At 37.5% G+C, this 121,025-nt stretch overlaps 5 protein-coding genes across 14 annotated transcripts; 2 read left to right on the top strand and 3 right to left on the bottom strand.

Annotated features, from left to right (window-relative positions):
- Positions 1-29,083: 29,083 nt before the first annotated feature.
- LOC137934651 (transcription factor MYB3R-3-like) lies at positions 29,084-37,503 on the bottom strand. 8 transcript variants are annotated; one of them, XR_011109199.1, is made up of 11 exons: positions 37,395-37,503; positions 36,897-37,072; positions 36,143-36,194; positions 35,783-35,840; positions 35,226-35,320; positions 34,845-34,948; positions 33,841-33,969; positions 32,616-33,755; positions 31,930-31,952; positions 31,811-31,833; positions 29,732-30,177 (listed from the first exon to the last, which is right to left on the bottom strand). XR_011109199.1 is itself a non-coding variant. In XM_068779149.1 (10 exons), the coding sequence occupies exons 2-8, from the start codon at positions 37,040-37,042 to the stop codon at positions 32,624-32,626; spliced, it is 1,716 nt and encodes a 571-aa protein (XP_068635250.1). In that variant the 5' UTR covers positions 37,043-37,072; positions 37,395-37,503; the 3' UTR covers positions 29,084-29,123; positions 31,930-31,952; positions 32,616-32,623. The 8 variants fall into 8 exon arrangements, 6 of the variants coding, with proteins under 6 accessions (XP_068635250.1, XP_068635215.1, XP_068635208.1 ...); XR_011109200.1 differs by lacking the exon at positions 31,811-31,833 and having other exon boundaries at positions 29,732-29,979; positions 30,059-30,177; XM_068779149.1 differs by lacking the exons at positions 29,732-30,177; positions 31,811-31,833 and adding an exon at positions 29,084-29,123.
- Positions 37,504-41,909: 4,406 nt separating this feature from the next.
- LOC137941177 (pentatricopeptide repeat-containing protein At4g11690) lies at positions 41,910-63,800 on the bottom strand. 2 transcript variants are annotated; one of them, XM_068786484.1, is made up of 2 exons: positions 63,587-63,800; positions 41,910-43,676 (listed from the first exon to the last, which is right to left on the bottom strand). In XM_068786484.1, the coding sequence occupies exon 2, from the start codon at positions 43,510-43,512 to the stop codon at positions 42,019-42,021; it is 1,494 nt and encodes a 497-aa protein (XP_068642585.1). In that variant the 5' UTR covers positions 43,513-43,676; positions 63,587-63,800; the 3' UTR covers positions 41,910-42,018. The 2 variants fall into 2 exon arrangements, with proteins under 2 accessions (XP_068642585.1, XP_068642593.1); XM_068786492.1 differs by having other exon boundaries at positions 63,557-63,592.
- Positions 63,801-82,828: 19,028 nt separating this feature from the next.
- On the top strand, positions 82,829-85,765 carry LOC137934641 (glucan endo-1,3-beta-glucosidase-like). Its single transcript, XM_068779095.1, has 3 exons — positions 82,829-83,999; positions 84,750-85,035; positions 85,502-85,765. Exons 1-3 carry the CDS (start codon positions 82,974-82,976, stop codon positions 85,528-85,530), a joined length of 1,341 nt encoding a protein of 446 aa, XP_068635196.1. The 5' UTR covers positions 82,829-82,973; the 3' UTR covers positions 85,531-85,765.
- A 1,076-nt stretch (positions 85,766-86,841) lies between these two features.
- Positions 86,842-89,602, bottom strand: LOC137942724 (putative pentatricopeptide repeat-containing protein At3g01580). Its single transcript, XM_068788462.1, has one exon. It carries the CDS (start codon positions 89,567-89,569, stop codon positions 87,455-87,457), a length of 2,115 nt encoding a protein of 704 aa, XP_068644563.1. The 5' UTR covers positions 89,570-89,602; the 3' UTR covers positions 86,842-87,454.
- A 308-nt stretch (positions 89,603-89,910) lies between these two features.
- LOC137941040 (target of rapamycin complex subunit LST8) lies at positions 89,911-109,306 on the top strand. 2 transcript variants are annotated; one of them, XM_068786263.1, is made up of 12 exons: positions 89,911-89,997; positions 90,292-90,350; positions 90,439-90,559; positions 92,748-92,849; positions 93,042-93,154; positions 107,409-107,478; positions 107,763-107,840; positions 107,942-108,058; positions 108,442-108,536; positions 108,622-108,701; positions 108,798-108,857; positions 108,945-109,306. In XM_068786263.1, exons 3-12 carry the CDS (start codon positions 90,452-90,454, stop codon positions 109,070-109,072), a joined length of 951 nt encoding a protein of 316 aa, XP_068642364.1. In that variant the 5' UTR covers positions 89,911-89,997; positions 90,292-90,350; positions 90,439-90,451; the 3' UTR covers positions 109,073-109,306. The 2 variants fall into 2 exon arrangements, with proteins under 2 accessions (XP_068642364.1, XP_068642374.1); XM_068786273.1 differs by lacking the exon at positions 90,292-90,350 and having other exon boundaries at positions 89,927-89,997.
- Positions 109,307-121,025: the final 11,719 nt, after the last annotated feature.

The following is a 121,025-nucleotide window of genomic DNA, read 5'->3' as shown; positions in this document are numbered from 1 at the left end:
GGGAAGTTTCTTTTTTTAAGATCTTAGTTATCAAGCATCTCTTGAGATTTCTCTTACTGGTATAATTTCTTCTTAATTAAGAAATACTTGTGAATCAATTTTACAAGATTTGGATGAGCACGAGGAGTAAAAAAATCAGATATTATGTGCTTGGTTTGGTTTGAAATTAGTGTTTGGCTCGATTTGTTGGCTTGATTCTTCTTCTCTTCTCAGTTGGGTCAATTGGTTTGGTTCAAATTAATAAACCAAGTGTTTTGAATATTTCCTAGTGATGGGTGAAGATTATGTGAAAATGAGTGGTAAAAGTGATTTGCTAAAGATTATCACAATACCCTTGAGAGGGTTATCAAATTATTGAGTTGGGGTTAGTCGCTTAAGAGATTCTTATCATTAGAGATCTCTTAGGACATTTGTCTAAACCATCTCCACCCATATATGAAGACGATAGTTTCCATGTCAAATGGCTTAAGAATGATACACTTGTCATTAGTTGACTCATTGACAGCATAGAAGAATAATATAGGATACTCAACATATATTCAAGCACCTAAAGTTTACCAAAAGTATATGATGAGATCTCTGGAAAACGGAAACTTTCTTATCAGGAAAGAAATCAGGTGTCAATGCAGCTAGCTTGACGATCTCAATCAATAAGTCTTTATCCCGACATCTTTTAGCGGGTTTTTTCTATGCACGACTTGACTTCATCAAGCCATATTTTCGAACGTAAGATAAAAACCGAGACTTCCGTTAGTCCGAGTTAACTCGGCAAAATCTGGTGCGACTCGACAGCTAAATGCTCTGGGCGGATTAAATGCTCTGGTGTCTTCGTCTTCCCACGACTCTCGCTTCCTAACAGCGAGACAACAACAAACCAGAGATGTAATTTCAGCTCGGAATGGAAATCGGATTGCATCAGACGTAATCCCAGCAAGTTATGATAATCTAGTAATCACTGACGCAAATAATCTCGCGGATTTGCAAAGATATACTTTGGAATGAGATATCATGTCAACCAGAGAATAGCGAGATTGATGCTGTCAATCAGAGAAAAAATAGCAATGAACGGCAGAAATAAGCTGAACAGATTTCAGCTTCTGTAACAGAATGAAGCAAGATACTCTGTTCCGGAGATACGGTTTGTTGGAATGTTGTTACTGGAATAACGATGAGCCAGTGCATGATTCTCCGTTAGATAATAAGAACCTTATACTTCGGCACCAATCCATCTCAAGGAAGGCCAGCGAAGAACATCAGTTCCAGCCAGAGAAAATGATTAATCCACTCCAGCGAATCAGGACAAGTGCAACTTCCTCGCAGTGATTTTTGGGTACCCAGTTTGGGAAATTCATTGAAGACGACGGTTTCTGGTGTTTCAGCGATTTGGTGATGGCTACCAGCCTACCACAACCGCTTCGTCTTCCATATCACTGACATCGTCACCTTCATCATCCAGAGAAGGTGCTTCATTGTTGGATAAATTGTTAAGCACCTAGCCAATACTATCCAAAAGACCAACCTGTTAGAAGCGGAAGACATAGGTACTTAATCCCAGGACCATAACAGTACACCCCACCTTCACGACGGGTGCCGGGTCAAAATCCCATAATCCCTTATGGCAACCACGTCCAGGGCTCTCGACACCCGCGCCGGGACTCCCTTCGGGGATTCGAACTCACGACGAGCAGACGACCACGGCGGCGCAGCGACACTGGCCCAACCGCAGCCTACCAGTAATTTTAATCCAGCCTCTGCGCCCTACCAGTAATTTTAATCCAACCTCTGCGTGCCCCAAGAATCGAACTCGCAACGTGGCGTCTACTCTGATACTAAATGTTAAGCACCTAGTCAATACTACCCCATGACCATAACATAAATTTTCCAGGTCTGCCAAAAAAAGAATCACTTGAGTCCACCTTGCTTCGTCGGTCCTCTTCTCTGGTACCAAAAATCTACTGATCTTTGACAACAACTCAAGTCCCGGAGAAGCTCTCTGTAATGGCGGGGAGGATAATGGAAATATACTCAGAATCCTTCTACACCAACTATGGCCTTAAATTATGAGTAGTTTGAACAATCAGCTCTTTGATTGCCAATTCTGCTAGGCACTATTCGCTTCAGCAGATTATCTCAGATCATCGGACTCTTGAGAGTTTGGTTCTGAAGGATTCAGACGGTTAATCTTTAAAATGAACAAAGATCAATTGGGGGAGTTGAGGGTCAAGCCCCTTTCGGCTTCTGCTTCACCAAATAGGACATTGGTGCATGTGCTCTCAATATGCGATTATGGTGTGCTCGCCACTTGGAACTACCAGATGGAATTGTGTTGCAAGGGGAAACGCTGGTGGCAATAAGACCGAGTGAGCAACCAATTGAGAAATAAAGGAGGTTTTGGACATGGATCTCTATTGCTTTCGACGAATCATCAAAAACCTTCTTACTACAAGCCATAAAAACAAAACAAGGACAAAAGGGCACGAGGCAAAAAGGAAAAAAAATCATAACTACGAGTCTTGAAAATCAATGTTCTGATACTTTATTGATTTTCATCATATATATCATGAACGCCTAACTTGTTGCAATTGGTGTATACAATCTTCCCATATAAAATGACAATCCATCATATCTTCCAACATGACGTTATTAAGTACTTCGCCAACTTCAAAGACCAAAATAAATTCTAGTTCTTGAAGAAAGTCATCGATCAATGACTAGTGGATTTCAATCCATGAAAGCACCAAAGTTGAATCCATGGTCGAAAGCGACAATATTGAACTAACATGCGGTGGTGGCGTAGTTGAACTAAGTTGCGGTGGCGGTGAGAATGAACCTGTCACAGATATGGAGAAATCAAACTAGTTGTAAGTGCGGTAAAATTAAAACTAATGATGGACATAAAGAGGATGGGCAAAGGCATGGAATGGCAAAGTTCATCAAGTTGTGGATGTGATGGAGTTGAACTGAGTCGTGAATGCAATGAAGTCAATCAAGCTGAAGAATATACATGATTAACTCGACTCAAATCACGGATGTAGCAAAGTTGGATCAAGGCATGGCATGATGGAGTCAAACTAAGATGCAGACGTGGTGAAGGCAAACAAAGTGGTCAAGATTTTTGGAAGGTTGTCAACTCAAATAAAAAAGAAAAGTTAAAAAAAATTATATATATCATTGAATTTTTGGAAAAAAAATTAATACTTCACTGACTTGTTATAATTTGAGTACAATGAGCCTATATTTATAAAATAAGAAGCAAGTAGAATCTAATTATAATCAAACGTCCCTTGTCCCAGTTACACCCAAAGTTAAACACTAAAATATGAGTCCTGGAATAATTGAACAATTTAAAAAATAAATAAAAGACTAACATAACTAAAACACCTTTAATTAAACTCTTCTATGAGATCTCCTTCTATGACTCCTATAAGACTCTATATTAATTTAGGTTTTTTGAGACTTTTTAATTATAAGATAAAATTCCATACACCAGTCAAAACTGTCTCAAATACACTCCACTCAATTTTAAAGGCAAAAGGCAAAAAAATAGCCACTTTAAAACACAACAAAGACTATTGACTTTTTAAAGCTAGCTCAAACATAAATGACCTCTTGGGTGTAGAATAAAAAAGTTCTAGATGTTGGGCACATTCTTATATTTTTTAGGTTATAGTGAAAGCATTACAAGTAATAAAAACACAAGATGATAAACTAAGAAATAAAGGAAAAAGCTAGGAGATATAATAAGAAAAAAAATTATTGGCAAAACTAACCTTTGATACTTTTGAGATCGAGCTCAGACTCACAAACAACTTTTCGCTAAAAAAATTACTCAAATACCTTTACATTGATACCTAATATGATATAAAAAACTTCAGTATTGAATTTGGTATGACCTCTTGATTTGCTTCGTTCTTTAGTTAGACCCTTACCGACTCCAATGCGAATATAGATATTTTATTTGACATATAATTCTCCTGACACAAAATATCTCCAAAATTAAAGTTTTTTAGTGCTACTTGAACCTCTCTTTGATACTTCAAATATTAATTTTTCTTTATAGGAAAATATAATTACATAAATTCTTTAACATATATATATAAAAAAAAGTTTGACTCCCAACCGAAACTCTTCCTAGAAATTAGGAAGCAAAAGTAAGTAGGCATGGAAAAAAAACAAACGCCAACACTTTTTCAAATAATGCCCCAAAAGCTAACTTTAAAGAAAAATCTAGACCTGGATTGTATCCAAACACTAATCTTAGATGCGGATCAAGGGGACAACCCAGATCCCGCACGCGCACCGGTCCCTGCATTTATTACGTACCAGTACGACCAAAAGCCAGACCCAGAGCACCGACCTAGATTCCGCATGCACACCGTTCCCCCACGTGCAAAGAATTAGCTCAAACCATAAGGTCCAATCGAGATCGCACACTCGTGCATGTCCTACATAAGCAGATTATTTTTAGGATGACGGACATTCATCCGTCTCTCTCGCCTATATTCGGCGATGATCACCTGCCAGTCCCCCATTTGTTTTCGACAGAGGGGTTTTCATCTTTTTTTTCAACTCTGTTCGGAAGGGGCTCTGCGATTCAAGCTGTCGGGAGGCTATTTCTGATGTTTCCGGCGTTCTGTAGAGGTTAGGTTCCTCACTCCGTTGGTTATTTCCGACAAAGAGGTTAAATTTTGCCCCTCTTTTATTTTTCGTCTTGATTATATTGCCAAGAGGTTGGATATGCTTGCTGCGTTCGTTCTCTGGATTTTAGGCGCCGATTTTGGGCGTTTTCTTTGAAGAGATATCAGATTTCTGGATTTTATTGTTGATCGAGAGGTTGGCCCTATTCGTGCGTTGGTTGGACTTGGTTGTTGTTCGAGCTTAGGTTGGATTTCTAATTGGCCGAGAGATTAGCATTTTTGGGTGTTCTCTTTGAAGTCTCGAGGACTGTGAATATTTTGGGTGTTTCTCTGGATTATTCCCGCTCGATTTTTTTCGAGCTCGCTGTTGGATTATGAGGTTGTGTAAAAGGATTTGATTTTTTTTGGAGAGATTTGGTGGAGAATCTGGTGGAGAAATTTTTTTTGGAGCTGCACTGGTAGTCAGCTTCGGTCAGTGCTCCATGGAGACTTATTCATCGACGGGTGCTTCCGATTTTGGTCTTCGTACTAGTTTGACTTGTTCCGTTTTTTAAGAACCATCGAACCCTTATTATATTCACCATTCGGACAGCCCCAGGCAAGTTCTTGTCTCGCAATTGCTTACCGGTGAAAATTACATCAGTTGGAGTCATGCGATGTTGATTGCCTTATCCGTGAAGAACAAAGTGGACTTTGTCGATGGTTCTATCCCTGAACCTCAAAGTGCTGATCCTATTTTGCTCAACTCCTGGACCCAGAATAATAATATAGTCATCTCTTGGATCTTAAACTTGGTTTCCAAAGAAATTTCTGCGAGTGTTATTTTTGTTGCTTCTGCCCGAGAAATTTGGCTTGACCTTCGGGATCGTTCTCAATAGCGAAAACGGCCCTCACATTTTCAGCTTAAACGAGAATTGATGAACTTGCGTCAAGACAAGGATTCCTTAGCACTTATTTCACCAAACTGAAAACCATTTGGGAAGAACTGAGCAATTACCGTCCTAATTGCTCTTGTGGGAAATGCTCTTGTGGTGGCGTTAAAAATCTTACTGATTACCACGATATGGAGTATATTATGTCATCCTTAATGGGCCTTGATGATTCTTTCTCCCAAGTTGATGGTCAGTTGGTCCTCATGGATCCTTGTGTTTTTTCTCTGGTTGTCCAAGAGGAACAATAAAGGAGGACTACTCATGCCTCGGGTTCGAACACTCCCACTGACAAGATGACATTTGCAGTTAAATGTGGGAAGACAGAAATTACTAAACCTGGCTCACAAACCTCTTAGAAATTTCATTCAAATTATAGTGCTCCACGGAATCCGAATTACAATGCTTCCCGAAATCAGGATTACAGTGCTTCCCAGAATCAGAACAATGACAAGTATTGTACTCATTGCAAGAATGTTGGTCATACTATTGCTCGTTACTACAAGCTCCATGGCTATCTGCATGGATCTACATCCAAAACCAACCATAATTCTTATGCTGCTACTCATCAAGTTTTGATTGCCGCTGATAGCCAAGGTTCTACTTTTGTTGGGAGTTTTGTTCAGAATCTAGACTCAAATCAATATCAACAGCTCATGTCAATGCTTTCTACACACTTGAGTAGTTTAGCAAAGGTCACCACTGCTCTGGAATCTTCTACATCCAACTGCTTGGCAGGTATTTGTTTTTCTGTGTCCTTAAATCCTCTAATTTCTTCACCTCAATTTTGGATTGTCAACTCAGGAGCTACTCGACATAATTTCTCTCAAACTCATGTTTTCGTTTCCTTGCATGCTATCCCTCACACTACAGTTACTTTGCCCAATAATTCTCAACTTTTGGTCCACTTTGCTGGTGATATTAAATTGCATTCTACCTTTTGCTTAAAGACGTACTGTTTGTTCCTCAATTCAAATTCAACTTGATCTTTGTTACTGCTTTAGTTACAGACTCTGGCCTTACAGTAAGTTTCTTTCCTGATTGTTTTATTCTCCAGGATCTATCCAACCAAAGGACGATTGGCAAGGGTGACAAAGTCCAAGATCTTTATGTCCTCAGCGCTCAAAGTTTGAATTCTATTTCTCATGCTTTTGTAAACAATGTTTGGCATAATAGGCTAGGACACATTTCTTTCAATAGACTTGATTTCTTGAAAGATCGATTGAACTGTGATGTAACTAGATTGCATAAATCAGATCCTTGTTATATTTGTCCTCTTGCTAAACAACGTAGGCTATCTTTTGAATCTCATAATCATTCGTCAAACTTTCCTTTTAATCTTGTGCACTGTGATATTTGGGGACCATATCAAACTGTTTCTTATACTGGTCATCGTTTTTTGTTAACTTTTGTTGATGATTGTACTAGATTTACTTGGATTTATTTATTGAAGACTAAATCTGATGCTGTTTCTGTGATACCGTAGTTTTTTAACATGGTTTCTATGCAGTTTAATGCCAAAATCAAGGTATTTCGATCTGATAATGCACATGAGTTATCTTTTGTTGAATTTTTTCAAGCTCAAGGAGTTTTGCACCAGTTTTCATGTGTTGAACGACCTCAGCAAAACTCGATTGTTGAAAGAAAACATCAACACCTTTTCAATGTGGCTCGGTCATTGTTCTTTCAATCCCGCATTTCAATCCCTTTTTGGATAGAGTGTATTCTTACTGCGGCTTTCTTGATTAATAGAACTCCTTCTCCTCCCCTGCAACACAACACACCCTTTCATTTGCTCTACAACACATCTACTGATTATTCTCTCTTTTGAGTCTTTGGTTGTTTAGCTTTTGTTTCCACCTTAGCTGCTCATTGCACCAAGTTCCACCCTCGTGCTTGGGTTTGTGTGTTTCTTGGTTATCCAACTGGTATGAAAGGTTAAAAATTCTATGATGTGGAGACCAAACAGGTTTTTCTTTCAAGAGATGTCATGTTCCAAAGAGGAAGTTTTCCCTTTTCATACTATTACAGGTTCAGATCAAGTTACTGATCCCTTTCCTGATTTGGTTCTGCCCCACTCCTCCATCCAAGCTCATCCTCTTCCCGACTTTGACTCTTCACCTATTCATGATTCACCAGTTATTTCTGATGTTTTAGTTGATGATCTTCCACTTCATGATCTTCCCACACTTGTTCCTTCCTCATCCGCTGGTGCTATTCTTTGAAAATCTACTCGGAAGACTCATCCACCTCATTACTTGCAGGATTATCACTGAAATTTACTTGTTGGTTCTCCTCCATCTGCTTCACCCTCTCCGTCTTATCCTATCTCTAACTCCATTTCTTACCATGCCCTTTCTAATTTGCACAGACATTTTGCGGTCAATCTATCTTCTCAGGTTGAACCTCAATACTATCACCAAGCAGTGAAGTATCCTAAATGGAGGTTAGCTATGCGTGACGAGTTGGACGCTTTGGAAGAAAACAACACCTAGACCGTCACTCCTCTGCCTCCTGATAAACATACCATTGGATGCAAATGGGTTTATAAAATCAACTTTAACTCTGATGGTTAATTGGAGCGATATAAGGCTCGTTTGGTAGCCAAAGGCTATACCCAACAAGAAGGTTTGGATTTTGTTGACACTTTTTCTCTAGTGGCCAAATTGGTAACTGTGAAGGTTCTTCTTGCTCTTGCTGCCTCTCATAGTTGGCATCTAGCTCAACTTGATGTCAACAACGCCTTTTTAAATGGCGATCTTTTTGAAGAAATCTATATGGATCTCCCTCTTGGCTACCTTTGACAGGGGAAGTCCTCTTCCTCTCACAACAAACTAGTTTGCAAGCTTCACAAGTCCCTTTATGGTCTCAAACAGGCTTTGTGACAATGATATTTCAAATTTTATTAGGTTTTAATCACTTTTGGTTTTCTACAATCGAAATCCGATTATTCTTTTTTCACAAAAGGTCATGGCTCCTCCTTTGTCGCACTATTGGTTTATGTGGATGATATCATCCTTACTGGTCCTTCCTCTCACGCTATTACTGAGCTCAAACACTTTCTACATACTCAGTTTAATCTCAATGATCTTGGTTGTCTCAAGCACTTCCTTGGTCTTGAGATTGTTCATTCCAAGTAAGGCATAGTGCTTTCCCAACGTCATTACACATTACAATTACTTGAAGACACAGGTTACTTGGCTTGTAAACCAACTTATGTTCCAATGGATCCCAAGCTTCGTTTAAATGCCACTGAAGGTGACCTCCTTCCTGATATAACTCACTAAAGGTGGCTTGTTGGGAAACTTCTTTACCTCACTTTATCTCGCCCCGATATTACTTTTGTTGTTCACAACCTCACTCAATTCGTGTCCCAACCCCGTCTTCCTCATCTCAAGGCAATGCATCACCTGTTTCATTATCTCAAGAACAATCCTGTTCAAGGGTTGCTGTTTTCCTCTACATCTTCCTTGAAGATGAGAGCTTACTCTAATGCTTGTGCTCCAGTTCATTTAAAGGTTTTTTTTTCTGATGCTGATTGGGGATCATGTCTTGATTCTCGCCGATCTACTACCGACTTTCGCATATTTATTGGTGATTCTTTAGTCTCTTGGAAGGCCAAAAAGCAAACCACCGTCTCTTGGTCCTCTGCTGAGGCTGAATATAGAGCTCTTTCTTCTACTGCCAATGAACTTATTTGGTTACAACAATTTCTTCAAGATTTTCAAGACAAGGTTGACTCTCCTGCACTACTATACTGCGACAATCAAACTACAATACATATTGTTTCTAGCCCCACATTTCATGAGCGTAAAAAACACTTTAAGATAGATTGTCATTTTGTTCGTGAACGGGTTACTTCGGGCGTCCTCAAGTTACTTCCCATTCGTTCTCAGTACCAGTTAGCTGACATGTTCACTAAACCTCTTCCTTCTACCTAACTTTTTTCTTTGTTGTCCAAGATGGCTGTCAAGGACATTTACAAGCCACCTTGAAGGGGAGTATTAGAATGTAATTTAATTTTTCCTTATTTCATTATTATGTAATGTTTGTAAATTTACTGTTTTACCCCTCTATTGTATAAAGCTTCCGTTGTAACTTGTAAATAGTAAGAAATCAGAAAATAAAGTTTTATCTTGGTTTCATCTTCTCGGTTGTGCCTCCCCGTTGACAGAGCTCAACGAGTCTCTGTTCATCCTGATTTTCTAATACCCACAAAAAGAAAGAGCTGAAGACGGAAGAAGTAAAAAAAGATGAAAAAAAATAGCTGAAACCTTCTCTAGGCATTATTTTGGTCACTGTAGAAAAAAAAAGTTAACCTGAAAAAGGGAGCGAAAGTATAAAAAGTAAAAAATAACTTCCTCCTGTGACGTATGTTGGTTGAGGAAAAAGAAAAAAAGAAGGAAATTGAGAAGAAGAACGAAGAAGAAAAGAGAAAGAAAGAAAAAACTTCCTCCTGAGAAGTAGCTCTATGACGGTCGCCATGCAGACAAAGAAAAAAAGAAGGAAACAGAGAAGAAAGTAGATCCGAGAAGAAAATAAGAGAAGACTGCACAAACTTTACCCATGCAGGTTATGAGGAAGAAAAGGAAAAAGTTAGGTTCGGAAGCTGCATGGGTAGAGTCTTTGCAGTGTACCTTAGCAACTCCAGACGAACCTGCAACACTTACTCAATAGGAGCAGCTAAACAGGTCATGGAGTCTCAGAACTTCAGCAGTGCAAATAGTAGTAGGAAGAGAAGCTTATAAAATCCCTCCCTGATTCACAATAAGGATCACAGTTAAATTTGATCCATGAAGAGTCCATTACCGTCTGGATGTCAAATTATTTCCGAAGTTTATTTGATTTCTCAATGATTTTTGTATAGAGAAAGAGAAAAATTACAAATTTATAATACTGCCCCTATGCCTATTTTACATATATATATATATATATATATATATATGTGTGTGTGTGTGTGTGTGTGTGTGTGTGTTAACATCCCCCCCCAAATAGATGTTGGTAAGACAACAAGCAACAATTTGTCAACCAAAAATTGATGTCGTTGTCGAGGCATTGCTTTGGTTAAGACATCGGCCGCTTGGAGATCAGAAGAAATGTAAGGAAGAGATATCACCCGACTCTCCAAGGTATCTCGGATAGAATGACAATCAACCTCAATGTGCTTGGTGTGTTCATGGAAAACGGGATTGGTGGCAATCTGAATAGCACTAGTGTTATCTGCATGAAGAGGGGTAGAAGTAGTCTGAGGAAAGTCAAGCTCTAAAAGAAGACCACGTAGTCATACAATCTCAGAACAAATAATAAATATGGCACGATACTCAGCCTCAGTAGAGGATTTTGAAACATGATCTTGTTTCTTACATCTCCAAGAAATTAAAGCATCACCTAAAAACATACATCAACCCATAGTAGATCGACTTGTATTTGGACACCCAGCCCAATCAGTATTACTATAAGCAACAAGTTGAAGGGATGAGCTGGTAGGAAATAATAACCCACGAGTAGGAGAACCTCGAAGATAGCGGATGATGCGTCGAACTGCAGCAATATGGAGATGCCGAGGAGATGACGTAAACTGACTGACCTGATGAATTGCATAAGAGATATTGGAGCGGGTAGTGGTCAAGTAGATGAGACTCCCAACCAGGCGCCAATAGAGAGTAGGGTCATCTAGAAGGTCCCCTTCATCTTTCCTGTATTTGACATTGACCTCCATAGGAGTATCAACCGAAGAAGTGTCCTCCAAATCAGTCGAGGTAATAATATCTTGAATATACTTATGCTGGTTTTAAGAAAATACCATTAGTCCGATGATATATTTCCACTCCTAAGAAGTATGTGAGCTGGCCAAGATCTTTCATATGAAAGGTGACATCCAACAACTGCCGAACCTTAGTAATCAAACCACAGTCAGTGCCATTAATTATAATATCATCCACATAAACCAAGAGAAAGACTATACCCGATGCAGACTTGTGGAAGAAGAGAGAATAATCATATTGACTTTGTGTAAACCTGAATGTAAGAAGCGTACTACGAAACTTCTTAAATCAAACCCGGGGAGCTTGCTTGAGTCCATATAGAGAACGGTTTAGCTTATAGACATCATGAGAAGAAGAAGTAGTCATACCAAAGGGAAACTTCATGTAGATCTCTTCTTGAAGGTCACCGTGAAGAAAGACATTCTTCACATCCATCTGATGCAGTTGCCACGACTGAGAAGCAGCAATAGCTAAGATAGTTTGAACCGTGGTCATTTTGGCAACAGAAGAAAATGTATTTTCATAATTTATCTCATATTCTTGCTTGTTGCCCAGAGCTACTAGGCGAGTTTTGTACCGATCCAAAGAGTCATCAGAGCGAAGTTTTACAGAGAAAACCTATTTACTCCCAAGAGGCTTAATTGTAGGGGGTAAGGAACAATATCCCAAGTGTGATTCTTCTCAAAAGCTCGAAGTTCTGTTTGCATTGCATTCTGCCAACACTCATGTTCCCTGACCTGTTTGTAACAAGTGGGAATAGAAATAGAGGATAAGGTAGCCACAGGAGAGACAGTGGAGGAGAAACCATACCAATGAGGAAGTCAAGAAGGGCGAGTAGACCGGCGAAGATTGATGGAAGCTGGAGCAGGAGTAGGAGCAGGCGCCAGGACAAGATCGTGAGGGGGCATAGAGGAAATGGAACCAGACTCATGTCTACTACGTCTTCCATACACAAAACCAGGTTTGAACCTTTCTACAATTATCGGAGAATCATCAAAGCTAGAAAAAAGAGATAAAGATGCAGATGACAGCTCAACATGAGATGGAAAGAAATATTGATTTTCAAAGAAAACCACATTCCGAGAAACACGTAAACGATGAGCATGTGGATCATAACAAACATAACCCTTTTGAGGTATAGCATAACCAAGAAAAGCACAATTAACTGATTGGGTTGTAAGTTTATGTCGTTCATGAGTATAGGGATATGCACAAAACAAACACAACCAAATGTCTGAAGATCAGAATATGAAGGAGAATGGTCAAACAACTTAAATAAGGGAGAAGCATGATGTAATGTAAGAGAAGGTAAGCGATTTATCAAATGAACCAAAGTTGAAAGCGCTTCACACCAAAAACGAGAAGGAATAGATGATTCAAGTAAAAGGGTTCTGACTACATCAAGAAGATGACGATTTTTCTACTCAGCAACACTATTTTGTTGCGGTGTCGAAGGACAAGAGCGCTGAGAGACTATCCCTTTGCTTTGAAGAAAGTCTTGAAACTCATTAGACATGTATTCGCTGCCAGAATCAAAGCACAACCTTGATGCTGGCCGAGAATTGAGTCTCTAGAAGTGCAAGAAAATGCTTAATTAATAAAAAAACTTCTGCCTTAGCCCGTAGAAAGTAAACCCAAGTAAACCGACTATAGTCATCAATAAAGGTGACAAAGTACTTGTAATACGCATGAGAAACAATAGGTGTAATCCCCCAAACATCAGTATGTATAATATATTGTAAGGAATGAGATGCATGATGAGGAAAAGGTAGAACTTCACTTTTGCTAAGTTTGAATGATGAACATTTAAAAGAAAATCATGAGAAGAACACGTTTTATGTCCCAATAAACCAAAATTAAATAATTTTTGAAGTACATCAGAGTTTGGGTGGCCTAGATGTTTATGCCACATCTTAGGTCCAAAACCAACAACATTACATGCAAAGGAAAGGAAAGGAAAATTTGGACTAGTAGTGAAAAGAAAAACATAAAAGAGTCGTTCCACTTTAGGCCCATGCGCGATCATTGTCCCTGACACTTGATCCTGCACAACACAACCAAATCGAGAGAAATGGACATTACAATTATTATCAACCAATTGACCAACGGAAATAAGATTTGTAGAGAAGTCAGGAGACACAAAAAATCAGTTAAGCAAGAGGAAAGTTACCAACAACATTGATAGGCAGAGAATTGTCATCAGCGGTGTTAATTTTCTGATTTCCATCATAATTTCTGACATTGGAAAGAGAAACAATAGTATTGGTCATATGGTTAGAAGCTCCGGAGTCAAAATACCATGGCTGAGAAGAAACTTTATGATTACCTAAGAGCCCAAAAGTAGAGAAAGTAGAAATGATCATCTGTTGTACCATCTCAGGAGTGAGTATGTTCGGATTTGCGGAGGTTGTAGAGGCAGCAGAAATAGGACCAACCGGCGAGGCAACATGCATTGCAGTAGAGCTAGAGGCACCAACGGAGGCATGATAAGCAGTACCCTGCTTCCTTTATGATCGAATGGGGCAGACAGAGATGATATGACCCTGTTTCTTGTAGTAGTTACAAAACTTCCTAGGGCAATCCCGAGCAATATGACCAAAAGTTTTACAACTAAAGCATTGAACAACACGCATATCTCTTCCCTTATTCCTCCCCTGTGTTGCATAAGCCACAGAAACAGGGGCACTAACATTAGCTCGATGTTCCATGCCAGCCTGAGTTACTATACGCTGCTCCTCACGAAAAACTTCACTGAAACAAGCATCTAGGTACAAGATGACGATTCATCAGATTGGACCATGCAATTTCAAAATCGGAATGGAGCTTAATCAAGAATTGATCTCTCTTGCTGGTTTCATGCACTACTTGAATAGCAGAGAGAGCTGCAATGGGAACATTAGAATAAACAATGTCTGGATAGTCAGCCCAAAGGTTTTGAAAACAAGAAAAATATTTCTCAATGGAGAGACTTCCTTGTGTGAAATTAGTTATCTCATACTCCAATTGAAAACGCCGAACCATGTTGTCTTGATGGTAAACCTTGGCGAGGTAACTTCATATGTCAGCCGCATTTCTATAAGGCCTTAGATTGAGAACAAAGTGAGGCTCAACGGAGCCAAGAACCTAGCATTCTTGACTATCCACTTGGACAAAGCCTCGACCTCTCGAGGTGCAGGATCACTCCCATCTATATGACCCCGTAGCTCTTTTCCCATAACGAATAAAACGGAACTGAAATTCCCATGCAATGTAATTTTTACCCGTGAAACGAATAGGGAACGAGTCTAACCGATCAGATGACATGATTAAATCCAAATGACACCTCTCCAGACAAAAACCCACAAATGATAGAACAAAAAACCCGAGTCTTCAAAGAAAAGAAAAATAAACAAGCCAGGCACGTAATTGTCAATTCGAACGGGCACGAACCGAACCCAAGAACTCAATTTCCGCATAGAGAGTTCTCCATTCTTCTGATCGGAGGACCAACTGTAACTTATTGAACTCCAAACACTGTTCTCCAAACTTATCGACTTCAGCAAACCCGAACCAAAGAAAGAACCTGCAAAATAACTTAGAACTCTATTAGTTCCAACCAAGAAAGTCGATCTAGACACAAAATCAAAACAAACCACAAATTCCGGAGAGCTAGTTCACCACATCCACCAAAAACACCATCCACAAACAAATCAATCGTCTCTCCCAACCTAATCACCCTCCATGTGCTAAAGATCTCGCACAACTCAATCAAACCAAGACAAGTAACGGAAGCTCCTTCCATAGTCCGCCAATCAACAGCGCGTCCGCCTCTCAGCTGCAAGAACATAACAAGAAATTTCGCAATGGATATTTCTTTCGAGAGAGATAGAGACAACAGAGAAGCAAGACGAAGGAGAAGAGAAAGAAGCAACCAGACCCTCCGAAATCCACTAAATCCGAGATAGGAACCTCCGAAATCTGAGATAAAACCCAGATGGCACTACAAGACCCTTTGAAATCCACTACAAATCGAGAACCGAAATCCAAGATACGATGAACTGAGAAAGAGGGAAAGATAAATGTTAACTCACCTCTGAGTGCACAGAAATCGTCGAAGGAGTAGTCGTCGATGATCTCCAACATTGAACCGAGACCGCCGAGGGCGGCGAACAAGCTCAGAAAAAAATTCAGGGCGCGAAACGAAGCTCTGATACCATGTCAAATTATTTCCGAAGTTTATTTGATTTCTCAATGATTTTCGTACAAAGAAAGAGAAAACTTAGGGAACATAAAGCCTCGTAAGTGATAATCACAAATTTACAATACTGCCCCTTTCCATATCCTATTTTACATATATATATGTTAACACATGAAACTTCATATCGTTGTCAATAGAACTCTTTGCATCAATGATGACTGTTAGGCACTTTGAGTTCGATTAGATTTGAAAGCAATAAAGAGATAAAATTTTGTCTCATACAAGTCGTGGGTATATCGGAGAACACATTGACAAGCAGAATCAGATTTGCAAAAAGGACTCAAATTGATCCAAGAATCCAGTAGTAGACTTCGTAGGGCAATTAGTCAACATCAGTCAATGATACAATTCTATGAAAATCCAAATTCGATTATAGACTTGCAAGCATTCTCATAATCAATCACATAAGTCGGGCCCATAGTTTCCCAAGCTACAAGAGATCAAGGGTGCCACTATTATTCAACCACGTTGTGACATAAGTCGAACTACAAGTTGGTAAAAAAATAAAATAATAAAATAAAGAAAAGAAGAAGAAGAAAAATTCTTTGAGACTAATCCATCTACTCAAAGAACAAAATCTTAACGGGGGTACATTTGTAGGCATAGAAATTTGATCGCCAAAATAAAACCCTGATTTATAGTTTGGATAATCAAAGTAACTTGATCACTAGTTGACTAACGATCAAAGTCAAATTGTTGTTGGTCAAAGAATGGAAATTTGGTTAAACAGTCTATCATTTGTCAAAAACTAGAAGTTCAGTCAAATTCTGAATCGATTATCGAGATTGAAGCCCAATGAATGGTCAAGATGAAGTTGATTGTACCGGGCCACTACCACTGCCAAATTAAAGCAAAGAAGGCCACGCTCAAATTATAGGTGTCATCATAGGGAGTTTTACATGGAGTGAAGACTTGTGTCATCCCATGGAGAGAAGACTTGGCTCATCTCATGGAATGAAGACTTGGCCCCACCACGTGTCACGATCTCATGTAGTAAAGACTTGGCTCCACTAGATGTCATAATCTCACCAATTGAAATTTTGGTAAAGAGAGATTGAAGGAGAGAAAAGGTGGGGTGGTTGAACCTCCCCTCGCCTCTATATAAATATGAGTAAACTTTTCTATTTAGGAGTTTTTAAACAAAGAATCTTTGAGCTAGAGAAGAAATCCTAATGGTCGAATCATTGGAGCGCTGATGCACTATGGAATTTTTACTTCAGAATCACAACAAGCAAATTGCTCTTGTTGTTATAGTATTGCAACTCAAATCCATCATACATAAGGGGGGGTTAGTCCACAATGAACTTGAATTGAAGTGAAAATTTGAATTGAACTTAAATGAATTGATTCAACTTTAACTCATCCTTGGGTGTTAGTGTAGATAAGTTCTAGTGTACTGGAAAATAGATTCCAGTGTTAGTGCCCCCAAATGAAAAGTATGATATAAACAAGAGAATGAATAACCTTTTATAATATACTTAAATAAAACATATACCTAAACAGATAATTAACCAAAATAAACATAATTACTACACTTATAAGTGTAGTATTAAAATATGTTAATATCCTAATTAACGAAAAATTATATTATATTAATTAATGATTATAGTTTATTATAAATTATTACAATAATTATGTGTCACTAGACTAAATTAATAAAAATTAATAAAATAATAAAAATAACATAAGCACATATAATAAATAAATAAATTACTTCGTAATAACATAAGAAATATTTTAACATTAAAACTCACTAATTTAATATATTAATTAATAAATAAATATATTTATCAATGACATAATATATATTTTTATGTATTAATAATTAATAATATATTGTCACAAAATTTAAAACCATTGGTTTAATTAATTATAGCAATGGGATAATTAAACCAAAACAATTTATCAAATATTTATTTTAAAAATATTTTAATTATGACTATTAAATAACTAATTTAATATAGTGACTAAAAATAAATAAAAATAATTATTTTATAAATAAAAAATATAAATTATTATTCTTATTACAATGGTTTAATTTTTCCTTAACTTAGGAAAAATTAAACCATTGTCTTCCTCACGGCGCACGTCGTCTTCGTTAGTGGTGGTCCAGCGAGCAACGGCGACGGCAGGCCATGATGACGGAGGCGGCGCTCTGACGGTACACTGAGAGTGAGAAGAGAAGGAGGCCGAGAGAGAAGAGAAGTCGGGAGGCCAAGGCTCGGTTTCTCGTGCTCTACGACAGAGGTCGAGAGGGAGGAAGGCCGATGGGGGGGGGGGGGGGGGGGGGGGGGGGGGGGGGGGGGTGATGAGAGGAGAGGGAGGCCGACAGATAAGAGAAGCCAGGAGGCCGAGAGGCTCAGCCTCCCATACTCTGCGACGGAGGACGAAAGGGAGAGGAGAGGGAGGCCGAGAGGCTCAGCCTCCCATACTCTACGACGGAGGACGAAAGGGAGAGGAGAGGGAGGCCGCGAGGGAGGAAGGCAGATGGGTGAGAGGAGAGGGAGGCCGAGAGATAAGAGAAGCCAGGAGGCCGAGAGGCTCAGCCTCCCGTACTCTGCGACGGAGGACGAAAGGGAGAGGAGAGGGAGGCCGAGAGGCTCAGCCTCCCATACTCTACGACGGAGGACGAAAGGGAGACGAGAGGGAGGCCGCGAGGGAGGAAGGCCGATGGGTGAGAGGAGAGGGAGGCCGAGAGATAAGAGAAGCCAAGAGGCCGAGAGGCTCAGCCTCCCGTACTCTGCGACGGAGGACGAAAGGGAGAGGAGAGGGAGGCCACGAGGGAGGAAGGCCGATGGGGTGAGAGGAGAGGGAGGCCGAGAGATAAGAGAAGCCAGGAGGCCGAGAGGCTCAGCCTCCCGTACTCTGCGACGGAGGACGGAAGGGAGTGGAGAGGGAGGCCGCGAGGGAGGAAGGCCGATGGGGGGGGGGGGGGGGGGGGGGGGGGGGGGGGGGTGGTGAGGGAGGCCGAGAGATAAGAGAAGCCAGGAGGCCGAGAGGCTCAGCCTCCCGTACTTTGCGACGGAGGACGAAAGGGAGAGGAGAGGAAGGCCGACGGGGGGAGGGAAGCTTCGTGTGATTCAATTGGTTGATTCACAAAATAGGTGGGAAACCAAATTCCCCGATTTTTTCCTGAGAGAATGAAGTGATGTAATTTAACTTCAATTCAATTCATTTTACACTAACGACGTTATTTAATGAACTAAGTAATGTGGAGGAAATTCATTCCACTTCATTGTGGACTAACCCCCCCTAAAGTGTGAGAATTGTCATCCAAATGTCAAGTGGAGATGACCAAAAGCAGTTAAATTGAATCAGTTTTTGCTTCTTCTACAAAGGTGATCCGAATTTGTTAAATGGAGATCGAATCAAAGGGCTACTACTGAAATGACCTGCAAATTAGTCGTGATTTTCTTTTTCATGTGTTATCGCACTATGAAAGGTCTCACCGTTCTGCAGACGGACTCCTTTATACACCCACAATATCAGAGCAAGGTTTCAATCTAAGCCCATTTGTATCTATCCACATTGCAACCCGATTTGTTTGCTCTATCAAGACAAAATGATTTGTTTACTCTATCAAGACAAAATGTTATAGGGGATGTTACCATGGGTATTAGTTTCATATCAAATAATTGTGAGGGAATCTATTAGTGTATAAGGTTGAGTAATAAGCCTCTTTAGTGGCTAATACTTTAGGACATGCTTAGGACCAAAATTTGACAAAAGTTTGGAAAAGATAAAGAGGGTGAAGCTCTCTAGACGTTGGATGACTGGAAAATAATTGGGACCAATGGCTTTCATCACGACCCTGTCCTTCTTCTTGGATAGCATAGGAAGGAGGTAAAGTCTCCCCCTTATATTTTATATACGTTTTGGTACAAAAAGAAGACAAATGGTTGAGAGACAAAAAAAAAAAGATTGGAAACAGGTTGAGAGTAATGTTATTGATCAGTCGTAAAAATGCTTGTACTGAAGATTCTACCCCACCCCTCATTAGTAAGAGTCAACATACTACTAGTGAGAAAAGTCATGAAGGCCAACACCAAATATACCTAATCTTGAGAAATGGATTATCATGTTACAGCAAAAACTAACCATGATAAGCACAACGGAACCAACCTAAAGCTTTTTGAATTACAAACGGGCCACATGATTTCAACCAAAACCACATCTTTTTTCAGAGAGCAACAGCGTCCTCTCTCTGGCGGACAAAAAGCAAGCAACAGTTCTCCTTTGGAAGACAGGATTATGAAGTTTTATGGGCTAGAACAGCCTTGATAAACTAAATCTGAAACCAGGTCCACTTAAGATGAAAGTAAAAAGGACTCTTAGATAGGTTTAATAGCCTTACTCTCTATGTTCCCTCGGCTATTTTCTAACATTACCTACGAACAGAGATGTGGAAAGGATATTTAAAAGTGGAAGACTATAATGTTGTAACACAGATTGGATCATGCGGCAAAATTTTCAAACCTTCCCTCCTTTTGGGAGCCGCCTTCTTGTACATTAATGAACCGTGTGAATGTGAATATATAACTTCCAACAAATATGTGGAACCTATCCTCATTATGCCATGTGAAGTGACACAATGAGAGTTGGCAGATAATGGCTATCAAAGTTTTGATTTAAGAAAAAAGTATACATCTAAAATGGAAATGCATAATGCACAAATATAGAGAGAGATAATTCCAAAGTGTGTTTGTAAGTTTTAGGGATTGTAAAGAAGAACAAGAAAGAGGTATTTTATTCCTTATGTTGTGGATAAGTTTATGTGACCAAAATATTCAAGAAAGGGGGAGCACAAAAGATGAAACTTGTGCATCAAAGAAGAAATTTTTATATCGGATTATTTCATGGGTTATTTGACAAAGTTTACTATCAGGCAAGCGAAGTCGAACAAATGGTGTGCCATCCTCAATACCTGATTCTCCCACGCTCTTTATAGGCCTCTTTTCAATTTGAACATGAGAAATCGGGAAGATAGGGAAGACAATTTTGAGTCTCCTAGTTTGAAATATTGGCTTCAAACACCATTGCCTGGACCAGATACAGACAAGTTTATTAGTGGAAATGATTTGCCATACGAAAGCAGAACAACTACTCAAAACAGTGGCCCACATTTTGAGCCAGCAGATATATTAAGCGATCAACAAACCATACTATAATTAAAGGCAGTTCTAGTTAAGTACTCATCCCACAGACAATTCATCAATAATTGGTGGCACGCCCTGACCAGGACATCATATTGACTGTTCTTTTAACCAACACTCGGGGCTCCCTTAGCAGACTTTTTTATCTCTTTGGAAAACCTTGCACTTTTCCCCATTCTTTCCTTTGGAAGTGTAAAGAAAATAGTCAGTCCGAATGATATTCAATGGTGGGAATCCCCAATGCCCAAGAGGTTCCTAAATAGTAGACATCATATAATGGTATGTCTATTAATCTAAATTCTAACAGAGACCATCAAAGTGCTATTCCCGTGATGTATTTAGCTTTTCTGTATGAAGTTGGGAAAATTCTAGTTTATAAGTGAAGAAATGGAGGATTTGAGAAGATAGAGAGATAAAGGGAAGAGAACAGAGAGAGAGAGAGAGTTTCTGAAAGAGAGCAAACTTGCTCTCGCCTTATGGGGTCCGACCCAAATCCCTTTTCCTTTATAACTTAAGTGAAAACTTGTCTAAAAGACAATAATGCCCTTTAGACACATACAACTCTAAAATACATGAAAATAAGACCGTAGAGATTTTAAGGCATGCTGAACAAGATAAAGCTATCACTAGACTCTACGGACAAGGTAAATTTACTAAACTACTTCTCATGACATCTTTTAACAACCCCCCCCCCCCCCCCCCCCACTGCTAGAGCGAGATGTCCTTTAGCTGTAGCTTGTTACAAAAGATAACAAATTCACGTTTTATCCCAAGCCTTTGAGAATACATCACCAATTTGATCACCAGTTTGAACATATTGGGTAACCACTTCTTTCTTCATCACCGCATCTTGAATGAAATGACAGTCTACTTCTACATATTTTGTTCTTTCATGAAATACTGAACTCCCTACAATAAATATGGCAGCCTGGTTATCATAATACATAGTCATCGATCCATCACATTGGAGCTCCAACTCCCATACCACAGATTTAACCCACATCAATTCGTTAACTATATGAGCCATAGCTCTATGCATTGGACCATGCCACCACATTTTGTTTTTCACTCCTAGTTTATTAAATTTCCGCCCAAGAATACACAATAGCCAGTAGTTGATTTTGTATCAAGTTTTGATCCAGCATAATCAACAACTGAATAAGCTTTTATCTTAGGATGATCATGAGGTGTGAAAAATAAACTTTTTCCTGGAGCTCCCTTTAAGTATCGTAATATTCTTTGCACAAACTTCAAGATGTACCTTGCTTGGACAATCCATAAATTAACTAACCACACTCACAACAAATTAATATATCAGGACGTGTAATAACCATGGCATATATCAACTTCCCAACTAACCATTGGTACACAATCTTATCCTTGAATTTATCACTATGTTCATCATGGAGATTATGACCAACTTCCACAAGTGTCTCCACTTGTTTGGCCCCTGACAATCCATATTCCTTTAACATGTCTGTGACATATTTCCGTTGTGTTATGTTATGGACTCCATAACATCTAGATTAACTAGTCGATGAAGATGGTGGATTATGTAATTTGCACTTTTAATTCATTAGTGGGTTTTCTTGTAATTCGGTTGAAACTAATGGCCTCTTGCTTGGGCCCTTGTTGGCGTCATTCCCTAATTCCCTTTATAGGGACGTCTGATTAATGAAAGACCAAGCATTGATCATAGTTGTAAATGAGATCGGGTTCTCTCTCTCACGAGGCCTAAAGTGAAAGCTTCCTTCGAAAGCTTGGTTATCCTCACGTCTTCCGATCCGGAACCAGGAAGAGATCATCTAGTGGTTGATTCATGGAAATGGGGCATATCATGTTAACACAAATCCTATTATGCTTTTGGCCACTTCACTTCCAAGAAAATATTTCAAAGAACCCAATTCTTTAGTTTAGAAATGTTTGGACAAGAGTACCTTCACTTCATCAATGCCTTTAACATCACTTCTTGAGAGGATAATATCATCCATATGTACTAATATTACAACAATACCAGATGATCTCTTCATAACAAACAAGGAGTGATCACAATGACACAAAGAAAATTCAAGGGACATAACAACTTGGCTAAACTTGTCAAATCAAGCCTTGGGACTCTGTTTAAGTCCATATAGTGCCTTCTTGAGCCTACACAACTGACCAATCTTCCCCTTAGCAACATGCCCAGGAACAGGGGTGGCTTCGAACCTAGCCGGCTCGCGAGCAGCTCGAGTTTGGCTCGGTGCCGGCTCGATTCGATTCATTATATCTCGAACTTGAGATCAGAAATAGGCTTGTCTAGATTAACGAGCCGAGCTTGAGCAAAGACAAGTTCGGCTCACCGAGTCACGAGCCGACTCGTTAATTTAACGAGCGGTGATTCGGGAATCGGGGGTATTGGGAAAATTTTCAGGAGAGAGAGTTTCGTCTCTTCCTTTCCGTCTTGCCACCTGCAAAACCCATATTTCTCTACCATTTTCATGTCGTTTCAGCATGATTTTCTCGCGGAAATATGTCCGTCGGCGGGTATTTATGGGAAATGGAGGATTTTGGTCTTCAAATCCCTCGTTCTCCCTCTCCCTCTTTAATTTCTCAATCTCTGTCAAAGACTTTGATTTTTTCGTCTACGATTTCTTCCTTTGCAATTTATTCCTCTTCAATTTCTTCATCCGAAGTTCTTCCTCGCCGACAAACGAAAGCGACAGTCCGACATGAGGTAAGATTTTTATTTAATGTTTTGTTTTTTTTGCGTCGTCGACCTAACCCTACAAAATCTCTAACTCTTGCTTCGTTTCAGTAGTGCTCCTGCATTCTTGGAAAGGTTTTGGAGATATCCCCAAACGGCGAACACTCTCTGTTTCTGTAAGTGTTGATTTTTTTTTCATTTTTATCTTCTGTATGTTTTCTTCCTCTGCGATTTCGGTGTTGATTTTTGTTTTTCATTTTTATCTTCTGTATGTTTTCTTCGTTTGCGATTTCGGTGTTGATTTTTTTTTCATTTTTATCTTCTGTACGTTTTCTTCCTCTGCGATTTCAGTGTTGATTTCTTTTTTCATTTTTATCGTGTTCGTGATTCTTACAGAAGAAATGAAACAAAAGGTACGGTACAACTAGGACGGTTATTATATGAGATCCACCCAATGCTAGATGGAGGGGTGTATAATAGATTGATATGAACATCATAAGTTGCCCTATAATAAAACCAGTTATTGCTGATACCTTCTTCTCGGTTCCTTCTTCAATAAACTTCATTTTCAGAAGGAAGAGATAAAGAGGGTCCTATGGAAAAATTGATCAGAAACCCATAAAGGAGTCCGACCGTAACGACCGAATTGATTATCTTCATGCATAAGGAAGATGGATTACCTAGTAGAAAAGATTTAAAAATCATCACAAACCTCCTTTCTTTTTTCTTTTCTATTGCAATTTCTCGATTATTATATGATGATTTCTTAACTTTCCATATATAGAAGCAGATAGACTAGAAATTATATCTGTACGTTTTCTTCTTCTACGATTTCGGTGTTGATTCGAGCAAAACACAGCAATAATCTTTTGATCAATATTTGAATGATTTGATTCTGATGTTGTTCGTATTTCAAAACTCAAAGGAATACGCATGATAGGAAATTTTTCTAGCCGAATTCTTCCTATTCCTAAACATAATATTGTGGCCATAGAACAACCATAATAATTAAATTGTTGTGCACAAAAAAAAAACTCTTTTTTATGGATATGGAACTCAACCCAATTATGTTAACAAGTCTAGTAAGCATGTATTCATCATACATATCATAACAAAACATTTTGGAATACAATGCAAAATTTTTGTTTTTAGACCCAATATTTCATTGAATTGATTCGTTAGATACAGACGGATGTAAATTATCTCTCTTTTTTTAAATCAATTTTTATCCTTCCTCTTCGATTTCTTCATCTGAAGTTCTTCCTCGCTGACGAGACGAAAGCGACAGTCAGATTTATTGTTCTGTTTTTTTTTCGTCGCCGACCTAGCCCTACAAAATTTCTAACTCTCGCTTCATTTTAGCAGTGCTCCTTCATTCATGGAAAGATTTTTGGAGATATGGAGATATCCCCGAACAGCGAACACTCTTTCTATTTCTGTAAGTGTTGATTTTTTTTTTTTATCATTAATTTCTTGGTATTGAGGTTAAATTTCATCAGAATATTAGAAGAGAATGTTTGTGTGCTTATTTCCTTCTCTTAGAAGTTTTTAAATTTATATATAAAAAAAGGATCGATATATTGGACTGGAAACTATTGGGTGCAGGGCTACAGGCTTGAAGACGCTGCACTGAAAGACAAGAGTCGTTCCCGATTGTCAGAACGTCATGTACCTTCCTCTAAGAATAGACAAGTTTGATAAAATAAGATTAGGCATAATAATAGACTCCTTAAAAATAGGAAGAGAGAGAGAGAGAGAGTCATTGAAAAATAAATCATCCATATGTAACAGAATAATGACTACGTCATATATTTTTTTTATAGATATAAGAAAGTTAAAGGTTAGGGGTATTTGGGTAATTTTAAACAAATGTTAAAGGTAAGGGGTATTTGGGTAATTTTATTTTAGGATATTGTATTCTAAAGTTGTAGTTAATGTAGAAACCTCCATAAGGAGGTACATACTACTTCAGCACTTTTGAATCTTTTGATAATCTTGCTTTGTCTTTTCCTATCAATGTTATTAAAGTGTTCCCCCTAGAATTGTTAATCTTCGTAGGCATTGTTCTCCTTATTAGTAATAAGAATCTTAAATTATATGTAGGATCTTTGTTGTTTGGATTGCTTTCTTTTCTTTATGTTTTTAATTTGTAATTTTGTTTTTTTTGTAGAAGTAAGAATGTTAACACCTCCTCAATTGACATCAATAATTAACACTAGTTCTAGTGTGGCCATAAATAGTGACTCAACTCCACCAGAGTCACTACCCTCTGTCATAGAAGTGAGCCCAAATGAAATTACCATAAATGAGGACCTTACCCATACTTCAAAAAGACAAAAAAAATCTCATGTGTGGTTGGTATTCAAAGAAGTATCACTTAATGGTACAAAAAAGGCTCAGTGTGTTCGTTGTAAAATCAATTTGAGTGTTATTAGTAGTAGAGTGATCACACATATGAGTCGACATTTGAAACGTTGCACTAGTAGAAAAGTGGCAATGAGAAAACAAAAAACCTTAAACTTTCAACCAGTGGGAGTGGGGTCTAATGTTGATCAGAGTCTATCTTAACTTCCTTTTATGGATTTTAGAGAAAAATATGATCAAGCTAAAATGAGAGTACTCATTGCTCATTGGATTCTTATGCATAAACATCCATTCATGACAATAGAAGAGGAGGGATTTAATTTTATAATGAAGATGGCAAATATGAATTATGAGAAAATATCCCGTAAGACCATTAAAAAGGAGCGTATGGAGGTGTATGAGGTGGAGAAAAAGAAATTGAAAATTTTGTTAAAAGAAATTAACAAGATTAGTCTTACCACGGATCTTTGGAAGTCCCAAAATCAAAAGATTGAATACATGGTTATCACTGGGCATTTTATTGACAGTAATTGGAAGATACAAAAACGAGTCTTGAGTTTTGTGCATGTTCCTCCTCGTCATGGCATTGATATAGTAGATGTTATTTACAAGTGTTTGAAAGAGTGGGAGATCGAAAATAAAGTTTTTAGTATTTCAGTTGATAATACTGCATATAATTATGTTTGTATGAGAGTTTTGAAAGAAGATTTTTCAAGGAAAAAAAATTGGTTCGTGTTAGAAAGTTGTTTCATGTACGTTGTTGTGCTCATATTTTGAACTTATTAGTCCAAGATGGTCTTGTTCAGATTAATGATATCATTGATAATGTGCGTGAAAGTGTCAAATTCATAAATTTGTCTGAGGCTAGACTTCGCACTTTTTTCTGAAATTGTACAACAACTAGAACTTGGTGAAAAGAAGTTGGTTATTGATTGTCCAACTCGTTGGAACTCCACTTATGACATGTTGTCTTCTGCATTAAAATTCAAATATGCACTCTCTAGATTTAAAGTTAGAGAACCAACTTATGATTGATTGCCAAGTCTTGATGAATGGGAAAAGGTTGACATGGTGTGTGAGATTCTAAAAGTTTTTAATGCAGTTACTAATATAATTTCTGGGAGTGACTACCCTACTTCTAATTTGTACCTTAATGAGGTATATAGGGTAAAAGAAGTTCTGAATTTTCATTCTACAAATGAAAATGTTTTCATTAGGACAATGGTTAGTAGAAAGAAAGAGAAATTTGAGAAGTACTGGGGTGAATACAATTTATGGATGGTTGTTGCTTCAATTTTGGATCCAAGGGTCAAATTAAGGTTGATCGAAATGTGTTTTCCAGAGATATATTCTATGGAGAAAGCTACAATGAATATAAATTTAGTTCGACGCACCTTATATGAGATCTACGATGAATATGTATCCTTATATAATGTGGATATTTGAAATGAAGAAATTGCTTCAAGTACTAGTTCTATGGTTGTTTCCACAAGTCGTAGGCCTTCATCAAGTTCAGGTTGGTCAAACTTAATATAATGTGGATATATGAAACAAGTGGATGTAGTAAATTCACCAAGGTCAGAATTGAAAATTTATCTTGAAGAAGGTGTATATAGTTGTGAGGGAACTTCACAATATGATTTTGATGTTTTAGAATGGTGAAAAGTGAATCATATGAAATTTCGGGTATTATCTAAAATGGCAGCAGACATCCTTGTAATTCCCATATCCACAGTAGCTTCAGAGTCTACATTTAGTGTTTGTGGTAGAGTAATAGGCTCATATCGTTTTTCCTTGGCACCAAATACAGTTCAAGCTTTGATTTATGGCGGTGATTGGGTTCGAGCTCTTCACGGTACAAAGAAAAATCAAAAGGTAAATTTATTTTATTAATTATTTATTATGATATTTTTTAGTTTTATTTATTAAAATTTTATTTTATGATTACAGCCTGAGAAGAAGAGTGTAGAGATAATGCTACCAGCTACATGATTTTTCATGTTTTTCTCATCATGGTAATTTTAATATTTTTAACGACATTAAGTAACTAGTAGTGGAAGAGTATTTTTTTTATCTGACAATAACTAATTTTATTTTTTTGTTTTTGCCGTAGGTGGAGATTTTGCTCGTGCAGGGATACATATTATTTTCTAGCATGAAGAGAAACAACTATAGTTTGTAAATTTATAATGAATTTATAATTTTTATTTGGGTGATTGTAAATTGATAGTGATATTTTATTTAATTTTGTTGTGTTTGATTATTGTATACAGTTTATTCATAATGTTATGTAGTGTATGGAGTGTTTAGACTATTTTATGGAGTGTATAAAGTGTATAAACAATTTCATGGAGTATTTATGGAATGTATAGACAATTTTATGGAGTATTTATGCGGGTATTATGTATATAGATTATGCCCAATTTTAAGTAAAGGTCATGCCAAATTTTATACATGTATTATATACATTGATTATGCTCATTTTTAAGCAGAGGTCATGCCCAATCTTATACATGTATTATATATATATAGGTTATGCCCAATTTTATGTAGAGGTCATGCCAATTTTATGTAAAATGTATGCATAATTTTATATACAATTTATTTGATATATATTTTTTGAAAAGTTTTAAAAGTATGTAGAAGCTCAAGCTTGGTTCGAAATATTTAAATCAGGCTGGCTCGAACATAGGCAGGTTCGGGCTCGGCTCGGCTCAATGCCACCCCTACCCAGGAAGTTGATTCATATAGACCACTTTATCAATATCCCCATACAATAAAGCATTTTTAATGTCGAGTTGATGTAAAGGCTAATTCTGATTAACTGCAATAGATAGTAGAATATGGTTAGAGGTCAGACGAGTCACTAGGGAGAATGTTTCAAAAACATCAATTCCATAGGTCCGAGTATAGCCTTTAGCTACCAGTCAAGCCTTATGTCGTTCTATAGATCCATCAACCCTATACTTCACAGCGTAAACCCAACAATACCCAACCACAGTGGCGCCAAAAGGTAAATACGCATACCCAACTACTTCTAACATACAACGCTCCCATCTCAACATCCAAAGCTTGCTTCCACTCTAGAGAAGAAAGAGCATCCCTATACAGAAGAAAGAAGAGTGTAGGAGGATAAAGCAAGAACAAATTGTCTGTACTAGTGAGACAATGAATCGAAAGACACATAATTAGACAATGGATATCTAGTGGACTTGCGAATACCTTTTCGAAGAGCAATAAGAAGGTTCAAGTCATTTACTTTAGGATCAGTAGGCAAGGTGGATCCAGGGAGAGATATTTATAGCCTGTTTCTGAGTGTCACGTCTCCATTGGTACACCTGCAATGGCTTGTCTATAGAAATAGATGGTGAGGTGATAGGAACATTATCTACAGGAGCTAGTATAACTACTTCTGAGTCAACTACTTGTCGAATAAAACTCTCAGTAGTTCAAGGAAAAGAAAAGGAATATCTTCAAAAAAGGACACATCAACTGATACAAATGTCCTCCTAATGGATGGGCAATAATATTTATATTCCTTTCGTGTACGACAATACCCCAAAAAGATACATTTAACTGCACATGGAGATAACTTATCTCTGGATGAACCAAAACTATGAGCGAAAACAGGCACATCCAAACACACAAAGGGATAGTGGAAATAATTCAACAGAAAGCAATAAAATTGAAGATGAAACTTATTTTCAATAACGGATGATGGCATTTTGTTGATGAAAAAACTAGTGAGAACTGCATCACCCCAATAAGATTTCAATACATGCATGTAAATAAGTAAAGTATGTGCAACATCCAATAGATGTCAATTCTTACGTTCTGCTACACCATTTCATTGAGTAAACACACACGACAACCGATGACAATTCCATGATCTTGGCAAAACATATCAAATTTATGATTCACAAACTTCAAACCATTATCAGTGCAAAAAACTTGAAGAGATGTGGCAAACTGATTTCTTATTTCTTTATAAAAAACTTTGAAACACATCAAACACTTCAGATTTTTCTCGTCCCAAGTACATCAATTATAGTCATCAATAAAAGAAATAAAATTCTTAAATCCAAAAAACTACTGATTGGACAAGGTCCTCATACATCAGAATGAACTAACTCAAAGAGACTACTACTCTATGTATGGCTTATTGGAAATGGATTTCAATGATGCTTGCTCAATTGATACGAATCGCACTGAAATAAAAGATGAGAAGGAAATTCAGTAAATAATTTAACTAGCTTGACTACAGATAGATGTCCTAACCAAAGATACCATTGCCACAGTGACGTTGCAACATGTAGAACGTGAGATGAGGACAGCGAATGATGATCTAGATAGTATAATCCGCCCCTCTCACATGCGGAACCAATCATCTTCCTCGCCGTGAGATCCTTAAACATACAATAAAAAAGAAAGAAAGTTACTGAACAATTCATGGGCTTAGTAAGTTGACTTACAAACAATAAATTAAGTGGGAACTTAGGGACATAAAACTGATTGGGGTGACATGAACAAAGACAAAACGAGTATACCCACACCTTGAACTGATGAGCCATACCCATCAGCTAGGATAACATTCTTAATGGTAGTAGACTTTGTATTTCAAAAAACAATTAATACATAACTAACATGTTAGCAATAGCCTCTGAATCCAAAACCCGGGTGGATGAAGGACGCACGTGTAATGCAAACATACTTGAGCCTGCCAAAGTGGCAATAGGAAGTGAGAACTGAGTTATAGGTGCTGAGGTAGAGGATAAAGTGACTAACAATGCCATGCGTTGAGCAAGTCGTTGCATCTTATCAGGCACTCCTAGAACTATGTTTACTATGGGCGCAATAGATGCTTCTATATTCTCATGAACCAGAGAATTCACCCATATAATTTTACCGAACTTGGCCCATCACTTGTCACATAAATGGTTGGAACGGTCATAGTGAATGCACTTTCTCTCAAGTCTATTTTCACCTCTGTATCAGCCTCTACCTTAGACGTCTCTTCCTCTAACCCTAGTATTTTCCCCTCGACCTCTAACTGATTATGTGTCACTCAGAGTGTGTAGGGCAGATATATTGACATTTTTAACCTCTTTACTTCCCAGAGACAACAACATCCTCTGCATGCAAGACTCCGGACAAGGATAGAATGTCTGCTGAGGCCAACAATTTGCTTGAACACCATCAAACTCAGGCCCTAAACCATCCAAGAATTTTGCTATGTGTACCTAGCCTTCTTAATTCCCTCTCATCAGTAGTCCAGAGATGAAACACATTTATCTCCTGCAATAAACCCACCAGTTCACTATAATATTCTGTAAAAAATCTCTTACCTCATTTGAGGCTGAATAGTCTTGCATACAACTCATAAACTCTTAACAAATTGCTCTCTTGAGCATAGAGAGACTGTAGGGATATCCATATTTCCTTAAAAGTGTCATAATTCATAACTTGATTCCTTAGCTTTGAATGAATGCTATTGACAATCCAGGTCATAACGTGATTGCCATCAGCTTCCTAATCTTCATTCATGGGAATTGGAGGATCTTCCCTTACAAACTTGGACTTCCTTTTTGCCTTGAGATACATAAGGACTGATTTTGACCAACTAGATAGTTTTTTTTCCCATTTAACCTCTCAGATGTCAATATGGCCTCTTTTCCCAAAACTTTTGGATTCCTTTGAGGAAGTGATGATTCACCTGAATCAGCCATCAGAACAGTAAACAATACGTACTTCACCCTAATTTCAGTTCCATACACTTGTTCAAGTACAAACTAGGTGGGCCCCACTTCGAAAAAACTAGGATTAGGATAGTATTTGCGAAGTGCGCCAACCACAACAATAGAACAGTTCAATTTATGCAGTCACAATCGCATAAGCCACAGAAAAACACCAAGAACAAGGGCTGACATTACCAACCAATGGATGATGCAAGCAAAGTGAGCACAAAACAGAAACATTTCAGAAGCAATAACAGGCCGGGAATGGCAGTAGCTACTATATCAGACTTCTTAGATGCAATACCTGTGAAGATGATGAAGGTAACCCTAAAAAGTAAAAAAATAAAAAAAGTCACATTTCAGAAAGCAATAACAGGCCGGGAATGGTAGTAGCTACTATATCAGACTTCTTAGATGCAATACCTGTGAAGATGATGAAGGTAACCCTGAAAAGTAAAAACATAAAAAAGTCACAATTTCAGAAAGCAATAACAGGCCGGGAATGGCAGTAGCTACTATATCAGACTTCTTACATGCAGTACCTATGAAGATGATGAAAGTAACCCTAAAAAGTAAAAAAACTAAAAAAAGTCACATTTCAGAAAGCAATAACAGGCCGGGAATGGCAGTAGCTACTATATCAGACTTCTTAGATGCAATACCTGTAGAATAGCTACTTTAAATTATAATCTGAAGATTGAAAAATAACAAACTAGGGACGATTAAAGAGGAAGAAAGAGAGAAAATTGAGAGGGAGTTGGAGAAGAAGCCACAGTGTGCTGTGTTGGAATTAGGCTGAAAAAACTCAAGCCCTCCTTATCTCTTCACTTAAGTTAACTTTACATGGTTTGAAAAAATACCCCTATTCACAAAGACTATTATAGCTCACAGAATACAGATCAGAATTAAATGAAACTTGAACTATAAAGTCCTGATAAGTAATCGATCTAGCTGTAATCTTCTGTGACTAATGTGTGTCTGTGAAATGACCAAAATGCCCTTGTACTGGCATTTTTAACAAAGAACATCTAACTGAGAAACATAACATGGCATGCAAAACAATTGAAAAGAAATATTTAAATAGACATCAAAATTTGAAATAGGCTTACATTATTCACTAAGTCACTCCCATCTGAGTTGTATGTGCACAGTCATGGCTCAATGACTCCAATCTGACCAAATTCTCACTCAATTTTCCTCCGGAGATTCCCGAAAGGCCAGCACCACAATCTTGACCCAAAACTTGAGAATCTCCATTTGGTTTGACACTTCCATCAAGGTGCGCAAGGTTAAAAGTAAACTCAAGTTGCTTCTCCACTGACTTGGAAATTGCAGTACGTTTAGATCTCAATCGATATGGTGGGGACATGTTGAAGTCATTCCTGTTGTATGAAGCCATTGCACAATTGTCATCACATGTACCACTTTCATCTGATGCTTCCGTCAGACTTCCTGACTCCTGTTGCTTAGTCTGGGTTCTCTCTTTCTCTTCAGGTGTAGAAGCTTCTGTTTCACCAATTCTACTTGGAGCCGGAGAAGGAGTTCCTCTCCTTCGTTTTCTTAATATGGATGGTGTATTAGGGAAACTCCTAGCAGCATCCTTTAATATAGATTCAGCACTGAGTGGCTCACTTGCAGTAGTAACTCTCACTTGAGGGGTTGAACAATTATTAGGTGTTGCAAAGGTACTTGGACTATGAGGTTCTGACAAGGGACAATGTGGAGTTGAAGGTAGTGTTAGAATAGATGGATCATGAGAATCTTTCAACTGTGATGCCTCAAAGCAGGAAGTCAATGCTGGGATTTCAAAATGCAAAACGGCTTTCCTATTTTGATCAATATCTAAATGTATGTCAGAATTTAAACCACAAAGAACAGATTTTGACACTTGTGGTCCTGATTCAGATGCACCACAGTCATGTGGTCCACAAGCTGGAGCACTAGTTGAAGAATCTGAAATTTGTGCAGTCAATGGCTCCACCAACCTACTTTTATAGTCCTGCTCCCACTTGCTGGGTTCTGTTGCAAGGACTAGATGCAATGGAACTAAGGTTTCTGAACCAGTTTGGCCACTCACATCTAACCTCTTATTGGAATAAGTGAAGAAGTTTTGAGCTGCTGGTTTTGCTACATGTTTGCTTTCAATCATACCAATTTTAGGATCTGGTGGAAGTTCCCCTGTATCCAAATAAAAGTCTAATTTTTTCTTCAATGAACTGTTCCAGTGGTTCTTTATTGAATTGTCAGTCCTGGGTAAAAAACACAAGTATAACTCTCAACATATAGCACATTACTCAAACTGAAGCTAAAAGTTCTAAGAAGAAATGAAGTTACCTGCCGGGTAACACCTTAGCAATCTCTGCCCATTTGTTGCCATAAATTCGGTGTGCTTGAATTAGTGCCAGTTCTTCACCCACTGTCCATGCATCTTTCTTTATCTTTGGGTTCAAATGATTATGCCACCTGATGATTGTTCAGAGCATCAGTTTTCAAATATCAAATTTACAGCATGACAGTAGAATATTCAGAAGCAGCTATTTAGAAAGCTGCACCAATATGTAGAAAATACAGGATGGCATTTGCATTTTCTGTGGCACAGGTAAGGTTCCTATTGATGGAATGAGATTAAGATGGATTGTCATTGAATATGACTCTTGTACAATTCAACAGAAGCATAGGTTGTAAAACTAATGATCATAATAAACGACCGTTGAAGTTGGGTTTAGGTCTATCTCAAATGACTAGTCGAAGCTAGAAGGCATTTCCCCAACTACTAACCACATTAACATGTCAAATTATAATCACTAACAGTCCTCGTATCTAAGCCTAAAAAAAAAAACCAATGGACCTCAGATACATTCATTGATCTTTATTTTGTCCAGCAATCACCATCTTCCCAGTTGTCACGCTGCTAGATTGAGTGAGCAATCACTCCTAGAACATCACATGTGGCTTAGCTTACTCCAGACGAAAAGTAGGCTAGTCAGCTTTCCGTTCAAGAAGAAATAAGGCAAAAGGAAGAGAAACTCAGTCTTGAGTGAAATGGAAAATCCTTTGCACAAAAATGGGTGGTTTACATTAGTTTAAAAAGCCTATTTATATGCAAAATAGGGATAAGCCCTCCTTATCTCTTCATCATACTATTAACGTATGAGATTTTGCCACCTAAGCAAGGCAAATCTTCTCTTTATTCAAATTTAAATGTGATTTTATCACACATGCCTAAATCATCCAAGATAACCCTATCCATATGTATTCAAGTATCTTTGAAAATTGTTTTCTCCTAATCTTGGAGGCAATAGAAATTTGCAATTAGTAATACATTGACACATAATTACCTCTCACGGCATTGTTTGCCAATTCTACCAGGCAAAGTCTTTGCTATAACAGACCACTTTGTTGGACCATACTTAGCTACCAGCTCAATAATTTTATCGTCTTCCTGTGAAATAAGCAGTCTTGAAAACATCATCATAATTATAATAGTGAAGAATATGATGATGATGATGATGATGATGGCAATTACAATGATGACAATGACGATGAAGAAAACAATGATGATGATAATGACAACGATGACAATGACAGTGATAACAATGACAATGATGATGATAATAAGGATGATGATGATGATGATGATTAGAATTATAAAAATTCCTCGGAGATTGTTGAAAATATATAACAATCATAATAATAGTAACAACATAAAAGCCTAATACCTCTGGGGTCCAAGGCCCCTTGATGAGCTCTGGATTTAGAACCTTTTGCCATCGGTGTAGACATTGCACTTCTGATCTATCTGGAAAGAATTCCGCTGCATAAAGACATAAAATTGGCACATATGCATAGCAGCAGCAAAAGGAATCAAAGAATGTAACATCATCATAAATTTATTATCCTCTCAATATTTTAATAGTAAGCTAAATTTTAAGGTTTTGTCTTTCATTACAACACTTACCAACCCAGCTTAGGGTAAGTATTAGGATGGAATTCACATTTTCCGCCAATAAACAGTGCATATGAACCCGAATCAGGGACAATAGTAGCACATTTAACTTTTGGTGCATTAAATTTATAGCCAGTAACAGCATTATTTCAAAAAAAAAAATCTATAGCCAGTAAAATATCTCAAACATACCCAGCAAGGTAGGATCATGAAAAACCACAAAGATCAAACACCTGTCTCACTAACAAGAATGACCAATCCAGGTACTCCAGAAAAACTGAAGGCACAATTTAGCAAGGCTTTTAAAAAAAAGATAAGAATATAGCCAACCTATTTTCTTCCAGCATTTTCCTTTGAAAGATTCAACTGCATTCCGTAATGTCTCATCCTGTAGCTTTTTAAGTGTTAATCAACAAAAGAATAAAAGGGTAGCAATGTTGTCTAAGCTAACGGACCCTAAGATAAACAGTGAAAGAATTCACGGACATTGCAAATAACCCAAGAACCCTGAAGCAAGAAGGATTCTAGCCAGGAAAAATGCGTAGTAAGGCTCCTCCAAAGCCTTTTCTCTAAGAAAAAAGTTCCTAGAGAGCCAGTGACTCGTGTTGGGCCTGTACTACATCTATTCTTGTAAAATGTTGGCATTCTTCTACCAAAGCAGCCCTGTGTGATTGGCCACAAATTGCTTACCTCCTGTGGAGTCCAACCTCCCTTTGCCCTCCTTATAGGGCCAGTAGTCCTCCTATATAGAAATGAAAAACTTATTTGTAAGCCTATTAACTGACCGAAAAAAAAAAAAAGCAAATCTCTGTTTCAACAAAACAATCCATTACATCATCAGAACAAACTACAAGTAAAGATAACACAGAAAAAGATAACAAGCTTAGAATTTTAGATGAAGCAGCTAATTAAATCTCTCTTATTAATGCTTCCCAAAATGGCCAACATACAGAAGTAACACATATCAAATTCACATGAAGAAAATACCATCACAGGTGTTGCTTTTTCATACTCAAGAAAAAGATGACCTCGTCATGCATGAAACCATAATTCACACCGCAAATGGAACAGGGATAGCATACAGTTCAGTAGCCACGCATGTCAATCTCAAAGGCTATTGCTTTTAGCTTCTTTGTCTTTTTTCAATTTAGCTGCAGTAAGGTCCTTGTTTGCCCCTTTCAAGTCCCAAAAGTTCAGATATGGATGAATCTAATTTCTTTTTATTTATTTATTTACTTCCCAGAAGTCAAGCATTTCTTCATAAATGAATATGAAAAAGGATGAAAGCATACAGCACATCAAAGAGCGAATTCTCTTATCTGTTTTGATAGGAACTACAACAACATCACATATTACTTAACGCTGAATAATCTCTAGCACTAGAATATTGAAAGAAGTAGAGAATTAACACAAGAAAAGGGGAAGAAAGATAAATTCGGCATACCTATGAGATGGAGAATTTATCGCATTACTAGATGCCCCTGGAGATTTCAAAGCAATACTAGAGCTACCCTCAGAAACTGAAGAACTCGAAGCAGCAGCTGATTGCCTGTTCTCGACACAACTTTGCTCGATCTTCACCACGGACATCTCCAAATATAATCTCTAGAACACCACATCCTAATCAACAAAAAAAAAAAATAACGATCGAATCAAATAATAAAAATATCAAACCGGAAAACCCTAATTTCTCTCACCACATACAATCGAGTAACACAATTAATTGCAGATCTCCAGCTTCAAAGACCATCAGTCCGAGAATAAAATACAAAACGAACGTCGAGAGTGAACGACAACAGAGGCAAAATCACGCATAGAGAAACACATTCAACCGAAACCGAAACATGAACAGAGGAATTCATTAAGGTTGGAAACAAGTGATCTGAGTCGATTGAACATGCAGGATCAGTAGAAGTTGGTCGAAAATCCAAACATCGAGTACCTTCAGATGCATAGAAATGGCGGGAGCAAACAAATCCAAGTTCATGAAGGGAAGAAGGGAGGGAGAAACAGGAGCCCTGAGACCCACCAAAACTCTTTAACGCTTTCAAAAAACCTCGCCCGTTGAAAGAGAGAGAGGAGAGAGAAGGAATATAAAAAACAGAAAGACTAACGGCTCCCTGTGACGACGCTGATGAAACATCTGATATTTTACTTTATATGGAGAAAGAACTTTTTGTTTACATTTTTCTATGGGGGGTTAGTTTACAATAAAACAGAGATTTACGTGCGTATTACTCCGTTCATTTGATTAGGCCATTAGTGGTGAATGATGTCTCTCCATTTGAATCATGTCAGGTAATTCTTTCAGGCAAAAACTGGGGAATCGTGTGTCAGGCCTATTTTGCAAATTATTCACATGAAACATTGCGGGGGATGCGTCGTTCCCTCCCCCGATGAAAATTTTTCCCTCATTTTGTTCTATTCTCCCTCTCTCTTGGCCTTCCTCTCCTGACGATTTTTTTTGCCCGCTCTCTTTTTCCTCTTGTTTTCGCTCTCTTCCTCTCGTCTTCTCACTCCCTTCGGGTTCTTCTCCCATCTCATTGTCTTTGCATCTCTTTTCCCTTCATCATCTTCGCATCTCCTCTCCCTGTCTCTCTCGGCTTCGCTCTCCCTTCTCCCTCTCTCGTCTCCCTCTCGGCCTCCCTATCCCTTCTCTCTTCTCCCTCTCGCTTTTCTCTACCCCCCCCCCCCCCCCCCCCCCCCCCCCTCGATTTCCTTCGATTTAACCCATTTCGGTTTTGATTTCCTTCGATTTTTGACATTTCGGCGTCAATTTTTTCGATTCGGCTTCGATTTTCCCCAAATTTCAGAAGGTAAGCCTAAATCCTAATTTTTTTTCAATTGATTTTGTGTTGTATTTGATTTAATTTTAATTTTTTGTGTGATTTGTATTGATTGTTGCATAATTGTAGGATTTAGGGTTAGGGTTTATGGTATTTAGGGTTCAATTTCGTCTTTATAGGGTTTAATTTCTGGATTAGAGTTAGGGTTTAGTGTATTTAGGGTATTGTTCAAGGTATTTAAGGGTTTAGGGTTTATGTATTTTTAGGGTTTAGTGTTCTCATTTTTTGGGGTGATAGGGTTTAGGATTTGGGGCTTTTAAGGTTTTAAGGTCTAGGGTTTAGTGTTTAGGGTTTAGGGTTTTTTCAAAAAAAAATGAGGGTTCTCGATTTTTGGGGTGATAGGGTTTAGGGTTTGGGGCTTTTAGGGATTTTAAGGTCTAGGGTTTAAGGTTTAGGTTCTGGAATTAGGGTTTAGCCGTTAGGGTTTTTGGTTCTTTTTAATTTTATAGGGTTCTCGGTTAGGATTTAGGGTTTGGGGTGATAGGGTTTAGGGTTTGACGTGTTTAGTCCAGTTCAAACAAGACTAAGTCGCCTACATAGGCGTCCATTAGCCAACGAAACCCAACCCCCATCACTGACGAGGTATAGTTTGTAGTGATCGCGAAGTCATATGGGGCTCTATCAGGGGTGTTCAATGAATTTGGACTTGATGTGTGTGTTTTTGCATTGTTTAGTGCATTTGCAATGGAATTAGTTTGATTAATTTTGAAATGTTTTAGAATGTTATTGAATTTTTTTTAAGTACTATGAAATGATTTTTCCATGTAGCGAGGAGATTTGGGTGTTATAAATATCCACCACATGGTATTTTTTTTTTCCGTGTGTCCCTAGTTTCTATGACAGGTAAAGGTTGTCTGATAAAATATTTTCCATGAGGACCATCTCAGATTTAGATTATAAATGGCTAGAAGAAGATAACCAACTCCTCGATCATATGACATTTGGACCTTCGAGGATGATAGCAAAATATTCAATCTCTTGGTTGAGCAGGTCAATATAGGGAACATGATGCCTAATAGGGTTTGGAAGCATGAGGTGTATATGGATTGTGTCAATAGGTTCAATGAACACACAATTAATAAAAAAAATTGTTGATCAACTCAAGAATCGAACAAGATCATGGAAGAAAACTTACCAAACAGTAACGAGTTGTCTCAACACTAGTGGGTTCGGCTAGGATGCAACCACACACCAAGTTGCTACATGTTATTCTGTATGGCAAGACTACATCAAGGTCAATAAATTATGATGTACTGTAAAACATTTTTTTATGTTTTTCGCATTACTAGTACTCTATTCCAAGCCGCTAAAGGATGTTTTATTCTTGTAAGAGCATAAAAATGCTGAAAAGTATAGACAACAAGGCTGCCCCTTTATAACAAATTGGCTTTGGTAGTGGGAAATTCAATAACTATGGGGACAGTAAGTCAAACTAGTATAGACATGTGTAATGATGTCCAGCAGGAGGAAAAAAATTTACCTTTGGACGTGCTCGAGGACGTCGATTCAGGTAGGGATACTCCATCACCGTTCTTTAGCATGAATGAGTCGACACCTAATCAGTCTCAAAGTGGTAACCTGTCAGCTTCAACTTGTCGTAGAAAGAGACCCGAAATATCCATTGATGACATTGTCATGTTCCTTAATACAATGAACAAAATTTTCGCAGTATAGTGTGATGCTATTAAACCTAAAGATGGTAAAGTCAGAGATAATTAGTTTGAAGCCCTCACGAAAATCCCGAACCTGTCGGATGAGTTGATGTTTCACGCTCCTCAATGGTTGGATACGAAAACTAAGAAGGACATGTTTACAATGCTGATAGTGGAAAAGCAGCTCAAGTGGCTTAAACATTGTTATAGTCAAATGTAGTAATGAGTTTTAAGTACACTATCTACTTTGGGACGAGTGTTTTTGAATTTTAATGATGTTTTTTTAATTGTGACATTGTAAAACTTATCATTGATAGATTATGAATGTCATTATGGTTAAGATTTGGGTTTTCATGATTGTTGGGTTCTTATTGTGTGGATGTGTGATTGGATATGGTTGTGTAAATGTGTGATTGAAAATAGGTGTTGATTGATGATACATGTATGTTTGTGTTTATGACTTTTAGGAAGAAACAAAAATTATTTTTGTAGTCGTCATTGTGCTTGTGGTGATTGTATTTGCAAGTTTCCATGGATATTAAGAAATACAAAAAAATAATTGTAAGTTTGTTAGCATTCACATGTATTTTGTACATCACGGGAAGATACTATCTCAGCCATAGGAATAGACATGCACCACGTCCACATGGGATTGGTGGTCTGATTTATTTGCAAAAGGCATTAGAGAAATCACCTATTAAATTTCGAAAAGTTTACAGGATGAGTCAAACTGTATTTCATAAATTGGCAGAGATATTTTATAGTAAATGATTTTTATCCCACAAAGACCATCTCAATGAAAGAACAACTTGCATATTTTCTCCAAACTATTAGTCAACAACAATCGTATAGTGTCACAACAAAGATGTTAATTTTATAAACCATGTATAAACAATTCACCAATAAACTAACTAGAGAAAAAGGGGATTTTGATAACTATTTTTGGTAGTGCTACTCAAGTTCTAAAATAATTTTTCAATTTGATGCTTAAAGAAAATTGAGAATTCAATTAAAAATTATGCTATAGTTTATACACTTAAAATACTCCATTTTTTATAAACATAATTGAAATATTATATAATTAATTTTTAAATTAATTTAAAGTGACAATACAATTTTTGGATTACATTACATTAATTTTAATTTTATCAAATAAAAAATATAAATAATCACAAATATTTCAAGTAACTGAGTTAAAATTTATAAAATAAAAAATTGATCTTTCAAAATAAATGCAATAATTTATGTAATCATTAAATTAAATTAAATTTTATAAAACAACTTTTGAATTCATAATTACTTACTTCCAATTAAGCAAAGTTAATACTCATAAAATTTTCAAATAATGGATTTATTTAATTAAAATAAATATGTGATAATAAATTATTAAAATAATTGAGTTTCTATTTTATGTTATATTTACATAATAGTGTAATTAATTAAATTTATTTACTCATTTAAATAATATACTAATTTTATCAAATTTAAAAAATAAAATAAATCACATTTACTAAAAATTGGAAAAAGTGATCTTTGGTTGAACGTGAACTTAGGATTTATAGTTTAAGGTTTAGGGTTTAGGGTTAAGAGTTTAGGGTTTAAAGATACAAAGAAGGGTAGAGAGACAACAGCTCTCCTCATATCATGGGTGTTTTCACATCGGTTGTTAGATTTGTTGCGGGTTTTGGATGGGTCACAAGGAATTGTACAACTAGAAATTGAGTGGAGTGGATCCACGCACAATCCACTGATGTTACAATAATTTAAGGCTGATTCGGGTATCATCCTAATCCCATCCAATTCTACTTCTAATCTTTAAATAAATAAGTAAAATCGGGTTGTATGATCCAGTACATATCCTATAATTTTAAAGCAATCTTTTATTATTTCACTTATTCGCCCTATCATTTCCATAAATATATAAGTAAATCTTTTTATAAAAATGGAATTGAACCGGGTTCAACTAGACCGATCCTTTCTTTGGGTGAATGACCATGTATCTGAACAGGGAAACTTGGAAGGCTACAAAAGACAACAAGGATCGATGATCGATGAAACTTAAACACCTTTATGTGCAGTATGATGTATTTTTCACTTTAGCATTGGATAATCTAGTATAGATAGAATCACAAGGCTTCATGCCCAACTTAATCATCTCATTAAGCAAATCCTCAGCCTCTTGCCACTTGCCATCTTTGCAAAGAACTCCAATGGTTAGGGTAAAGCTAGCAACATTTGGGACCATTCCCTTCTCCTTCATCTCCTTCATCAACCTTAATGCTCTGTAAGTACTCCCTTCTCTGCAGTACCCATAGATCATAGTGTCGTAGATCACGTTGTTGGGCTTGACTTCCTTCTCAATCATGGATTTAAACAACTTCATCGCATCTTTTGTGTTGCCTTCCATGCAGAAACCATTTATCAGAACTCCAAAAGTGTAAACGTCAGCAGACAAACCAGTCCTCTCCATCAACGAGAAAATTTCTAATGCTCTCTTCAAATCTTGTGCTTGGCAGAAAGCACCTATAAGAATTGTGTATGTCACTCTGTTGGGAGATAATCCTCTCTCCAACATTTCTTTGAAATAATTCCTTGCTTCTGCCAAATGACCAGCTCGAGTGAAACCATCGATAAGAGAGTTGTAAGTGATAAGCGACGGAGTGTGGCCACTTGCCCTCATCTGATCCAAAAGTTTCAGAGCTTCCTCAAATTTACCCATCTTGCAGAAGCCATCCATAAGAGTGTTGAATGTGACTGAATTTGGATTCAACTGTGACCCCTTCATCCTACCCATCAATTTCTTTGCCTCTGCAATCTTTCTTTGTTGACACAATCCATTTATCAAGATATTGTATGTCACAACATTGCACACTACTTCCTTCTCCCTCATCTCATTAAATATTTGAAACGCCTTACATAAATTACCATCTTTACAATGTTCAGAAATTATTGAATGGTACGCATATATGTTTGGAGGAACCCCTTTAATCTTCATCTCCTCGTAGAGCTGAAATCCATCCTTCTTCAGTCCTTTCTTAAAATACCCATTAATCATAACTGTGTAAGTGAACTCATTAGGAACTAAACCCAATTCCTCTATCTGAAGAAACAACCTCTTAGCAGATTCAATATCTCCATTTTGCCAACACCCGTTGATCAAAGTTGTGTACACAACAACATTGGGTTTGCAACCATTCTTCATCTCCTTCAACTCAGATAACAAATCAAATGCCTTGTCCAACTCACCAGCGGCACAGCAACCTTGAATCATGATCCCAAAGGTGTAAGAATCAAACTCAATTCTCCCACGCATTTCGTTCAGTAACTCACGTGCGTTTTGCAAGAGACCAAATTTCACAAGCCAATTGAGAAGATTGTTGAAAGAATCGGAACTTGGAGTGTCTCCATGTTCGACCACTTCATTCAAGCAGAAGATTGGGATTTGCATGTGAGTAGCTAGGAGGCCTTGGGGCGTTGAGGAAGTAAAGAGTGAGAGGGCTTCAAGTGGAGGAATTTTCACTAATTTCGGTATTAGACTCGAAGCTTGCCAAAAGCAGGACATTTTGTTGGTTTAGCAGCTATTAAATCTTTGGGCAACTGAGCTATTTCATTGATTGTGGCATCTACCACTACTAGTTGCAATGAATTGTCCACAGAAAAGCCAAGCCATGTGCTCACCTTATGTCTGTCCGTTGCTCCCAGCTTGTAGGTACGAGCAAGAAGCCCCTAGAATAATACATTGAATTAAAAAAAAAGACAAATGGTGAAAAGGAAAGAAAATATAATTAAAATTTAAATAAAAATTCAAATAATTTTATAATATTGAAATGTATCTAAGAAGGGTACTGTAGTGATTTCCCATGGTCGTAGTATGTCACTCTCAGGATAGCTATTAGCTAGTTTTTATATTAGAATAATTTGGTTAAAGTAAAAATATGAACTTGAGGAGAAAAAGAGAAGGAGAATAGAGAGGAGAAAGAGGGAAGAGTGCATTGAGTCAAGCTCTCGTTAGGGTCAAAAATTTGATCCCCCTTCTATTTAAACATCTTTAAGTGATTGTTGTGTACAATTACATCAATACTCCTCATAACTTAAACCCTCATAACTCACTCAATACAAATCAAAATCCTATCAAAATTGAACCTTATGTCTCTAAAATGATTCCTAACTTACTGCTGCTTCCAGAGATGAATACTAGGGTGTGAAATGACAAAAATACTCTTACATTAATTTCAACACTCCACCTCAAGTTGGAACTCATATATCAAGAAGCTCCAACTTGTTAGAAAAGATTCCCAATTCTTTCTTGCGCAAGGATTTGGTGAATATATCACCAACTAGATCAACAAATTGAATAAATGTGGTAACCACTTCTCCACTCATCACCGCATCACGAATGAAGTGGCAGTCAATTTCTACATGCTTTGTTTGTTCATGGAATACAGCATTGCTAGCAATAAATATGGAAAACTGATTAACACAATGCATAATCATCGCCTCCTTATTCAGAAGACTCAACTCTTGTAACACAGATCTTACCCACATCACCTTACAAACCAATTTGTCATAGCTCAGTATTCAGTTTCTGCTCTAGAACGAGCCATCACATTCTGTTTTTTGCTCCTCCAACTAATTAAATCTCCACCAAAAAATTCATGGTACCCGGTAGTGGAATTTCTATCCCGCATAATACACAACTGAATATGCCTCAATCTCCAAGTGACCATGTGGCTCATATAATTAACCTTTTCCTGGTGCCTCATTTAAATATCTTCATATTCTATGAGCTATCTCTGAATGTACCTTCCATAAACTGATTGATCATACTCACAGCAAATGATATATCGAGATGTGAAACAGTAGCATAAAGGAGTTTATCTATCAGCCTTCTCAACATGGTCTTATCTTTGAGTTCAACACTACTATTTTTGTGAAGATTATGAGTCAACTCCATAGGGGTCTCTATAAGTTTTGCACTAAGTAATGCATATTCTTGTAGCATATCAGTAACATACTTCCATTGTGACAACACAATTCCTGCTTTACGTTTAGCAACCTCAATCCCCAAAAGAAATTTAAGGGACTCCAAATTTTTTGTTTGAAAATGTTTGGCAAGATGCTCTTTCACTTTAGCAATCCCTAGCTACCACTTCCAATTGAGGTTAAAGGTTATAACTTTTTCTTCTTCCTTCTACCATAATCTTAGGGTGGATGACTTCTACTGCTAGATGGAGTAGTTCTATGAAGTTCGTGCCCCTAGAGGTTCTATTGCGGGGATTCTACCCATCAATGCCTCCACAATTGTTCATTCTGCATCTACTTATTGTGCAAGCTACATGGATCAATTAGGGCAATCACCTCAAGAACAAGTACTCAATTTGAGAAGCATAAGATCCAAAATCCATAAAAAATCCACAAACACTTGGCATGAGAAGATGATGTCATCTTCCTAATAGGCGGGGCGCACATAGCCTGCAAGAACCAGAAAGACAAGAAATTCAGATGGGAAGGACACAACTGTGGTTACTATTAAAAAACTGAATGGCCAGAATTACTTAAATTGGTCAAAACCAGTGCGTATCTATCTTAAAGCCAAGACTAAAATACCTAAGAGATGACAGCTCAATTGTTGTGGTCCCTTGTCATGGATCGAGTAACTCGGCGTCGGATTGGTGAATCCAGAGTTGTTAGAGAGAGCTGCTGCTCTCGGTTAGGAGGAAAAGACCCTCCTTTTTCCTGCTGCTCTCGGTAGAGACTTAGAGAGGCCTTGTGGCTGCTGGATTAGAGGTAAAAGATTCTCCTTTTAGCAGCTATGCTGCTGTTCTCAGTAAGAGCTGGGAAGCCTCTTGCTGCTCACGGAAAGGAGGGGGATGGCCCTTTGCTGCTCACGGCTGAGAGGGGTTAGGACCCTTCCAGCTGCTATCCGGGTTAGGGGCTGAGAAGCCTCTAACTTGGGCAGTCCACGGATTAGGGGTTAGGAGTTCCTAACCTTGCTGCTTTCTGGTTTAGAGGCTGGGGAACCTCTGGCCTTGCTGCTCTCGGTCTAGGGGCTGGGAAAGCCTCTAGCTTTGCTCGGAAAAGAGAAGGAAATTCCACTCTTGCTGCTGTGCCCTGATGAGAGGCTAAAGGCCTCTTGTTGAACTCGGAAAAGAGGAAGAATCCTTCCTTGTTCTCGGTGAAGATTGTAAAACAGAAAATCAAAAAGAGAAGGAAGAAATTCAGATTCAAGAGGGAACCTGGACCTAGAGCTCGTCAAGGAGACCTCCAAACCCTAGAGCTTGTCAAAGAAAACTTTGAACCCTGTTTAACCTAATTCAAGACTTGCCTTCTTCTCATTCTCCTTACCCTCTAAGTAGGCTTGACAACAACATAGTTTTAGGGTTTAATTTTACAATTCTGCCCTTGTGGCAATTTAACTTAAATAATGCATAAAAACGACTTTTAAAACAATATGGAAATAAAGCAATTAACTCAGTGACTCAATGCGCCTCCTTTGTATGACTCGGTTAGCTATTGAGTCTTCAACATCTGCCCCCCCCCCCCCCCCCCCCTTGGAGAAAGAGCTTGTCCTCAAGCTCGTAAGCTGAGTAGACCTGCTTTAAGTTGTCCAACTGTTCCCATGTAGCTGCGGCTGGTTCGGTGGCTGTCCAATGGACAAGAATCTCCCACTGATCATTAACCAATCTGGCTCGTAACACCATGGCTGGTGTAAGGATGATGCGTCCGTTGTCCACCGGAGGAAGGAACGGAGTGGTCGGGGTGGGTGAACCTTTACAGGGTTTCAGTAGGGAGACATGAAACACATCGTGCAGCTTGGTCATGGCTGGAAGTTGCAGCTGATAGGCCACTGGTCCCACGCGCTGAATAATGGGGAAAGGCCCAAAGTACTTTGGTGAGAGTTTATGGCGTGGCGGTCCGCAATGGAATGTTGTCTGTACAGTTGGAGTCGTAGCCAAGCGTAGTTACCCCACCTTGTACAAGAAGTCTTTGTGCTCTCAGGAGGCGATCTGTAATATTCTGCAGTACCTGGTCATGGTCCATGAGGGCCTGATCAATTGCTTCCACACAAGTGGAACTTGAAGTATAAGAGAGAAGCCTAGGAGGATCTCTGCCATATAGAACCCTGAATGGAATGGAAGGAAGTGTTGTAACAATACTTAATCCACGGAAGCCACTGAACCCAGTTTTTAGGACGATCGCCCACAAGGCACCGTAGATACATCTCTACAGTGCGGTTAACCACCTCTGTTTGGCCATCTGTCTGAGGATGATATGAGGATGAAAATTTCAGCTTTGTGTCGCTCAGACGAAAAAGTTCCCACCAGAAAGTGATGGTAAAGACCGCGTTCCGATCACTGACAATGGATTCTGGAATGCCATGCAAGCGGACAATATGCTTAAGGAAGGTCTGTGCCAGTCGGGATGTTGTAAATGGGCGTGCCATAGGAATAAAATGTGCATATTTGGAGAACCTATCGACGACCACAAATAATACCAATTTGCCGGCTGTCTGGGGAAGGCCATCAACGAAATCCATAGAAATATCGGCCCAAACTTGTGTAGGGAGCGCAAGAGGTTGAAGAAGACCTGTTGGACTTAAGTGTTCAGCCTTGTTGCATTGACATACCTAGCAGACTGTGACATATGTTGCAATGGTGGTCTTCATGGCCTGCCAATAGAAATCAGCCCGAACGTGATGCAATGTTTTCTGAATGCCTTGATGTGTGCTGTCATTGTAGGCAAAGAGGATGGCTTCAACCAACTCGGAAGTGTGTGGTATATAAATCCACATGTTGTAGCAAATAAGTGAATCCTGGATGGACCACTTAGAATCCATCGTCCCTTATGTAATTTTTTTGTGCAGCTCTTGTAGGGCAAGAATAGTGGCATGTGCCTCCCTAACCAAGTCTAATATGAGGAAACGAGGCTGGCTGATAGCATAGATGAGTTGCTGGTTCTCCAAACGTCGTGACAAGGCATCCGCTGCCTTGTTTAATCTCTCAGAACGAAACTCTACCGAAAAATCAAATCCCATCAACATACTGATCCAGTGCTGTTGTGGAGAAAGTAGTGAGTCATTGTTCAAGTAAGAATTTAAAACTGTAATGATCAGTGCAAATGAGAAATGCACGGCCCCATAAGCAAGGTCACCAGTATAAGACAGCCTTGGCCAAACCGATTAATTCCCATTCATACGCGGCCAATTTGTGATGCCATTCTACCAACTGCTTGCTGAAATATGCAATGGGGTGGGAGTGTTGCTGTAAGACGGCCCCAATGCCCCCAGCGGATGCGTCACACTCTACCACAAATAAGTCTTCAAAATTGGGAAGTTGTAGTACGGGTGTGGAGGCGAGAGCTTGTTTTAGAGCCCGGAAGGATTGTGTGGCTTCATCATTCCAAATAAAGGAATTTTTCTTGAGGAGACTGGTCAATGGAGCTGCCAAGGGCCCATAATTTTTTATGAATTTGCGGTAGTATCCGGCTAGGCCCAAAAATCCTCTCAAAGCTGAGCTATTTTGAGGTTGTGGCCAATACTTAACTGCTTGAATCATCTCGGGATCAATAGTGACCCCTGCATGAGATATAATATGGCCGAGATAGGTGACATGTGACTTCACAAAAGTGCATTTAGATTTCTTCAAATAGAGCTGGTGGGCTCGTAATAATTCAAATATTGCCGGTAAATCCGCTACATATTGTGCCCCGGACTTGTTGTATATGAGTATATCATAAAAAAAACAAGCAAAAAATTTCGGAGATAATTGTGGAATACCTCATTCATCAACCCCTGAAAAGTGGATGGGCCGTTTGATAACCCAAATGGCATCACCACAAACTCAAAATGGTCGTGATGCACCGTCTTCTCGATGTCGGACAAGTGCATACGAAGCTGATGATATCCTGAGCGCAAGTCCAAATTTGTGAAGAACCATGAACCAAGTAATTCATCCAGAAGCTCCTCCACTACAGGTATAGGGAACTTATCCTTCACAGTTTGGACATTTAATTCCCTGTAATCGATACAAAACCTCCATGTGCCATCATGTTTCTTCACGAGCAAGATTGGTGAAGGGAAGGGGGAGCGGCTGCTGCGAATAAGGCTCTGTTGCAGCATGGCCTGGCACTGCCATTCGATTTCATCCTTCTGGAGGTGTGGATACCGGTACGGCCTAACCACCACCACATCTGAACCTGGTTTTAAACAGATCCTATGGTCACGATGCCTCAAGGGAGGCAATCCGGAAGGCTCGTGGAAAAGGTCCGAGAACTCGTCAAGGAGTTTTTCCATAGTGTTTTCTGGTTGGTCCTGTGTGTGGATGGTGTGAAGGTGATGGAGCTTGTTCACTTGACTGCCTTGTAATAGCACTTGGCATCCGCCCATTGCAAAGCTCATAGTTAAAGCAGAGAAGTCCCACAAGATGGGTCCCAATGTTTGTAACCATTTGATGCCCAAAACCATATCAAATCCTGCCATAGGTATGACAAAAATTTCTGAATGAAATAAAGTCGTACCAATTGAAAATTTTACCGCTTTGTTGATCCCATAGCTAGGGACTTTCTCCCCATTGGCCACTGAAACCGTGGTTGTTGGGTGTGGATGGATCTGCAGCCGAAGATGTTGAGAAGCTGTTAGGCTGAGAAAATTGTGGGTGCTTCCCGAATCCACGAGTCCCACAAGTTCCTGATCCATGACTCGAGCTCTGACTTGCATAGTTTTGGCAGATTTCTGCCCAGTAATGGCATTCAGAGAGATTTCTGGTGGGTCCTCCTCAATAGGACGATCAATGTTTTTTGTGTTAAAGTCCTAGGCAAGAGTACTTCCCAGGAGGTCACCCATCCTAGAATTACTCTCACCCAGGCTCATTTTGGTTCCCCGGCTTCATCTACTTCTAGCCAGAACAACTGTTTACATTGGTGGCCTACCCTGTAAGGTTCATCACAGTTGTAGCACAAGTTCTTGGACCTCCGTTTCGCCATCTCCAAACTTGTTAATTTTCTAATATACTGAGCTGGTGGATTACTAGGGCGTGTATCGGCTGCCAGAGTAGTGATCGGATTATTTATGGGCGGTGGTAATGCTGGATATGCCACCTGAGGGGAAGTATTTCGCCGCCCTTGCCAATTCGTGGAAGTGTTCCGTTCCCCTTGCCAAACTGGCCTTCGATGTTGAAGTCGTTGCCGTTGTTCCATCACTCGAGCTAAATTCATTGCCCGAGCCAAATCTGAAGGTGAGTAAAGTTCCACCTCTAACCTCAAAGATTCATTGAGGCCTACTATAAATAAGTTGACCTGCTGATCGACTCGCACCATCCGGCCAACTCTAGCCAATTTTTCTTGGAACTGTTTTTGATACAGTTCCACAGATGCGGTTTGTCTCAACAGCACCAAATCTCCCAAGGGGATGCTGTGGGCAGGAGGACCAAATCTAATTATGCATAACTCTTTAAATTCCCCCCAATCCAGCACTAATCTTTCTAATTCCACTTGATGAACCCATAGTTATGCTTCCTTTAGCATGTGGAAAGCGGCTAGTCCCACCTTGTCAAACTCAGCAGTCCCTTGATTTGAAAAAAAAATGTCACATCTATGCAACCAAATTAAGGGGTCGACTGACCTAGTAAATGTAGGAAAATCCAATTTTGTATACCTGGGTATTGTGCCTCCACCCTGCAGTGCCTGGACAGCGGTGTGCTCTGCAAACTACTCCTCCCTTCGACTGTGTGAATTATTCTCCCCCCTTAGGTCTGGGGTAGTGTGTCTTTCTGCCATGATATCAGACATCATGCTAGAGAGTCGCTGGAGTTGCAAGTTAATGCTAGGAATTTGTTCCAGTTGCCGCACATAACTGGCCAGTCTCTCCTGTTGTTCAACCTGTGCATCTTTTGCCTCTCTGATTATGCTTCTCAGTTCTTCATTGTTGGATGTATCCCCCATGTTACCCTGCTCTGATACCAAGTTGTTATGGTCCCTTTTCATGGATCGAGTAACTCGGCGTGGGATTGGTGAATCCAGAGTTGTTAGAGAGAGTTGCTGCTCTTGGTTAGGAGGAAAAGACCCTCCCTTTTGCTGCTGCTCTCGGTAGAGACTTAGAGAGGTCTTGTGGCTGCTGGATTAGAGGTAAAAGATCCTCCTTTTAGCAGCTATGCTGCTGTTCTCAGTAAGGCCTGGGAAGCCTCTTGCTGCTCACGGAAAGGAGGCACCACGCTTGCTGCGTTTTTTGAAGACTTGGTGGAGGACTTCTCCATTGCCAAAAATGGCGAAAGCTTCAGTGGGTTTTACTGTGTATACGTATACGGCAGAATTATTTATCTCGCGTCTAGTACAACAACAAATTTTGTAGTAGGCCGGGGTTTGTTCTACAGGGGCGTGGAACATTAACCATTCATTTCCAAGGACGAGATCTGGTCCTGAGTTTATGTTAGGTCCTAAACTAATAAGTTTTGGGATCATAAACTTTTCACCTCCAATGTCGAGATGAATGTTTCGGGCTTCTGCAGGAAGAGAAATATTTTCTCCTGAGCCAATTGTTACTTGAAGAGGTACTTCAAGCGTTTTCCTTAAATTTGTTGGAAGTAAATTTTGTTTGGCGAGACAATATGAACTTCCGGTATCTACTACAGCGTGTATATGGAATTTTATATATCCCAGAAGCTTAAACATGACCGTGATATAAGAATTTCTAGACGCTACATGCTCTGCATTTATGTGGATACTCATTCAGAAAAGGTGCCTGAAGAGTCTGACATGTTTTGTGTATTTTCCGAGGTGGAAGACTGTTTTGAGATGAAGTTCATAGACTTCATCTTCCGACTGGATTTGATCATGGTGGATGATTTCCAATCCTTTTTCTTCGGCCAATAGCATGTAAGTATTGTACTGCCGTTTTTTCTTATCATTTGGACAATCGCGAGCAAAATGTCCTTCCTTCTGGCATATCCAACATTTACATTTGCTTGGGGGTTTCCCCTATGGGCAATATGCATTTGACCCTTTACTGGATGTGGTGGGGCCAGAGTTTGTTCTTTTTCTAAAGTATCTCTTTCAGGGAGTATACCTTGTTTTTGAACTTTGTCGTATCCTAAATTTTTTCTTATGAAATTTCTTAGGATATTTTCTTTGCTTATGGGAGGTGGTTTTACAACCATAAGCCCCTACATTTTTGTTCTGTTGAGAACAACATAATGTTTTCTTATAAGCCTTACTACTTTTCTTTTGTAGTCTTTGGGCTTCACAGAGGTTTGCCAACAAGACTTGTACAAACCTGTGTCTTCTTCCAAGAGTATCAAAACCTAGGAAAGTGTCCATGGTTACAGCTGGAAACTTTGGGTTGTTTTGCCAATATTTTGCAATGTAGTCTTTTTCAACAACAGGCACAAAAGGTTCTGGCAATTTTGAATAAAAGATGGGCAGATAAGGTTTCTGATCATCTTTTTGTAGTTTATAGAAATAGCTTGCAAACTCACAATAATACTTCTCATAAAAACACATGTTATAGATTTGTAACTTGTTTAGTTTTTGAAGAGTTTCTAAACATTTTCTTTGTTTAGTAGACTCATTGTGAGCTTCAAGGGTAAGATGAATTCCTAGAAATTCTTTTGATATCTTAGCCACTAATCCTTTTAGTATTGAGGCTATAGATGCTGATGTAGCTGTTTTTTGGTCTTCAGGAAGGTTGTCCCACCAATGAGCTACATTACCCTGTAGGGCATGGGTAAAGAAGTTCCATGCGGAATCTTTGTCCCATGATTCATGCATATTAGCAACATTGCTCATACTTCTTTCCCATTCCTTGAGGACTTTTTCTCCATCCTTGGGACAATCCAAGTTGAGATAAAATCAAAATGGGTTTATGCTATCTATGGATTGGTGTTCTTTAGTAGCATGAGAAGGATCAACATTTGTGTATTTTGTCGAATATCTTTGTCCTCCCAATGAGATTTTAGAGTGAGAGAAATTTTCTCTTTCTCGGGAATTATCCGTTGTTCTGTCGCATAAATTGTCTGCCATATAGGTCTCTCGTACACTTGACGTTTCTGCTTCATGTTGGCTGGTGTTACCGCCTCGAAGCATTCTAAATCTTTTACCAAGATCATCTACCTTTTTGCCTTTAGCAAAATAGTCATTTTTCTTGGTATTTTCTATTGCAACTTCATCAGAGTCCCATGCCTCTGGTTGCTCTTTTTGTTTTGCTTGAGGAGGGTTTTTCCTCTTGAACATAATAGATTGGTTGGCGACCGAAAGTATTATATTCTGCATAGGCTTCATCATCAGTAGAGGATGAAGTTTTAGACGCGATCCTAAAAGCTGATGGTTCTGGATCTTTCTTTCTAGGTGCTATGCAAGGTGCAATATACACTAGTTTTTTAAGCCATCCTATGATGTCGGGAAGGCCTAAAGGTAATGGAGTTTCCATATCTTTTAAATAGAAAAACTCATTCATATTTAAAGAGATATTTCTTGAAGCTCTCTTTGTATTCTCCAGATTATGCACTATAGTGTGCGTGCTCTGTTATTCAATCTTATCCATTCAAAATGATACTCGATGTGAGCAATCACTGTATCTTCTGCTGGTCTAAGATTATCTCTGTTTTGCAGAGCGCGAATTCTTTCTGCTCTTGCCATTCTTAAACGATCTAATAGTCTTTCTCTATAGATCATTTTTATAAAGCTAAGAGATTTAACTTTTGTTTAATTCTTTTGATCTTGTGTCTTAATTTGTAGGCGCAATCATTATGTCTCTTCCACCAATAATGGTACATTACCATTGATGGGATTGTGTCGTCTTCAGGTTGAAGAGTGTCTCTCTGTTGTAGAGCGAGAGCTAGGCTTTCTCTACAAAATCCTAAACCCTAGCCTACTACAAACTTCGTTGTCGTACTAGATGCAAGATAAATAATTCTGCCGTATACATATATGTTGTAAAACCCACTAAAGCTTTTGCCATTTCTGGCAATGGAGAAATCCTCCACCAAGTCTTAAAATAACGCAGCAAGCGTGGTGATGAGGTCCCCCCTAGAATCTCTCCTCCTCGCAGAATCCTGCGATTCAGAAGTTCAACAATTTCTAGATTCCACTTGTTGTGAAATCCTTAGAATGCTGGAATAAACAAAAACCATATGCCGACCTCGAAATTCTTAACCTTGAAAAAAAGATTCGAGAAAACCCTATGGTTTACACACCATCTGATGTTGAAGAATTTTCAACACAGATCAATAACTTGCTAACCCAAGGATTAATCTGTGCAAGTTATTCTCCCCATACATCTCCTGCTTTCCTTGTTCGGAATCATACAGAGATAAAACGTGAAAAAGCAAGAATGGTCATTAACTATAAAAAGGTTAATGAAGCCACAAAAATGGACGGCTACAATCTTCCTAATAAAGAAAGGTTAATTGCAAGTCAGGGTTTTAGCAAATTCGTTTAACTGAAAGAGTTATTCCCCTTACTGCATTCAATTGTCCTTCAGGACATTATGAATGACTTGTTATGCCCTTCGGGTTAAAACAAGCACCAAACATTTTTCAAAGAAGAATGGACGATATCCTCAAACCATTCTTTAAATTTTGCCTAGTTTATGTTGACGATATCCTAATTTTCTCTAAAAAACAAAGATCAACATAAAGAGCAATTACTTAAGGTATTAAATGCCTTAAAAACTGTTGGGATAGCACTAGCAAAAAGAAATCAAAATTGTTTAAAACTAAGATAGATTTTTTAGAACCAAACAACTCTAAAGGAGAAATCATTCTCCAAAATCATATTCTGGAAAAACTAGCAGTTTTTCCGAATGAAATAGAAGATGTAAAACAACTTCAACATTTCTTTGGTTGTCTAACGTATGCTGAACAATTCATAAAAAATTTAGCAGAAATTAGAAAACCTTTTAACCAGAAGTTAAAGAAAGATGTCAAATGGGAATGCACTCCCACTGACAGTTCAGAAGTAATCAGGATCAAACAAATGATGAAACACCTCCTGGCGTTAACTCTACCAGATCCAGATGCAAAACTAATTTTAGAAACCGACGCCTCAGATCATACATGGGCAGCAGTACTAAAATGTAAAACCAATGATTCTGAGAGAATATATAAATATACCTCAGGAACATTTACATCTGCTGAAATAAACTATCATTCTTATAAAAAAGAAATTTTAGCAGTAAAAAAGGGATAAAGAAATTTTATATATATCTTGCCCCCAAAGAATTTCTAGTTAGAACTGACTGTAAAAATTTTGTCGGTTTTATGACAAGAAATTTAGAAGATTCATTTTGTCGTGGTAGATTACTCCACTGGCAACAGTGGTTCTTTTAATTCTCTTTACTGTCGAACACATTAAAGGAGACAAAATTTATTTACCTGGTACTCTTACTTGAGAATTTTCTTGTATTACAGACAGGTAAAGAAAATGGATCCCCTCAGCAGCACATTGACGGATCTAGCAGCAGGAATCACCACTCTTACGATATTGCTCTCAACCTTATAGTCTCTTTTCGACAACCTCTTAGTTCTTTCTGAACGAGGAGAACTATAATAGAACTGTGCCCGTTTTGGGTAAAGTGGTGAAGACTTACAACTCAAGTTTAAAGAATTAACTGAAAAGTTAAAAGAACTCACAAAAAGGCGTGTTACGCCAAGCTCCTCCGGGACTTCTACTGGATCTCCATCGCGAGAAAAGGAAGCTATAACGTCTGTGAAAAAGTAGACGGATGACTTTAGTGTTTTGATAAACACAAGTCGACCCGGGATTTCTACTGGTCATGCTAGGCATGAAAAGGAAATCACAACTCAATCTTCTCTGAAGAAAGGGGAATCAAGGACTTCTACCTGCCAATCTAGAACTAGAAAGGAAGCCTTAACGATTCCATCATGTATGGAAATGGAATTAGGGACTTCTAATTGCCAGTCTTGAGTTGGAAAGGAAGCCAAAACGACTCCAGAACCCATGGAGACGGACAAGCCAAAGAAAGATACTTCTTTCAAGGCACGGTTAGTTACCCCATCGGAGTTCACTAGGTTGACAAGCCTGGGTAAGCCAGATAAAAAAGAGTTTAATGAGTTCGATTTTCTTATGAAAGTCAAACCTCTAAAACTCCAAGACATTATGTCTACAAAACCTTCGCTACGCCCTCAAAAGTTGGCAAGTGATAGTTCAAAAGAGTCTATTCGCCATAAGACTCAATTCCAAAATTGGAATGAAAAATTTGGCATAGGTATTCATACTCCTTTTATGACCACAGACTCTAGCGAACGCAGGAACCGATTGGTGATACGTCCAGAAATGGATAGTAAATATGTCAGTATGCTATACACATACGGACTAATTGGACAAATCTTTATACAAGCAACAGATTAAACTGTACTTGAAAGATTACCAAAAGAAATAACCGAGGTTTGCAAGAGTTTCTACTCTGCTACCAAGGCTAAAGCTATAAGGTTGAGATTCATCTCTTCCATAGCAAAAATCATTGAAAATAACAAGGTTACCAAGGAGGGAGCAGTTGTGCATGCCAAGGAGGAGCTTCCCTGCAATCTCTTGTTGTAAGGGATTTGCTCCCTCCCCCTTTGTAATTTTCTCTTGTTAATAGAAATACATCTTCATAAAAAAAAAAATGAAAATAACAAGGTTATACCAAGTCTTTCGATGATAACTTGAAATCCTTGACAAGGAAGGAAAGCTATCGGATTTCGATCCCAAGTTTAAACAAAAATCACGACCATGTCCCGAGGAGGTTTGGAAGAACAGAAGGACCGTGGGGATTAAAAATATTATCCAGTACCTTCAACTACTGGTACAAAAGAGGAAAAGCTATATACAAAACATCAGTTCCACTGACTATTGTATCAAAAAGCTTTAAAGAATCTCCAGCAAATGTACAAAAATCACGTGAGGAAACACTCGAAAAAATACTTAAATGGGAAAATCCCAGCAAGTAAAAATACAAAAGAAAGTTTTTGCAGCATGGCCCAGCTCACTTTCAACAACTTGCATATATGCCAACTATGCCCCAAGAAACCATCAGAAGACAACATGTCAGAATTAAGGAACGTCAGCAGACATGAAGGTAGAAGACAAAAACCTGAGTTAGCATAAAGAAAAAGATAAAAGATTCCTCTACATCAGCAAAATGATGTCAGAAAAGTCAAAAGACTCTTTTACCCTTACTTTCAGTGCCGAAAGGTGATATTGCAAGGGTATAAATGAAAGAAAACAAAGATGAAAGTTACCCTTCGTCTTTAAACAAGAACCATTTGTTCAAGGGCAGAAAAGGAAAGTTTTTCTAAGTTCAGTCCATAAATACGAAGGCCAGCAGGAGTTCAAGGCATTCGAAAACACCCCGAGTTTTCCAGAAGAAAGGAGACCAGAAAAAATAAGGCGATTTCCAGCAAGCATCCTCCCGCAAAGTTCCTTAAGCACGGTATGTGCAAAACAACCGTAATGGCTGAGTAGTAAAGAGTGAACCGACCGGTAGCACGGTCGGTAACTTCGGGAGTTATGTAGTTTCTATTTTTAACATGATTGTAAGTTTTTAATTTTGAGAACAATATTTTAATTTTCTGCATGAGTGTAATATTTGAATCCATACAATGTTTGTTTTTACTGTTCATTTCCGCATATATAAATATGAATCTCTACAATAAGTGTTTTTACTATTGTTGTTACTGTTCATTTTCATTGTTCATTGTAATAGTTTTATCTAATAGTATCAAAAGAGTACCTAATAAGATCCAAACTAGGTACTTAGTAATATTCGGCTATGCTCCGAGGTAGAAAACCAAACGGAGCTGTGCTCTACCCTTCTGAAGCAGCCATGGAGCCGCATCGATTAACATGTACGGCTTGGGGACCTCTAAAAACCGCGAGGTCGCATAGCGATTTAGCCCACGAGGTGGTAAGCCGGCAGGAATAGGGTCAAACCCCAAATAATATTAAGTAGCAGCAAAAGTCATGTTGGTCCTATTAGAGACTATTAGGCTACTAGTGTATCTAGTGTTTTATCACTGATAAATTGAGACACGTGTTATATCGGCTGGAATACCCGAGGTTGCAAGGCTACTGGTCCGAAGAGACTCACTCGCCAAAAGGGTCGTTGCCACAGGTTTAACAACACCATGTAATAGTTATTCAATAAATCAGGAAATTGTAGGGTTTGTAGGGTTGGTATCAGAGCCAAGGATTAGCTTTGGTTCTTTCTGTTTACATATTCCCAAAACAGTTACGACCCAAAACCGGTCACATCCCAAACAACATTTGTAAATTACAAATGTACCAAAGACCTCAATCAGTCAGTCAGAAGGAACTTAACGCTTCTTCTTATGACACAGTGTTAAAAACTGGACAGACCCATGTTTGTCCAATAATTGGTTATCCACATGGATGGCATGACAAACATAATCTAATATTAAATAATATAATTGATTTAGTCGGTGATATTCATCACGGTTTCTTCATAAAAAGTTGCTATGAAAAATATAATGCAAAATACGTTGCCTTCCTATGCCTAGGAATAGAAAGTGACGTTAATGAACAAGTACAAAAGCTCAAGTACAAAACCCTAAATGCTCATCTTGAAGTACTAAAAGGAGGATATACTCAACCTATAGTAAAACTCCTTTCAGACCTACAAAGTTTTGTAGATCAGGAAATAGATCACTCTAGGATATTAGCACCTATCTGAGAGATGAAAACTAAATTGGTTAATAACAAACCAAGTAGAAAAGAATTACAGGAAGTTATTTGTAAAATAACTTCAGAAAAATCAACACGGTACAGATAAAGATCGTCTTATACGAGATATCTGTGTTTTAACTCAAAATAATGAATTAAGAGAACTTGTTGTACAACATACCTCTCCATTCATAACTTTGTATCAATTGGAACATCTTCTTCAGATTTTGTTCCAAAAATTAGAAGAGAGCGTCTCAACTAAAATTCCTAAATATCTGAACATATAGGAATAGAATGCACTTCTCTCCAAAATAGTGTTCATGTACACCATGAAACACAGGGAGAATGCAAAGAACATCCTAACCTTATGCAGGATGGACAAAAGTGGACAATCAGTATCCCTCAGATAACTGAAGTCTACAATAAAGATTGGATAGAATTCCACAAGAAATTTTTCGTCTTCCAAAAGGAACTATCTGAAGAAATACAGGATACCGATTCAGGTACCTTCTGCTACAGATTATTAAGTGAATCAGACTTAGCTAAGCTAAAAAGATTCAAATACGTCCAGTATGGACTAGTTCGTATAGGATTAGACCCCTTGATACGAATCAATCAAAATTTACCCTTCATAGCAGCTATCGTAGATAACTCAGTAAGGAATAATTTTGAAAAAGCCCTACTTGGAAGAGCTAGAGAAAATTTAGGTTTAGGCCCAGTTTCTTTCACCACCTGGCCCAACCTACAAATAGATTTAAATGACAAGCATATCCAGGATACCTTGTCCCTAAAAATCTATACAGACAACTGGTCGAAAAAAGGTATTCAACCCGGAAGACGAGTTATGCGCATACTTATATGCGTAGTAGCTAGAGGAATCAACACTAGAACGGTTCCAGTTAAAGATTCAAAGAAAATCACAGAATTAGCCAAAAATATTGGATATTCTGAAAATTTGACCATAGAAGAACTCGACCCCAAAGAGTTAACATGGCTAACTGAATGGGTAGTCCAACCTTTGGCACCCAGACACCTTCCCCTCTCTCGAAAAACCACAAAGGAGATAGAAGGAAAACTAGTAATCACCAATGCTAGATCAAGCTTTTCCCTCGAACAGAATAGGCCCTTTACCTCTTCCAGAAGAGTCTCAACCAGTTCCCATTTCGAAGGAATAGGAAACCCAAGGCCCAATGCCTAAGTTCCACTTCACATTGATGATGGCACATAGCCCATATAAAGCCTTAGGCCCATCAATAGGAAACAATGACATAGTCACCAATTCCAACCAAACCTTAGAGTCTTATGGAAAGACCCTTACCAGGTTAGAAAATGTTGTTGACAGTCTACAGCAAAAAACAAATTTCCTCTATAATGAACATAAACATAGAGAAATAATAAAATGTCAAACTATCCTAGAAAACATTTTAGAAAAAATTGACCATGGAAATAATCTTGTTTTCTTTAAAGAATTAACAGAACTAAAACAAAGTTTAGATAATCTAAACAAAGATAAAATGCAAGAACTTCTTACCGAGGTCTTATCATTAAAAGAACATTTAGGTTCTTCCAGCTCACTCTCAGCTTAGGACATGTGGTGCATATCACTTGGTGTCTCAGTGCCCCCAAAAAAGTGAAGTTCTTCATGTGGAGCGCGTGCCTCAACAAAATTCTTCCGGCTGAAAATCTCAGGAAGCATGGCCAACTCAAGGTGGACACCATTTGTCCATATTGTCATAGCTAAGTGGTTCCGGTCCACCTGGGTTAGGTTCCGTCCACCCCTGGTCCACCTAGGTTAGGTACTTGGCTTTCCGCACTTAACAAACCAGTCTTTTGGGTTGTATTGGCTAGGCGGTTGACACATATTGCCAAGTTACAGAGGAAACCATCAGCCACCCACTCTTATGCCCTTTCTCTTGGGGGATTTGGATGTCGATTCTCAGTTGTAATGGTATCCAGTTCTGCTTTCCTACGGATCTCCCCGCTACCTGTCGAATGCATATTGGGTCTACCGTCCCCGCCTTGGAAGAATGATGATCTCTGCTTGCTCGGCTTTCATTCCATGGGGTTTCTAGATAGAGGGCAACACCAAAGGCAGTTCAGTGCCAAGTTAGAATCCCAAGAGAGAGTCGCTGAAATTATCTCAGGGAATATTTCCACTTGGCTTCACACTAAGAAAGTCTTCTCCATCTTCCCTGGATCCTCCATTAGAGAAAATTGGTGTTGCCTTGCCCAACTCCACACGTTTTCAAAGTCCCCCAACTGTAATTGATTGGACCCCACCAACGGCTAGTGTCCTTAAATTAAACTTTGATGGATCCTCTCGGCAACCCCAGGAAGGCTGGTTTCACTAGAGTTGTTCATGACTCTCTAGGGCAATCAGATCGTCTCCTTTGTTGGCCCTCCTGATATTGTGGACTCCACGATGGCTGAGCTCCACGGCCTCCTCAATGGACTGTAAGTCTTTCGTGATCACTGCTTTGGCCTCATTCACATCGAGGGAGATTCTAAAGTGGTGATTGGTTGTTGTGAGCGATCCTCAGCACCCCCATGGCGTCATTGGGACACTTTTTTTGAAATTATGGAAATTATTAGCCTTTTTTGTTGTTTTTGGTCTCACATCCCGAGATGAGCTAATTTTGTGGTCGATGTTCTAGCCAAGCAGGGAGCCTCCTTGCAATCCCTTGTTGTTAGGGGTTAGCTCCCCTATGTTTGTTTCTCTTCGTTCTCTCTTAATAAAATCGCCTTTCATAAAAAAAAAGAATGACCTAATTGCAGGAAACTAAGATGAAGCAAAGCTATATGGATGATGACGCAAGCATGGGGTTGAAGGCGCAATATCTTCTCTTCAACAATGTGTTCATAGGAGGCCAACTTTATCAGTTGGAAGAGTAAAAAACAGAATGTAGTTGCTCAATCTAGTACTAAGTATAGAACAATGGCACAAATTTTAAGTGAGCTTAAGTGGGTAAAATCTGTGTTGTGGAATTTGGTCTTGGGGGTTGTAGCAATATACTTATTACTGCAATCCAATTTTCCATGAGCAAACCAAACATGCAGAAGTGAATGGCTATTTTATTTGTGATGCAGTATTAAGTGGTAAAGTGTGATTCCATATGTAAGGACCACTTATCAGATTGGAAATTTGTTAAGGCCCTTGGAAAGCGTCCCTTCTTTATTTTTTTCCAAGCTGGGATTGGTGGATATATATGCCCCGGCTTGAGGGCAGGTGTGAAAGTTCAAGGGTACTTTGGTAATTCTACTATGGTGTACTGTGTCTTGAAATTCTAGTTAGGAAGATATCAGTTAGACATGTCCAATGATGTAATTTTGTCTGGCTTCATCACTGTTTTATGGCTGTAATTGATATAAGAGTAATAGGGGTGGTATAGATATTCTCCTTGTAAGTCACTTAAGTGACTTTATAAAGAGATTAGGGATCGTACAGAAACCCTAACGAGGCTGTTCTCTCTTGAGGCCTCTTTCTCCCATTTCTCTTCTCCTTCTTCTCCACTTTCTTGCTCCATAATTCTTCTTCTATCTTATTTCAAATTTATGTTCCTGGGGATATTTTTTTCTTAGAAGTCCAATCACCTAAGTTAGATTGGCATCAGGAATGTTGTCATTTTGTAACTATTTTTAAGTCATTAACATAAGAAAGGAGAGAGGTTGAAATTAGTGGCCCAATCTATTCTTGTATCAACTTGCAATCATCTTCCTTTCTCTACCTCAAATATTTCTCTATTTTCTCTCTTTTCGAGAGGCAACACATGACTTAACATCAAGGAATAAACTATCAAAATGAGCTTCCAGTTTCTATAAACACCGTGAAAGGATTAAAAAAAGAATCCAACAGCCCCTTTTTTACTTTCTGTTTTTTTAATGCCCAAGTAACTAGCAACTATATAATCACTGGCCAAATATTTACAATGACACAGGGTTTCTTTAATTTTCTTCTTGGACTATGAAATTTCACCAACAAGCCATTATGCAAGTGCTAAACCAAAATCACAACGTTAGTACTTTTAAGTAATCGCATTATATCCACAATAACCACATTTATGCCCATACTATACAATAACTATTCTATATCCATTTCAACAAATTAAAGTGAAGCTCCAGTTGCCTACACCAATTCAAAAACAAAATAAACAAAAAATAAATTTCTTCCTAGAGGTCATCGTAATCAGAATAGCTTCAAAATTTTATGCAGCTGATAATTATAACCGGATAAATGATGTGCATTCCTAGTTAGTCGTCCGCAGCAAGCTCAAAAACAAAAGAAAATGCAGGAGCCGAGGCTTAAGTCCATTTCTTAGGGTTGACAGAAATAAATTAACAGACAAAAACTTCTAAAAAAAAAAAAAAAACTAACTGTCAAAAAATGGTTCTCATTGCGATTACAAAGGAGAATTGATTCCATTTTAGCCAGTAGAACTGTCGCTAGAAGAAGACTCCATTGCCTAATTTCAACATAGACAAAAAAAATTATTTTTTATTTTTTTTTATAAAAATGAGCTCAGATGCGCTGTTGTCAAACATAGACAAAATTGAAAAAAAAAATGCTTTAGTTACGGTCAATCGATGATAGAATCCAGAAATAGAAATGAGAGAGCATAGCCTCCAAGGATTAGCTTTTACGTAACCCATTTTAAACAAGGAGAAATGCAACAGAATAGAACGTATCCTTATCTGGAATCTACATTTCTGATTTCTAACAGAAATTTCAAATAAAGCTTCAGGAATTAAACTTTATGGTCATGAGATTGGTAAAGAGGGATCCAAGGTAAAAACCCATGACTTTGAATTTCGATCCTCATTTCCAGAAAAATTTAAAACAAAGTCAGCAAAATGTACAAATTAAATCCAAAAAAAAAACAGAATTTCGAATAAAGATTGTACTAAAAACAAAAATTTAACCCATAAGCGAAACCAACCTTTTCTTTGTTTAGCAGGAAGAAACCAACCTTTTTTTTTATGAACCTGTATGCGGCTTCTCCTCGATCTCTGCCGTCTGATCAATTGTTCCTTTGTCTTGTCCCCCAATCTGTGCCAAGTAAACATTGAGACAGGACGGTAGAAGTTGGTCAAAAATCTAAACAACTAATGCCGTTAGGAAGAATCAAGAGGAAAACAGGAGCCCTGAACCCCTTCAAAACCCCTCAACGCTCTGAAGAAAAACTTCGCCCGTTGAAAACGGGTAGAGAGATAAAAAAAAACAAAAAAACAAGTCCAAGGATAGTTACATGACATAGATATTACTGCTTTTAAATCTAAGTTAACTCAAACTTTATTATAATCATGTTATATCTGTTTTTATTATAATTCTTGACTTAAAATCGCATTTAAGAAATATTAAAAATATATAAGTTTCCTATTAGTCAATATAGTTCTTACTCCAACCTTAATTTTTGTCTTTGTAAAAAATATTTTATTTTTAGTGTAAACATAAACATTATAACTATTTTTTTTTGTTATTTTCTATGGCAGCACAAACACAAGAAAATTTACCAAATTAAATTTTTTTCCAATAGGAAAATTTTCCTATAAAAAATTAATTAAATAAAAATCGACGATAATGATTTAATCTAGCATCATTAGCGATCATTCCATTCTCTTTCTTCTCCTCCACTAACTCATGTGCTTTATATGAACTTCCTTCTCTATAATATCCACAACTTAACTTCCTCCCATTTATCAATCTTGCTAAACCGAAATGAAACATCCTAAAGCCCTAAATGAATGGCATCTCATTACCCCAACCAATAAGTGCACAGTGCTTCAGTGGTACAAGCTTATTTAGTTTAAGGAGATCTGGACTCTCCCAATACTATATAAGAGGTTTGTCCAATTAATAATATAATAACAACATTATGATGGTAATTTCATTTAGTTCTATATTATTGTTCTACAAGTATGATTAGTAAGGGATTATTATTTTTTTTCCTTTAATCCTCATCTATTTTGCTTCTATGCATGTTACCTCTTTAAGTTGTGCTTTATGTAATATAATATGCTCTATAAGTAGGCTTAAATATATTTATTTACTCATTGAAATTTAAATAGTAGTTGTATTGGACTAGATTGACCCTCATCCATATTTTAATGATAACAAAACATAACCTAATACATTAATGATTGTAAATTAAGCATTTCATATGCAATTTCTTGACAAAAATTCATGGTCTTTGGAAAAGAATTGGCAAATTTATTATAAGACCTCAAGCCACACGAAGTGTCAAGTCATTTTGAAGAAGTACATACAAGAAGATTGAAGACTTGAAGATTAGACTCGAATCAATTAGATTCATCTCAAGAACTCCAACCATGTACTAGGACCGTCAACCAAATCTCAATCCCAAGGTACACAAGAGCTTTGGAGCTTTAGGGCACAAATATTTTTAAAATTATGCTTAATCAATGTATAACCATGTTTTAAACTTGCTACAATTTCTTAGGATAATTTTCATCATGCTTATAAGCCATTTAAGAAAATTGGTAATTGGCATGATCAATCATCACAATGTGATTGATCGATCATCTAGAATGCAACTAGTAAGCATTCTAAAACATGATCGATTATCCAATCAAACATGATCCATCATACAAAATCCTGCAAGATAAGGTTATAAAGCATATTGATCATACTCTGTAGCCTAGTCAATCATCAAGAAATCTACATATCCAACACTATAAGAACATGATCGATCAATCATATAGGGTTGATCCATCAATCGCATAAGGTTGATCGATCAATCGAGTTTTCTGAAAATTTGAAAGCATGTTGATTGATCAATAAGCTCAGGCAACCAAAAAAATATAGTTATTACACATGGTTGATTGATCACACATTTCCAGTGATTGATCAATAGATCTATCAACTTTTTGGAAATGAGCAGATAACGACTAGTTTAGTTGGAAATCTTATAAATAGGCCACCAAAAAATATTTGACAAAATTAACTGAGCATTTATTTGAAATCCTATTGATTTCATAATTCAATACGATAAAAATTTCAACCTAAGATAATTAAAGAAAAAGGGAAGAAGAAGAAGAAGACGAACAATAAAAGGAAGGACGACTAGGAGAGGAGAGAATTGAGGGGAAAATAAGGGTTGTGGTCTAATGCCTCAACCCTCTCCCTTAACCTTTATTTATAGATAAAAAAAATACATAAATTATAAGTATACCCTTCACCCCTAAGATTATTACAATAATGTCACTCAAGCTTGTTTATGTCTTTCAATACTCCCCTTCAAGCTGGTGTTGGGAAAACATCATATAATCCTAGTTAGGTACATGCAATGGATAGAATTCTTGAATTGAATGATTTTGTGAACATATTAGCAAGTTGTCCATGAGTTGATACATGTTTTAGGCTTATTATTCCTACTTGTAGCTTTTCTCTCACAAAGTGACAGTCCACCTCGATATACTTAGTTCTCTCATGAAACATTGGGTTTGAGGCAATATGGATTGCTACTTGATTATCACAAATAAAAGTTCCATAGAGCCTGCTTTGTGGAACTCTACTTCAGATAGAAGGGATTTAATCCATAGAAGCTCACTTACTAAATGTGCAATGACTCTATTTTATGCTTTTGCACTAGACCTTGCAACCACGCTTTATTTTTCTCCCCCATGTAACAAGGTTGCCTCCAACTAGAGTATAATATCTTGAAGTAGATTTTCTATCATCTGGTGATTCAGCTCAATCTGCATCGACAAAGCTTTCAATATTGAAATGACCATGATACTTATATAAGAGCCCTTGTCCTGGTGTTTTTTTCAAGTACCTGAGAATCCTTTCCAATGCCTGCCAATGAGACATTTGAGGTTTATGCATATATTGACTAACCATACTGACAACAAAGGAGATATCTGGTCTAATCACAGTGAGATAGATAAGTTTGCCGACTAGCCTCTAGTACTTGTCAATATCAACTTCTTCTCCCGAGCCAACACATAGTTTTGTATTTGTCTCCATGGGGTGTTAGCAAAACAACATCCCATCATTCCCGTTTCTTCAAGCAAGTCAAAGACATATTTTCTTTGGGATAATATAATACCATGCTTGGATTGGACTAGAGAACCTCAATACTAGAAATGCAAAAGAAAAATTATCTAGTAGAAAATCTTTCATTTTTACTACAATTTTCTGATATTTGTGTCATTTTTTTGGAGCAGAAAAATTCTACACTTTAACTCCTCTCGCATTTAAGAAATATAAGTTTCCTATTTATGTCAATGTAGTTCTTGATTACTTACTTCTTACTCAAACATTAATTTTTGTCTTTGTAAAAAAAAATATTTTAGTGTAAACACAAACATTATAACTATTTTTTCCATTATATTCTATGGCAGCACAAACACAAGAAAATTTACCTAAGGAATTTTTTTTCCAATAAGAAAATTTTCCTATAAAAAATAATTAAAGAAAAGTCAATGGTAATGATTTAACCTAGCATCATTAGGGATCATTCCATGCTCTTTCTTCTCCTCCACTAATCTAGTGCTTTATATGAACTTCCTTCTCTATAATATCCACAACTTAACTTCCTCCCATCTACCAATTTTAGATGCAATTTCTTCAAGTGACATAAATTCTTGGTCTTTGGAAAAGAATTGGCAAATTTATTATAAGACCTCAAGCCACACGAAGTGTCAAATCATCTTGAAGAAGTACCTACAAAAATATGGAAGACTTGAAGATTAGACTCAAGTCAATTCATCTCAAGAACTCTAATCATGCACAAGGACCGTCAACCAAATTTTAATCCCAAGGTACACAAGAGCTTAGGGGCTTTAGGGCACAAATGTTTTTAAAATTATGCTTAATCGATGCATAACCATGTTTTAAACTTGCTACAATCTCTTAGAGTATTTTTCATCATACTTAGAAGCCATCTAAGAAAAGTGGCAACTAGCACGATAGATCATCACAATATGATTGATTGATCATCCAAAATGCAACTAGTAAACAATATAAAACATGATTGATTATCCAATCAGACATGATCCATCATACAGAATTCTACTAGATAAGGTTATAAAACATATTGATCATACTCTTTAGCATGATCAATCATCTAGAATTCTGTATAACCAACACTACAAGAACATGATCGATCAATCAAATTTTTAAAAAATCTGAAAGCATCAACAACTCTAGACAACCAAGAAAACATAGTTATCACTCATGGTTTATTGATCATACATTTCCAATGATTGATCAATAGATCTATCAGCTTTTTGGAAATGAGCAGATAACGACTAGTTTAGTTGGGAATATTATAAATAGGCCACCAAAAATCTTTTACAACATTAATTGAGCATTTATTTGAAATCTCAAGCATTCAAAGAAGCATTTACATGAAATTTTCATACAAACCCATTCTTTAGAGAGAAAAAGGCTATCTTCTTGCATTTTCTTCAACCTATATCGAACATCCTTCAACATCCTAACTTCCTCAAACTCTTACATTTATTCTTGTATTAAAAGGATTGGAGACTTGGATCTCACTGAGAGAAGATTGTTTCTCCCATTAAAAAAGATGTAAGCTTTTCTTTTCTTGCTGTATCTGTCATTTTTCTTACCAAGGTTGTTCTAGAACCTGGAATCTAGAAAGGGAAGCTTGTTGAAGTTGTAATTTACCTGTATCATCTTTGTGGGAGAGATTTATCATAGTGTAATTGGGTATTACATTTGACTTAAGGAGAGTTTTTTTTCAAGGGTTCTTGAGCTCTAATTACCAATAGGGGGACATTGAGAACAAGAATTTTTCATGTTCATTGTGGTGTATGCTTGTATGTTCTTTTAATTAGTTTATTTTTATAATTAAGCATCAAATTTTTATTTTAATATCTCAATTCACCCTCCTCTTGAGAAGCCGCCCGGACTAACAAGTTTCACTTGCAAAAGTCAGTCTTCTACTAGATATAACTTTTTAGAGACTTACTTTTTGTTTTGAAAATAAATGAAGTATATCAACCATCCAATAGAGGAAAGTTTCTTATTATTAGGAATATATCTTATTTTATTACTTTTTAGCAAGAGATTTTTTTATTTGTAGACTATTATGTGTTTTCCTCAATTTCACTCAACACATGGTTTATTTTGTCTTGAGGACTACAAGCCATGAGTGAGGTTTGATTTGAGTTGATTCAACATTTGATTGTAGTTTGAAACGTTGTTGTCAAAGTCATATGTTTTTGTAGTAGATAGAATTACCATTTTCTATCTCCTTCAACATTTTCAAAACACTTTTTGAAAGATAATATTTTCTTAACAAAATGATTATGGATTTCCATATATTGATAGTCATGATCACCATCCCAACACAAAGTCAAAAGCACATGTTCAATTGAATTTAGAACCTTTTTTATTAAGGTTTAAATTATTAGTACATAGCCATTTAGGTCGTTATTCAAACATCATAACCCTACATTATTAGTATTTTGTGTTGTGAGATTGTATGGAACGGTGTAATAGCAGTACTTTTGTTTCTTTTTACATTTTCATTTTACAAGTGGTGCACGATTTTAGTAAAATATGCAGGTTTGGGTGCACCTATTTTGGCTATTGAATGTGTGATGGAAGCATGGATAGTATGTTTTTGAGATTTTCGGCCAAGGATTGCAACCAAGGACTCCATGTCTTTTCATGCATTCTTATCCTTTTGAGATGTTGAGATATGTTGTACTCTATCGGCAACAAATAAACAATTATTTCTGCCAAAATTTTCTAGAGTTTTAGTTCATGTTCTTAGGCATTCACCACTTGCTATTATTAGGATTTACTATAGATTTTAAATAATTGCATCATGTATCATGAGGTTGAAGTTATTTAATCCATGACTTAAGAAATGGCTATTGATTGATCATATACATAGAAGAATTTTTTTACTTCACAAAATTTTCAGTTGGTCTTCCATTTCCTCTAAGAGAGGTAAAAAAGAAACTAATTTACTATTTGTTTGGGAATATTTTAACATGGATAATGGAAAAATGATTTAGTTATAGGTATTAGACATAATGAAAATTTAATAAATTATATTTAACAGTCTTACAAATTCATCCATTCATTGGATAGGCATTGTGATAATAGTTGTGACCGGCCTTTGTCTTCAATTTGCTCTTTTCTAGTGCATGAGTTGGGATCCTTGTTTCCAAAATTCCCAATTCATTGGAGAGCTAGATGTTGTCGTCATTAATTTTGGCCACTTGAATGTTTAGAAGTAACTTATGCATGATGTCATCCGTGTTTTGTCTTAATCCTATTACATGAATGATGTAGTATTAGGTGAAGACATGTTATCAAAATGGAACTAACTATTTATTCTTACTTTTTCTATTTTTTTTTGTTCTTTCAAAGATGTTCAAAAAATAATATTGGTCAAATATATATGCATGGTAATTATATTTGCCCATTGAAAACTTGTAAATTACACATGCAATAAGTGAACTATGATACTGCAATTCAACCCTTTTTTACATTTATATGGTCTCTTTTCATCGAAGCATTCATTTCCAATATGCATCTCATTAACTTATAATCTCTTCACAACATTTAAGATACTCATGTAGAAACTCTAGTAATCATCATTATCTTCATAGTCAATAACAGTGAGCCATGATAAGGTGCTAATTACATGACCCATTTGAAGAGTACAAATGAAAACTAATTAATATAACATATTACAATTAGATTGAAATAATAATTTATTGTTTAATTATTTTTAAAAATATTCAGTATTATCTAATTTTAAACAAGCAATAATATATCCATAAATAATTCATAATCCTTAACACTAGGAGCTTGAAGAAAACAGAGTAGTAAAAAATTTTAGCTATTGATATGTTTTATGAATAAAAGGAAAAATAGAAATCCACTTACTCTATCATATCTTGTCACTAAGCTTTGAACTCTACAATGTACCTCAAGTGAGCTTGTACATCACTACATTAGTAATAAGACACAATATTAGGTTCAAAGATGTCATAAAAGATAATGTTGGAATATAGATCACACTCAAGTATTGAGTTAAACTATTAAAAGGAACCATACATTCGCATAAAATTATTTACATGAATTTAAAATGGGGAACATCCTATAATCAAAAGGATGATATTAGTAAGTTACATAAAAGTTTTTCCGATAAAAATCACATAAACTAGGTTGATGAAACAATACCAAACTAACATGATATCTAAAAAATAATTAATGAAAATGATAAAGTTAAGAATCTAAATTTGTTTTCAATGAGAGAAGACCCGAGAAATAAATACATGAACCTTGTCCCTATGTTTTTAATCTTTTTTTCTCCTAAAAATTGGAACAAAAGATACTCACAATCTCTTGTTCTTGACACTTAACTGTCTAGTTCATATTAAGTTTGGGGTAATTTTGTAATACCTTACAAGAGATCGAACATGGATTAGAAGATTTCATTTTCTCTCTTATAGTCATAGAGCTACTAGGGATTTAACAAAAAAGACGAATTGTGAAATAAAGCCAAATAAAGAGAGTGAAGGTATAAATCATTTTTCATGATTGAGCAAGCACAACTTGCATAACGATGTCCAAAATACGATCAAGAAACTAGAAATAAGGGGTTACGACTATGTTATGATGTTGCAACAAAGTCAAAGGTATACTTAGACTCTAAGAGGCCTCACTGGAATCAATTACTCACACTAACAATAAATATACATGTACAAGGATACTTTAGCCATTTATTAATTGATCTATCAAATTTAACTTGATAGATAATTGCTAAAGGTAATGATTATGAGACATCCAATAAGAAATATGAACATACAAAGACAAGTATAAAAAGATGCATTATTCAAAGCTATACCAAAGCCCTTCACTACAAAGGAAGATCATATTCATTCGAAAGTAGCACGAGAGGCAAAGAGGGAGAAATCACCCATGCAAAACCATGCATGGTTGATGTCCACCTCATCCACTCAAAAGAAGACGTCTCCATGCATGCTTCTAGAGAATTCAATATCTTCAATCTCTCACATGCAAGTCCCACTACATCCAACTCAAAATATTTTTTTTAAAATCATGATCAAATCAATCAAGGAGACAAATGATCTCAAATAACTCAATCAAAGGAAGAAAAACAAGGTAAAATCAAATAAGGAAATCAAGATCCAAAATGAAAGGAAGAAAAAAGGAACGACAAAACTCTATTTTGAACCGATTGATGTAATTATGTCAAGACACCTACATTACAACTTGTAAGAGGAATTCCTTGTGATTTATTTCTCCTTTAAATTTTTTTATATATACCCTTGTAATCCTTATACAATTCATTCAATATATATAAAAAATCATCCCTTGCCTTTGGCTCTCTCTCTCTTAGGTTTTGGTCTTGAATATCTTGAAGCTCTCTCAATCCTGCACTCATTCATTCACTCATTCATGGTAGCTTAAATTTTCTCATGGTATTAGAGGTGAAGGTTTGATCCTGAGGAGGATGATCTGATTCAAACAAGTAGGTACTCTGCCATTAATTTCATATCATATTCTTATATTATCATCTTTTTCATAAACATTGTCCAACATTTTTCTTCTTTTTTTCTTCTTGAATTTGTCCTCTTCTTGACACTTCAGTCAATTGTAATAGTTTCTTACTTCCATCTCTTATTATAATCATTATGAGTACCAATGCCATCTCAATACATTCAAATCTGCCTCTCACTTTAGCTACATCTATTACTGCACTCATTTCACTTAAACTCTCCTCCAACAACTATGTACTATAGAGAAGTCAATGATTCCGGTTTTGAAATCTCAACGACTCATGGGATTCATTGATGGATCTATTACGCCACCTTCATAATTTGATAGTGATAGTCCATTCATGATAAATCCATCATTTACAAAATGGGAGCTTAGATACCAGTTACTTCTCCGTCAGTTCAATGCTACAATGGTTGAAGAAGCCCTTTGCCATGTGGTTGGACTCAAGACAGCAAAGATATGGCAAAAATGTGAAATCATTTTTTTCCAAATCACTCAAAGGTATGTGAGATGCTCTTCATCAAGCTTTACAAACAATGAAGAAGACGAAATATCAAAATTCAAAGGAATATGTGACGCTTTAGCAGTCATAAAAAGTCGTAGTTCAGAAGAGGACAAATCTTTTTGGCTTCTCCATAGGTTAAATGCCCCATATGAATCCTTGACAACAATGCTTGCCTAACCTCCATTGCCAACTTATGAAGAAATTCTACCGGTACTCTAGAGTCATTACCTTCGGATAAGTGAAACACTGGAAAATTTATTTTCAGCCATGACGGTGAACAAAACTTTTGCAAACATGTCATCAAAGGCAAAAAAAAAAAAACAACAATTTGCAAACATGACATCAAAAAGGAAAAAAAAAAAACAACCAATTTTTCAACCAAAATTCAAGTAACTCACCTAAACACAACAACTTCACCCCATCCAAAAATAATACTTTTGGTCAATTCCACAACAAGAAACAATCATCATCCACTATCTCATCAAATGGGATTTAATGTCAGATTTGTCACAAACCCAATCACACTACTGATACATGCTAGCATCGGTTCAATAAAAATTACCAAGTAAAAATATTCCAGGTGCTTTAGCAGCTGCCACTATCTTCAAACCAAAAGAGGACTCACAATGGTCTCTTGATACAGGTGCTACAACACATATAACAAAAAATCCACGTATGTTCTCAAACCTATCTCCTTATAAAGGATCAAAAAGAGTAGAAGTAGGAAATGGTAATGCTCTCTCTATTGAAGGAAAAATACAATTTCAACTATCATCCTCTTTTGGTTCCTTTTACCTTCACAATGGACTTTTAGTTCCACATATAAAAAAATATCATTTCAGAGTCAAAGTTTACAAAAGACAATAATTTTTTATGGAGTTTCATCCAAATTGTTTTCATGTGAAGGACACACAACATGGAATAATTTAGTCCAACGGGATAATGTCTTATGGTCTATAGGAGAGAAAATAAGAAAAATAAGATACTTTTGGTAGAATTGACCTTTAGTACTTCTGATATTAATATCTCCCATAATATAGATCAGAATCATAAACCGTTTGTTGATTAAGAAACTAGACTCGAAGAGATTTAATTTGATACCTAATTTAATATAAAAATCTTCATTCTTGAATCTATTATAACTTCTTTATTTTTTTGATTATGTAGCTTGAGGGATGTCGATTCCAATAAGAATATCTACTTACATATAGATCACACATTGACATTAAATTTTCTCCTTCTGAAACAAGAATTCGATACATTTCATTAAAGTATAATATTTCTTCATAAAATATACTTATTATGAGAGAAATAATCTGATAGATCACACATTGACATTAAGTTTTCTCCTTCTGAAACAAGAATTCGTTACATTTCATTAAAGTATCATATTTCTTTTGACCTATAATCCTCCATATAAAGTCTCGTACTTGATGGCATAAAATGCCTAAGAACCTGAAGTTTTTGTTGCTAATCGAACCTCTCTTGTAGTCTAACCTTTACTGCTTCAAATATTGATTTCTCTTCGAAGAAAACTCCGATTGCCATTTTTTTTTTTTTTTTTGCATTTGAAGGTTGACACAAATATATTTCCATCAATATATAATTTGAAATATGAAAATTTTAGTATGGAGGTATGAATGCCAAGAAAACAATAGGTACTGGGATAGAAAAGAAAGAAAAATGATACAATACGAACTTAAACTACTCTCATGATAGATCAAAACTGTGGGTTGACTGAGTCAACTCATAGGACCCACTCTGATACCATGTTAAATTTTTTAAAAATAAAAATACTTTACTAATTTGTTATAATTTGAGTACAATGAGTCTCTATTTATAATCGAGGAAATAAGTATAATCTAATGGTGCTGGATTAATTGAATGGTGTGGTTTCTAGCATAAGCTACTTGTTTCCCTTTTATGTGAATTGTTAGGATGGAAAATGGTTAGTCCAACAAATATGTTGCTAGAAATTTTTCTATAAGAGTTTCTTTTTTAATTATAGAACATGCTCAATATACATCTTTAGTAACTAGACTGTTTGTTATCATCAAAATTACCTTAGTAGGGATATTAAGATCAACAACACGTGGACCAACGACACAATAAACATTTTGCTTGAGGGTTAAAAAATAAGGTTAGTTATATATTTGTGCCATGGTATAAAACTAAATAATAGTTTTGCAGTTAATCATTTTTGTGAACTTAGTGCTTATATATCTTTTCTACAACGGGTAAAGATATTAGAATACCAATGTCATCTTGATAAATACCATAACACTTACAACCAATAACACCAACGGGTCATTGTTGGTACAATACTAAGTTGGTATACAATAAACAACATGTGAATCCATACTAAGTTGCTAAAAGTACATCAAAGATCTTAAAATAACAATTTCATAGTCAAGGACTATTATGAAGATAGTGATCTCTATTAGTACGGGGCAATGGCCACTATAATTATGATCTCTACTATATTGGGGCAATGATCATTATGGGGTAGAATTTGTGCTACATGCATAAGAAATTTGATTATGTACTCAAATTTAAATGGTTTGATGTAAGTAATCAAAGGCATGACATCCAGACGACTGTTTGGTTTACTAGTATGAACACATCCAACACATGATGCATTGATGACACTTTTATGTTGGCATATCAAGCAAGATAAGTGTTCTACATGAATGGCCTTAAATATGGTGGTCCATGGTGTGCATACATAAGGTGGTTAATTGAAATGTGTATGATGTTCTTGTTGAATTTATGGAAAAGAGAAAAACTTCATTGACATGATGTAATCAAAGTATATGAACCTCTATTTATAATAGAGGAAAGTAGTTGAGTCCAATTATAATTAAACTACCCTTGTACCAACTACACCCAAACTCTAACACTTAAAGATAAGTCATATCATAATTAAATAACTCAACATAAATAGAAGACTAGCATAACTAAAGCACCTTTAAATTGAAACTCTTTTGTGAGACCATCTTCCATAATAATTGTGACTCTGTAAGACTTCTTATTGTTAGAGTCATGTAAGACTCTTCCATATTTGCTCTTCAACACTCCCCCTCAAGTTGGAGTTTATAACTTCAGCTTGCAATGAAACTTCATCTTTTGCGCTCCCCATTTCTTGAGTATTTTTGTCACATTAAAATTACCACAATATATAGAATAAAATACCTCTTTCTTGTACTTCTTCTTCTACTTCTCCCTCTCAAACTGGGAGGTAATGGTAATGATCCCAGCTTGAACCAAATAACATAGATGTAGTAATAAGCTCCTCCATCACGATGTCCCAACCCGGGCACCAACTCTCAAAGGGTAGAAATGGGTGATAAGTGGGTAATGCATGTCATTCACAAGACGACGATAAAAGACCCACGAGTACATATAAAAAGTCTCAATGGGCTTAAAAGACCCATATGTATGTATATATATATATATATAATTGTGAACCAACCGAAGCAACACACAAGAGGTTGGCCCAAAGGGGTATGTGAGAGTCAAATAAAGGATGGTAGGGGAAAGGTAACCAAAAAAAAGGGGCAAGTGAGATATTTTTTCGATATTGTTTATCAATAACAACAACTCAAAAAGTGATACAAAAAAATCGGCTTAAATTCTTATTTTTCAATGCGACAGGATACCGACATGACCTTTGATTTTTCCAATGTGAATATATCCTTAAATATAGATTAAATTGATATAAAAATTTTCCTTATGAAAATAGACTTAAATACCTTTCATCCTAGTATAACTTCACTTCATAAAATATAATTCTATTGAGATATATAATCTGATAGATTTCGGTCTCTGTAATCTAGTTGAACTAAGTACTCTTTCTCCTTTTGCTAGCATTACCATTGACTCTTCCAAGATCAATATCTCCATATAAAAAACTCAGATCGAAAATTGGTTGAATAGGTAAGAAAATAAACTTACAAGTATTTTTGTTTATATATAATTCCCCATATAAAGTCTCGTTCTTGATAGCATAAAATAGCTTGGAATTTGAAATTTTCTGCTACTGCCCGAACCTCTCTTGCAGTTTGACCTTTGCTGCTTAAAATATCGATTTCCTTTTTTAGAAAAATCTGATTGCCAAAATTCATTTTGAGTTGTAGACTCGAATATCTTTCCGTCAATGTATAATATATAATATGAAAAACTTAGTATAGATGTGATAACGTAAATAAAACAACAGGTAAAGGGATTGAAAAGAGAAAAAAAAGATACATATGAACCTAAACTGCTAGAGATAATAGATCAGAAAAATATCACATTACCTCTGTGGGTTGACCGAGCCAACTCACAAAACCTGCTCTGATACCATGTTGAATTTATGGGAAGAGAAAAACTTCATTGACTTCATGTAATCAGAGTACATAAACCTCTATTTATAATAGAGGAAAATAGTATAGTCCAATTATAATTAAACTACCCTTGTCCCAATTACACCCAAACTCTAACACTAAATGATAAGTCCTAGCATAATTAAATAACTCGACATAAATAGAAGACTAGTATAACTAATGCACCTTTAAACTAAAACTCTTTTGTAAAACCTCCTTCCATAATAATCGTAGCTCTGTAAGACTTCTTATTGTGGGAGTCATGTCAGACTCTTCCATATTTGCTCTTCAACAATTCTAAACTAACAAAATACCTCTCTTGAGGAAACATAAGTCTTCCAACAAAACTTGTCCTTTGAATGGCTTCACAATATCCAACACCACGAGAATAAAATTTCACTTGAACAAATATCGATATCCTTCAATGGGTATCTGCTCTGATATGAGCAAAATAATCAAATAATAACTTATTTGATGAGGAGGAAGAAGAAGAGGAAGTTGAAGATGAGGACAATGAAGAGGAAAACGGGGATGAAGAAGGAGAAAATTGGCAAGAGGGTAATAATTCAAGGACAACTCATATTTGATGTAAACTTGTTTGATTATGGCATGTAAAATCATTCAGTTTATTTTTTTACAAAGTTTATACAATTTGTGTTGTGTTTTGTTTATATTATGTCTAACCATTTTAATTAATTAACAAGATTCATTAGTATGCTACCTAAACCACCACATTGTCTCTCCCTCCACAATCAAAGCCATAGTGTCTATGACCATGCCTACCAAAGTCATAACAACTTGCTTCTTCATAAGCAGAGTTATCTATCTATCTAGCCATGATAGCTTAAGGACACACGATGATTTGGGGGCCTTAGGTGGTGTTGTTGCTATATAACATTCGCTTTATTAGAAATATTGCTCTCTTTCATCTTATTTGAATAAAATTATTGACATTGCTTATTTATATGGCTTCTTTTTGCACCCTCAACCTTCGTAGAAGCAATGGAGTGGCCTACAAGGGATCTAGAAATTGAGAAAGCTTGGGGAGGGGGTGGGGGTGGATTGTAGAGCTTTAGTTCACATTTTTTAATAACTACAAATAACCCATCTTTGAGCCCTATAGCACCTTCAATCAACTTCCTTGGGCATCTACTAAAGACCCAAATAGAGAAGATGATTATTTGTTGGAAGACAAGGCCCAAACCCACACGACCAAGGAAGACCCACATATCAAAGTGTATTAGAAGATGGGCCCAAGCCCATAAGACCAAGGAAGACCCATGGATCCAAGAGAAATAAAAAACGGGCTCAAGGCCCACAAATCAAGGAGAATACCCATAGACCCACATATAGTGATGGGAGGATGATAAATAAAGGGTCATCTTATAGAGATGGCATTGATGTAATTATGTTAAAGTTCCAGTGTTAAAACCCTAAACCCTAAACCCTAAGTTCAGGTGTATTATTGTAATATTGTAGTTTCATAAATCTATAAATAGAGCTTCAGGGGGGAGGTTAAGAATAATCGATTCCATAACCCTTCTTCCTCCGGTTTTCTCCCAATGAGTTTCTTTCCCTTTTTCTCCATGAGCTAAATTCATGAAGTCCTGAAAATCAATATGGTATCAGAGCTTTGATTTTCAAGACTCCGATCTATGGTTTTTAGATTCAAATAAACCCATTTATTTTTTTCTTTTCTCTTGTTATCTTTTTTTACCCGTCATATTATTGTTATTTTTTTCTCAGTGTCGTTGAAGTATAGTTTGCTTTGTTCAGGCCATATTCCTCGTATTGATGCTATATTTTTTCATAGTTATTAGAACTGCATAGATTGATGTTGTCATTGTATTTTCTCCGGTGACGACTAATGAAGCTGTGATCATTGAAATTCCCAAAGACGAGGAGACACCAGCAATGGCTCCTGGCATGGGTGGTATGGATTACTGAATCAAAACATTCATGCAGCATCCTTACGTACTTGGATGGCGGCAGTGTGACTAGGAACCGTTGTTCGGCCCACCATGATAGAGCCCATCTTTAACAATGTCATCACCGAAGGGGACACGGCCTGGTTGGGTTTACCGGTGACGGAGACAATGACCCGATGCTCATTCTTATCACAACACGGAGAGATGAAAAAGAGACGAAAAAGTTCGCTGCTATTTTTTACAGAATTCCATGGTCGTCAGAGCTTTTCTGTGTCCGTGTTCGTCTTGAAGCTTTGCGTCGTTCTGAGTTGGATTGCCGCATTAGAAATCGGCTATACTTCCTACCTTTCCCAGTCCTACTGATTCGTCTCTTCGCCTGTAGCCAGAAAACCTCGCTTAACATCACCGGCTATTTCCTTCCACTCAGCCGAGAAAAAATTATTACTGTTGTCTCTGTTCGGCTGACGGGGAAGACGACCCACAGTCGCCGGAGAAGACGACTTTGCACCTGAGAGAAAAAAAATTCTACTACATAGTTTCCGTGGGAGGACGATGACACTCTGGCGCTGCCGAGCTGCCCGAGCGCCAACTATGAGTTGCTGGTTTTATGGAAAGTTGTAGTCGTCGACGTTCTGCTTAATTCCCGGTGATGTCTCCTATTTCGGAGAGTTTTCGTTTTTGTCTCGCCTTCAAGATCTCTCTGGATTTTATCTGTTGCCTTATCCAAGTTTCCTAAGTTAGGAAACTTGAATTAAATCAGCTGCGGGCCCGCGCTTTGTTCTGCCAAGACCCGGACTCGCCCAAGTCAACTCGGACCAGCGAGCAAGCGAACCAACAACCCGAGGGTAGTGCTTTTGCACCTGCCAGACTGAGTCAACCCAGACCGGGTCAACTCGGACCCGGGTCAACCTGACTTGGGCCACTTAATTTTTGCCTCGGTAAACATGCCCAAGATTTTGGCGTGACTTGGTAAATTTTTTTCTCTGGCTGGATTATTATTGAAGAATTAACAGATTATTCCTTGGTCAACACATTATTTAGAACAAATATATGTATCGAATTATTTCATAGGTTATTTTACAAAGATTATTTATGGTCGAATGGGCCCAAGCCGAACCCATTTTAGCTGCTGCTATTGTGTCTATTTTGATGAGACATAATTATTGAAGAAGAGGTAACCTCATACCATTATTTTATATCCCCATTAAAAATATCAAATTGTTGTGGTTGGGAGTCCATGACAGAGGAACTTCATCCCCGTAAAAAATATCAATTTTTTGTGGTTGGGAGTCTATGACGGAGGAACTTTATCCTCCTCAAAAAAATTAAATTTTTGTGGTTGGGAGTCCATGACGGAGGAACTTTATCCCCCTCCTCAAAAATATCAAATTTTTGTGGTTGGGAGTCCATGATGGAGGAACTTCATCCCTCTCAAAAATATCAAATTATTTGTAGTTGTGAGTCCATGACAGAGGAACTTCATCTTCGTAAAAAATATCAAATTTATTTGTAGTTGGGAGTCCATGACAGAGGAACTTTATCCCCGTAAAAAATATCAAATTTTTGTGGTTGGGAGTCTATAACAGAGGAACTTCATCCCCGTCAAAAATATCAAAATTATTTGTGGTTGAGAGTCCATGACGGAGGAACTTCATCCCCGTCAAAAATATGAAAATTATTTGTGGTTGGAAGTCCATGATGGAGGAACTTATAGTTATATTTATGTTATTTCCTCCTATTAATATCATATATTACTCTACCACTTGAGAGTCGTTGTCCTGTGGAGGGACACGGTGGTGGAGGTGAACACTTTAGAGAAATGTCTTAGCGACTAGGAGTGATTTACTCTCACTGATATTATATCAGCTGAGCCTCATGAATGAGAGCACCAGCGTGAGGGGGAGTATTGGAAGATGAAGACACATTGTACAAAAATTATTTTATACATCATTTACATCAAGCTGAGAGTTCATACTGTTCTCTCACCCCAGCTTGAGGGGGAGTGTTGGAAGAAAATGCCTAAGCCCACAGGACCAAAGAAGGCCCACATATCAAAGTGTATTAGAAGAAGGGCCCAAGCCCATAAGACCAAGGTAGACCCATGGATCCAAGAGAAATAGAAGATGAGCTCAAGACCCACAAAATCAAGGAGAAGACTTATAGGCCCACGTACAGTGATGGGAGGATGGTAAATAAAGGGTCATCTCATAGAGATGACATTGATGTAATTATGTTAAAGTTCAAGAGTTAAAACCCTAAACCCTAATTATAATATTATAGTTTCATAAATCTATAAATAGAGCTTTAGGGGGAGGGTTAGGAATAATCAATTCCTTAGCCCTTCTTCCTCTAGTTTTCTCTGAATGAGTTTCTTTCCCTTTTTCTCCCTGAGCTAAATTCCTGAAGTCCTGAAAATCAACATAAATTTTATGCTAACAAGGAAGAAGATTTCCTAGAGATGTATAACATGATTTGGGTAACATTACTTTTTTATGTTGATCAATTAAGTGTATACCTTGGTTAATATTAAGTTTGCTATGTTGATTATCCAATTTTATTTTATTTTTATGCAAGAGAAATTCAATAGAGATCCTCATGTTCACCTAGAGGTCAGACATATTTGTGGGGTGATTAAGAGCCACAAATTTTGAGATTATTGGAGTTTTCAACACAAGTGGTTCTAACAAAATTGAGGATTGGGAGAAGATACTAGTCACCCCTATGAAAGAGTTTCAATGGGGGTACTGGCCATGGATATGCCGAAATGTCTTCATGAATGACAAGTAATGTTTCTATAATATTAATACTTACATTTTTTTTATGTGAAAGTGCACCATATTCTTTTATTTTTTTCAAAAATGTAGAGGAAATTAAATGTAAATCTGGCATTCATATGGCTCGAAGTCATTTGGATTGGCTTGTCACGAGATAATGAGCATTTGAGGGCTCTAGAGATGCTCATGTGGGTAGAACCCTTTTTCTTTTTTGAAATATATTTATACAAAATAGTAATACTATATACAACTTGAATAGGAAAAGATGTAGGACAAGAGAGTGTAACTAGTATTTGTTGAAGAGAAGATATGAAAACCTCTTACATGATTTTCACAATAAGTAGTCTCACATAGCCAAAATTAATATGGTAAAGGTCTCACATAAGAGTTTTAGTTTAAAGGTGTTTTAGTTATGTTACTTTTCTATTTATATCGAATTATTTAATTATGCTAAGATTTATTTTTAAGTATTAAAATTTGGGTGTAATTGGGATAAAAGTAGTTTAATTGTAATTGGACTCTATTATTTTTTTCTATTATAAATACGAATTCATATACTTTAATTATATATTAAGTCAATAAATAGATTATGACGAGGGGATGTGATTTGGTGCACCACATCTTCCGCACAATCTAACTTCCATTTGTGATTCCTCTTGGGAAAGTTAAATGCAAAGATAATGGAGAGGAAAGAACAATTAGCACAAATAGTCTTGACTATGAGTCAGGTGCACATAACTTTGTTTCTCATGTTTTAACATTCCGTTTGCTATTTGGAAGCAGAGTATCCTTGGAAACTAATCTTAGCTGAGGCGTGAAGCAGCGGAGAAAGAACAAAAAACAGATGTGTCTGGATTTTGACTGTCGTCGACACGGAAATCGGAATTCGCTTAGAAACGCGTAAAATGGAAGCGCCGTGTGTCTCTTTGCTTTCCCGGTTCTCAGTTTTCACACGGAAGCGACACCTATTTTTATCCATCATAATAGTCAAAAAAGACATCTTAATCTTACTTTTAGTGTTGGCACCGACCGTTAAATCCTCGCTCTCTCTCGTAAGTTGAGCCCCTCGTAAGCATAAACCCAACGTTAATTGGCTGGCAAATTTTCTGGCGGGCTCCCTTTCAAACCAACTCCACGACCCGCAAAAACGCAACTCAGAACGCTCTTAATTAAGCGCAGCGCATTTGCCCTCTTTCCCGCACCGTCCACTATAAATCTTAAACACCCCCACGCTCTTCTCCACAAAATGGCGACTTCTCTCCTCTTTCTCGCCCTCCTTGCCCTCCAGGCGGCCACTGTTACTCTCTCGATTGGTGTCAACTACGGCACGCTTGGCGACAACCTTCCTCCTCCGTCGCAGGTGGCTGCTTTCCTCGTCGACCGCACCACTATCGACCGCGTCAAGCTCTTCGGCACTGATCCCGTCCTCATCACCGCCTTCGCCAAAACCCGCATCTTCGTCACCGTCACCGTTCCCAATGGCGACATCCCGGCGCTTGCTAAACTTCCCTACGCTCGTGACTGGGTCAGGGACCATATTTCCCCCTTCTACCCGGCAACGAAAATCGACCGCATCGCCGTGGGGAACGAGATCATGGCTACCGCCGACAAAAACCTCATCGCTCATCTCCTTCCCGCCATGAAATCCCTCCACGCAGCTCTCAAGCTCGCCGGAATCAACTATATTCAAGTATCAACGCCGCATTCCCTTGGGATATTGTCCAGCTCCGAGCCGCCTTCCTCCGGACGGTTCAGACGCGGGTACGACAAGGCGATCTTTGCACCGATGCTCGAGTATCACCGTCGGACAAAGTCCCCTTTTATGATAAACCCGTACCCCTACTTCGGCTTCTCCGACAAGACCCTGAACTACGCGCTGTTCAAGCCCAACCAGGGGATTCACGACCCCGCCACCGGCATCACTTACACTAACATGTTCGATGCTCAGCTAGATGCTGTGTATTCGGCGATGAAGCGACTAGGATACGGCGACGTGGACATTGTCGTGGCGGAGACGGGTTGGCCTTCGTTGGGAGACCCCAACCAGCCGGCAGTTAACATGGCGAACGCCATTTCCTTTAATGGGAATCTGATCCGTCATGTAAACTCCGGGAAAGGCACCCCCCTGATGCCCGGCCGGAAGTTTGACACATACATTTTCGCGCTCTTCAACGAGAACCTCAAGCCGGGCTCCACTGCCGAAAGGAACTTCGGCCTTTTCTGGCCTGATTTCACACCGGTTTACGATGTCGGAATCCTGAAGGGAGGAAAGGTGAGTCACTCTCTTTTCCTTTTTCCTTTTTCCTTTTTTCTTTTTTAAAGAGCTTCACGAAGAAAATGAAAACCATCCGATCGAGTCAGAAGCAGGAAACAGACAGCTGACGCCTGCGTGAGGGAGCTGTAAAACTCCAGAGTGGTGTCTCCTCGAGTCCCCTATCGAAAATTACCTTACGCGGCGGTGGTGCTGGCATTACCGCATTAGTATCGGGTTCCTGTAAATAATAAATAATTGGGGGACCACTCTCTCCGCCATTCGAGGCACGTTGCCATCAATTGACGAAAGCGCCGGGACCCACGGCCATATTTGGAATTATGAGACTTCAGGCTTTGAGATCTTAACGCGGAATTATTTTTGGTGTTCAGACACGTAGACAGTCCATGTGCGAGCTTCTGGTTCAGAAGAAACAAACCAGAGTCAGAGATGACACGGTGCCTCTGGAATGCTCAGATGCTGGCGTGCATCTCCTGGCGGAAGGCATCAGAAACAGGTGCCACCTGTTTCCTAGTTCGCAGGGATGCGTGAAAGGCATTACAGAGAATCTGGATTTCTTCTACGTCCTATCTCTTTTCTGTCCGTTTCTGGAAGCTAGAAAATTACCGCGGCCATCCCTGTCGAACTAGTAATAGTCTAGAATCAGTAGATTAACAGTTCCGTTTCAAAATTTGGCTCTACTTTCTTTTTATTTATTATGGAGTTGAGGATTCTGATTAATTTTTTTTGTTGTTGATTTCTTTTGTACAGTCCAGGGGTAGTACTCCATCGGTGCCGGCTCCATCCGGTTCAGGAGCTCAGTGGTGCGTGCCTGTGAAGGGAGCAAGTGATCAAGCTTTGCAAGCGAATATCGACTGGGTTTGCAGTTTGGGCACCGTGGACTGTAAACCAATTCAGACTGGCGGCCCCTGCTTCCAGCCCAACACCATACAGTCACATGCCGCGTACGCTATGAATGCCTATTTCCAGTCTGCCGGCCGCCATGGTTTCAACTGCGACTTTGCTCACACCGGAACCATTACCTCCTCCGACCCCAGTAAGTCATTTGATTCTTTCTTGAACCTCATTTCAGCTTTTAAACCGTCAGTTGCAGTGGTGGTGGGTCATCCCATCCCTCCAACGACTACATTCGGGGCATTCACCAGCTGGAAGCAAATAAAGGTGGAAAGGGTAGTGGAGTATTCCTTCCACTTTCCATAAAAGAGAAAAAGAAAAGCGAAAGGCTTGATCTTTTTCATGGTGATTCCGTACGGAATCCATCATATTGTCGTGTGAATGGGAGGTGTTCTTTGTCTTCTTTCTTTCTCTCTGCTCTTTGGCAAGAAGCAAGAAGCATCCTGTCCGATGCTTTTCCGATTCACGCCGTGGCTGCAGCAGTGTTTGCTGGTCGTCAATGACACAGCCATGTGAACGAAGCTTTAAAACAGAGATCTCCCTTTTTAATCAAAGATTCAGATATCATGTATACTTGTTAATATTCTCAACTGTTTGATCTTCATCAGGTCATGCCGAATGTAAGTTAAGCTCGTGAAGTGGAAACTGGACACTGGAAATGAGCAGGCGAAAATGATCCTACCACCGGAACTTTCCGACTCCCTGAAGATGTGGAGGAGGCCATAATGTAACGGCGATCTGGGGTTTTATTTTGCACTGTGTTCATAGGGAAAACTTGCCTGTTCAATGCTAGGTTGTAATTTAAAGCTAGTATTTGATCTAAATTTGTGACGAACTATTGGATGATTTATGGATTTATTTGTTGTACTGGATCCTGCATTTTAGTAGATTTAAATACATGACAAGGGATTAATGAAAGAAAAGGGCCAAGTAGAACGACGGAGAGAAAAGTGGTGTCACCTGATTCTTCGATGCATTAACTTGAATTCTCAGCATCCTTTGCAACGCCATGGATATGCCCTGCCTTTATCTTGCTCCCGTCTGCGGATAAGTTGGCAGCCTAATTGCTCGACCTACCATGAGATGAAGTTGTGGCCTGTGCGTGGTGGTGCCTTGACCTACAGCTTAAATGAGCTTGGAAAGAGAGATTACTATAGAGAATTATTCAAGTGATAGGTTTGCTGCATGGCTGAACGCCTTAAGCATAGTCTAAGGATACTGTGAAACTGGGTGATGGCTTCGTCTAAAATAGGGCAACTCTATAGTTAACATATCCGATGACCCACGGCTAATCTAATACTAATACTAAAAGCTATTTGATGTTAATACTACGAAAAGTTATTTGATGCAAAACGCCATTTGATGCTAATCTAATACGAAAAGTTATTTGATACCAAACGTTATCGCCATGATCGCCATTGAACGGTTGAGATAGTATTTTGCACCAAATGATCGTTCGTATTGGATCAACTCTCTCCGATCTCTCCGATCACCATAGTCAAGTATCCGATCTCTCCGATCACCGTAGTCAAGTATCCGAAAGATGCTGCATTGTAAACAAATCCAAAAGATGCTGCATCGTAAACAACTTAACATTCTTGATACAAATGACGATACCCTTTGGAAAAATGAAGCCAGAAGAGTTGTTTTGCTCGAACCAGTCCTGCTTTGATGGCTGGAAGAGTAGTATGCTTTAAAAGGACACCTTTCCCAATGGTGCACCCCAAGAATTATTCAGTCATGCGATGCTTATAGACTACAGTTTTGTAAAGGTGCATTACCTGTGGCAATTGCATCTGGTGGCAGTGGGTATCCAGTCCCAGAGTCCTTGGACGATTGTATTTTCCACCAATAGTACTCCTTTCCTACTAGAAATGTCATCAGCGCAAGATCTGCTTTTAACTATTTGTTATATCACTAACAATCAAACAGAGGTGTTAACAAGATATGAAGTAAAAAATCTACTGTTATCGTTCATATATTGAAGTTTTCTTGTGTTACATTCCCTTGTACTTGGGTGGGTACTCTAAAAATTAAACAGAAATGAAAAAAAGATACCTGTTCTAACTAATTTAAAGTTTTAAACCTTCCTATTGTCAAAATGGATCACCCCGCTTACCAAACTCGATGGTCTTCATCTGATCAGAAAATTCTCCAGGGCTTTTTTTTTTTCTGAAGTTCCGTCTTCTTCCTCTTATACCTCGGAGGAGCATTCACTTTGCATTGATAACTGTTGATGAAAATTAGACCTAAAAAAAACAACAACCAGGGGATTACATTATATCAAAGAAGTTTATATTCTGTGCAACATCTTCCCTTCTCACCAATTAGATCAAAGCATTACAGTTAGAGCATATTAATTTAGGGCAGAGCAAAGAAACCATAAGGTGCTAGTGGTTCACCATGTACTTCTTGTTTAAAAATATACAGAACCCACTATTTTATATTCCCAAAAGAAGCATTTGATCAGAAGTGTCATCAATTGCAACTGCAGGGAGTTCATTTCAGGAAACCTGCAGCATGAAGTCAATGTGAGAGTTTTGCAGCGGTTCCCTTCAAACTTAAAACATCTCCTCAATGCCCTGCAACATAAACATTGGCTCAGGTACATAGCCTTCTTCTCTCATTATCCTCTCTAATTCTTTTAAAAATCCATATATTCTGTCAGACTCTGGGTGCAACTTATCTCCTGCCTGAAAAGTATTGATACCATTGCCAAGCTCAATTGAGCTCAGCCCGGGAATTTTCTTTAAACCTTTTCCCTTAATCATTCTCCGAACTTCTGCAGCCTTATCCCATCTACCTTCATTAGCATAAATATTTGATAGCAATATATAGTAACCCACATGATCAGGCTCTATCTTAAATAAAGTTCGGGCTGCAATCTCACCCACATTGACATTTTTATGGATCCTACATCCACCAAGCAATGCACCCCAAACATGAGGACCCACAGTAGTTGGCATTTGACTAATAAGCTTCATTGCCTTTTCCAGATCACCTTTCCGGCAAAGTAGATCAACCATGATCCCATAATGCTCCCAGTTCTGTGCAACCCCATAGCTGCTGAGCATATTGTTGAACAGCATAATACCTTCTTCAACTAATCCAGCATGACTACAGGCAGATAAGATTGAAACAAATGTAACAGGATTTGGGTTGCAAGAGTCTTCAACCATCCCTTTGAACACGTCAATGGCTTCATATCCTCGGCCATGAATTCCATATGCTGCAATTATTGAACTCCAAACAACAACATCTCTATCTTGTGTGCCTTCAAACACCCTGACTGCATTATCTAGGGTACCACACTTTGCATACAAATCAATAAGTGCTGCCCTCACAAAAAGTTTATCTTCAAAACCTCTGGCGACCAAGTAACCGTGAAGGCAAAGTGCTTGTCGAAGTACTCCTAAAAGAGAGCTTGAGGCAAGAATTTTCACAATTGTCACAGCATCCGGAGAAATATCAGCTAATAGCATAGAGCGAAAAGTATTAATTGACTCATTAGCTAAGCCATTTTGTGCATATCCACTAATTAATGCAGACCAAGAGATTACATCTTTGTCGGGCATTTTGTTAAAGAGAATAACTGCATTCTCGAGACAAGAACACTTCATATACATGTCAACCAGAGCTGTTGAAACTGCAATGTCTAATTCGAAGCCTTTTTGAGTAGCTAACTCATGTATCTTCTTACCTCGAACTAAATCACAAGTGGCAGCACATGCCTGCAAAGCGTTAACTGTTGTAACAGAATTTGGCTCAAATCCTTTCTCAACCATGTCGTCAAAAAGAGCCAAGGCTTCAGTTGGCTTCTCATTTTGCACAAAACAAGCTATCATACAGCTCCAAGTAATAACATCCTTCACAGGGATACTGCTGAAAAGAGTTTTTGCGTAATGAACATATCCCACTTTTGCATAGAAGTTCAATAATGCATTAACAAGAGGCAGGTCATGGAGAAGGCTTCTCCTGAAAACAAACCCATGGCAACAACTTCCGTACTTGAAATTTTCGGATTGTGCACATGCTGATACAGCACTAACTAGCGTCACACGATCTGGCATAACACCTTCAGTCATTACCATTTGGTAAAAGAATAATAAAGCTTCTTTTGCATCACCATTTTGTACATACCATGTAACCATCGACGTCCACATAACTACATCAGGTTGCGCAAATTCACTAAAAACTCGTCGTGCACCTTCCATATCTCCGAATTTTGCATAAAGTTCCATCAAAGCCACACCCACGAATTTATCCGAGTCAATGCCAACCTTCTTCTTTATAAAACTGTGAATTGCTTGTCCAGCATTTATGGCTGATAGTTCTACACAAGCCTTGATAGCAATGGGGATTGTATACCCGTCTGGCCTCTCTGTAGAAAAAGAATGCATATGACGAAACAGAAAAAGGGTTTCTTTCCATTGCTTTGCTTTCAGATATGCTCTTAGAATAGCATTATAGAGGAACGTTGTTCTGTGAGGCGTTTCCTCAAAAAGTTGGTGCGCGTTTTCAAGGCAACCTAGTTTGCCGTAGAACGCAGTCAGCTTTGTAGCAAAAAGGCTATCGTGGGCAAAGCCAGCTTTCAGGAGGAATGAGTGTAGTGAAGCGAGGGATTTTTCATTGCTGCAGATTTCAAATAGCTGGGACAAGAAGAGTCTGTTTTTCATACAAGAAACAAGGGCGGGAAAAAGCTCTACGGTTTTTTCTGCATCAAGCGGTCTTCCTAGTAAACTAGAAGCAGAGTAGTTTTGTGAAAGGGAGAGAGTTTAACGTGAAAAGCATCTGAGAAGTCTCATCGGAGCTCTGTAGAAAGCAAAATGACTAAAGTGGTCTTGAACATGAAGTCGTTACTCTTCCGCTCCTTCAATGTGAGTATTCACTTTATGGGTATTTTAGGAATCTGAAAAGGCAAAAGACCAAAAGGCTTCTGGAAAAGTTTCCTGTGATCCGCTCTCGCATGTAACTTCAGGTGGGTCCATCCCATTGCGTAGGTGGCCTCCTCTCTGTTCTTCTCAGTGTAAATTTTCCCGTCGTAGCTGAATGGCTAAATCTCTAAAACCCCAATCTGTCCATGTCCGTTGAGAAGAAAGTGGAGGTAGGGCTTAACGTTCCCTTACTTTTAATCAATGGAATGGTGATTACAGATACACATTTGCGATGTTCTATTTTATTGTTCTGATTACATTGTCTAATTATATGCACTTGCAAATTAATCTTGCGCTGTGGGAGCAAAGTTTTCTGAAATTTTAAGTTGTTGAAGTTTTCAAGTCATTGGTAGTTTAATTTACTCTGGCACGGTTTTGGTCGAGACAATGAAACACGCACTCAGTTATAAGTTTCCCTGTCTTTATTTCTTGCATTGGTTAACTGGAATTTTATTGGACCTTAGGGTGGAAGAGAAATGGGTGACACTGACGGTGGGTGCTCGCTGCCTATTTGAGGATCCTGGTAACCGGAAAGCTGTCTTGTTTCCTGCAGCAAGTTGTTTATTCTTTCAGTTTACTAAGAACCCGATTTCTTCCTTCTGTTGGTGTAGCAAGGGATTTAAAATGAGTCAACCTTCAGTGATTCTTGCGACGGCTGGTTATGATCACACCATCAGGTTTTGGGAAGCCAAGAGTGGGCGTTGTTATCGCACCATCCAGTATCCAGATTCGGTGGGTCCTGTTTACTTAATCTGGTTCTTTTCCCTATATGTGCTTCAATTGTTTCTTTAAGATGATATGGTTTTGGGTAGTATTTGCTATATATCAGCTTGAAATGTCTCATCTTTTGCAGTATGTTACTTGTTGATTTCATCTAGGTTGTTTCTCTCTACTTCCTGGTCCAAAATTTTCTTTTCTTCTTTTACAAATATTTTATACTGTTATCTGATTCCATACTGCATAACTGCATGATCTCTCTATTATTGGTTGGTTGAGATGGATCATGGGAGCTGAAGAAATTAAAGACATGTTTATGAGAATGTCAAGCTTTCAGTAGTAGGTGTTTGTCCTATAAGATTCATCTGTTTTCCATCAATTTGAAGTGCAAAACCTTCTGTTATCCTTCTTATTTTCACTTCAATCTTTTATATCTTGATAAACAATATTATCCTTCTCCCTGACTAGTGAAAACCCAAGGTCCTGGTTGTATCTGCTGCATTTCTTTTTGGTACATTGTGTAATCGTTGAACGATACTGTAGGGTGGGACGTCAAGTTTGTAAGTTATTGCCATAAAAGCTGCCACCTTTTCAAATGATTCTTGCAACATCTGGTTATGATCGCTCAATCAGGATGTGGAAAGTTGAGAGTGGAAGGTGTTATCACACCATACGGTACCTTGATTCAGTGGGTCCAGTTCATTCATCCAATGTCTATAACCTTTGCATCTTACAACTTTCACTTTAGACCATAGATCATGCAGCGCTGTTTAACGAATTAGTTTATTACTGCTGCATTGTTAAACTTTTTGGGAAGATATATTATGTTGATACCTTTTTACTTTATTTCCACATGTTTTGCAGCCACAATGATTCTCTAGATTCGTATACATTACTCAGCTTGTTCTTGAAGGTGCAATAGGAGCTGAACATTTAAGTAAATATAACGAGGGTGTTATTAAAAGGCAAAAATAGGGTTTCTTCTTTAAACGGCATGAAACTGTTGTCTTGTATGCTTTTCTAATTTGAAACCAAAAGGATTATCATGTTGACAGTCACTTGTTCTGTATCACTAAAAATGAAATTAATGGTTCTCCATTTTTTATTTGCTGCATGCACTCAATTTTGGGAGATGATTTGGAGTGGAATATTATACTCTTTTATTTATGTGGTAAAGAATTCTGTTTTACTCAAATGTATCTTTTGTTGGATTGTAAGTTATGGAGATCATTTTTGTTAGGAATTGGATGCCCTAATTCCGAACTAACGAGAGCAATAATAATAATTGTGGAAGAAGGAAAAAATAAGCCCGGAAAAATACAACAAGATTTATGTAAGTTCGCCTGAAGGTGAGATTACGTCCAGTCTTTCGCCGCTACAGTAATCCACTATGATGGCACACACTTACAAGTGTTGTTTTTTCTCTAATCTCTCTTGGTCGCAACTGATGCTCCTTTAATGAATAATGATCATTATGTTGATGAAACCCTAACAATGGTGCTCCCATATATAAAGAAAAAATTAGGGTAACCGGATTACAAGTGTGAAATTCCCAAATTACCCTTAATGACACAACGATCAATATATCGTGGACCCAGGAGGAGGCTTCCCGCCCCCCTTCCATCCTCCACGATGACCTTACCACGAAGGTTGATCCATGCTAGAGGGTAAGGTGTTAATTAGGCTCCACAACTTAACAATTTTAATTGCATGAAACTGGGTTCAGGTTGCTTGTTTCTAAATTTTGCTATTTCAAAAACCAAAAGCAAAGTTTAACTTGATTTAGATGGCTCATCTTGGCAGTTTAAATAAATCTAGTTAGTAGGCATTACATGGTACAACTGATGGACATGCCATGTGGAAACTTGAGCATCTAAAAGATTGAAACTAATTTTGAGTTTGCAAGCATTTCTGGGAAGGGTGCACATAATAGGCCAAAACTCAATTGTTTTCTCAGAACGTGTATTCTCTAGATGCTAATTATTTAATGTAATCCAGAATGATGAATTTCTTCAGTGTTTTTACGGAGGGAGTCCTCTTTTGGGGCATCAAACTTGATTGTTTGAACTTCCATTTCGTGTATTGAGCCTTTGACTCAATGGCCATGAGCAGATTCAAGTGTCACCACAGTAATGGGTGTGTAGTGTGTTTAATGCAACTGACCTTCCAAAAACAAACTGACAGTGTATTAATGAGTATGCAGCAAGTCAACCGGCTTGAGATAACCCCAGATAAGCGCTTCTTGGCTGCAGCTGGAAATCCTCACATTCGGTTGTTTGATGTTAACTCAAACAGCCCCCAACCAGTATGTCTCTTGCTTTTGATTGTTTTTTTAATTCTCTATTATGTCTTCTTTATGGTTGACTTTCTAAGACTACCATGTCCAATGGAGTTTTTGTGCCACCATTGGCTTTCCATCTTTGCTGTACATTTGCAGGTCATTTCAAGGTCACTTTTTCTTTTCATTCTTGTGGTGATGTTATTATTCCATTACCAGGTCATAAGCTATGATTCACATACTAATAATGTGATGGCTGTGGGGTTTCAATGTGATGGAAATTGGATGTACTCTGGTTCTGAGGATGGCACCGTAAAGATATGGGATCTCAGGTAACTACTGGCTTCTTATAGTTCCACATTAGCCGACTAACATGTTGTTTATGGATTTTCTTTTTCTTTTTCTTCTTCTTTCCTACGAGCAAGATGAGAGAAATAGTTTATTTAGTGGGAAGAGAATACAAGGCTTTCAAAGCAGCAAAACATGCACAATTGAAACCTGCTTGGCATGCCTGAAATCCATTTGCAAGAGAATCCTAATAGCTAAATATTGCCCTAGTTATAAGTTTGGAATCCTTTGTGTTATGGACCAGACGATTTGTAACCACCTTTACTTGTTATGGACCAGACATTTTTTGCATTTAGAGTCCCTGCAATTGTGCTTAAACCTATTGAGTTTTTGTGGGCATCCTTGTGGTTATAGATTTTCCTACTTCCTGCATAACTCCCTCTCAAACTTCAATTTTCAATTAAAGAAAGCTCAAGGAATAATCTCTTACCTCCCGATGACTTGGTAGAGGCATTGCAATATTTTAAATTGAAGTAGTTAAAGTATTCTGCAAATGAAAAAGCTGTGTTAAAATCTCTGTAAGGGTATATTGGTCTTTTCATTACTCTGGTATGTGCCTTGGAAGGTAGCAGAGTATAGATGTCATGTTAGGAGCATTAGTTTCAAGTTTGATAGAATTCTTAGTATTCTAAGAGTTATGAGGGTTTAAGCTATGAGGGGCATTTTTGTACCTTTTAAGTCTGTAACTCAAGTGATTATATAAAGAAAAAGAGAGCTTTATTTCTGAGTCTGAAGGACTGCAGCTCCACGTACCCTTGATGCCCTTTCTCTCTCTATTTTTCTCTCTTTTCACTCTTGTTCTCCTTAAAGCTCTTATGTTTACATAGTATCAAAGCAATGAGATCCTATTGGTGAGCCTTTCAATTGTTTTTTTCCTTCTCTCTGAGTTTTTCTCCTACTTTGGAAAGGGGATTTACAGAATTTTGTTTGATTGAAGCTAAAGGTCCAATTTTTATTTTTCTCTGTGCCATAACCTTAGGGTTGATGACTTGTACTGCTAATTTGAGTAGTTATATGTGACATTTGTGCACCTAGAGGCTTGTACTATTGGGATTGTCCCAATCACTACTTGCATTGCCCATTTGAAAAGGTGACATCATCCTTCCCTGCCAAATTTATGTTTTTTTTTTTTTAATTGAATTTGGTTCTACGCTTATCAAATTGCATAATTGCTCGAGTTGAAGCCTCTCATTACCCTAATTGATTTGGTGTGGGCCACACACAACTTGCATAGATTCTGATTTTGTGAGGAATGGTATCTATTTGATCTACTTGTTGATATTTTGGTTAAGTGTTTTCACTAACTAGAGAGAAAGGAAACTCATATAGGAAGGACAATTGTGATTACTACTGAAAAGTTGAATGGCTAGAACTACCTCTAGCTAGTTAAAATCAGTTCGTATATATCTGAAGGCCAAGAGAAAGACTAAATAATTAAGAGATGATCATCTTGTTCCAGTCATTGATGATTGGGAAGCAGAAGATAGCCAAGTAATGACTTGGCTAATTAACAGTATGGATTCTAGACTCAGAAACCCGGTCTTCAATTGTTACAGTTAAGGAAATTTGGACTTCCCTTGAATTAATGTATGCCCAACAAAGTAACTTGTTAATAATTTATGAGTTATATGCCAAATGGTTTAGTCTAAAAGGGGGTGACAAAAAAAGTTATTGATTATTATAATGAACTGTAAAGTGTACTACAGGATATTAATATATATCATCCCTTTAGCATTGATTAGAAAGAACTTCGAAAGCGGCAGGGACAAATATATGTGGCCAAATTTTTGGATGGTCTGGGGTCTGATTATGATGCAGTTCGAACCAAATTATTTGCATCAGGTGATATACCTTCACTTCCTAGTGCTTTCAATTGGGTCATGCATGTTGTGATCCCACTGAGTTGTAAAGAAACAACAAATGTTGAGGCTACTGTCCTCAACATTCAACATGCACCAAATTGATTAGAAACCACATGTGCACAAGGTGGGGGCAGTAGAGGACGAGGCTGAGATAGTTTAGGTTGTGGAAGAGGCAAAAGTGAAGGAAGAAGTGACAGAAAATGCACACATTGTGGACGTACCAATCATTTTTCAGATAAATGATGGGACAAGTTTGGTAAACCAACATGGGTGAATTCTATTGTTCTTGAGGCTATTGGGACTTCTACTAGTGTAGGTGACATTGTATGCGGTGCTCCAGATGAGATGCAGCGATTACTCCTGAGGATCACACAATTGACTTCCTCTTTTGTCTGTACCTCAATCCATCCCTTTACCTAAAACCACTTTGGCAAGTTCAGGTGAGTTTGCTTTATGTATGAGTTCAAAGTCTATATTGGTTATTGATCTGATGTATCATCACACATGTTAGGCATAACCTCATTATTTTTTAATTTGAGTCAATTCTCACCATGTAAGCAAGTCACCCTTGCAGATGGCTCCTCATCTTCTATTAGTGGTGTAGACTCCATCCAACCTATCCCGTCATTGCGCTTAGCTTCAATTTTATTAGTTCCTAAGTTTCATGTGAATCTTCTATTTGTCAATCAAATTAAAAAGTCTTTGAATTGTTCAGTGACTTTTTATCCCAACATAGCTCTTTAGCACTTTATATAGATAGTATACTCTTCTAGTGGCATCTTCGGCTATGTCATCCCTCTAATTGCAAAGCTTTCTCAGTTATTTCTCGCTTTGCCATCTAGATTTGAGATTTATTGCGAGTTTTGTCAGGTAGGGAAGCACCGATGAGCATCTTTTCCTTCCGGTCAAACTTCTAGTTGTAGTCTCTTTGAAATAATTCATTTCGATGTATGAGGACCATGTCCTATTACTAGTATTTTTGGTTACAAGTATTTTGTGTAATTTATTTATGAATTTAGTAAATCTACTTGGGTGTATCTCCTAAGGGAGACATCGACGTTTTAAATGTATTCCTTACATTTTTCAATGAAATGAAAACCCAAATGGTAATCTGCGTACAAATAATGGGCTTGAGTTCAGAATTATTAATTTACTTCATTTTGCTAGTTCACTGGTATCATTAATCAATTTTCTTGTGTGTATACTTCATTGTAAAATAGAGTTGCAGAAAGAAAAAACTGTCATTTGTTTGAAGTTTCACACACTATGTTGTTTCATATGCTTCTTTCCAAGTCTTACTAGGGCGATGCAATTCTCATTGCTTGCTTTCTCATTGATAGGATACTTTTATCAGTACTTGGAGGAAAAATTCTACTTCACATTTTAAACTCTGATATCGAATTGTTTCCTATGTGTCCTCATGTTTTTGGATGCATGTACTTTGTGTATGTGTTTGGTCCTATGGTTGACGAATTCCCCCTAAGCCATTGTGTTTTCTTGGGCTACTTGTGCATACAAAAGGGATACAAATCTTATTGTCTGTCTACTAGGAAAATTTTTGTATCCGCTAATGTTACTATTTTTGTGGACACTCCATATTTCTTTGTGTTTGTTCCCTCACCCGTTCCTCCTAATCACTTCATTCTTGTTGTCTTGTGGAGGACGCTTCTAGCCTTGTGCCACTGGTTGAAGCATCCAAACCATTGTAAGTTTACCAATTTAAAGAATATACTAAGACGGCATGGAAGGTCCTCTCTCTGCCACTTGAGCTACCGTCCTATTAGTCGAGGATCCTAAAGAAAGTGACTTGCTTCTTCTTGTTGCTGCTAGTAAGGTTTCCGTACATTTACTCACTATCCTATTTCTCTGTTTCATTTGATTTATTATTTTAGTCCTTTAAAAAGTTTTCTCTATCAGTGTCTTCGTGTACTATTCCTTCCTTAGTGTAAGAAGCATTGTTGTCTCCTTTATGGAAATAGCAATGAATACATAGATGGATGCACTAATTTTTTTTGAAATAATATGGATGCTCTAATTGATCGAGGAACGTGGACATTATGTGATTTGCCACCTAGTGTTGCAATTATGGGTTGTTGTTGGGAATATATGGTGAAGTATAAAGCTGATGGATCTATTGAAAGGTATAAAGCCCTCCGTGTTGCTAAAGGCTATGCCCAAACCTATGGTGTGGATGTCTTTGGAACATTTTCTCCTGTAGCAAAGATTGTCTTCTGTTTAGATTCTTGTTTCAATGGCAATGACCAAGGGATGACCTTTATTTTAATTAGGTATAAAAATGCATTCCTATATGGAGACTTAGATGAAGAGGTCTTTATGGAACAACCTTCTGGGTATGTTGCTTAGGGAAAGACATGAAAGGTGTGTAAGTTGAACAAAGCGTGACCTTAAGTAGAGTCCTAGGGATCGTTTGATAAATTCAGCAAAATAGTTATGTTATTGGGCTTTTCTAGAAGTTACTATGACCATACTCTATTTTTATTTTGTTACAAGGTGGGACCCACCATGATCACGCGAGGTGGCATGATGTGTCATTACACGAGCCGGCATCCTTATCACATGAGTTGAAATATTTGGCAATCTTCCTTGATTAATGTAATCGTTTTATCTTCCCTTGATTTATGTAGATTCGGATAATCATAATTGATGTAATTAGAGATATTAAGGATCCTCTTTTATCTTTAAATATGTAATGAAAATAGTATAAATAGGGGTCTTGGTTGAAGGGTTCAATCAAGCTCTCCACTTCTCAACTCGTGCAGAATCTCTCTCTAGCCTAAACTCTTTTTTTCTCTTTTCTCTTCTCTCCTCTCTACTCGAGTTCTCTCTCTCTTTGCTCTTTTTCTTTTCCCTCTCTCATCTTGTTTGAGGTTTCAATCATGGGGTCCTAAATTCAACATATTTAAGAGAGATACTGGAATTGTGGTGTTGCTTGTCTATGTGGGTGATTATTATTTGGAAGTGATAGCCAAAGGATTCAAGAGGTGAAAGCACATCTTGCAGGATATTTCCAAACTAAAGACACCCACCACGCCCCTTACCGCTTCACCCAAGATTCGAACGCGGAATGTGGTGCCTAGCTCTGATATCATGTCAAACGCCTAGCTAATACAACTCACCAAACCGGTCTGTTAAGTGAGGAAAGCCAAATACCTAACCCAGGTGGACCAGGGTGGACGAAACCTAACCCAAGTGGACCGAAACCACCTAGCTCTGACACCCACTGTTCCCGTTCCCTACCGCTTCCGTCGGGATTTGAACGCGAAACGTGGTGCCCAACTCTGATACTATGTCAAGAGGTTGGCCAATACAACCTAAAAGACTAGACATTTAAGTGAGGAAAACCAACTTAATCAAGAGAGGTGGACCGGAACCACCTCTGACAGGGGTCACTGAAGTACTTTATGGGAATTGAGGTAGTAAAAAGTAAAGTAGGAGTTGTTTTGGCACAAAAGAAATTTGTGACAGATATGTTGTAGAAATATGGTTTACTAGGTGCAAAACCTGCAAATACTCCTATGGAAGTAAATCATAATCTCCATGAAGATGGTAGCATGGAACTCAGGGATAAGACTAAGGGTGAGCACGGGTTGGGTTAGGCACATAAGTCCATTACCCTAATTCTCCTCTCTTTTATCTAGCTGGTCACATTGCTGTTTTTCAGGATTCTTTTAGACCAGCAACCTTCCTTAATTAAATGAGATCAGGTCCCTTGCAATGATTCTGACGTTGGCTCAGCCTTAGAGCTTGGTTTTTTCTCAGTTTCCTTGAAGAAATATTGGTAGTAGACGTTGGTTATTACAACTGTTAAGTTGGGGTCTTCTGCCAACTAATAAATGCAAGATCTTTATAATCACTAATGTATGTGGGACTATCCTTAACACTCCCCCTCACGTGTAGGCACATAGATAATTTGGTAGAGGCCCTCACGTGGTGGCACGTGGATAATTTGGGTGGATGCCCACATATGAGAACCTTGCTCTGATACCATGTTAAATTTAGGTCGAAAGCCTTATTCCGAAATGACTAGCCAACTTAGGAAACCTCTCCTGCCAACTAATAAATGCAAGATATTTATACTCACTAATGTATGTGGGACTATCCTTAACAACAACAACAAAAGTTTTTTTCATTCTGCTCACACTACTTATTCTCCCCTGTTTGTTTTTTTGGCCTTCATTCTCTCAACTCAGGAACAAATTGTTGATGGCTGGATGAACAACACATATATCTTTCATATATATGATATTGGGACAAATGTTTTTGTTGAATTTGGGACCCCATGAATAATATCTCGAGCAAGGGGAGAGAGAAAGAAAAAAGATAAAAGGAAAAGAAGGCTCTCGGGTAGAGAGAGGAGAAGAAGAAAAAACTAAAGAGAGGAGAGGGATTTCTTTCACGTGAATGAGAGAAAAGCAGAGCTTGATTGAATGCCTCAACCAAGACCCCCTACTATTTCAATACATAATTAGGGAAACTCCTTAATCAATTAGGATTCCTACTTTCCCTTATAATACATCAATCTAAAGAAGATAAATCAATCATATAAATCAAGGAAGATATGCAAATCTTTCCAACTCATGTTGGGAAAGATACCAGCTCATTATGTCCATGTGGGTCCCATTTGATCCTCAAATCTTTCAATGTATTCCAGCTCATGTGGTGACTCCTCTTGGCTGACGTCCTCATGATGGGTCCCACCATAGTTGCACGTCATGGTGGGTCCCACATTGTAAGAGTTTTCTGTTTTTGAGGAGCTCTTTGCAGTAGCTCACAAGTTCTAGCTCTCGGCTCAGCATCGCTCAGCTGTGGTTTGTTCTTTTGGTTTTAACACAAGACCAGTCTTATACTATTTGGACTCATGTGAGAAGCCAATCACAAATACAAGACATCATTGCTCCTTATTATAAATTACTGCTATTGTGTCTCTTTGATTGGGACATTGTTATGGAAGAAAAAAAATCTTCGGTTGATTACCCTAGGTTCATTATTTACAGACTATTGTCGGCTTGATATAACTTGAATGATTTGGTTGGTTCAAAGAGTTCAGTTATACAATGGCTCTTAAGAACCCCAAAGGCAAGAAGCCCGTCTCTGTAGAGGAGTTTGAATTACTCCAGAATATCTCATATGATGACATCTATCCGCAAGAAACTGTTTCTGAAGAAGAATTTGAATTTCTTCAAAAGGTAAAGCATATGATGGCTCATACCTCCAACCAAGCCTTCCCAAACAAGGCTTTCTCAAAGAGTTGTCCCTCTATTATTGCTACTACTATAACATGTATGGTCTCGACTACCTCTCCATCTTGGATAATTGACTCTGGCCCTTTGAACACTTGACAAGTAATGGTAACCCCTTGAATTCTATTTTTCCTTGTTTGACTGACAAGTTTGTTTCTATAGTAGATGGATCCTAAACCAAGGTGCGTGGGATGGGGTCCATATTTGCTACACCTACCCTTCATTTAAAAGATGTTTTTTTTGTTCTTGAGTTCCCTTTAAATCTTTTATCTGTCAGTCAACTAACAAAGAAATTTAACTGTTCCATTACTTTTTCACCTACTTCTTATATTCTTCAGGATTTGAAGGCAAAACAGGTGATTGGTGGAAGCCATGAACAAGGGGGGCTTTGTTATCTCAATTTGCTTGCACTCACAGCCACATCTAGTGCTCATCATAAGACTCTTCAGTGGCACAATAGATTAGGTCGTCCATCCATGTAGTCTTTCAAATAGATGGTTCCTTACATTCCATTTCTAGTCCAAACTGTGAAGATTGTCAAGTAAGCAAACACCAACGGAGTACTTATTCTCCTTAGAGGTATGACCTACTTTAAAATCTTTTTGTGCCACGGTGTCTACTCAGTTCAATACTACCTTGAAGATCCTTCTCTTAGATAATACCAAGGAATGTATATCCGGATATTTCCAATCCTTTTGCACAGATACAGGAATTCTTCACCAAACTTTGTATCTACACACCACAACAAAATGGTGTGGCTGAAAGAAAGAATAGACATCTTCTGGAGGTTGTTTGAGCTCTTTTGCACCATATGCATGTGCATTACTTCTATTGCCCGCATGCCATCCTTACGGCCTATTTTCTCATTAACAAGTTGCCTTCCTCAGTATTTTGAAATAAGACCATACTCACATCTCTTTTCTGGAAATGAAATGTGTTCTCTTCACTTGAGAGTCTTTGGGTGTACTTGCTTTGTTCACTTTATATCCCCTCACACTACTAAATTGGATCCCAGGGCGATACATGTATTTTTTTGAGCTATTCTCGTATGTAGAAATGATGTGTTACAATCCTTCTCTAAAGAAGATGTTTGTTTTTAGTTGTTGATTTTCAGGGATCCATGTATTTAGCTCATGGAGAAAAAGAGAAAGACACCCATTGGGAGAAAAACAGGAGGAAGAAGAGGTTATGTACTTATGTCCTAATCCTCCCCCTAAGCTCAATTTATAGATTGATAAAACTATAATATTACAATAATACCATTGGAACTAATTACATCAATACCATCTCTATGAAATGACTCTTTATTTACCATCCTACCATCACTATGTGGGCATATAGGCCTTGAGCCTATCTTCCACATCTCTTGGATATGTGAGCCTTCCTTGGTCTTATGGGCTTGAACCCATCTTCTAACACACTTGGATGTGTGGGCTTGGGCCCATCTTCCAACACTTCTTCTCAAGCTTGGGGTGAGAGAACATCATGAACGCCCAACTTGCTGCCAATGGTGTATAGGATCTTCCCATATAAAATGGCAGTCTACCATATCTTCCAACTCTCCCCCTCAAGCTGGTAGTCTCTTCCAAGAGGCCCACATAATATAAGTGAGAGTAAAATCACTCCTAGCCGTAAGACACCGCTCCATACTCCAATCAAATAACTCATGTTGGATGTTGGGCACACTCCAATCTTTTGAAGGTAGTGGGTCTATAGGCATTGCTCAGAAGTGTAATAAAACTCCTTCATCACCGTGTCCCTCCACAGGACATCGACTCTTAAATGGTAGGAGTAATAAATGCCATATAAGGAGGATAACGGGTAATTACCCGGAAGATAATATTTTGGGGCCACCATGTGCTTTCTTCTTCATCAGAATAACCAATGCTGACAATAGTCAGCAATTGTGAACTCCTTCAATAATAATGGTTCAGCCAAAGAGACACAATAACAACAAATGAAATGGGTCTTGGCCCATAACGCGTACCAAATAATGAAAATCCTTAAAAAAATACCCATAAAATAATCCAACGTGAGTTTGTGCACCAAATAATATGTTGACCAAGGAATAAGCTGCTAATACTTCAAAATAATAATCTAGTCGAAGAAAAAGGAACCGATTCGAGCCGAGTCAAATATCAAACCAATATAGCCGAGTCGCGGAAGAAATAAGTGTAGAACTCGGCACTCGGCACCCGGACCCGTATAATAGAGGCAATAATCTAGTGAGCTGAGTCACGTTGATTTGGATTTGAGTTGACCCGGACCGAGATGACTCAGTTTGAGTTGGGCCGAATCTTCTCGGCCTGCTGGGTTAACCCAAGTGGAAAAGAGGCAATAAGCGACTCTTGGGTCACTGGTTCGCATACTTGACCCGGTGGTCCGAGTTGGGCTGAATCAGCACTCGATTGAAAAACACTACCTAACTTGGGGAATTAAATCCGAAAATATACCTTTGTCTTCCTCCCCGCGACTCTGGCTCCCGAACAGCACAGGACAGCAAAAATTCGAGATAAACTCGGATTCAGCAAGCCAAACTGGGAATGTAATCCCTCGAGACTTCCGAAAACAGCAATGAGAATTGCAATGGACTGCTGATCAAGCGACGAAAATAAACTACCAAAGATAGCAGAAAACCTCGGATTTGCAAAAACTTCCTTTGTTAACGTCCGACTACTCAGCGGTGATGATGGCAATTCCAGTGAAGAAAGCGGTGCTCGGAGGCTACTTTCCAGAAATATCACGTATGACTTCCGAAGATATGCAGTGTGCTGGCTGTTGATTCCTGAAAATCAGATTACTGTGTTGGAAATCAGATTGCCGTTGATTGAAGATGAGCCAGTGACGGTAATCAACCAGCGGAAGCTCAGATGACTTTCCAAAACACAAAAACACAACAGAGCAGTTGTCCTGTGTCTCCACCTCTCTTGGTGTCGCCGAAGTTATTTGTAGAAGGATACTGCTTGTTGACAGATATTCTCGAAGAATAGTTTTGAAAGAGTAGTTTCCTAGTGATCCAAAAAATCCGCTTCAGTCCAATGTGACCCCAAAAAACGGATGCAGAGAAGTAATGACACAAGGAGATTTTGAGGCCAGTGGGTCCCTGGCCTTCGAGGAGAGGTGGTCGGACACAAGCGGAGATTGACGTTGATTGCCATCTTTGACACGGAAGCAGCCTAAAAAGCATCCCATGCAACTAAATATATCCAGGAGAAGGCGCACCAATATGTGTAACTGATCCCAGTGCATTAATTAAAACTTAAGAATCGCAAACGTGACTCTTTTGGTTCCAACACAGAAAAATCCCAATTTGCATAAATCTTCTTGATTTCTTCCCTGTCAAAGCTGACATTTTGTTGCACAAAGAGCTCCTTTTTCTCTTCATGGAGCTTATAAGATGAATGAGGATTTTGACTTTGTTGTTCATCCCAATTGAGTTTCTTGCAAGCAGTATCAAGAAGCCAAAAATGAAATTTGGATGATGCACCATCCCCAACTTCAAGTTTCTCCAATGCCAATCTTTTCCCGCAGGACTTTAGAAAATTTGCCTCATCCTTGAGTTCTTGATCTTTGGAGTCTCGACCATCACTAATCTTCAAAGGCTGAAAATCATGACTCTTCAGATGCTCGTGAGAATTTTGATCTGGGTAGAATGATCAGCCGAGAAAACCATACTACGAGTCCTGAATGTCAACGCTCTGATACTATATTGATTTTCAGGACTCCATGGATTTAGCTCATGGAGAAAAAGAGAAAGACACCCATTGGGAGAAAAATAGGAGGAAGAAGAGGTTATGGACTTATATCCTAACCCTCCCCCTAAGCTCAATTTATAGATTGATAAAACTATAATATTACAATAATACCCCTGAAACTTCAACTAATTACATCAATGCCATATCTGTGAGATGACTCTTTATTTACCATCCTGCCATCACTATGTGGGCTTATGGGCCTTCTCCTTGATCTGTGGGCCTTGAGCCCTTCTTCCATATCTCTTGGATGTGTGAGCCTTCCTTGGGTCTTATGGGCTTGAGCCCATCTTCTAATACACTTGGATGTGTGGGCCTTCCTTGGTCTTGTGAGCTTGGGTTCATCTTCCGAAACTAGTGATGTAACATTCTTTGAAGAACAACCTTTTTATTCATCCGCTAGTGCCCCACCTAGTTTCTTTGCAGCAAATGAATTTCCTAAGCCTATGGTGTCGATTGATGACTTAGCAATTCATGGCCATGATGACATATCTATTCTGCCCCCCTAAAGCATTAGCCAATACTATAACTATAGAGTCTGCAGACCCCTCTGAGGTAAGTTTTCCTTCTCTACCTTGTATTTTTGGTCCTCAATTTGATACTCGGCTGATTGCTCTTCTGAAAAAGCATAGGTCATGCACATGACCATCTACCTCTCATCCCATCTCTCATTTTTTATCAAGTCATTGGTTATCCTATCTTGGTATCAGTTTCTTGCCACTATTTCTTCTATTTCAATTCCTCAGTCTTATCAAGAGGCCCTACAACATCTAGGATGAAAAACAACCATGGATGAAGAGATGGCAATTCTCTATGAGAATCAAACATGGCAACTTGTTCCCCTACACTCCGTTAAAAAGGCGGTGGGCTATAAATGGGTCTTCATTGTAAAACATAATTCGGGTGGCTCCGTGGCCCGCCTTAAAGCCCGACTTGTGGCTAAAGGCTATACTGAGTGTTTACGGGATTGATTATGAGGAAACTTTATCACCCGTCGTCATGTTCAACTCAGTACATCTTTTACTATCTCTTGTTGCTAACTCTAGAGGCATGTTTTTAAGTTAGATGTGAAGAATGACTTCCTCAATGGCGACATTAACGAGAAAATTTATATACAGCAACAACCTGGATATGTGGTTGAGGAGGAGTTGGTATGTCGCTTATAAAAATCGTTATATGGTTTGAAGCAATCTCCGTGGGCCTAGTTTGACAAGTTTAGTCAAGCAATGCTCTGATTCGGGTTCACCCGGTGCTCTGTAGACCATTACGTATTTGTCAAGCATACTGTGAAAGGGGTGGTACTACTTGTGTATGTAGATGATATTATTTTGAGAGGCAGTGATACCGATAGCATTCGACAAGTCAAACACAAGATATGTAGTGAATTCAAGACAAAAGACATGGGGACTCCTTAAGTACTTCCTTAGTATTGAGTTTTTTCAATCTAAGCATGACATCATCTTATCATAGAGGACTTGTGTTTGACTTGCTTAAGGAAACATGAATGATGGGATGTCGTCCTGTTGAAACCCCTATAGAGACGAATACAAAATCATGTGTTGATTTTGGAGAAGAAGTTGATGTGGGCGAGTACCAGAGGCTAGTTGGGAAGCTGATTTATCTCACCATGACCAGATCGGATATTTCTTTTGCAGTTAGTGTGGTCTGTCAGTATATGCATAAACCTCAGATTTCTCATTGGCAGTCATTGAAAAGGATTCTCAGGTACTTGAAAAAGGCACTAGGACAAGGGCTTCTATATGAGTGTCATAGTCATTTCAATGTTGAAATTTTTACTGGTGAGGATTGGGTTGGATCCCCAGATGATAGAAAATCTATTGCAGGATACTGTACTCTAGTTGGTGGCAATCTTGTTACATGGAGGAGTAAAAAACAAAATGTAGTTGCAAGATTCAGTACAGAAGCAGAATATAAAGTTATGGCATATGCGGTAAGCGAGCTTTTATGGATTAAATCCCTTCTAGCAGGGTTGGGATTCAACAAAGAAGGCCTGATGGAACTCCACTGTGACAATCAAGTTGTAATCCACATTGCCTCCAACCCGGTTTTTCATAAGAGAACTGAGCATATCGAGGTGGACTGTCGCTTAGTGAGAGAAAAATTACAAGCAGGAATTATAAGTTTTAAACATGTCTCAACTCACGGACAACTTGCTGATATATTCACAAAGTCAGTTAACTCCAAGGTTCTCTCTACTGCCTGCACCAAGCTAGGGATATATGATGTCTTTTCACCACCAACGTGAAGGGAAGTGTTAGAAGAAATAGGCAAACTTAGGTGTCATTGATGTAATTATCTTATGATCTTTGCCCCTTATTCATTCCTTCTAAGGTGAAGGGTACACTTGTAATTTTCTTATGTTTGGCATTTGTAAATACAGTTTAAGGGGTAGGGTTAGGACATAAGTCTACAACCCTAATTGTCCTCTCTTTTCTCTCCTCAATGTGCTCATTACTCTCTCTCTCTCAGCCGTCCTCTCCTTCTTTTTTTCTTCTCTTCTTCTTCCTTCTTCCTTCTCTCCTTCATTATTAAAGACCTTAATGCTATGGAATCAGGCAACAATTTTTATTGCTAGCAACACTGTATTTCATGAACATACAAAACATGTTGAAGTGGACTATCATTTCACTTGAGATACAGTGGTGAGTGGAGTAGTGGTAGGTTTGTATGTTCGATCTGCTAATCAGATTGGTGACATAGTCAACAAAGCATTGGGCGAAAAAAAATTGGGATCTTTTATAACAAGTTGGAACTGTTTGATATATACGCTCTAGTTTGGGGGGGTTAAAATCTCTGTAACAGTATTTTGGTCTTATCACCACTCTGGTATGTATCTTGTAAGCTAGTAGTAGTATAGATGTCATGTTAGGAGCATTAATTTCAAGATTTATAGAATTCTGAGCAGTATTCTAAGAGTTATCAGGGTTTAAGCTGTGAGCAGCATTTTTGTAACTTTGCTAAGTCTGTATCTCAAGTGATATATAAAGAAAAAGAGGGCTCGATTTCTGCCCTGAAGGAGTGCAGCTCCACACACTCTTGATTCCCTTTCTCTCTCTACTTTTCTCTCTTTATCTCCTTAAAGCTCTTCTTTTTACTGGGTGCTATTATGGGAATTCATTTGTAGAAGGCAAATGAAGAAAAGAAACATATGAAGTCATTACCATATTCTCACATGAGCCGCTAGATCAGTGGGTTGAGTTCCCACTCCTAATTTTTAGCACTCTCTCAATTTTTTCTAACAGTTTTTTTTCTCTTCGTAAGTAATGTGATCATATCTTTTACTTCTCCAGCTCCATATGTAGTTCATTTAGTTTGACACCATCATTTTAATTGCATTAACAGAGCTCCAGGTTATCAAAGAGAATATGAAAGTCGTGCTGCTGTAAATACTGTTGTTCTTCATCCAAACCAGGTCAAGTATCAAGTGGTGCTTCCACTTTATTTCTTTTTGCAATTAGGAGTAGCATGATTGAAAGACCTATCTTGATGTAATGAGTTTTTGAGTGTATTAGCATGATCAAAAGCCTACTACTTTGATCAAAAGACATTTCGGTCCCAGTTTTGGTGTCTTAACTTTTCTCTTTTCACCTCTTGTCATCACATCTAGGACTTGCTTCATTTCTTAATACAGTAAAGTTTGTTTGTTTTGTGGTTCTTATTTGTGCTTATTGGATCAATGGATGTGCATTGGTGCAGACGGAATTAATATCGGGGGACCAAAATGGAAATATACGTGTGTGGGATTTGACTGCTAATTCATGTAGCTGTGAATTGGTAGGTTGCTGTCATATTTCATCACTTGGGTGCCTTTGCAGCATCAGTTGTGTTCTTGGAGTTTAGTATCTTCATTTAATTCTACTAAATCTTGATTGAAGGTCCCGGAGGTGGACACAGCTGTGAGGTCTTTAACAGTAATGTGGGATGGGAGTTTAGTTGTTGCTGCAAATAATCATGGGACTTGTTATGTTTGGCGTTTGTTACGTGGAAACCAGGTGAATCTTTTTTCTACTAGTGCCATTCTTTGAGTTTTAAGTCAGGACAGACATATCTGTGTACCTATTTGGCATCTGAACGATTCTTTCCACTCTTTCTTTCTTCTATGGTTTGGCATAAATATGGTGCTTTACGTTTGTCTGGTCAATGAAATTCTTTGAGCCATCAGTTCAGTGCCACCAGTTGGAGGTGCCGTGATTGTATATCCTTTGCCTTTGACTGTTCCTTTTGTTTGAGTTTCAATCTTCTTTGGGTGTACATTCTTTATTCATCTTTCACTACTAAAAGGTTCTATTTCTCTTTACCGTTCCTCGAACATTCTACAAGGCTAATCACCTTTATTTTTTTCTGTTGTTTTCTGCTGTTAATATTCTCGATACAGACAATGACAAACTTTGAACCCCTGCATAAACTACAAGCACATAACGGCTACATTCTAAAATGTTTGCTATCACCGGAGTTTTGTGAACCTCACAGGTTTGACATTCTGCTCACTTACTAGTATCTTTTCTGTTATTCATTTTCTCTAGTTGCACTCTTGTTCACTTCTTTGTTTTTTCAGGTATCTTGCAACTGCATCTTCTGACCATACTGTTAAAATATGGAATGTTGATGGTTTCACCCTGGAGAAAACTTTGACTGGTAAAAGCCTTTGATTATATTGTTCCTTAATAAAGTAATGCACCTATGAAATGTCTTCCAACTGTCTTCCTTGTGGTCTGTTTATTGCGTTCATAGGGCATCAGCGATGGGTCTGGGACTGTGTATTCTCTGTAGACGGGGCTTATCTAATTACAGGTGGGGAAGACTATGGAAGCATTTTAAGGAATTTTTGTTTGTCTATTAGTATTTATACCATATTTGCTAATTTATTTTCAACTCCAGCTTCATCTGATACAACTGCGAGGCTGTGGACAATGGCAACGGGAGAAGCCATCAGAGTTTACCAGGGACATCATAAAGCAACGGTTTGTTGTGCTCTTCATGACGGCGCAGAGCCGTCTCAGCCATGAATTCTTCTGAGTTTGCTCGTATTAGATGTACGTGACAGTCTATAATAGTGATTTCTCCTTGCTCTTCAATTTGCGTGGAGGTGGCAGCTTGTTCCAAGTTTTACCCGGTGGCTTTCGTCATCTACTTTGGCAACTAGAATTTAAGTTGGAAATTAGAATTTTGGATCCTATGCATATTTCAAATTCTTTATCATCAAATGAAATAAAATTAGAAAGAGAAGATTTGAGTGTTGATTCATAATACTCTGTTTGAAGGAACATGTTCAATGCTTCGAAAGCGCAAATTACTGATGGCTAATTGCATTTCCGTAAATAATAAAAGAAAATCTCTTATGTATTTTATCTTGGATCATCTTCGTTGTTTGCCCCCTAGTTTTATAGATTTCTCCAATGCCCAATTTGATGGGAGAATACTTAAAATAAAGAAATAAAAAAAATATAATACTTAGTGTTGACGACTTCATATGTACTGAAAACAGTTTCCAGTGTTAGTGCCCCAACATGAGAAAAATATAAAAAACAAGAGAATCTTTAAACTTTTATAGTACACTTAATTATAACATAATTTTTAAACCCCAAATTAGGTAAAACAGCCATTATTATTACACAAATAAGTTATTTAGGGGGGGGGGGGGGTTAGTCAAGTTGAAGGACGAGATAATCTTCAACCGCATAATGCCCTTCAACACTTGAAGTCGTTAGTGGAGCGCAGATGAAGTTTCATCTCAATGTAGGGGATGAAGGGGTCCTTCATCTCCACGGTTTAATTTCGATCATCTGGAAGAAGGCCTTGTTTGATCTTCTTTGAGTTGAAGGACGGGCGACGCTGGCTTTTTCCCCTCTCTCCTCGCACCCCCCCTCGCGTGTCGTCATTTCTCATTTTTCCTTCCTCTCTCCCGCACTCCCTCTCTCGTCTCCCTGCGTCCCCGATGAGACTGCTGCCATAAAATCGATCGGACTTTCGTCTCCGGCCACCGTCTCAGTTCCCTCTCGTCTCCGGCTTCATCTCTCGGTCTTCTCTCAGCCTCACCCTCTTTCTCGCACCCCCTCTCTCGTCTTCGTGACTCTCTCTCTTCTCTCAGACTTGCTCTCTCTCGCTTCTCTCTCTCTTATCCCTCTCGACCTCCCTTTCTTCTCTGTCTTCTCCCTCTCTTCTCCCTTTCGGCCTCCCACTCCCTTCTCTCTCTGGCTAGTCTCCTTTCCCCCGAAAATACCTTCCGATTTTGTTCGATTTCCCCATTTCCATTTCGATTTTCTTCGATTTTGGACACTTGGGCATCAATTGCTTAATTTCTACTTCAATTAGGTATTGATTTCACCCTTCGGCTTCAGTTTTACCCAAATTTCAGAAGGTATGCCTAAACCCTAATTTTTTTCATTAAATTAGTGTTTTATTTGATTTAAATTTATTTTCAGTGCCTAATTGGGGGTTATTTGTGCATTATTGTGGGATTTAGGGTTACGGTTTATAGTTTAAATTATTGATTCGTGTATGGATTATTTTTAGGGTTTGCTGCTCGGTATTTAAGGGTCCTGTAATTAGGGTTTAGGGTTTATGGTTAAGGATTTAGGGTATTTTAGGGATTAGGGTTTTTAAGGTTTAGGGGGTTTAGGGTTTTTAAGGTTTTGGAGGAGGGGGGGGGGGGGGGGGGGGGGGGGGGGGGGGGTTGTGTTTTTATGCTATAGGGTTTTTTGGGTTTAGGGTTTAGGTTTTAGGACTTTTAAGGTATTAAGTTATGGAATTAGTGTTTAGGGTTTAGAGTGTAGTAGGCGATAGGGTTTAGGTTTTTTTTTATGGTTTGTGTTTTGGGTTTCGGGTTTAGGGTTTAGGTTAAGGATTTATTTTATTTTAGGGATTAGGGTTTTTAAGGTTTAGGGGGTTTACAGTTTTTAAGGTTTTGGGAGTTTTGTGTTTTTAAGCTCTAGGGTTTTTTAGTTTTAGGGTTTGGAATTAGGGTGTAGGGTTTAGGGTTTAGGGCTTTTAAGGTATTAAGTTCTGGAATTAGTGTTTAGGGGTTTTTAGTCCAATTCAAACACTGTTGAGTCGCCTACACGGGCGTCCATTAGCCAACGAAACCCGACCCCCATCACTGACGAGGTACAATTCATAGTGACTGCGAAGTTATATGGGGCTCTACCAGGGGTCTTCGGTGAATTTGGACTTGATGTGTGTGTGTTCTCATTGTTTAGTGCATATATAGTAGTGAAAATAATTTAATTAATTTTAAAATGTGATAGAATGTTGTTGAGAATTTTTGAAGTGCTATGGAATGTTTTTCCCATGTGGTGAGGAGATTCGGGTATTATACATATCCACCACATGGTGTTTTTTTTATGGTTTGTGTTTCCGTGACGAGTAAAGGTTGTCTGGTAAAGTTTTTTCCGTGAGTACTATCTCGGATTTAAATTATATATGGCTGCAAGAAGACAACCAAGTGGTCGAACATATGATATTTGGACATTCGATGATGATAGCAAAATGCTCGATCTCTTGGTCGAGCAGGTCAATCAAGGGAACAAGTTGCCTAACGGGGTGTGGAAGCATGAGGTATACATGGACTGTATAAATAAGTTCAATTAAGACATAGTCATGAAAAAAACTGTTGAACAAGTGAAGAATCGAACAAGAGCATGGAAGAAAACATACCAAACGGTAACGAGCTGTATCAACACTAGTGGGTTTGGTTGCGATGCAACCACACAATGAGTTACTGCATGTAATTTTGTATGGCTTGACTACATAAAGGTCAGTAAATCTATATGGCTTGACTACATGATGTACTATAAAATATTTTTTATGTTTTCCGTGTTAGTATAACTCTATTCTAAGACGTCTAAATGATGTTTTATTCTTGTAGGAGCATAAAGATGTTGAGAAGTACAGACGTGAAGGCTGCCCCATGTACGACAAATTAGGTGTGGTGGTGGGAAACACAATAGCTGAGGGTCAAGAGGTGCAACCTTTGTAGATCAAGGCGATGAGGTGATCCGTGAATCAGAACATGTCCCGATGGATGAGCCAGAGGATGTTGATATAGTTAAGGATACTCTATCACCATTATTAAGCATGAATGAGTCTCTAGGTAATCAATCTGAAAGAAGTAAACGGTCATCTTCAAGTCGTCATAGAAAGAGAACCGAAATGCCCGATGATGACACTAGAAGATTCTTTGATGCAATAGATCGAATTGCTAAGATATTTGAGAATTTCATGATGAAAGATGGTATTGAAAGAGATTGGGTCAAAGCCCTCAGGGAAATCCTGGACTTGCCTACAGAATTGAAGTTTCACGCTCCTTCATGGTTGGATATGCCAAGTAAGAAGGTCATGTTTACGGAGATGACAGACAGAATTGAAGTTTCACGCTCCTTCATGGTTGGATACACCAAGTAAGAAGGTCATGTTTACGGAGATGACAGTGGAAGAGTAGGCAGAGTAGCTTAAATTTTGTTTTGAAAACTAATTGTAATGTGTTATAAATACACTATTCTTTTGGAATATTGTTATGTATTAAGTATGATATTTGAATTATAATATTGCAAGACTTATTAGTATGGTTTGTATTTAAATTTGATATGTTGTTGTGTTTATATATTGCATGGATGAATATGGTTGCATAGGGATGTGATTGAATGTAGGATGTGGGAATGTGGATGAATATGGTTGTTTATAGGTGTGATTACAAATAGGTTATGATTGAAGATTGATGTTTACTTGTGTTTATGAATTTTAGGCGATTAAATTTTTGGATTTCCATGGATACTATGATAGACGATGAAAAGTTTGCAACTATGGTTGCATTCACAACTTTGTTGATCGCCATGGGAAGATACTATCTGTACCATTGCAATAGACGTGTACCACGTTCTTGTGGGATGAATGGTCCATTGTATTTGCAAAAGGCACTAGACAAATCACCAGTTAAATTTCGTAAAGTTTACAAGATGAACCAATTGGTATTTCACAAATTGGCAGATATACTTACTAGTAAAGGGTTTTTATCAGCCACAAAGACCATCTTAGTTGAAGAACAACTTGCATATTTCCTCCTAACTGTCGGTAAAGGACGAACTTATAGTGTCACAGCAGAGATGTTTGATATATCAAACTGGACCATAAGTAAGTATTTCAACAAGGTGTTGGATGCAATCCTCAAACTTCACTCTGATTATGTCAAACGGCCTTCGGAACACACACACTCGAAGATTTTAACCAATTCAATGTTTTATCCATACTTCAAGGTAACATCACTTCCTATAACTAAATAATTTTAGATTAATATACAAAGTTAGTAAATATTAATTGAAAATGTATAATTAGGATTGTATTAGAGCTATTGATGGAACTCATATCAAAGCCAACATTCCACTTGAAGATCAACCAAGGTTTTGGAATAGAAAAAGGCTATATCTCACAAAATGTGAGGGCAACATGTTCATTTGATATGCAATTCACTTATGTACTTGTTGGATGGGAGGGGCCAGCAGCTGATTCCCGTGTACTGAAGGACGCATTGACTCGTCGAGATAAAATCTTTGTACCTGAAGGTAAGTAATATATTTTTATGCAGTCATTTTTTATCTATTTTATCTTCAATTATTTTATGTGGTATATAATTTCTATTATAAGAAAATATTATCTAGTCGATGCTGGTTATGCAAATCTTCTGGGATTTTTGGCTCCATAGCGAGAAACCCGATATCATCTGCAAGAATTTGGAGATAATATTCCTAGAAATGAAAAAGAATTATTCAACCAATGACATTTATCTTTACGGAATATTATTGAGCGAACTTTTGGTGCTTTAAAAGCTCGATTTCAAATGTTAAAAGGCACTCCATTTTCTTTTAAGATCCAGGTGAAAATTGTACATGCTTGTTGCATATTGCACAAATATATACGTGCAAAAGATTATGATGATTTATTTGAAGATGGAGATGATGATTCGGGTGGCGAGCTCGGTGGAGGAGGTGATGCAGTCCCAATTAGGTGCAATGGATGATACAAACAACGACGATTGCGATGATCTTGAGGATGTGGGTAGCTAAGTAACAACCATTTGAAGGCAGAGTGCATTAGAATCCACAAGTGCCGCACAATTTCGAGATGCCATATCGACTTCCATGTGGAACGATAAATGATGGTTGTATCTTATTACTTTTGAACATGCGTCATTTATATGTACTAAACTTGTAACTTGTTGATTTTAATATTAAAGGCACGAACTCGTTATTTGAATAATTTTTTTTTAGGTTATTTTCAAAGTTGTATATGTATTTATTTATTATTTTTTAATTTTATTACTATATTAAACTTCATATTTAAGTCTCTGGTAAATAAAATATAATTAAACTATGCATTTGATTAATTAATTACTTTTAATTTTTTCAAAATATATTATTAATTAATGCCATGCAAAAAATCTATCTTATGTTATTATTATAATAATTTTTATTCATTAATCATTTTTTATTTACTCTATTGTATTAGTGATTTAATAGTGGTAATTAAAATATTGTTAACTCAAACACTTGGTTTAATTAACTTATTTTTATAATTAATAAAATCAATGGTTTTAAATTTTGAAAATGAAGATGAAGATGAAATTGTCCACAGTAACACCCTATTTCGAAGATTTCGAAGATGAAGTTGTCCACACTAACACCCATTTCGAAGATGAAGATCATGTAGATACATAAGATGAAGATGAAGATGAAGATGAAGATGAAGATGAAAATGAAGATGAAGATGAAGATCAAATTTCCAGTTTGTTGACTAACCCCCCTTAGCACTTGATATTAGTGTTGATGATGTCAGTCATCTACATGAACATCATCTTCGCACTTGGTATTAGTGTTGACGACTTCATGTGCACTGGAAAACAATTTTCAGTGTTAGTGCCCCAATATGAGAAAAACATAAAAAACAAGAGAATCCCTAAACCCTTATAGTACACTTAATTACAACATAATTCTTAAACCCCAAATTAGCTAAAACAACCATTATTACTACACGAATAAGTTATTTAATGTATAATTAAATATATTAATATATTTATTAATTGAATTAGATATTTTATTGTGCATTAATATGGTAATTACATGAGCCAATGAAATACGCACATGATTAATTACAAGTAATAAATAAATAACATTATAAATAACAAAAAGAAAGTAATACGTTTAGTTATTAATTTATTAATAACAAATGATATACTTTAACCTAAAATGAATGATTTAAGAGAAAAAATTGATCTAATCATAATTTGAACACACTATATATTTGTACATAATATATTTTATGTATTATTAATTAATAATATATTGTCAAAAAATTTAAAATCATTGGTTTAATTAATTATAGCAATGGGATAATTATACCAAAATAATTTATCAAATATTTATTTTAATAATATTTTAATAATGATTATTAAATCACTATTTTAATATAGTAATTATAAAATAAATATATAAAATAAATAAAATAATTATTTAATAAATAAAAATTATAAATTAGTGATTTTTATGACGATAGTTTAATTTTTCCTAAATTAGAAAAAATTAAAACATCGTCGTCTTCCTCAGCGGCGAGCCTGTGGGCAACGGCAACGGTGGCGGGCCAACGGGCAACGCCGAGATGGAGAAGAGAAGCCGGGAGACCGAGAGGCTATGCAACAGATGTTCGGCCTCCTGTGCTTTGCGATGGAGGTCGAGAGTGAGAGGAGAGGGAGGATGGCCGACGGGGGGGGGGGGGGGGGGTTGGAGAGAGGGACGCTGAGAGAGAAGAGAAGCCGTCGCCGAGGGAGGAAGGCCTCCCTCTCCTCTCCCTCTCAGCCTCCCGTACTCTGTGAGGGAGATCGATAGGGAGAGGCCGTAGAGAGGGAGATCGGAGAGGGACGGTGGAGACGAGAGAGGGAGCAGAGAGCTCGGGGTTTAGGGAGACGAGAGAGGGGTGCGGGAACGAAATGAGCAGATTGCGTGAGAGGGTGTGCGACAGAGAGAGGGGCACGCTCGTTTCATGTACATGAATGCCAAAATTGGGCAGAAAGCACTTTCTGTCGTTTACGCTTTGGACATGATCTCTTGAGTCATGTTAGTCATGTACATGACTTGAAGTCTGGCTCTCCCCTAACGACCTCATGCATTGAACTGAGTAATGCGGCTGAAGTTCATGTCCTGAGTCAAGTTGACTAACCCCCCCTTAGTAGTTATAGTAGGTATAAATTCCATGTCATGACTTGCTGGTGAAAGTAACTTCAAGGCAATGCTTCCTTAATGATAGTCATACCCAAGAACCTTTACTTGGGAAAATTTCACTAATATATTCTATTAGATGAAAATTATAAAGATATTTTAGGCTCTTTTTAAGTCAAGTGTAATTCGCTATTACACAATTTGATCTCTATCCAAGAGATTCAATACAAACTAAATTTTGGTTCTAACTGGTGCTTCCTTTCTTGATTTCATGTTCTAGAGTGTCAATTTTTTTAGTTTTTTAAGTATTTGAGAACCTCTATCACAGATAATTTAAAAATACAAAAAGGTGAAATCAAACTTACAACTTTATTTTAGAGAGTTGGGCCTTCTCTTAGTAAGACCCCAAACCCCAAATCTTTAAGCATGCGAACTGAAATATATATGAGCTTAATGGAACTTTGAATGCAAAGAATTTGAAGAGAAAATGAAGGGTTTAGGCAAATTTAGAGTTTTTTCTGTAGAAGGTTAAAATCAAAATTTTAAGCCCAAAGATGTTTTTATAGATGTTAGGTATGCAATGCAAGTTCAACTCTTTGTCCTCTACAATTTTAGGGGTCTATTTATAAGTTTCCTATCCAAACTAGCTATTTTTTGCCTATTTATAAAAAACTGCAAAAAATATTGATCGATCGCTTGAAAAGTATGATCGATCAACCATATATAACGATTATATTTTTGTATTCCCTAGGCGTATTGATTGATCAAGGCATCAATCAACAAGTTTTCAACCTTTTAGGAAACTCGTTGATAGATTAACACATTTCAATTCATAGATCATGCTTTATAAGTCGAACTACGTAGAATTCTATATGATCGATCATGAAACAAATTATGATTGATCATGCTTTCTAGCCTCTTTCTGGCAGTATTTTGTATGGTCGATCATGCTTGAGCCAATGATCAATCATGCTTTATAAGCTCTACTATACTACATTTTAGATGATCGATCAAGTCCATGTAGGTTGATTGATCATGCAATATGCTAGTTTACTATTTTGACATTTAAACTAGATATAAGGTATTCTAAGGGATTTACCATTGTAAAAATTAGATGCATTCGGTTAAAGCATGCTTTGAAATGTATCATGCCCTAAAGCTCCATAACATAATTGTTTTTAAGTTGAGTTTGGTTGACTATCTACTTATATAGCTAGAGTTCTTGAAATTTTCTATTTGACATTGACACTAGGTTTCCAAGTCTTTAGGTGTTTTTTTTTTGTGTAATTTCTTCTTTACAAGGTCAATCTTCAATTTGTTTTTACTTCAAGTCTTGATTTGACAACTTAATTGATTATTCTTGTCTTGAGTTTTTGTCATAGTCCTCATAATATTTGTGCTAGAGGGCATGCATCTAAAATGCATTAATAACACCATTAGTAGCACATTTTGAAGCTACCCGTTTTGTTATCATCAAAATAATAGGGACCACCATGATTTTACCATTGGTCTAACAATCTTCCCCCTTTGTTTTATGATGAACATGTTAATATTTTTGGAAAGGATAAGTTATTGCCAAAGGATTATATTTCTATGTATGTTCCAGAATTCATCATCCATATGAAATAAAGTCCTAAATTTTCTAGCATTACATTATAAGGACTTGGCTCCCTAAATATGAGTTCCCCCTAGAATTTTACATCCATAGTAATTAACTCCCCCTTGATTTATGCATACATGGGTCTTTGTTCTAATGTATTTCTATTTAGTGTAGATTTCCATTTAATTTATTCTACACTTTCTCTCCCCTTTTATGAGTGAAACATAGGATGGATATTTCTTTTCATGTGTCTACTTTGTATGCTTTTCATTAATTCATGAGCTTTAAGAGAACGCTTCAAATCATACAAAACTTTATGTAATTCGTATATGGTTTGTATTCTTCAATGTATCTTTGAGCAGTAAAGGATTAACAAATATGACTTCATACTCAAAGAATGAGATTGGTTGAGACTCAAAAGAGGGTCTCACCGGTCTAAGCGAAACAATATGATTTGCCATTTTATCTTGGTAGAAATTTATAAGGTTTATCATCTACTTGTAGACTTATGTGCTATGTGAAGGTCGTTTCTATGCGTTTATATTATTTTCTATTTAGATCTACACGACTCTAGGGAGGGTGAATGTTAAAATTTCTATTTAGCATAAGTAGGCAAACTTAAATTATACTTTATAAAAATTTAAAATAATCTTTATACTATTGTAACTAATGACACAAGAAGTACTTATGTTTAAGTTTCTAACAAGTATAAGACTCAAACATAAAAGTCATGCATAGGATCAAATTCTCAAGTGAAAATTGATTCATAGTCATGAGATGAGATTCTCAAGGACTTGATAAAAATCCAAAAACACAAGCACATTAATTCCATAGTAAAGACTACCTATGTAATAATGCTTAATATGCCTTTGATCAAGTTTTGTTCTTTTTAACTCACCCAATTCATTAGATCTTACTTTCCAAGTAAGGTTAATGGCAATACAAGCCTAATTTACCTATACAAAGAAATTTCAATAATCTTTTCATGTTCTTGGGTTATGAGATTTTCAATATACTTCATAAATCAGACAAAAGGCTTCCAAATTAGTCAAAAATATAAGATTTATTAGCTAATCCAAAATTTGGGCTTTGTAGACTCTTATGGTAATAGGAACTAAAGATTTTCTAACTTTTAGTTGGGCCCTAATATATTCTTTTCACATTAGACTTGATTAGTTTGTATAAAGGCACACAATTTATTGGGTTTTATTTATCTAACAAACTAACCTTCCTGTCAGCATGTAACCATTCTAATTCTAGGGAAATACCTAATTAATCGTTGACCCAAATATATCCAAACATCATGACTTGTAAGAATAGTTAAATTATTGATTGTCAACTAAGCTCATGTCAACAAAGTAGATAATTTACCAATTATTGATAATATCAATTAAATTCAATTCGTTGTGGGTATAACTATACTCTAAGTTTGAACTTATGACTATGGGTTTAATTCTCAAATATGTTCTAAGTCAAAATTTCAAACAAGTAGCACTAAGAGTAATGAATTTATCAATCTAAGATTAAGATTTCAGATTTATCTAATATCTTAATCCTCAACTAAGCTGAAATCAAGTGTTATACAAAATATTAGTTAATGAGGGATATTTAATTTTCTATGATAACTTAATTCCACAAGAACCATTTCAAGCTTGGTTAATGAGGTAAGATTAATTCAAGCGTGTAATTCTCATTACCAACTTGCATTGGTTAGTCTCGATAATCAATTGAATAATAAATTTTACTCAAACTTCTCAAACTACAATGGCTTGAATTGTTATTTTAGTTTGAGGTTGGAGACACATAGCTTCCAAGTGTCAATTATTTAACATTTAACCTAAATCCTTGGATAGTGATAACCTTGTTATTTTATATGTATTAGCATACTTTAAATCAATTAAATTTATTTTTAGGCTAAGTAGTGATAATAATGGAACTATGTTGATGTGTGGATTATATGATTTCTTGATAGGAAGATCGGGTTAATTTACACCAAAGTAACAAACAAAGATTCTTGGGTAACTGATTGGCTCATAGAGAGTCACCCAAGGCTAACTTTATTAAATTGATTATAAGAATTACTAAAGTTTTATGTATCCAACAGATGAAGGTGGATGCTCACAATTGAGGACCCAATCCAACCACTAATACCATAAAGTAGACAATGTCTAATAGCCAAGAGTTATTTGTTATGTTCTCTAGACACTCTACAAAGATAAGATTTATAATGCTTTCTCAATTTTAAATTCTCATTTGAGGATATGAGAAGGTAGAGAATGCATCAATTACATGAGCAACAGAAGATATTCATTTTAAAGGGTTTCTATTCTCTATCTTAGTAAGTAAGCCTTATCCCCTTAAGGCTACTTGTTTTAGTTGGGCATGGAGAATTCATATGGACCCCTTCTAGTGATTAAGATGGGCATAGATTCCAAAATATGAGTTCAGAATGTCCATGTTGACATGAGTCGATCACTTGAGCCATAACTACTTAATTCAATAAGAAGTATGGATTGAGACTAATCACATTACTACTAATATGCACAACCTTACTTAAGAACAACAAATGTTATTTTCGACAAGATTAGCATTGGTTTGGAAACTAACATAATCTTTTCTTAAAATACCATTGGCTAATGACAATGTAATGTTTCTTAAGCCAATGGTTACCGTAGTGCTAGTTTATATAGGATTTTGATTTTTCTAGAGAATCCAAGTCTATACAACTAAGGATTGTATATGAGTTAAATGATGAAATTATCATTGAATTAATCCTCAAAATCAAGTCCCATTTAAGAATCTCTAAATGGACATGAACATCAAATTTAGAGGTCGATTTGCAATTCATGTCCCACAAGCTATTAAGGTAATTACATTTAGTATATAGTTTGGTTTGAAGAATACACTCCTTGCTCGAAGACCAAGTGACTTTGTATACCCAAATTTATTTGGGTCCCATCGGCTCAACATTCGAAGACAAATTTAAGTTTCCCTTGAAAATTCAAATTTTCTTAACTCCATTTAGCTTTGATCTTCTACTTGAGAACTCAAATACATAATTGCACATGTACATTTATAACATAAATCATTATGCATAGGTGATGTTATGACCTTTGTCACATTTTTCCTATGAAAGCTTCTAGATTTTCTTTTCTTTAT

The sequence above is a fragment of the Aristolochia californica genome, unplaced genomic scaffold (genome assembly GCF_029961685.1).
Source record: "Aristolochia californica isolate CCGP_79_NKW_82.1479 unplaced genomic scaffold, dmAriCali1.0.hap1 SCAF_10, whole genome shotgun sequence".
NCBI classification, from domain to species: Eukaryota; Viridiplantae; Streptophyta; class Magnoliopsida; order Piperales; family Aristolochiaceae; genus Aristolochia; species Aristolochia californica.
Note: the sequence above shows the minus strand (reverse complement) of the source record. Positions and strands in the feature narration are given on the sequence as shown.

Bases quoted from the DNA above. Each gene is read 5' to 3' on its own strand.
- LOC137934651 (XM_068779149.1), bottom strand. From the start codon at position 37,042: ATGTCCGTGGTGAAGATCGAGCAAAGTTGTGTCGAGAACAGGCAATCA. The intron at 36,195-36,896 runs GTATGCCGAATT...ATTTCTATATAG, and splicing joins ATAAATTCTCCATCTCATAG to GAGGACTACTGGCCCTATAA. The intron at 34,949-35,225 runs GTATTAGGCTTT...CTTATTTCACAG, and splicing joins AGGGGCCTTGGACCCCAGAG to GAAGACGATAAAATTATTGA.
- LOC137941177 (XM_068786484.1), bottom strand. From the start codon at position 43,512: ATGTCCTGCTTTTGGCAAGCTTCGAGTCTAATACCGAAATTAGTGAAA.
- LOC137934641 (XM_068779095.1), top strand. From the start codon at position 82,974: ATGGCGACTTCTCTCCTCTTTCTCGCCCTCCTTGCCCTCCAGGCGGCC. The intron at 84,000-84,749 runs GTGAGTCACTCT...TCTTTTGTACAG, and splicing joins GAATCCTGAAGGGAGGAAAG to TCCAGGGGTAGTACTCCATC. The intron at 85,036-85,501 runs GTAAGTCATTTG...GATCTTCATCAG, and splicing joins CATTACCTCCTCCGACCCCA to GTCATGCCGAATGTAAGTTA.
- LOC137942724 (XM_068788462.1), bottom strand. From the start codon at position 89,569: ATGAAAAACAGACTCTTCTTGTCCCAGCTATTTGAAATCTGCAGCAAT.
- LOC137941040 (XM_068786263.1), top strand. From the start codon at position 90,452: ATGAGTCAACCTTCAGTGATTCTTGCGACGGCTGGTTATGATCACACC. The intron at 107,841-107,941 runs GTAGGTTGCTGT...TCTTGATTGAAG, and splicing joins ATTCATGTAGCTGTGAATTG to GTCCCGGAGGTGGACACAGC. The intron at 108,858-108,944 runs GTGGGGAAGACT...TTTCAACTCCAG, and splicing joins CGGGGCTTATCTAATTACAG to CTTCATCTGATACAACTGCG.